The sequence below is a fragment of the Hevea brasiliensis genome, chromosome 9 (genome assembly GCF_030052815.1).
Source record: "Hevea brasiliensis isolate MT/VB/25A 57/8 chromosome 9, ASM3005281v1, whole genome shotgun sequence".
NCBI lineage: Eukaryota > Viridiplantae > Streptophyta > Magnoliopsida > Malpighiales > Euphorbiaceae > Hevea > Hevea brasiliensis.
In genome coordinates this window covers 80,153,150-80,297,328 of record NC_079501.1, presented here as the reverse complement: position 1 = coordinate 80,297,328, position 144,179 = coordinate 80,153,150, and positions in this window count along the sequence as shown.

The following is a 144,179-nucleotide window of genomic DNA, read 5'->3' as shown; positions in this document are numbered from 1 at the left end:
CTGTAAGGCTACCGAAATTCAACATATCCTACAACATAAGTACTTTGTCAAAATTTGGAGTTTAATTCTTCATGAAAGTTGTTCTAAATTGTCTAAGCTTTCTATTGATATAAAATTCAGGTCAATTGGATATTCCTACTTTGAGTTATGGCCAAATGTACAAACACTGTTCATTTGATCACTTTTACCAAGTTCAGAATTGGTTACCCAGATTTGGCCAATTTTTAGGTCATCCTAAGTTTGTTTTCTGGGCAAGGTTTCTTCATCAAAGTTGTGCTATTATCTATCTAGTTTTATGTCCAATTAGCCTTGTACCAATTAAACCTACACAACTCAAGTTACAGCTGCCCAAACTTGCTGGACTCATATCTAGCCTTACAGGTCACTCAAAGCAGCACACCCAACCTCAATTCCAAAGCCATAATTCACTTCATTTCCTCATCATACACAGCTAAATGGTCAATAATTTGACCATTAGAACTTTCATTTACCAACACATGAGCAAAAACCAAATTTTACCCCAAACCCTAACTCTAAAATTTCAATTCATACAACATACATCAATTAACATACTAATTCATTATCAATTTACACATACACTTCAACCACCATCTCTAATTCACTTTAATCCATCAAAATAATCAAAGCTACTCCCCCCCATAAGGCTGCCGAAATTCAACATATCCTCCAACAAAAGTACTTTGTTAAATTTTACAATAATTTCTCATTCAATTTACCTTACTAACAAAAATTAAAGAGGGAGGAAGGTGAATATATGCACTAACCTCTTTGGAGCCAAGCTTGGTCTTATAAAACCTCAAGAATTTCTTTACTTCTTGGCTGCCACAAGCTTTTTCAAGGTGTAGGGATAATTTTTAGTGAAGGGATCCTAGGGTTATGGGATAAGATTAGCTAGGAAATTAAGCTCATTTGGAGCTTTAAAGGTGGTCTTCCTCTCTCCATGACATTCAGCCAAGAAGAAAAATGGAAGAAGAAGATGGTTTTCAATTTTTTTTAACCCATTTATCTCTTTTATTCTTTCTTTAAGTGCTTGTCAAATTTTGATTGGTGGAATAAATTTTAATTACATCATTTTACTTAAAGCTTATGTCATAATTAGCATTTAATATCATTTTTGTTTTCCTTTTTTTTCTTATTTATTTACTCATTTTTAATTAATTTTTCATCAATATTTATTCATATTTTATGTCATATAATTTATTTACTTAAATAGAAAAGTTGGTCAAAAATCGTCTCTGAAGGCGAAATGACCAAAATGCCTTTCGTTCTGCTTAACGGATTAAAATTGTCTGTACTGATTTAAAAATTTTTCTAAGCATTTTCTTGGCATTCTAATGCCATCGAAACCTCAATGACTCTTCTCTAGAGTCTCAAAAATTATTTCATGAAATTTCTCCTGGGTTTAGGGCTCCTAGCTGTGAGGACCGCAACTTCCCACTGGGTTACCCATCGCCAGGGCACCGGCTCATTTAACTTGGTTGTATTTTTTTTTCTTAAATTTTTCTTACCATTATTTGAGTTATTTATGACTCCTCACTCTAGTCTAAATATTTTTTCAGACGTTCTAGCTGTTCAGACCGACACCGGTTACTGGAACAGTAGAATATACGGAATTACTACAGTGAGGGTGTTACAAGATATCTTTTTTTAATTTGAGTAGAAGAAATATTCCTCAATAGGATTGAGAGATATTTCCTATATAGAGTAGAACTTCTATTTTAGTATTCTTCTTAAATTGAGTTAGATTTCTAATTAGATTAGGCTTGAAGGAATTAATACTATAAATAGGAGTATTATAAAAAAGTTTTTTTGGCTTCCAGCCATTGAAGAGAGTGACTTTTGCCCATTATCGAGAAACAGGCTTTTACCCATAGTAAGGTGGGCTTTTGCCTATTAAGGAAAGTGGTACTTGCCTATGGAGGGAGAGAGGCATCAACCTAAGGTGAAGAAAGGGCATGGTCCAAAAGGAAAATACTATTATCCATTTTAGTCTCATGGAAGGAAAGAGACTTCAGTTTAAGGTGAAAAAAAAAAGCATAAAATTCAAGAAGAAGGAATTCTTGTGCATTGGTGAAAGGTTTTTACCCATGTAGTTGAAGACACTTTTTGTGGTGTATAATATAGTTAAAGTAATACATATATTAGGTTATGTTTAAAGAAGACCGAGAGAAACTGATTAATATATTTATTATAAGCAGTTATGCAGTGAGGTTCTCTTGGTTATAATTGGGATGATGGGTAGTTAGTTTTGAACTTATAATTAATGCTTTATTAGTGTTAATAGGAGATAGCTTGCCTATGGATATAGCTTTATATGAAGAGGGTGAACCACGTAAATTTTGTTATTATGATTTGTTTATTTTTTTTCTTTGTAATTTATATGCTTTCGTCATGCACAACAACTAGTTTATCCATCATCTTTCTAATAAAGAAAAATTTATTGGTATATTTTTCATTTAAATGACGAAGTTGAATATGAGATATCACAATACTACAAAATACTAAAGAGACCAACATATTATATTTACATTCTCTAGCTATTATGACACTGTTGCTATTAGTTTCCTTTTTTTATCAGTTTCCTTCTGGTTAAACTTAGACGAGCCATAGTATCTCACCAATGAATATAGTTATACCTAAAAGAAACTTAAGCAAATCATAACCCAAATAAAATAAAGTTATGTATTGTTAGGCTAAAATAAAATATAATAATGATTAAAATGATCATATATAACTAAAATTATTCCTTATAGAAATATGTATATATATCCCTAGCATCCATGTAATATAATCTAGTAATATGTCAAAACAAATTCCTAGGGCATCAAATTCCATAGTATGGCTAATATTAAAAATTCAAACTCTATTTATGACAATCAAGGTTTGCAAGCCATCATTAAACAAGAAAAATGGTACATGGTTTAGAAAAGGTTGAATGGATATTTTAAAATAAATAATATATAATTATTATATATATTAAGCATATGATTAAAGAGAACAAAAGTTTGAGGTCATGTATCAAACTTCCCACCTATACATAATAGAAGTTTGCTATTGGAACAACCTATGTTTACCTATTGCTAGTTGTTAGAACAAGTTAAGATGTGATCATGGTGTACATTGTAATAAGAACTACCTTCTTTTTAGCCCCATTGGATAATGCAAGCCTAATTTTCTCTGTAGTTTTTATAATGCAAGCAATGCTCTAACATAGGTGTTTCTTACAAAGGAATGTCAGATGTATTTAGGAGTATATTTCAACATAAAAGGATTAGGGGATTCTACAAAGGAATATTTCGTAACATGCTTAAAGTTGTTCCATTTGCAAGCATTACCTATATGGTTTATGAGGCCATGAAAAAGAGTTTGGATTTGGAATAATAAATTATGTTGTTGTTATCATATTGCAACTACAACTGGTATGGTTAACTATCTGTTGACAAATTGTGGGAATGGTCTGTTGATGAAGACTTAAATGACAAGAATAATCCTAATTGAGTATGTTAGGATTATTCTGTTATATGATAGAAAATCTTGCATCAAATGCATTATAGGACAAAATTAGGTTGTCCATTTTTGTTGGTGAGCTGAAGTTTTTTTCAAGTCCATATGCATTTGCACATTTGTTGTATAACAAAAAAAAAAAATACAAGATAAATGCGCTTAAAAATAGATTTTATGATTCTTTTTAATGGCAAATTTTGATAGAATTATTATAATACTTATGCCCTATTTTATTAGGATAATATCTCATTTGCATGCCCTCATGCCATTTATTTAAATTCAAACTTATCACTTTTTTTCAACTTGATTACTATGAATTATTTCTATGGGAACAACTGATTATAGGATTTCTGAAACTTTATTTATCCATATTGAGTTTAAAATGAAGAACGTAGAGTTTCATAATGCAAAAGCACTTACCACCTGCACAATCAAAGTAAGAAAAAATTGGTTCAAAATGCATTCGAAGATCCACATAACATTATAACCATTCATAATCAAGGTACCTTGCATACTATTGAATATTGCTCAAGCCATGGGCATAAATCTAACTGATGTGGTAATACAAGGGAATCAACTTGATATATCCCATTAATACACCACAATCCACATCTTACATAGCATTTTATATTGCCATTTGGTGAAAAATTGAGCTATTAAAAAAGCTTCAAATAAGGTAATACTCAAAGAAATAATTCCTAATTAATAATAAAAAATTATGTGTGATTGATTCTTGTTTAGTGCACATTATAGATTGTGATCACAAAACTGATAATGAAATTAAAAATTGCTCACAATTAAATATAATTATGTGGTAATTATTAAATATTTATGCGCTTCTTTTAAATGCAATAGGATTGGTGATAGCTCATGGGCTTTACGATCATTTTTTCGACAATCCAACCGTTGGATCGGCAATCCGAAATCACCGTTGAACTCAAAGTGTTGAGACCTTCAAGATGGGACCAACCTCACTTTGATTGGACACTGTTATAAAACAGTGATCATCAACAGTTCAGATTGCTCCTTAAGATTTTCAAGGCTTTTCATTTCTTGTAAATTATATACAATTATATGGTAATTAATAAAATTTTATGGGCTTCTTTTGGATACGATCGGATTGGCAATAGCTCATGGGTTTTCCTGTCATTTTTTCGATGATCCGAGACCACCATTGAAGTCAGTGCATTAAGACCTTCAAGATTGGACCAACCACCCTCCAATCTAACGCCATTTTAAAAAGGCGATCATCGGATAGTCAAGATCACTCAGTGCGATTTTTGAGCCTTTTTTCTTTCCATAAGTTAAATATAATTATGTGACAATTATTAATAATTTATGGGCTTTATTTAGGTGTGATAGGATTAGCGATAGCTCATAAGCTTTCTACTCAAATTTTCGATGATCTGACCATTGGATTGGTGATCCAAGACCACTATTGAGCTTAGTGCATCGAGACCTTCAAGATGGGTCCAACCTCGCTTCAATCGGATGCCGTTTGAAAAAAAGCGATCACCAAACGGTCTCTATCACTCGATTAGATTTTCAAGCCTTTTCAATTCTAGTACATTAAACATAATTATGTGATAATTATTTATAACGTTTAGGCTTTATTTAGATGTGATTAGATCAGTAATAGGTTATGGGTTTTCTAGTCATTTTTTCGATCACCCCATCGTCTGATTGGTAATCCGAGACCTTCATTGACTTCAGCTTATCGAAACCTTCAGTATGGGACAAACCTTTCTCCAATTAGCCACTATTTGAAAAAGGCGATCATCAGACGGTCCAGATCATTTAGTGAGATTTTTGACCCTTTTTGAGTCTTGAAGTTAAATAAAATTTTGTGCTAATCATTAATAATTTATGGGTTTCGTTTAGATGCAATTGGATCGGCGATAGCTCACAAGCTTCCCAGTCCATTTTCCAATGATTCGACCTTCAGATCGGCAATCCGAGGCCATCAGTTATCTATGTGTGTTGAGACCTTCAAGATGGGACCAACCCTACTTCGATCAAACACTGTTTGAAAAAGTCAATTATCGAACAGTCCAGATTACTCGATGGGATTTTTAACCCTTTTCGATTCCCATAAATAAAATATAATTATGTGGTAATTATTAAGCATTTATGAGCTTTCTTTTAGAAGTGATCATGTTAGTGATAACTCATGGGCTTTCTAGCCATTTTTCCAACGATCCAACTATCGAATCAGTAATCCAAGACTACCACTGAACTCATCGCACTGAGACCTTTAAGATGGGACCAATCCTGCTCTAATTGGACACTATTTGAAAAGGCCTTGATCGGACAGTTTAGATCACTTACTGTGATTTTCAAGCCTGATCGAATCCCATAAATTAAATATAATTATGTTGTAATTATTAAATTTTTATGGGCTTCTTTCAGATGTGATCAAATTGGTGATAGCTCACGAATTTTTTGATCATTTTTCTAACGATCTGATCATCAGATTGGTGATCCAGTTTATTCATTCTCCATATGAATTAGGTTAAGAATCCCATTTCTGATATTTTCTTTGAATTACATAGCAATCAGATTGTGCTGGTTCAAAGAATCAAATTCATACATCTTGATTTGGTGCTTTCTATATTGTTCCTTTAATTCTTGAATGTGGGTTTTCAAGTTACCAATTACTTGAGGCTTCACATCACATAGGATTTTCGGTCATGTTTTCGATAATCTGAAGCCACCGTTGAACTTGGCGCATCAAGAATTTCAAGATGGAACCAACCCTTCTTCGATCGGACACCATTTAAAAAAGGTAATCATTGGACAGTCCAGATCACTCGGTTAGATTTTTGAACCTTTTCGATTCTCATAAGTTAAGTATAATTATGAGATAATTATTAACAATTTATGGGCTTCGTTTAGATGCGATTGGATCGGCAATAACTCATGGGCTTTTCAGTCATTTTTCTATAGATCTGACCATTAGATTGGTGATCTGGGACCATTGTTAAACTCAGCACATCGAGACCTTCACAAGATGGGACTAACTCATCTTTGATCAGACACCGTCTGAAAAAAGGCGATCATCAAAGAGTCTAGATTGCTCGATGAGATTTTTGAGCCTTTTCGTTTCTATAAGTTAAATATAATTATTTTATAATTATTAATAATTTATGGACTTCGTTTAGGTGCGATCAGATTGACGATAGTTGGTCATTTTTCAACAAACTAAGGCCAATGTTAAACTTAGTGTGGCAGGACCTTCAAGATGGGACTAACCCTTCCCCGATTAGGTATCGTTTGAATAGGTAATCATCGAACGTTTCAGATCTCTCGATCAGATTTTTGACCCTATTCTATTTTCATGAGTTAAATATAATTATGTGATAATTGTTAAGAATTTATGAGATTGTTTAGATGTGATTAGATCAGAGATAGCTCATGGAACTTCTGATCATTTATCTAATGATCTGACCATCAGATCAGTGATCTGAGACCTCTTTTGAACTCAACGCGTCAAGATCTTCAGTATGGGACTAACCCCGCTTCAATAGGATACCATTTGAAAAGGGTAATCAACGAACGGTCTAGATCTCTCAGTGAGATTTTTGATCCTTTTTTATTCCTGTAAGTAAAATATAATTATGCGATGATTATTAGTAATTTATGGGCTTCTTTTAAGTGCAATCAGATTGGCTATAGCTCAAAGGATTTTTGATCATTTTTTCGATAATCTGACCGTCAAATTGGTGATCCAAGACAACCATTGAACTAGGCGAGTTAAGACCTTCGTGATGGGACCAACCCCGCTCCAATAAGACACCATTTGAAAAAAGTGATCATCGAATATTCCATATCACTTGGTGAGATTTTAGAGTCTTTTCGATTCCCATAAGTTAAATATAATTATGTGATAATTATTAACAATTTGTGGGCTTCTTTTAGGTGCGATCAGATTAGTGATAGCTTACCAGCTTATGGTCATTTTTTTTATGATCAAACCATTAGATCAGTGACCCGAGACCACCGTTGAACTCACCTCGTCGAGACCTTCAAGATAGGCCTAACCACGCTTTGATTGGACACCGTTTGAAAATGGCAATCATTAGACGATCTAGATGGCTCACTGAGATTTTTGAGCCTTTTTTGATTCCCATAAAATAAATAAAATTAAGTCAAAATTATTAAATAATTATGGGCTTCTTTTAAGTGTGATTGGATCGGCGATAGCGAGCTTTTGAGCCATTTTTTCAATGGTCTGACCATTAGATCGGCGATTCAAGGCCACCATTTGAAAAAAACGATCATCGGACTGTCCAGATCACTCGGTGAGATTTTTGAGCCTTTTTGATTCCCGTAAGTTAAATGTTATTATGTGATAATTATTAATTTTTTATGGGCTTCATTTAGGTGCGATTGGATCAGTGATTGCTCACGAGCTTTCAGTTTAATTTTTTGATGATTCAACTGTTAGATTGGTGATCTAGGACTACCATTGTGGGGCCGACCCCGCTCTTTTTAGATACCATTTAAAAAAGGCAATCATCAAACAGTCCAAATCTCTTGGTGAGATTTTCGAGCCTTTTTTATTCTCACAAATTAAATATTATTAAGTGATAATTATTAACTATTTATGGGCTTCGTTTAGGTGTGATCTAATCGGCGATTGCTCTGGAGCTTTCCGGCCAAATTTTTGATGATTCGACCTTCAAATTGGCAATCTAGGATAACATTAAACTCACCGCACTGAGACCTTTGAGATAGGACCAAGCCTGCTCCAATAAACACCATTTGAAAAAAGGCTTTCATTAGACGGTCTAGATCACTTGCTGTGATTTTCTAGCCTTTTCGATTCTCATACGTTAAACATAGTTATGTGATAGTTATTAACAATGTTTGGGCTTTGTTTAGATGTGATTACATCGACAATAGATCATGGGCTTTTCGATTGTTTTTCCAATGGTTCAACCATCAGATTAGTGATCTGAGAGCTTCCTTCAACTCAGCCCATCGAGACCTTCTATATGGGAGCAACCCTGCTCCGATCGGATACTATTTGAAAAAGGCAATTATCAGATGGTTCAAAGCGCACGGTGACATTTTCGAGCCTTTTCAATTTTTGTAAGTTAAATATAATTACGTGATAATTATTAATAATTTACAGGCTTCATTTGGTGCAATTGTATCGATGAGAGCTTAGAGCTTTCGGGTCATTTTTCCAGTGATTCGACTGTCAAATCCACGATTTGAGACCACCATTTAACTCAGCTTATCGAGAACTTCATGATGGGATAAGCTATAATCAGACATCGTTTGAAAAAAGCGAACATCGAATGATCAACATTGCTCGGTGAGATTTTCGAGCCTTTTTTATTCCCATAAGTTAAATATAATTACGTGATAATTCTTAATAATTTATGGGTTTCTTTTAGGTGTGATCGAATCAACAATAGCTCATGGGCTTTCTAGTCATTTTTCTAATGATCCGACCGTCGAATCGATGATCTAAGACCACTGTTGAACTCAGTACATTTAGAGCTTCGAAATGGGACCTACTGCTATCGGACACCATTTAAAATAGGCGATCATTGGATGGTCTAGATCGCTTTGTGAGATTTTTAAGTCTTTGTTATTCTCGTAAGTTAAGTATAATTATGTGATAATTATTAATAATTTATGGGTTTCATTTAGGTGCGATCGGATATGCAATTGCTCACGAGCTTTTCGATCAATTTTTTGACGATTTATTTATCAGATTGGTGATCCAGGACAACATTGAACTCACTGCACTGAGACCTTCAAGATAGGACCAACCCTACTCCAATTGGATACCATTTGAAAAAGGCCTTCAACGGATGGTCCATATCACGTGCTGAGATTTTTGAGCTTTTTCGATTCTTATAAGTTAAACATAATTATGTGATAGTTATTAACAATTTTTGGGTTTCGTTTAGATGTGATTGGATTGGCGATAAATCACAGGCTTTTTGGTCATTTTTTTGATGGTTCGACCTTCAGATTGGTGATCCGAGACCTCCGTTGAACTCAGCCCTTTGAGACCTTTTATATGGGGTTGGACACTATTTAAAATAGGCAATCATTGGATGATCCAAAATGCTCGATGAGATTTTTAAGCCTTTTTAATTCACTTAAATTAAATATAATTATGTTGTAATTATTAAAGAATTATGGGCTTCTTTTTGGTGCAATCGGATCGGCGATAACTTACTTGCTTTTTGGTTATTTTTTCTGATGATCAGACTATTGGATCAGCGATTCAGGACCAACATTAAAATCAACATGTCGATACCTTCGAGATGGGACTTACCAAGCTCTGATGGGACACCATTTAAAAAAGGCAATCAACGAACAATTCAGATCATTTTGTGAGATTTTTGAGCCTTTTCGATTCTAATAAGTTAAATATTATTATGTGATAATTATTAATAATTTGTGGGTTTGTTTATGTGCGATTGGATTAGCGATTGGTCTCAAACTTTTGGTCAATCTTTTGATGATTCGACCATCAGATCGATGATCCGAGACCATCGTTGAACTCAACGCATTGAGACCTTCAAGATGGGACCAACCTGAGTTCGATCAGATACCATTTGAAAAAGGCGATCATCGGATGGTTTAGATCACTTAGTCAGATCTTTAAGTCTTTTTGATTCCCATAAGTTAAACACATTTTTGTGACAATTATTAATGATTTATGGGCTACTTTTACATGCAATCGTATCAGTGGTAGCTCGCGGGCTTTCTGATCACTTTTTTTATGATTCGATCATCAGATCGGCAATCCAAGACCACCATTGAACTCAACGTGTCGAGACCTTCAAGATGAGACCAACCTCGCTTCGATCGGACACCATTTGAAAAAGGTAATCATCGAACAGTCTAGAGCACTTGATGTGATTTTCAAGCCTTTTTAATTCCTGTAAGTTAAAGATAATTATGTGATAATTATTAACATTTTTTGAGCTTCATTTAGGTAAGGTAGGATCAATGATAGCTCACGGGATTTTCGATCATTTTTCTGACAATTTGCCATTGGATCGGTGATTTAAGGCCATCGTTGAACTCAACACGTCAAGACCTTCAAGATGGGACTAACCTCGCTTCGATCAGATACTGTTTGAATGGTGATTATCGAATGGTCCAAATCGCTCAGTGAGATTTTTTAGCCTTTTCAATTCTCGTAAGTTAAATATAACTACGTGATAATTGTTAATAATTTACAAGCTTCATTTTTGTGTGACAAGATTGACGATAACTTACAGGCTTTTTAGTCATTTTTCAAGTGATCTGACTGTCAGATCAGTGATTTAAAACCACCGTTGAACTCAGCCTGTCGAGAAGTTCATGATAAGACCAACCCTGCTATGTTTGGATAACATTTGAAAAAGGCGATTATCGGATGGTCCTGATCACTTAGTGAGATTGTTGAGCCTTTTCTATTCCCATAAATTAAATATAATTGCATGATAATTATTAATAATTTATGGTCTTCTTTTAGGTGTGATTGGATCGATGATAGCTCATGGGCTTTTAGGTCATTTTTCCAATCATCTGACCATCGAATCAACGATTCAATCATTGGATTGGTGATCCAAGACCACCTTTAAGATGGGACCAACCCTACTCTGATCGAATACTGTTTCAAAAAGGCAATCATCGGACGATCCAAATTGCTTAATGAGACTTTTGAGCCTTTTCGATTCCTGTAAGTTAAATATAATTATGTGATAATTATTAACAATTTATGGGCTTTATTTAGTAGCGGTTAGACCAATGATAGCTTAGGGGCATTACAGTTATTTTTTTGATGATTCAACCATCTGATCGGTGATTCGAGACTACCGTTGAACTCACCGCGTCGAGACCTTTAAGATGAGGCCAACTTTGTCCCAATTAAACACCATTTGAAAATGGTAATCATTAGTTTGTCCAGATAGCTCATTGTGATTTTTTAGCCTTTTCGGTTCTCATAAATTAAATATAATTATATCATAATTATTAAATAATTATGGGCTTCTTTTAGATACGATTGGATCGACAATAGCTCACAAGCTTTTTGGTCATTTTTTTGATGGTCCAACCATTGGATTGGCAATTCGAAACCACTGTTAAAATCAATGCATCGAGACCTTCGAGATGGGATGAACCTAGCTCCGATTGGACACCATTTGAAAAAGGAGATCATCAGACACTCTAGATTGCTCGATGAGATTTTTGAGGCATCTCAATTCCCATAAGTTAAATATTACTATGTGTTAATCATTAACATTTATTGGCTTCATTTAGGTGCGATCAGATCGGTGATTACTCACGAGCTTTCTAGTAAATTTTTTGATGGTCTGACTACCAGATCGATGATCTAGGACCACCGTTAAACTCAATGCATCGAGACCTTCAAGATGGGACCAACCCCACTCTGATCGAACACCATTTGAAAAAGGCAATCGTTGGACAGTCTAGATTACTCGATAGGGTTTTTGAGCCTTTTTAATTCTCGTAAATTAAATACAATGATGTGGTAGTTATTAAATATTTATGGGTTTTTTTAGATGCGACTAGATTAATAATAACTCAAAGAATTTTTGGTTAATTTTTTAACAATTCGACCATCTAATTGGTGATCCAAGACCACTATTGAATATCATGTCGAGGCTTTCAAGATGGGACCAACCCTACTCTGATCAGACAGTGTTTGAAAAAGGCAATCATCGGACAGTCTAGATTGCTTGGTGAGGTTTTTGTGCCTTTCTTATTTCCATAAATTAAATATAATTATATGGTAGTTATTAAAAATTTACGGGCTTCTTTTACATGCGATCAGATTGGTGATAACTCATGTCTTTTCTAGTCATTTTTCCAGCAATCTGATCGTTAGATTTGAAGGAGCGAAAGTATGTAAATTGTTAGATTAGAACATTGAATTCAAAAATTTTCTTCTAGAGTTTCATGCATCATGCCACATCCATTATGTGCCTAATTGATTTCAATATTCAATTACATATTAAAATACTTTTAATATGTATTAGGATTTATGTTTGCCATTTAAGATTTTTGAATTAACAAATTAATTCAATTGAACCCTAGTTTGAAAGAAGAATATGTGCACTAACCTTTTGATGCACTGTAGATGTGATTGGTACCTTTGGGAAGCACCTAGGACCCTAAGAGTTGTCCCTCTAGCTTGTCCACACTAAGATCACCAATGGGCTGCCCCTAAACTAGCTTCTCAAGCCTTACCAACTAATTATAACCTTTAGACAGGTTGTAGATGTGTATAGGACACTAAAAACAATTTCTAGCAATTTTAATTCAAAGGAATATGGGCAATTCTCTTTGAATTGATGAGAGAAGATGAAGAGAGGAGAGAGAGCTATAGGTGGCGGCACACTTGAGGGAATAAGAAGAGTGGCTGAATTTTCTCTTTCTTTTCGCTTTTATAATTAGGTCATCACTTAAAACCCTTGCCACATGTCATCACCTGATTACATCTTAATTTTAATTGACCTAATCACATTAAGCCAAGTACCAAAGCTAGATTTAATCTTGACTTTGATCATCTTGCATGATAGGAAGACAAATGGAAAACTTATATGGTGCCATGTGTCACCATCTCATGGTGCCACATGTCACCCTATGAAATGACCAAATTACCCTTGTGTTTTAATTTTGAGTTCTTAACCCAAAATAATTATTTTTCCTCTTCTAATCAATTTATATCAAATATAAATTAATTAATTAATCTCTATTAATTAATTTCTCATAATTAAATTCATATTTAAACACTTTAAATATAAATTTAACTTATACTATACATCCAATAACCTAGATTTGATTTCAAGCCATGCTAGGGACTTTGCAATCTAATTGCAAACCAAACCTATTTAATTAATCAATTAAACTCTTTAATTAATCAAGTAAATCATAATTAACTTGGTGATTACTTGTGTATGTATGTGACTCACTAGCCTCATCACTAATTAGCAATGAGATATGATATCAACTCTTAATATCATCATAACTTTTTCTTACCATAAATAATTTCTCTAAATCATTTTAGGCACCTCATAGACCATGGTTAACACCCAGCATAGCATGCCATGGCCACCCAATCAGTAATAAGGAATATCTTAAATGAACCTATAATCATATGTTACCATGCACTAGAATCTTTCTGTTACAAAATCCCAATTCGAGCTGGAGTCATGGTTTATGTCAAATATCATTTGCTATGAATGTTATGTTCTCTTTTAATTCCAGTTCTTGATTAAAAATATTTTCTCATCAAAAACTCTTTTCTAATTAAATCTGTCTGTCCTGGCCAAGAATTTGAAACATCAAGAACAATTAAATGAACATAGGATTTTATCCTTATTTACTTAGGGTAACAGATTCCATATTGATCAACACCTATCTCCATATATAACTGGTAGGAGCCAGCACATGCCCATATACCCATACACAGTACAAGTATGAAAGCAATATCAAACTCAAACCACTTATATACAAGATAACTGTGTTATCTCAGGTCTAAAGATTGTATGCACTGATATGATATATGACAATGCATTGACAAGAGTAAACTCCATGTGCTTGTCATATGCGTCACTGGTTTGGCCTACTTATCATGTACAAGTGCCTATCATGTTTGTTATATGGTATGAGACTCACCATTTTATCTTATTTACATCTCATATAAATAACTTGGGAACAAACATGATTGCAATCTTTCTGGATAAGTCATGTCCTTATTGTGAAGTATCCTCGATTATAAACCAATTTATGATACTTTGTGCTAGAAATACTGTCACTGATATTCTTAATAACTTAAGAATAGAATTTCTAACAAAATATTAATGGACCTTTTCTATTACACATAAATACATTATGTAAATGAAAAAGTTAAATTGCCTTTTATTAATAAAATATGTGCAAGATACGTACTAAATGATATGCTCTAGGGTATACTACTAACAATCTCACACTAGTACTAGAGCTATTCATTACAATATCTTAGACCCATCTTCTCAAGATGTCAGTCTAATTGAACTTGTGACATAGGCTTCGTGAATGGATCAGCTAGATTTTCAGCTGATGCTATTTTTTGCATGGCTACATCGCGTCGTCCAACTATTTCTCTGATATTGTGGTAGCGCCTTTCTATGTGTTTGGATTTCTGGTGAGACCGGGGTTCCTTAGCTTGTATGACTGCTCCATTGTTGTCACAGTGGAGTGGAACTGTTGACTCAATGGAAAGAACTACTGCAAGTTCTGCCATGAACTTCTTTATCCAAATAGCCTCTTTTGCAGCATCTGATGCAGCAATATACTTAGCTTCTGTAGTGAAATTTACAGTCGTACTCTGTTTGGAACTCTTTCAACTGGCCGTAACTCCATTACAAATGAACACAAACCCAGAGGTAGACTTTCTATCATCAATATCTGATTGAAAATCAGAATCAGTATAACCATCCAATTGCAAGTCACCACCTCCATAAATCAAGAAGAAATCTTTAGTTCTTCTCAAGTACTTAAGGATATTCTTGACAGCTATCCAGTATTCCAAACCTAGATTGGATTGAAACCTGCTAGTCAAGCTAACAGCATATGCGATATCCGGCCTAGTACACAATATTGCATACATCAAACTTCCAATAGCCGAAGCATATAGAATCCTAGCCATTTTATGTCTTTCTTCAGGTGTCTTTGGAGACATCTCTTTAGAAAGGTGGATACCATGTCTCACTGGTAACAATCCTCTCTTAGAATCAAGCATGTTAAACCTCTTTAACACCTTTTCCAAGTATAGACTTTGAGATAAATCAATTATTCTTTTCGCTTTATCTCTATAGATACGAATTCCAAGAATATAGGTTGCCTCCCCTGAGTCTTTTGTAGAGAATGTATTTGACAACCATACCTTTACAGTTGTCAACATACCTATGTCATTGTAACTGATATGAACTTGCCTAACTCCGCCTCAAAAGCTAGCTCACAAGGAGAGATTTTTAAACCCATATATATAACACCCAAGACCTCCCTGCAGAACCGATGGGGAACGTATCATTCCCGACCCCTTTAGATTGAACGTCCTCTTGAAGTAACCGGGGTCATGACTTGTTCACCCCGACTTCTCCCGAAGAATGTCAGGAAACCTTTGTACATGGCCCACCAACCCATACAGAGTGAGGCTCTGATACCAAATGATATGAACTTGCCTAACTCCGCCTCAAAAGCTAACTTATAAGAGGAGGTTTGCAAACCCATATATATAATACCCAAGACCTCCTTGTAGAACCGATATGGGACGCATCATCATACTTACATTTAAATTACCCTAAATTAAAAATTAAAATTTTGGAGGTGCTATGGCTTTGTTTCAACCCATCAATGTTAGATAGATTAACATTTAGACCTAGGTGTTTAATTTATTTAACTAACAAATTGAATCTTTCAGAAAAAAATTTTTATTTTTAAAAATGTGCACTACTAATTTTTCAATTTTGTTAGTTCAATAAAAAATAATCTTTTAAAAATTAAAATATGGCTCAATAACTTTTTGTTTAATTGGGCCAATAAAAAACTTTTAAATTAATAGAGTATTTGTCTCTTAAATAGTTTGCTTTATTGTGCCAACAAAAAAAATCAACTAATAACGATTATAAAATTTTGTTATATGGAGCCAGAAACAAATATAACAACTAGACCTACGTGTTTTATGTACTTCTCTTAGAATTTAATTCTTTTCAAATTTATTTTTATTACTTAAATATAAATTTAAAAAAATCAGCTATTAATTTTTTAACTAAGTTGGGCCAATAAAAAAATATAATCTTTAAATTATTAGATTATGGGTTCAGTAAATTTTTATTTAATTGGGTTAATAAAAATAATCAACCTTTTAAAATTTTGTTAAAATTTCTTTGTGCTAAATGTGAGAGACAATAAAGAACATACCCACATTTAAAGTACTCTAAATTAAAAATTAAAATTTCAAAGTATAGATTTGTTTCAATTCTTGAGTTCAGTGTTAGATAGATGCAATGTATAAACCTAGGTGTTTTGTATATTTAACTTACAATTTGAATCTTTTAGAAATATTTTTTTGTTACTTGAACGAAAATTTTAAAATTGTGAGCCGCAAATTTTATAATTTTATTATGTCAATAAAAACTAATCTTTTAAAAATTAAATTTTAGACTCATTGATTTTTTGTTTAATTGAGCTAATAAAAAATCTTTTAAATTACTAGAATATTGTTCTATTTAATTTTTTTGCTTTATTGGACAAAAGTAAAATATAAATTAATGACGATTATAGCATTTAGTTATATGGAGCCAATGACAGATATAACAATTAGATCTAAATATTTTATGTACCTCGCATACACCTTAATTTTTTTTTTAAATTCATTTTTACAACTTAAATATAAATTTAAAAAAATGGGCTATCAATTTTTCTTTTAAGTTTGGCCAGTTAAAAAAAAAGCTTCAAATTATTAGAATATAGGGTCACAAAGTTTTATAATTGGGTTAATTAAAAAAATAAACCTTTTAAAATTTAATTAAATTTTTTTTAGGCTAAGTATGAGAATACCCACATTAAAGTACTATAAATTAAAAAAAAAAAAAATTAGAGGTGCTATGGCTCTGTTTCAACTCTCGAGTTCGGTGTTAGACGGATGCAATATTTTTTACCTAGGTATTTTGTGTATTTAACTTACAATTTCAATCTTTTAGAAAAATTTTTATTACTTAAAGGAAAATTTTAAAAATGTGCTCTATTATGTTTTTAATTTTGTTAAGTCAATAAAAAATCTTATCTTTTAAAAATTTAAATGTGGACTCATTAATTTTTTCTTTAATTAGGCCAATTAAAAAAACTTTTAAATTACTATTATATTGGTCCCTTAAATTTTTTACTTTATTGTGCCAATAAAAAAAAAATTAATAACGATTATAATATTTAGATATATGGGGCCAATAACAGATATAACAACTAAACCTAGCTGTTTTATATACTCTCTCACCATTTAATTCCTTTTAAATTCTTTTTTATTAGTAAAATATAAATTTTAAAAAATGTCGGCTACCAATTTTTTAACCTAGTTTGGCCAATGAAAAAAAAAAACTTCAAATTATTTGATTATGGGCTCACTAAATTTTTTATTTAATTGGGTTAATAAAAAAATCAACCTTTTAAAATTTTGTTAAAATTTTTTTGAGGCTATATGTGAGAGACGGTTAAGAGCATACCCAAATTTAAAGTACTTTAAATTAAAAATTAAAAATTAAAAATTTGGAGGTATTATGGCTCTATTTCAACCTTTGAGTTCGGTGTCAGATAGATGCAATATTTTGACCTAAATGTTTGTGTATTTAACTCACAATTTGAATCTTTTAGAAATATTTTTTTGTTACTTAAAGAAAAATTTTGAAAATGTGGGCCACTAATTTTGTAATTTTCTTAGGACAATAAAAACTAATGTTTTAAAAATTAGAATTTGGACTCTTTAATTTTTTTTCTTATTAATTGATCCCACTAAAAAAATTAAATTACTAGAATATTGATCAATTTAATTAGTTACTTTGTTGGGCCAATAAAAAATATCAATTAATAACGATTATAACATTTAGATATATGAAGCCAATAACTAATATAACAACTAGACCAATTTGTTTTAACTAGCTCACTTTTGATTACTTAAAATCATTTTTAAAATATCGGCAATCTATTTTTCATCTAAGTTGGTCCAATAAAAAAAAATAAGCTTTAAATATTTAGAATATGGGCTCACTAAATTTTAATTTATTTGAGCAAATAAAAAAAAATCAACCTTTCTAAAATTTTGTTAAGATTTTTTTAAGCTAAATGCGAGAGAAGTTAAGAACATACCCATATTTAAAGTACTCTAAATTAAAAATTAAAATTTTTGGGGCTGGCTGTGGCTTTGTTTCAACCCTGAGTTCGGTGATAGACATATACACATTTTAAACCCAGTTATTTTGTGTATTGAACGCACAATTTGAATCTTTTTAAAATATTTTTTATTAGTTAAAGGTAAATTTTAAAAATGTAGGTCACTAATTTTTTGATTTTGTTAGGTCAATATAAATTAATCTTTTAAAATTTAAAATATGTACTCATTAATTTTTTGTTTAATTGGCCCAATAAGGAAAAATTTTAAATTTCTAGAATATTGGTCTCTTAAATTTTTTGCTTTATTAGGCTAATAAAAAAATTAATTAATGATGATTATAACATTTAGATATATGGGACCAATGAGGGATATGACAACTAGACCTAACTGTTTTATGTGCTCCCTCATAATTTAATGCTTTTTAAATTCTTATTTGTTATGTAAAAATAAATTTAAAAAATATCAATGTCCAAATTTTCAACTAAGTTGAGCTAATAAAAAGAAAGTTTCAAATTATTTTAAAATGGGCTCATTAAAATTTTAATTTAAATGGATTAATAAAAAAAAAAGCAACCTTTTAAAATATTGCTGAAAATCTTTGAGCAACCCCAGAGTTCGGTGTTAGACAAATGCAATATTTAGACCTAGGTATTTTATGTATTTAATTCACAATTTCAATCTATTTAAAATATTTTTTTATTACTTTAAGGAAAATTTTAAAAATGTAGACTGCTAATTTTTTATTTTGTTTGGTCAATAAAAATTAATCTTTTAAAAATTAAAATATGAACTTATTAATTTTTTGTGTAATTTGGCCAATAAAAATTTTTGAATTACTATACTATTGTCCCATTAATATTTTTGCTTTATTGGGCTAACTAAACAATCAATTAGTGATGATTATAACAATTAGACTTATGGGGCCAATAAGGGATATAAATACAAGACCTAGTTACTTTATGTATCTCTCTCACAATTTAATTCTTTTTAAATTCTTTTTTATTACTTAAATACTAATTTGCAAAATATCAGGATCGATTTTTCAACTTGGTTAGGCCAATAAAAAAAAATAAGTTTCAAATTATTAGAATATGAGCTTATTAATTTTTTTATTTTATTATGCTAATAAAAAAAATTAACTTTTTAAAATTTTCTTAAAAAATTTTTTAGACTAAAATCTAAGGGACAATTAAGAAGATATATACCCACATTTAAAGTACTCTAAACTAAAAATTAAAATTTTTGGAAGGGTTGTGGCTCTATTTTAGATCCTATATTCAGTGTTAGACGCATGCAATCTTTAGACATAGGTGTTTTGTATGTTTATCAAACAATTTGAATCTTTTCAAAATATTTTCTCATTGAGTAAAATTCAAAATATTTTCTCATTAAGTAAAGGAAAATTTTAAAAATATGGAACACTAATTGTTCATTTTTTTAGGTCAATAAAAATAAATCTTTTAAAAATTAAAATATGGACTCATTAATTTCTTATTTAATTGGGCCAATAAGAACTATTAATTAATGATAATTATATATATATATATATATATATATATATATATATATATATATATATATATATATATATATATATATATATATATATATATATATGACAAATATAGCAACCAAAGCTAGCTATTTTATGTACCTCACTCATAATTTAAATCTTTTTAAATTTTTTTTATTACATAAAAATAAATTTTAAAAAGAAATAAATTTAAAAAAATCGACGATAGATTTTTTAACTAAGTTGAGCCAATGAAAAAAATAAGCTTCAAATTATAAGAATGTGTACTAATTAAATTTTTTTATTTAATTGGGTTTTTAACCTTTTAAATTTTGTTAAGATTTTTTTTTTTAAACTAAACATGAGAGACAGTTAAGAATATATGTGTAATGCCCTGAAAAATTATAAATTTTAAATAAATTATAAAATGATTATTTTAATGATATTTTATTTATTTTAAACATATTTTGTAAAATTATTTTAAAGTTTCAATTTTAAATTTAAATGATTAGTATTAAAGTTTAATATTATATTAAATATTAAAGTATTAATATTATCATGCTTTTATTTATACTTAGATTTTTATTATTATTAGTTTAAAAAATGCTATTTATAAACATTCATATATTTTGATATATATTATTTAATTGTATGAACATTTTAAATATAATTGCTAGTTTTGATTTAAGAGAATTTTATTCATATTTACATGTTAATAATACTCTCATTAAAATTTTATTGTTCCAAAGTATCTAATCATAATCATAATGAATTGCAAAGCTATATTATTAATATTATTGAAAATTCAATACCAATTAAGTATAGTTCTAAGAGTTTGAATGTGAGTACATTATTATTATCATTTATATCTAAAATCTATTATAAATTTTAAATATTTTATTTAGTATTGAAACATAAATATTTTAATATATTGATTATTTTAGTTAAATGAAATAATTTAAATATTTAGTAGTGGCATTTAAATTATTAATTAGTTATATTATAAGGAAATTTAATTAAATTTTATTAATTTGTTTTATTAGATTTGGTGGTATATAATAATAATAATAATAATAATAATAATAATAATAATAATAATAATAATAATAATAATAACAAAAGAAAGTTGGCCATGACAAGATGTGATTTGTGTTAGGGAAAGAAAAAAAAATTGAAAGTTGAATTTTTTTCTAATGTAACACCTCAGCCGCCCCAATACTTTCTTCTCTTTCCCATCTCTCTCTCTCTCCTTTTCCACCATGTTTTCTGGTGAGCCACCATGACCCATAACTGGTGACATCCCCAGCACCCTAGGCAAGCTCCAACGATGGCAAAGAGCCATGAACGGTGGCCTGGCAATAGTGGTTTTCTTGTGGTTTTGTAAAGAGAGAGAAAATGGGTTTAAACTTTGAATGCTCATGTTGATGATCCTGACATCTGATTGGAGTGATACTAGTTGTTATGGAATCCTGGTGAAAGTACTTTCAGATGAGACCAACCATGCTAGATTTGGTGGCTGTTTCCAACGCTGGCAAGGAGAGAGAGAAAATAGTCCTTTTTAAGCTTTTCGATCAAATTTTTGATGGTCTAACTGTAAAATCGGCGATCCGAGACCACCGATGAACTCAACGCATTGAGACCTTTGAGATGGGACCAACCCCGCTTTGATCGGATAACATTTGAAAAAGGCGATCATCGAACGGTCTAGATTGCTTGGTGAGATTTTTGACCCTTTTCAATGCCTATAAATTAAATATAATTATATGATAATTATTAACAATTGATGGGCTTCATTTATGTGCGATCGGATCGTCGATAGCTTACTGGCACTCGGGAACAAGTATTCAGCTTGGTTTGGGTGTCCAGCGTGCTGTCCCGAAAGGGGTCATGTTTACAGTCATTCTTAGTATTTTCAGACATTCTGAATGCATTCTAAGTAGCAAAATTTCCAAAGGTAATCGGTTCTGGCTAGCCTTTCTTCTCCTTCCAGCCGAACCAGCTGCAATTGGATCAACTAGTCTGTGAGTTAGATATTGATTATTTTAATAATTTCAATATTAATTATATATATCTGGCATATTCATGCATTTTATAAATATTTAATTATGCACATATATAGTTAATATATTAGAGGCATTTTGGTTATTGCATATTTAATTATTTTTATTTATTTGTGATTGTCACCCTGAGGATAATTTGGAGCTATATGTGTGTGTGTGTGTGTTGGTGTGAGTATGGTGTAGATATGGATATGGATAGGACGAGTAGCTGTGGCTGAAGCTTGACTTGCTAGAACCCAATCCTTATATATGGATAAATCGGGGTGAGCATGATTTTGAGTTGATCTCACTGGCCCTCGCACTTGGATTATTAAGCAAAAGTCTAACTTAAGTTGACCTCGCTAGCAGGTATTAGATTAAGATAGTTGTATAGGATATCAGCTCCTATATATGTATTGATGTGATACACTAGGTATATGAGTAGCTCCAAATTAATGTGCGATTATTGGATGAATTATTGTTATATGTGATGGATGTGCATTTCATGGTAAGATTACACTAGTTTTAGATAGTTATAGAAATTGCACCTATAATCAATATTTAAACTCTTTGAGTCAAATGCTCATTCCTATTCAAATATTTTTCCTAGGTTGCAAGAGGAGTGAGTTCATTTCTTTGAGTATAACCGGCATTTTCCTCCGTAGATTGTGCTTCTTAGTTTAATAGTTTATTGTGTCTATTTATTTATTTGTTTAATAACTAGAGATTCGCTATGACATTGGTTTATAAATATATTATATTAATTAATGAAAAAAAAATTATGACATTAAATAGTTTGTACATGATGGATATCAGGGTTGAACTGGGCTCCCTTAGTTTTGGTTTTTTGATGTTTATTGGGTTGGGTTAGCCCAAATAAATTTATAATATTTATTTTATTTTATTTGCATGCCTTAATTTTGGTTTTGGTTATGGGTTTGGGAATAGTGAGGCTTACTACAGACTTTAGGAGCTTTATGCCGACCCAGGTCCTAGTATTAGTCTGGCTTGTGGAATCGGGCCATGACAAAGTTAGTATCAAAGCTTAGGCTCTAAATTCATGGGAAAGTGTGTACCTAGAGTTGTCATAAGCAGAGTGTAGGATCTTGTTTCGTCTTCTTCTATAATTCCTTATTTCTAAACTCTGCGTTATTCCTTGGGTAGTATAAGAGTGCTTCAGTTTAATGTCTTAATTTTCATAGAGTACATGGTGATGTAAACTAGAGCTAGAAAACGTGTTGAGGTCTGTCATGGGGATGCATGCTCTAAGAGATGCTGTGTTTCTGCCAGTATGGGGCCAAGTGGCGTGCCTATCTAGCATAAGACATGAGTACATAAAGGTGAGTTATAGCCGTATAGTTGCCCTAGATAAGGGTAAGGGTACTACTATTGGCAATCATCAGTGGATAGTCCAGTCAAAGTAACTTTATTGCATCAATGGGTTTAAGAGAGATAAGAGATTAGGAAACCTAGTCTGTTGGGATGTGTCATAGTAACTATACAATGTTCTTGATATTTGTGCTGTAAGCTGTAGATTACAATACCATAATGAGGTTATTTGTAAACAATCTTTGGTTTGGTATATATATGCCAAAACAAAGTTTTATATCTACAAAGGAGTTGGGAACTCTTAGTTAGGGATTTAAAACCCATGAGCTAGAATATCGAAGGTCACAATTGTACATTAACTAGAGTCAGTGACTCGATTACCTAGCATGAACTAGAGTTATATCAGGAGTTGCCATAAGATTAAAGGTTTCAGTATAATCACAAGTAAAGGGTAGCACCTACAGAATGAAAGCATCTGGTTTCTGATATGGGGTCTTGGACAGTATTGGTATTACAATGGAACATTTTGCCTATAGTTTAGTAAAAATAGCATCTTTTTTGTGTGGTAGCAAGTTACAGAGCATGACTTTGCTTCCCTAAAAGGAGATTATATGCTACGAATGATGTTTATATTCTGTGAAATGATGCTTTGCAGTATGATAAGAGGGCAAATGGCCTAACATGGTTATGGTAAGGTGGCAGATGTAGTGCTTTTTTTGCAGTCCGTTGTGATGTAGAGTATGATCTTATCCTTTCAGGAGAGACAGAAGGTTACTATTATTGATGGTGACCTATAGAATAGTGTCCCAAATGGGATTGTCGAGTGTGATAGAGAGTTGTTGGCTTAGGTACCATAGAGAGGGTATAAGTTCCACTATAGAAATCATAAGTAATCAGATTATGACGAATATAAAGCCTTTGAATTTAATAACAGGTTTGGGTACCTAGTGCCTTAAGTTTTAGCTTTTTGAGTGGAAGTGGGAAAAAAGGATTCCTGCATATCCTTTCCTCGAGGTAGTAGAGGGTAGTATGTAGTGTAATAGACAGAAACAGAGATCACATAGTGAATGCTTGGCTACTATTTCTTAAGTTCCTCCTTAGCTTCTTATTGCCCAAGATAAAAGTATACTCTAAGTAAAGGAAAGGATAAATATAGAACTTAGCATAGATAAATCATAGAATATGCATATATATACAAGAAGTACAAAAGGAAAAGATAAAATAGTTGGTTCAGATGTAGCAGGAGAAATAACACGAATGCCAGTGGAAGTGCAAGCTAGAGTGGTCAGAGGATTAATTCTGAATAACACGAAAGTGTAGATGACTTAATAGAGACAGTGAAAAGGTACAAGTTTTTGACATGGCAATCAAGTTAAGGAGGAGAATAAAGCTAAAGAATAAAATAGTCAAATTTCAGTTTTAGATAAGATAAAAAGAGTTAGCTAAAGAATAAACTGAAAGGCCCAAATGAGGATAAGATTAGGAAGAGTAGAGTAATATAGAGGAGGCAAAATGCAATTCTAAGAAAGGTAAAGAAGGTAAATAAAAGAGTAAGGATTGAGAATTTAGAAAAGGACGACATTAGGGAGAACGTTCATCAAGGTATAGAATCCAGAAGTGCAGGACTCAGAGCAAGTCATAATTGGTACAATCTTAGGAGCCAAAACATAGAGCTCAACATTGTAGGATTTGGAATAAACTTTGTTTGTTTTCCGTCTCCAAAGTAGAATAAGGGGCAATGAGAAAGAATCTTTTAGATTGTTAATAGTATGAGGTAAGTTAGGTGAGGGATGCAACTAAAGTAGGTAGTAATCAGAGGTTGTGCAACAGTAACTCGAACTATCGTATCAGACAAAAAAGCGAGTCAGTAGGTAGTAAGTTAAATAAAACTCAACCTAATGGACTCAAATATGCATGATGAGAGAAAAGAATGAGGGATAATGGCACAAAGATTTGGTGTTAGAATTCAAAAGGGTGAGACCTAGAGTCTATAATTAGGGGTTAGGCAAGCATTTTTTTTTTTCAGTGTGACTAATAGGAAATTTTGTAAGAAAACATAAGTGATAGTATGATAATATGTAATAGAACACTAGTAAAGGACAGGATAGGACAAGATAGGTATAGATGTTACTCACAAGTTATTAAGAAGCACAAAGATTAGAGGAATGATTATTAGTAAGACTGTAGTTAGTTTTGGGAGAATTTATTTGTGAGACGTATCTTCTAGATATTACAAGAAATAAGGGCTACAAGACAAATGATGATAATATGAAAGACGAATAGAGTATAAGTAGAGGAGATAGTAACTTCCTACATGATATGTCAGGTGGGACAAAAATACAACATAGGGTATATATAGCTAATATCGTATAGAAGAGCACAATAAATGCAAAGAGATGATGAAATTTAAAAGGGAATATCAAGAAATATGGGTAAATTTGAGGTTGAAGTTTGGAAAGATATAAGCAATAGATGTGGTTATATTAAGGAGAATAAACTCATAAAGTATCTAGTCAGGGATTGTGGCAGAACATGTGTTTACCACAACCCCATCAATTCAGGTGGAACTGATAGGTTCAAGGATGAGCAATGTTATGATGGTCAAGTTAGTGAAGGAGGTATGAGAAGAACCTTCCTTGGTGAATTGCATGTGTTGCAGAATGTAAATAGCAGGGTGGTACAGTAGTGTTATGTAGAATGTAAATAGCAGGGTGTTATGCAATTTATATCTAAACTCTATTATAAATTTTATATATTTTATTTAGTATTGAAACATAAATATTTGAATATATTGATTATTTTAGTTAAATGAATTTAAATTATTAATTAGTTATATTATAAGGAAATTTAATTAAATTTTATTAATTTGTTTTATTGGATTTGGTGGTATATAATAATAATAATAATAATAATAATAATAATAATAATAATAATAATAATAATAATAATAATAATAATAATAACTAAAAAAAAAGAAAGTTGGCCATGACAGGACACGACTTGCGTCAGGGAAAGAACAAAAAAAATTGAAAGTTGAATTTTTTTTCCAGTAACAGACCCCCCCCCCCTATCAACTTTTTCTCTTTCCCATCTCTCGTTCACTCCTTTTCCACCATGTTTTCTAGTGAGCTACCATGACCCACAATTGGTGACATCCCTAGCACCCTAGGCAAGCTCCGGCGATGGCTAAGAGTCGTGAACGGCAACTGGCAATGGTGGTTTTTCGATGGTTTTGCAAAGAGAGAGAAAATGGGTTTCAAATTTTGAATGCTCATATCTAGTGATCCGACGCTCGATTAGAGTGATTCTAGTTGTTATGGACTCCTAGTGAAGAGTACTTTCAGATGAGCCCAACCATACCGGATTTGGTGGCTATTTCTGGAATCGGTAAGGAGAGAGAAAATGGGCCTTTTTTGAGCTTGTCAATCAAATTTTTAGTGATACAACTGTCGAATCGGTGATCCAAGACCATCGATGAACTCAGCGCACTGAGAACTTTGGGATGGGACCAACCCCGCTTCAATCGGATACCATTTGAAAAAAGTGATCATCAGACGGTCCAGATTGCTTAGTAAGATTTTCGACCCTTTTTAATACCCGTAAATTAAATATAATTATATGATAATTATTAAAAATTTATGAGCTTTGTTTAAGTGCGATCAAATTGGCGAAGCTCATTACCACTCAAGACCGAGTTTCTGGATTAGTCTAAGTGTTTGATGGGCTGTCTCAGGAAAGGGTCGTGTTTATAATCATTCCTAGCATTTTCAGATGTTTCGAATGCATTCCAAGTAGCAGAATTTGCAAAGGTAATCAGTGCCAGCTAGTCGTTCTTCTCTTTCCAACCGGACTAGTTGTAATTGAGTCTACTAGTATGTGAGTTGGATATTAATTATTTTTATAATTTCAATATTAATTATATATATTTGGCATGTTTATGTATTTTATAAATATTTAATTATGCACATATGTAGTTAATATATTAGAGATATTTTGATTGTTGCATATTTAATTATTCTTATTTTATTTGTGATTATTGCCTTAAGGATAATTTGGAGCTCTGTGTGTATGTTAGCGTGAGTATGGTGTGGACCTGGATATGGGTAGGACGGGTAGTCGTGGCTGGAGCTTGACTCGTTGGGACCCGATCCTTATATATGGATAAGTCGGGATGAGCATGGCTTTGAGTTGATCTCACTGGCCCCCGCACTTGAATTATTAAGCGAAAGTCCGGCTTGAGTTGACATCGTTGGCGGGTATTGGATTAAAAGAGCTGTATAAGGGATCAGCTCACATATATGTATTGATGTGATACATTAGGTGTTTGAGTAACTCCAAATTAGCTTCTCGTATGAATATTGGATGAATTATTATTATATGTGATGGATGTGCATTTTATGGTAGAATTGTGCTAGTTTTAGATAATTATAGAAATTGCACCTACAATTAATATTTAAACTCTCTGAGTCAAACGCTAGTTCTTGTTCAAATATTTTTCCTAGGTTGCAGGAGGAGCAAGTTTATTTCTTTGAGTCTAACCTGCATTTTCCTTCGCAGGTTATGCTTCTTAGTTTAATAATTTATTGTATCTATTTATTTATTTATTTGTTTAATAACTAGAGTTCCATTGTGATAATGGTTTTTGAATATATTTTATTAATTAATGAAAAAAAATTATGACATTAAATAGTTTGTATATGATGGGTATTAGGATTAAGTTGGGCTCCCTTAGTTTTGATTTTCTGATGGTTATCTAGTTGGATTGGCCCAAATAAATTTATAATATTTTATTTTATTTTATTTGCATATTGGGCCATAATTTTGGTCCTGGTTATGGGTTTGAGAATAGTGAGGCTTACTACGGGCCTTAGGAGCTTTATGCTGGCCCAGGTCCTAGTGCTGGTATTGCCCGTGAAATTGGGTCATGATAATATGCATATTTAAAGTACTTTAAATTAAAAATTAGAATTTTGTAGGTGTTGTGGCTCTATTTCAATTCCCGAGTTTGGTGTCAAACGGATTCAACATTTAGACCTAGATATTTTATGTGTTCTACTCATAATTTGAATCTTTTTAAAATATTTTTATATTACCTAAAGGAAAATTTTAAAAATATGTGCACTCATATTTCAATTTTTTAAGTCAATAAAAAATAATTTTTTAAAAATTAAAATACATACTTGTCACGACTCGACTTTTGGGTCAGACCGACACTAGAACTTGGGCCAACATAAAGCCCCCAAATCTGTAGTAAGCCTTACTACTCCCAAACTCATGACCATACTCAAAATTCAAGGTCCAACATGAAAGACAAAATAAAATAAAATATTATAAATTAATTTGGGCTAACTCAAACTGATAACTATTAAAAATCTCCAACTAGGGGAGCCTAGCTCAACCTTGATACCTAGCATACACAAAACATTTAATACCATTAATTGTCATTAATTAATACAATATATTTAAACACTAACATCACAATGGAGTTCTAAAAATAAAATAAATAATTAAATGAACTAATAACTAAATAAATAATCCTAATTAACAATATTGTACCTTGTAGGAAATAATGCAGGTTAGACTTTAAAGAGAATTACTCCTCCTGCAACCTAGGGAAAAATTATTGAATAAGAGTGAGCATTTGACATGGTGAGTTTAGATGTTGATTACAAATGCAATTTCAACAACTACCTAAAACTAATACAATTCTACCATGAAACGCATATCCAACACATATAACAAATAATTCACTCAATATTTGCATGATAAGATAATTTGGAGATACTCTCGCATCCAATGTATCACATCAATGCATAAATATGAGAGCCAATTCGCTATACAGCTCTCTCAATTTAAATCCTGCTAGTGAGCTCAACTCATGCTAGATTTTCACTTAAATTCAAGTGTGAGGCCCAGTGAGATCAACTCAAAGCTGTGCCTCACCCCGACTTTCCATATCCATAAGAACCGAATTTCAGCAAGATTAGCTCAAGCTGTAACTACCTGTCTAATCCATATCCATCATATGCCATATATAACACGCACAGAGCTCCAAATTATCATCAGGGTGACAAACACAAGTAATTATCTACAAATAAAAATGTAACAATAAGAATGCTCCTAATTTATTTAAATAATTATGTAAATATACTTATAAAATGATGAGCACGCCAAAATATAAATAATATTAAAATTACAAAAACAATCAATATCTAACTCATAGAGCTGACAACTCGATTGTAGCTAGTCCGACTGGAAGAAGAAGACGACTGGCCCCAATCACCTATATGTACACACTAACCTATATTAATTGACTAATAGAATTAATCAACTAATTTAATCTACAAAAGCAAGAATAAATCTTAAGGTCTTGTGAAATTTTGGTAGAGTCTCCCCTATAACTGGACTTAACCCCTTGCATGAAAACTCAACAAAATGCAACACACAAGGCCTCAGGCCCACAATAATAACACAACACAATACAATGGCCAGTTGGAGCCTACAAACATCCTAAGCTACATCCAAAACTCTAATATCTAGCTCAAGTCTTTAACTTCTCTATAGTCCAATTAAAACCACAATCTCGAAAGCTCCTCCTAAAATATTATGATATAATTATAATCAGGTTCATCCCTAAAATTTCAATTACATATTAAATTTTTAATGAAAATTCGATAGCATTCCCTCTTAAAATTAGACTAAACTCCCTATCACAAAAGTCAAATCCACAATTCAACAATTATATTAGCTTACACAAATTCCCAACTTATACTTTCATACAAATATTAATTCCAGCACTTCATAACCAAATCTCAATTAAAATATTCCACAATATCCATATCACTAAAAATTCAGCTAAACATTTATGTTTATTTCCCCAAAATATTCCACAGTCACTTACAACATTCACTAAACACCATATACTATCTCAAAATAATTTTAGTTCCCTCAAAATAACATATTCAACTTAATCCAATCCTTAACACCAAAATTAGCATTTTGTACATTAAAATTTATATAAAATATTCTAAACATTAGATAAATTCCAAATTTTAGCCATATGTTCAAGACATCAAAATAGAACATCAATAAAAATTTAGCATCAAATTATCTCTACATCATGAGATATCAAAATATCTATCAAACCCTTCAAATTTTGAAACATTCAAAATAGCTCTTACTCTGATAACTCAAACAAAATAATTTATATCTCACAAACCACAAGTCCAAAATTCACTAAATTTTAACATAAGAGCCCCAACATCCTAAAGATCATCCCTACCAAATTTCATAATTTTTTGACCTTCTAACAATTTAATTTCCTCAAATTTCAACAGCCTAAATTCAGAATTACAAATCCAGACAGCCTAGGTTCAAAATTTTATTTCTCCAAATCCAGCTGTTGAAAAATTACCAAATCTTAACCATAACTTCTACCACATCTTAAACATATCCAAAAATTAACAGTAAAAGTTTACCAAAGTCACAAAAAAGGATGAAAATTTGCTGCCCTGCTGAAATTCTGCTTCTACTCCTATTCACCTTCTTCTCCATTTCTCTCTCTAATTTCTTATATTTCAGGTCACACCCTCTCTTTTCCCTTTGCCGACATTCTATTTTGCTGGAGGAATCCCAAAAATTCCAACCATCTTCCCCTCATTCTTCCCTTCTTCTTCTTCTCCTTTCTTTCTTTCCTTTCTTCTCTTCCCCCTCTTCCCGATTCTTCCTCACTTTTTGCTATTTTTTTTTTTATAATTGCTATTGAAAAAACTAGCTCATGTGACCTAGTTCAAAACAAAAGTGGCTCCTAGATGTCCATTAAATGAAAAATATCCCTTTTGGTCCTTGAATTCTCCAAAAATCTTATTTTCCACCCCAGAACCTTTAAGGCTTTTCTTTTAAGTTCAATTTTAAATTAAAATTTTCACCCTAAAACTTTATAAATTTTATTTCTATTTCTAATAACAACCATATTTATATTTCTTCCAACATTGGGGTGTTACAATACTCATTAATTTTTTGTTTAATTGAGCCAATTAAAAACTTTTAAATTACTAAAATATTTTTCCATTAAATTTTTTTGCCTTATCAGGCTAATAAAAGATATCAATTAATGACGATTATAACATTTAAATATATGGGGTCATTGATGAATATAACAACTAGACCTTAGTATTTTATGTACTTTGATCAAAATTTAAGTTTTTTTAAATATTTTTTTATTACTTAAAAATAAATTTAAAAATTATCGGCGAATGACTTTTCAAGTAATTTGGGCCAATAAAAAAAACTTCAAATTATTATAATATGAGCTCATTAAAGTTTTTATTTAATTGGGCTAATAAAAAAATAAAGCTTTTAAAGTTTTGTTAAGATTTTTTTGACGCTAAATGTAAGGCGGTTAAGAACACCAACATTTAAAGTACTCTGAATTAAAATTAAAATTTTGAAGGGGCTATTGCTCTGTTTCAACCCCTGATTTTAATGTTAGATAGAAGAAATATTTAGACCTAGACGTTTTTTGTATTCAACTCAAAATTTGAAACTATTTAAAATATTTTTTTTAATTACTTAATGGAAATTTTTTTAAAAAAAATGGGCCACTAATTTAATAATTTTGTTAGGTCAATAAAAACTAATCTTTTAAAAGTTAAAATATGGACTCATTAATTTTTTATTTAATTAGGCCAATGAAAAACTTTTAAATTAATAGAATATTAGCCCATTAAATTTTTTGCTTTATTTGGCCAATAAAAAAATTAATTAATGACGATTATAACAATAGAATTACATTTGTCTAACACGAAACTCGAAGGTTAAAACATAGCCACAATCACTCTAAAATTTCAAGTTTTAAATTGAATTACTTTAAATGAGCATATGTTTTTAATTGTCTCTTATGTTTAGCCTAAAAAATATCTTAACAAAATTTTAAAAGGTTTATTGTTTTTATTAGCCCAATTAAATAAAAAGTTTAATGAGTCCACATTCTATAATTTGAAGCTTATTTTTTTTATTGACCTAACTTAGTTGAAAAATTGATCGCCTTCTTAAATTTACTTTTAAGTAATAAAAAAGAATTTAAAAAGAATTAAATTGTGAGCGAGGTATATAAAACACAAAATTCTAGTTGTTATATTAGTTATTAGCCCCATATATCCTAATGTTATAGTCGTCATTAATTGATATTTTATATTGACCTAAAAAAACAAAAAAATTAATGGGCATTAAAATATGAATTAATGAAGATTAGAACATTTAGATATATGGGGCAAATGACGAATGCAACAACTAGACCTAGGTGTTTTACGTACCTCACTTACAATTTAATTCTTTCTTTTATTATTTAAAAATAAATTTAAAAAGTATCGGTGATCAATTTTTCTATTAAGTTGAGCCAATTAAAAAAATGAGTTTCAAATTATTAGAATATGGGTTAAATAAATTTTTTATTTAATTGGGCTAATAAAAAAATCAAACTTTTAAAATAGTGTTAAAATTTTTTTTCATCCTAAATATGAGAGACAATTAAGAACATACCCATATTTAAAGTACTCTAAATTAAAAACTAAAATTTTGGAGAGCTGTAGCTCTATTTCAACCCCCGAGATTGGTGTTAAACAGATATAATATTTAGATCAAGGTATTTTGTGTATTTAACTTATAATTTGAATCTTTCTAAAACAAGTTTTTCTCACTTGAAGAAAAATTTTAATAGTGTGAGCCTTTAGTTTTTCAATTTAGTTAGGTCAATAAAAACTAATCTTTTAAAAATTAAAATATGTGCTCATTAATTTTTTATTTAATTGGGCCAATAAAAAAACATTTTAAATTACTAGATTATTGGTTCATTAATTTTTTTGCTTTTTTGGGCCAATAAAATATAAATTAAATAAAAATACAAATAAGGATGATTACAACATTTAGATATAAGGAGTCAATGACAGTTATAACAAGTAGACCTAAGTATTTAATGTACCTCGCTCACAATTTAATTCTTTTAAAATTTTGTTTTATTACTTAAAAGTAAATTTAAAAAATATTGGCAACCAATTTTTTAACTATGTTAGGCTAATAAATAAAATAAGCTTCAAAATATTACAATACAGGCTTATTAAATTTTTTTATTTAATTAGACTAATAAAAAAATCAACTTTTAAAATTATGAAAATTTTTTAGCCTAAATGTGAGAGATAATTAAGAACATACACATATTTAAAGAACTGAAGTGAACCCTCAAGTAATTGGTAACTTGAAAACCCATATTCAAGAATTAAAGGAACATTATGGAAAGCACCAAATCAACATGTATGAATTTGATTCTTTGAACCAGCACAATCAGATTGCTTAATAAATCAAAGAAAATATCAAAAATGGGATTCTTGACCTAATTCATAAGGAGAATGAATAAAGCAAGAATATTATGCACATTAAACTTTGCAAGATAGAAATCTCAGCAAGTTAATGAGCTTCACAAGAATAAAGGCAACAGCCAATTTACTCACTAATGGAGCAGAAATAATCTTTCATTTAGTAACAACTGCAAAGAGCTTTAAGTCCAAACAAAAATTAATCTACCAAAAGACTAAAAACTCCCAACAAAAAGCAAATTTAATACAGCAGCAATAATGGCTTTTAAGTCCAAAAGAGAGGTGATTATAACAGCAAGGAATATTCCTTCAAAAATGTGCCAACAACATATTTCACTCTTCATGTGTGTGGAACAGATGCATATACATGGGTTTGATCTGGTGCATGCATGTCCACAGGTTATTCCATGTAACCTAATGCTCCACATGACACTTGGTCACTTCCAAGCTTAATTTTCACCAAATTTAATCTTTTATAATTTTCTTCATGTCATTCCAGCTTATAATCCTTGCTCCTTAAGATTTCACAAATTAAATTATGAAGTAATTTAGCTTTAGCTCTAGTAATTGGACCTTGGATGAAATCTTTTGGTGTGGATGTAGCTTGATTCTCATCATTCCCCTCCTCTTCAAAAGGATTCGTCCTCGAATCTGTTCATGCATTAACACAAGGAGGTAAATCAGCAACATTAAAGGTGGCACTGACATTATACTCACCGGGAAAGTTTATTTTATAGGCATTATCATTAATTTTGGTTAGCACTTGGAAAGGTCCATCACATCTTGGTTGTAATTTTGATTTCCTTCGAGAGGGAAACCTCTCTTTGCACAAGTGAACCCATACCCCATCTCTAGGTTGAAATGTAACTTTATTCCTTCCTTTATTAGCTTGACTAGCGTATTTTTCATTTTTCTTTTCAATTTGAAGCTTGGCTTGTTCATGGATTTTCTTTACCAATTCTGCTTTTCTTTTTCCCATCTAAACTAGCAAGCTCGTTCACAGGCAAAGGTAAAAGATCCAAAGGAGTTAAAGGATTGAAACCATACACAATTTCAAATGGAGAATAGCCAGTAGAAGAATGCACATTTCTATTGTATGCAAATTCAACAAGTGGAATGCAATCTTCCCATGACTTCAAATTTTGCTTAACCACAGCACACAAAAGAGTAGTTAGTGTTCTATTTACTACTTCAGTTTGACCATCGGTTTATGGGTGACTAGTGGTAGAAAATAACAATTTGGTGCCTAATTTTCCCCATAAAACCTTCCAAAAATGACTAAGGAATTTAACATCCCTATCACTAACTAAACTCTTAGGTATGCCATGCAAACTAACAATATCTCTAAATAATAAATTTGTAACATTTGTAGCATCATCAATTTTATGACCTGGAATAAAATGTGCCATTTTTGAAAATCTATCAACAATAACAAAAATTGAATCATGGCCTTGTTTAGACCTAGGTAATCTAACACAAAATCCATAGACAAATGAACCCAAGGATCACTAGGAGTAGGTAAAGGTGTATACAAACCTTGTGGCAAAGCTCTAGATTTAGCCTTAGCACACACAACGCACCAAACGCATACTCTTTCAACATCTCTTTTCATATTCAGCCAATAAAAATGTTTCTTTAACTCATCTAAAGTTTTGGCAACACCAAAATGACCCATTAATCCACCAGCATGAGACTCATTCACAAGTAATTCATGCATGGAACTCTAAGGCACACACAATCTATTTTCTCTAAATAAATATCCATCATGCCTATAAAACTTCTCAAAAGCATTTCTTTTCACAAGCTGCATACACTCTAGCAAAGTCATTATCTTCAGCATATAATTCTTTCACATATTCGAATCCCAATAACTTTGCATCAAGAAGGGCAAGAAGGTTATACCTTCGAGATAAGGCATCAGCAACCACATTTTCTTTCCCATGTTTGTATTGAATCACATATGGGAAGGTCTCAAGGAACTCAAAACATTTTGCATGATGCCTACTCAACTTATTCTGCCCCTTGATATGCTTCAATGACTCATGATCTGTGTGGATGATAAATTGCTTTGGCCAAAGGTAATGTTGCCACATTTCCAAGGCACATACCAATGCATACAACTCTTTGTCATATGTAGAATAGTTCAAAACTACTCCATTAAGCTTCTCACTAAAGTATGCTATTGGTCTCTTATCCTACATTAAAATGGCTCCAATACCTATTCTTGATGCATCACACTCAATCTCAAAAGTCTTAGAAAAATCAGGTAAAACCAACACAGGAGCGAAATATAACATGTCTTTAATTTTGTGAAAAGCATCATCTTATTTCTGTTCCCAAACAAAATTAACATTCTTTTTTACAAGATCATTCAATGGTGTTGCAATGGTACTGAAATTTTTAATAAATCATCTATAGAAACTAGCTAGTCTATGGAAACTACATACTTCAAATGCAGACTTTGGAATGGGCCAGTCTCTAATAGCTCTAATTTTTTCATTATTAACTTCAACACCATTAGCACTAATGACAAATCCTAAAAAGACAACCTTTTCCATGCAAAATGAACATTTCTTCAAGTTAGCATATAATTTTTCCTTTCTTAACACATCGAATACAGCTCTTAAATGATGCATATGTTCATTCATGTCTCTACTGTAAACCAATATATCATCAAAATAAATAACAATAAATTTTCCAATAAAAGCACGCAACACATGATTCATCAATCTCATAAAAGTGTTAGGAGCATTAGTTAGCCCAAAAGGAATCACTAACCACTCATATAGTCCATGCTTTGTTTTAAATGCAGTCTTCCATTCATCACCTACTTTCATGCGAATTTGATGATATCCGCTTTTCAAGTCAATTTTGGTAAAAACACAAGCACCACAAAGTTCATCCAACATATCATCCAATCTAGGTATAGGGTGGCAATATTTTATAGTGATTTTGTTGATCGCCCTACAATCCACACACATTCGCCATGTGCCATCTTTCTTTGGTACCAAAAGGACGGGTATAGCACAAGGGCTCATACTTTCCCTCACATAACCCTTAGCTAGCAATTCCTCAACTTGCCTTTATAATTCTCTGGTTTTTTCAGGGTTAGTTCTATTGGCTGGACGATTGGGAATAACTGCTCCAGGTACAAAATCAATCTGGTGCTTAATCCCTCGAATAGGTTGTAGTCCAGCCGGCATCTCCTCGGGTAGCACATCCTCATATTCCTGCAAAAGGGAGACAACAACACTAGGCAAATTGGGGTCAAGGTCAGATGTGGATAAACAAGAGTCCTTAAACACAATTAATAACATTTGCTTGTTGGCAAACATGGCATTCCTCACATCTCTTCCTTTAGCACACAAGCTTAATTTTCTCTCCCCTCTTTCCGCACAGCTCTCCTTTTGCACTAAAGATTTACCTTTTTCAAGCACTCTTAAAATGTTTGTTTACTCTCTTTTCTTTCCTCACAACCACCCTTGTCTTGCTCACTCACAACATTTTTACTCAATTTCTTTTCACTCCTTTTTTTCTCTGTTATCTTTTCAGCCACTCTTTATTTTACCTCACCCATTGCTTGCTTAAGCCTTGTTTGGTCTTCATAAATTTGTTTTGGTGTCATAGGTGCCAAAATGATTTTCCTTCCATTCATTTCAAAAGAATACCTATTTTTATACCCATCGTGGATCACCTTTCTATCAAATTGCCATGGTCAGCCAAGTAACAAATGGCTAGCTTGCATTGGAACTACGTCACACATAACTTCATCTTAATACTTTCCTATTGCAAAGGAAACCAGCACTTGTTTTGTTACTTTCACCTCACCACATTCATTCAACCACTGCAATTTATATAGGGTCTAGGGTGTTTCAAAGTCCTCAACCCTAATCTCTGCACTAAAATAGTACTAGCAACGTTGGCACAACTTCGCCCATCAATGATGACACTACAAGCTTTGTCTTGGATAAGACATCTTGTATGGAAAATTGTTTCTCTTTGCAATTCATCACCAACATCCTCCTTTACTTGAGTATTTAATGCTCTCATAATCATTAGAGCACTTCCTTAAGTAGCATATTCTACCTCTGCATCCTCCTCTCTTGAAGATGTGGAATCACTCACAATTTCCTCCTCAATTTTTATCTCACCATTTTCTCTCATGACCATGACTCTCTTGTTAGGGCATTGAGAAGCTGTGTTGTCCACTGCCCAAACACCTAAAACACTTCACATTTCTATTTTGGGTAGGAGTAGCAACCTCCTTTCCTTTACTTTCTATAAATTTCTTCTCCACCTTCTTTTCCTTTTCCTCATTTTTCTTATATTTGCTAACAGCCTTTTCTCTATCCTCCTTCTTCTAGTTAGACTTCCAAGATGAAGAAGTACCTGCATTTCCTCCAAATTTTGACTTGCTTTTAAGTTGCCTTTCTACCTTCATAGCCATGTGGACCATATCTTCCAACTCAACATAGTGATGTAACTCAACAATATGAGCAATCTCCTTGTTTAGCCCATTCAAGAATCTATCCATGGTGGCTTCTCTATCCTCCTCCACATTTGCTCTAATCATAGCAATTTCCATTTCTTTATGATAATCTTCAACACTTTTAAAACCTTGAGTCAATCTTTGTAACTTCTGATGTAGCTCTCTACAGTAATGACTAGGAATAAATCTCTTCCTCATTATAGTTTTCATCTCACCCCAGGTTGTAATTGATTGCTTATAATTTCTCCTACTAATCAACACTTGATCCCACCATACCAAAGCATAATCAATAAATTCTACTACTACTAACTTTACTTTTTTCTCCTCCGAATAGTGATAACAATCAAAGACAGCTTCTACCTTCCTTTCCCATTCTAGATACACATCTAGATCATTTTTCCCTTGGAAAGAAGGAATGCTCATTTTAATACTTTTGATATTATCATCTACCCTATTCCTCTCTCTTTCCTCTCTTCTTATCCTCCTATCCCCATTCCTCCTATCTTCAGCTCTTCTCTCATGCCTACCCCTCCTAGGTCTTTCAACCTCAAAATCATAGTTATCAACTTCATCTTCATCAGATTCAACTACTGGAGGTACAAGATCCCTCCTATTTGGCCTTCTCTCATTTTGCCTATCTCTTTGCTCTAATCTTTCCATCCTATCTATGATTCCATTACACACAATATTCATTCTTTCAAATTGTTGTCTGACAGCCTGCATATAGAATGGATTTTCACCCTCCCCCTCACTAGCATCACCCCTTCTAGACATGTTTTCAGACCTACAAGAAAATGGTTAGTGTAAAGAAAACACCTCACTCACTCCCTTACGTGTTTACACTTAACAGGGGACACTCCACTCGTGTTTAACTCAACAAGGCTTTTCCCCTCTTATGAACTTACCACTCTATGCCTTTTACCTCTCCTAGCTATGTCCATAAGTTCTTATCAAACTCAAGTAACTCAAACCAAGACTGTACTCACAAAAATTTAACACACAATAAAATTCTTGCACGTGACAGATCAAAACACTAATCAAGAAAGTAATAATGTGACTCAAGAAGTCAAGAAAAGAAAAGCTCAAGTATGGAAATGTAATGCAATAAAGAATCAAGAAAGAAGACACCAAAATAAAAGAGTAATAAACTGGAAAAGAGACAATCTAAAGAAGTGATATCAAGCGTAAATATCCAAGTTTACCACCAACTTATCACAACTACCAGCAGTTCACACAATACACTAAGAATTGCATCAATTTTGGATTACCAAGCAAACGAGTGTATTTTGATCTGAAATTGAATAGGCAAATGCAACCCAATATTGGCTAATTGTTGTTAGAATTTCAGGCTTTTCTTGGCAGGTTTACTATGTAAACTAAATTTAATCGTGTCTGCTGCAAAATTTTGGTTCTCCACACAAGTGGTTAAATTCTGAGCTGAGATTTAATTTAAGAATAGCTCAAATGTGGCACAAACAACTTGTAAATTTTCAAGAATTTCTAGGCTGATTTGCTATGTAAACTTAATTTGATCGTGTCTACCGTAAAATTTTAGTTTCCCACACAAACGGTTGAATTTTAAGCTAAAATTTAATTTGGGAACTACTAAAATGGGGTATAAACACCCTATAAATTTTTAGGAATTTCTAGGTCTATTTGCTATGTGAACTTAATTTGATCGAGTCTACAGCAAAATTTTGGTTCAGTAGAAACAATATCAAACAACTCCTAAAATTGACACCCAATGTCTTAAACACACCCAAATAATGCTGGTAGAGTTTTAGGCCAAATGGGCAAGTCGAACTCAATGACCTAAACAAGCTCTCATGCTTGATATCAAAATGAAGGAAGCAAAATAGATAGCTAGAATAATGGCTTTAGCTTGATTCACCCAAAATCCTAAGACAAACTCAACAAAACAAATTTTTAAACAAACAGATCATACTAAACCCCAAGAGCCAATTTCGATTAAGCATACAATGAACAAAAATGTGAATAATAGAAACACAATAAGAAGCAAAACAAGGTTTAGCAAGAAAGAACCAGGTGCAAGATGAAGAAGAAGAAGCAAATATGGAACTAGAGCCAAACAGCAAATATGAAAAAGGTAATAAACACAAAGTAAGCACAAAGAATAAGAAGCAAATAGAGAATCTACCTTGTTTGGACATCTCTTTGCTCTGATACCAAAACTGATATGAACTCTCAAGTAATTGGTAACTTGAAAATCCACATTCAAGAATTAAAGAAACATTATGGAAAGCACCAAATCAAGATGTATGAATTTGATTCTTTGAACTAGCACAATCAGATTGCTGTGAATTCAAAGAAAATATCAGAAATGGGATTCTTGACCTAATTCATATAGAAAATGAATAAACCAAGAATATTATGCACATTAAACCTTGCAAGATAGAAATATCAGCAAGTTAATGAGCTTCACAAGAACAAAGACAACAGCCAATTTACTCACTAATGGAGCAGAAATAATCTTTCATTAATATTCAAAGTGTGTCCTCCACCTCTCTCATTACAGTTGTATTTATAACCTCTTGGCCCCAAAGCTAAAGACAAAAATATCCCTACTTTAGTAACAGCTGTAAGGAGCTCTACATCCAAACAAAAATTAGTCTATCAAAAGACTAAAAACTCCTAACAAAAAGCAAATTTAATACAGCAACAATAAGGGCATTTAAGTCCAAAAGAGAGGTGGTTATAATAGCAAGAAATATTCCTTCAAAAAGGTGCCAACAGCATATTTCACTCTTCATGTGCGTGGAACAGATGCATGTACATGGACTGGATCTGATACATGCATGTCCACAGGTTATTCCATGTAACCTAATGCTCCACATGACACCTGATCACTTCTAAGCTTAATTTTCACCAAATTTAAACCTTTATAATTTTCTTCATGCCATTCCAGCTTATAATCTTTGCTCCTTAAAATTTCATAAATAAAATTCTGAAGTGATTTAGCTCTAACTCTAGTAATTGGACCTTGGATGAAATCATTTGGCGTGGATGTAGCTTGATTCTCATCAAGTACTCTAAATTAAAAATTAAAATTTAGGGTTCATTGTTCCTCTATTTCAACCCTTGAATTTTGTATTAGACGGATGCAATATTTAAACCCAGGTTTTTAGTATATTTAACTCACAATTTGAATCTTTTTAAATTATTTTTATTACTTAATGTAAAAATTTAAAAATGTGGCCTGCAAAATTTTTAATTTGTTAGGTCAATAACAAAATAATCTTTTAAAAATTAAAATATGGACTTATTTTTTTTTTCTAGTTGGTCAAATAAAAAACATTTAAATTACTAGAATATTGGTTCCTTAATTTTTTTGCTTCGTTGGGCTAATAAAAAAAATCAATTAAAGATGATTATAACATTTAGATATATGTAGTCAATAACGGATATAACAACTAGACCTCAGTGTTTTACATACCTCACTCACAATTTAATTCTTTTTAAATTTTTTTATTACTTAAAAATCAATTTAAAAAGTATTGGCGACTAATTTTTAAACTAAGTTGTGCCAATAAAAAAATAAGCTTAAAATTATTAGAAAATGGGCTCATTAAATTTTTATTTAATTGGGCAAACAAAAATAATCAACCTTTTAAAATTTTATTAAGATTTTTTTGAGGCTAAATGTAACAGACAGTTAAGAACATACCCATATTTAAAGTACTCTAAATTAAAAATTAAAATTTTGGAGGGCTTGTGGCTCTTTTTCAATCATCGAGTTCAATGTGAGATGAATGCAACAATTAGACTAAGGCATTTTGTGTATTTAACTCACAATTTGAATCTTTTTGAAAAAAAAAAATTTATTACTTAAAGGAAAATTTTAAAAATGTGGGCTATTATTTTTTTTTTTTTTCATTTTGTTAGGTCAATAAAAACTAGTCTTTTAAAAAATTAAAATATGGACCCATTAATATTTTCTTTAATTGGGCCAATAAAAAATATCAATTAATGATGATTATAATATTTAGATATATGGGGCCAATGACGGATATAACGACTAAACTTAGGTGTTTTATGTACCTTACTCACTATTTAATTCTTTTTAAATTCTTTTTTATTATTTAAAAATAAATTTTAAAAATATCAATGGCCAATTGTTCAAATAAGTTGGACCAATAAAAAAGATAAGCTTCAAGTTATTAGAATATGAGCTCATTAAAATTTTTATTTAGTTGGGCCAAAAAAAAAATTAACCTTTTAAAATTTTGTTAAGATTTTTCTGAGGTTAAACGTTAGAGGAATTAAAAACATATCTATATTTAAAGTACTCTAAATTAAAAAAAAAAAAAAAAGAGATGTGCTCTGTTTCAACCTCTGAGTTTGGTGTTAGACGGATGCAATATTTAGACATAGATGTTTTGTTTATTTAACTCACAATTTGAATCTTGTTAAAATATTTTAAATGAAAATTTAAAAATCTGGCCATCAATTTTTCAAATTTGTTAGGTCAGTAAAAATAATCTTTTAAAAGTTAAATATGAGCTCATTAATTTTTTGTTTAATTGGGCCAATAAAAAACTTTGAAAATATAAGAATATTTACCCATTAAATTTTTTGTTTTATTGAGCCAATAAAAAAATATCAATTAATAATGATTATAAGATATATGAACCCAATAACAGATACAACAACTAGATCTAGGTGTTTAATGTACTTTACTCAAATTTTAATTCTTTTAAAATTCTTTTTATTGCTTCAAAATAAATTTAAAAAATATTAGCGATCAATTTTTCAAACAAGTTAGGCAATAAAAAATATAATTTCAAATTATTAGAATATGAGCTTATTAAATTTTTAATTTAATTTGAGTAATAAAAAAAATCAACTTTTTAAAATTTTGCTAAGATTTTTTTGAGGCAAAACATGAGAGACAATTAACAACATACCCACAAATAATTAGTACTCTAAATTAAAAACTAAAATTATTAAGAGGTTGTGGCTCTGTTTCAACTTTCAAGTTCAGTATTAGACAAATATAATATTTAGACATTAGTGTTTGGTTTATTTAACACAATTTGAATCTTTTTAAAATATTTTTTGAAAAATTTTAAAATAGTGGCCTACTAATTTTTAAATTTTGTTAGGTTAGTAAAAACTAGTCTTTTAAAAATAAAAATAAGGGACTCATTAATTTTTGTTTAATTAGGCCAATAAAAAAATTTAGAAATTACTAGAATATTAGCCTATTAAAATTTTAGAAATTACTAGAATATTAGCCTTTTAACATTTTAGAAATTACTAGAATATTGGCCCATTAAAATTTTTATTTTATTGGCCAATAAAAAATATCAATTAATAATGATTATAACATTTAGATATACGGGGCCAACAACAGATATAAAAACTAGACTTAGGTATTTTATGTACCTCACTTATAATTTAATTTTTTTTAAATTCCTTTTTTATTATTTAAAAGTAAATTCAAAAAATATCGAAGACCAATTTTTCAATTAAGTTGGCCTAATAAAAATATAAGTTTCAAATTAATGAAATTTTTTATTTAATTGGGATAATAAAAAAAAACCTTTTAAAATTTTGTTAAGATTTTTTAGACTAAACATGAGAGACAACTAAGAATATACCCATATTTAAAGTACACTAAATTACAAGTTAAAATTTTTATTTAATTTACAAGTTAGATCTTTTTAAAATATTTGTTTATTACTTAAAGGAAAATTAAAGGAAAATTTTAAAAATATGGATCACTAATTTTTTAATTTTTTTAGGTCAATAAAAACTTATCTTTTAAAAAATTAAAATATGGACTATTTAATTTTTTTGCTTAATTGGGCCAATGAAAAATCTTTTAAATTAATAGAATATTTACCCATTAAATTTTTTTACTTTATTGGGCTAATAAAAATTATTAATTAATAACGATTATAACACCTAAAATGTGGGCTCATTAATTTTTGTTTATTTAATTAAGCTAATAAAAAAGTCAACCTTTTAAAATTTTGTCAAAAATTTTTTTAGAGTAAATATTAGAGACCATTAGGAACATACCCACATATAAAGCACTCGAAATTAAAAACTAAAATTTTAAAAAGGTTGTGACTCTATTTCAACCCTTGAATTTGGTGTTAGACGGATATAATATTTAGACCTAGGTATTTTGTATATTAAACTCACAACTTGAATCTTTTTAAAATACTTTTTTTATTACCTAAAGGAAAATTTTAAAAATGTGGGAATCTAATTTTTTTTTTTTAATTTGTTTAGGTTAATAATAACTAATATTTTAAAAATTAAAATATGGGCTAATTAATTTTTGTTTAATTAGACCAATAAAAAAACTTATAAATTGCTAGAATATTGTTCCATTAATTTTTTTTTTATTTTTTTGGGCAATAAAAAATATCAATTAATAACGATTATAAGATTTAGATATATGACACTAATGACATATATAGCAATTAGACCTATGTATTTTATGTACCTTACTCACAATTTAATTCTTTTAAAATTTTTTTTATTGCTTAAAAATAAATTTAAAATATATTGGCGATCAATTTTTTAATTAAGTTGGGTCAATAAAAAAAATAAACTTCAAATTATTAGAATATTAGCTCATTAATTTTTTATTTAATAGGGCTAATAAAAAAAATCAATCTTTTAAAATTTTGTTAAGATTTTTTTGAGACTAAACGTGAGAGATGGTTAAAAAATACTCACATTTAAAGTACTTCAAATTAAAAATTAAAATTTTAGAGAGGCAATGGCTTTGGTTCAACCCTGACTATGGTGTAAGACAGTTGCAACATTTAGACGTAGGTGTTTAGTGTATTTAATTCACAATTTGTATCTGTTTTAAATATTTTTTTTATTGCTTCAAGGAAAATTTTAAAAACAAGGGCCACTAATTTTTCAATTTTGTTAGGTTAACAAAAACTAAACTTTTAATAATTAAAATATGGAATCATTATTTGTTTTAATTGGGATAATAAAAATATCAATTAATGGCTATTATAACATTAAGATATATGTGACCAATGGCAAATATAACAACTAGACCTAGGTGTTTTATGTACCTTGCTCATAATTTAATAATTTTAAATTATTTTTTATTACTCAAAAGTAAATTTGAAAAATATTGGCGATTAATTTCTCAACTAAGTTGGGCCAATAAAAAAATAATCTTATTATGGGCTCATCAAATTTTTTATTTAATTGGGCTAATAAAAAAATAAAACTTTTAAAATTTTGTTAAGATCTTTTTAAGGCTAAACATATGAGACATTTAAGAACATACCCACATTTAAAGTACTCTAAATTAAAATTAAAATTTTAGAGGGGTTGTGGCTCTGTTTTAACCCCTGAGTTTTGTGTTAAACGATTGCAACATTTAGACATTGGTATTTTATATATTTAACTAAAAATTTGAACCTTTTTAAATTTTTTTTATTACTTAATGCAAAATTTTAAAAATGTGAGTAACTAATTAAAATTTTTTTTTATTTATTGGGCTAATGAAATTACCAATTAATGACGATTATAACATTTAGATATGTAGTGATGTTCCTATAAGGGGGTCAAGAATTTTTATCAATTTTAGAACCTTGAAGCATGTTCATCATAAGCATGTTAGATGGAAAGAATATGGGAAACTCTTTCATTATGATTGCATGAGCTTAGTGAAAGCAAAAGAGTTAAGCCTATTTAGAGTTAAGAAAATTAGGCCCAAATGGAGCACACTATTAAGGCATGTATTGGGTTGAATTGTGGTGGATATTTACTCTTCAAAATTCGTAGGTCCATAATATGGTATTATTTATTCACTTTTGGAAGCCTATATTGAGGAGATTTTAGTGTTTCTGATGCCTTTTATGTTCCTATTTGGGTTGGGAGTCAATTTGGTATATTTGACCAACAAATATTCTTCGAGATCTTCAAAGATTATGGCTAGCAACAATATGGATGAATTTTGACTTGTCAACTCAGAATACAATCATAGGAGATTATTCTTATCTTGGAAGATCTTGGCTAACACTTTATTAATTAGGAATCTTTTACTTCTCTTTTCCTATTTTTATTAGGATTTTATTTCGGATCTGTATTTCCTTATTTCCTAATTAGTTTCTTTATAATTTTCCTCTTTAGTTTCTTATTTTTGCCTATAAATAAGTTCACATATGTAATGCTTAAACACAATGAAGAGATTTTAGAGACTTCAGAGAATGAAGATAAAAGTTTAGCATAAGTGCTACCAAATTTCAATTCTTATCAATCAGTTGTGATTGTGGCGAATTACTTGACTTATTATAATGTTTCTTATGTGGCGTCTATTTTTGAAGATTGGGTTCTTTGAAGCATTCTGAACTTATCAAAGAATTTCTTTCTTCAACTTATCCTTTTATCTTTCTTGTTTTGTTCTTCGTTTCAGTTCATAAGCATCAAAACCACAAAAATATTTTCTTTTATCCTTTCTTTTTTTACTTTATTGCAAGTAAAGCTAGAAGATACCAAAAGAGTTAAAATTTGACAGAATTGAATTCTTATGTATTGAGTATTCTTTCTTGATTTTTATTTATTTTCTATTTGTTTAATGTTAGTTTTCTTGTTTTCTTTCTCTTAATTCGAATTTCATTTTTGTTCAATTCAATTGAATTATTTCCTCTCTCACCAAGGCACATCATGTGGGGCCACTGATGGATATAACAACTAGATCTAGGTATTTTATGTATATCTCTCATAGCGTAATTGTTTTTAAATTTTTTTTAGTACTTAAAAATAAATTTAAAAATATAGACAACCAATTCTTTAATTAAGTTAGACCAATAAAAAAACTTTAGATTATTAGAATATGAACTCATTGAATTTTTTATTTAATTGAAAGAATAAAAAAAATCAACTTTTTAATTTTGTTATATTTTTAGAGGCTAATTGTGGTGGACAACTAAGCACATACCTACATTTAAAAAAACTCTAAATTAAAAATTAAAATTTTTGGATGAGTTGTGACTCTGTTTCAACTTTCGAGTTCGGTGTTAGATGAATGCAATATTTAGATCTAGGTATTTTGTGTATTTAATTTACAATTTGAATCTTTTTAATATATTTTTTTTATTACTTAATGAAAAATTTTAAAAATTTGGACCAATAATTTTTTTAACTTTGTTAAGTTAATAAAAACTAATCTTTTAAAATTTAAAATATGAAATCATTATCTTTTTTTTTTAATTGGGCCAATAAATTTTCTTTTAATTACTAGAATATTAGTTCATTAAATTTTTCTTTATTTGGCCAATAAAAAAAATTAATTAATGATGATTATAACATTTCGATATATAAAGCCAATGATAAATATAACAATTAGATTTAAGTGTTTTATATACCTCACTCATAATTTTTTTAATTCTTTTTTATTACTAAAGTAAATTTAAAAAATATCGGCAATCATTTTTTTAACTAGGGCCAATCGGAAAAACAAGTTTCAAACATTAGAATATGGACTCATTAAATTTTTTATTTAATTTGGCTAATAAAAAAAGACTAACTTTTTAGAATTTTGTTAAAATTTTATTCAAGCTAAATGTGAGAGACTGTTAAGAATATAACCACATTTAAAGTAAACTACATTGAAAATCAAAATTTTGGAGAAGTTGTGACTGCATTTCAGCCTTTGAGCTCGGCGTTAGACGAATGCAAAATTTGGACCTTAGTGTTTTGTATATTTAATTCACAATTTGAAACTTTCTAAAATATTTTTTTTATTAATTAGAGGAAAAATTAAAAAATATGGACCACTAATTTTTCTATTTTGTTAGGTAAAAAAAATCTTTTAAAAATTAAAATATAGACTCATTAATGTTTTGCTTAATTGGGCCAATAAAAAAAACTTTTATATTACTAGAATATTAGCCATTAAATTTTTTACTTTATTTGGCCAATAAAAAATATCAATTAATGTCGTTTAAAATATTTAGATATATAGAGCCAATGACAGATATAACAATTAGACTTTAGTGTTTTATTTACCTTGCTCATAATTTCATTTTTTTAAATCTTTTTTTATTACGTAAAAGCAAATTTAAAAAATATCAGTGACCAATTTTCTAACCAAGTTGGGCCAATGAAAAAAGTTTCAAATTATTAGAATATGAGCTTATTAATTTTTTATTTAATTGAGATAATAAAAAATTAACTTTTAAATTTTTGTTAAGTTTTTGGGAGACCAAACGTAAGAGACAATTAAGAACATACCAACATTTTAAGTACTCTAAATTAAAAATAAAAATTTGGAGGACTTATTACTCTGTTTCAAACCCTGAGTTCAGTGTTGACAAATGCAATATTTGAAACTTCCTATTTTGTGTATAGAACTCACAATTTGAATCTCTTAATTTCTTTTTATTACTTAAAGAAAAATTTTGCAAATGTGGGTCACTAATTTTTCAATTTAGTTAAGTTAATAAAAACTAATCTTTTAAAAATTAAAATATGAACCCATTAATTTTTCATTTAATTGGGCCAATAAGAAAAACTTTGAAATTAATATAATATTGGCTTATTAAATATTTTGTTTTATTGGGCTAATAAAAAATATCAACTAATAAAGATTATAGCAGTTAGATATATGGGGCCAATAATAAATATGACAACAAGACCTTGGTGTTTTATGTATCTCATTCACAATTTAATTTTAAAATTTTTTTTATTACTTAAAAATAAATTTAAAAAATATATAGGATTAATTTTTCAAATAGGTTTAGCTAATAAAAAAATAAGCTTCAAGTTATTAGAATATGGACTCATTAAATTTTTATTTAATTAGGACTATTAAAAAAATTGACCTTTGAAAATTTTGTTAATATTTTTTTGAGGCTAAACGTGAAAGAAATTTAAGAATATAACCACATTTAAAGTACTCTAAATTAACAATTTAAATTATTAAGGGGTTGTGTCTCTATTTCAACCTCTAAGTTCGGTGTTAGAAAAATACAATATTTAGACGTAGGTATTTTATTTATTTAACTCACAATTTGAATCTTTTTAAAATATTTTTTTTATTACCTAAAGGGTAACTTAAAAAATGTGGACAATTAATTTTTCAATTTTTTAGGTTAATAAAAACTAATCTTTTAAAAATTAAAAAATGAACTCATTAATTTTTTGTTTAATTAGGCTTATAAAAAATTTTTGAAAATACAAAATATTGGCCCATTAAATTTTTTGCTTTTTTGGGCTAATAAAAAATATCAATTATTGATGATTATGACACTTGAATATATGATGCCCATGATGGATATGACAACTAGACCTAGGTATTTTATATACCTCACTCATAATTTAATTATTTTAAAATTCTTTTTTATTACTAAAAAATAAATTTAACAAAAACCAGTGACCAATTTTCCAAATAAGCTGGCCAATAAAAAATAAAATTCAAATTATTAGCATATAAGCTCATTAAATTTTTTATTTAATTGAGCTAATAAAAAAATCAACAATTTAAAATTTTATTTAGATTTTTTTGAGGTTAAACGCGAGAGATAGTAAAGAACATGTTCAAATTTAAAGTACTTTAAATTAAAAATTAAAATTATTGAGAGGTTGTGACTTTATTTTAGCCCTCATGTTTGGTTTTAGAGAATGCAACATTTAGAACGAGGTATTTTATTTATTTAACTCATAATTTAAATATTTTTAAAATAATTTTTATTATTTAAAGGAAAATTTAAGAAATGTGGGCCACTAATTCTTCAAATTTGTTAGTTCAATAAAAACTAATCTTTTAAAAAATTAAAATATGAAATTATTAATTTTTTTAATTGGGCCAATAAAAAAACTTTAAAAATACTGAAATATTGGGCCATTAAATTTTTTGTTTTATTCAGACAATAAAAAATATCAATTAATAACGATTATAGCATTTAGCTATATAAGGCCAGTGATAGATACAATAACTAAATCTAGATATTTTATGTATCTCACTCACAATTTAATTTTTTTAAAATTTTTTTTGTTACTTAAAAATAAATTTAAAAAATATTAATGACCAATTTTTCAAGTAAGTTGGGCCAATGAAAAAAAGGCAAGAAAATTTTAGAATGTAGGCTCATTAAATTTTTTATTTAATTTGGATAATAAAAAAATTAACCTTTTAAAACTTGTTATGATTTTTTTTAGACTAAGCGTGAGAGATAGTTAAAAACATACCCATATTTAAAGTGTTCTAAATTAAAAATTAAAATTATTGAAAGATTGTGACTCTGTTTCAACCCCTGAGGTTGGTGTTAGATAGATGCAACATTTAGACCAAGATGTTTTGTTTATTTAACTCATAATTTTATTCTTTTTAAAATATTTTTTTGTTACTTAAAAGAAAATTTTTAAAATGTGGCCCACTAATTTTATAAATATGCTTGGTGAATAAAAACTAATCATTTAAAAATTAAAATATAGACTCACTGATTTTTTTTTTTTAATTAGGCCAATAAAAAAACTTTGAAATTATAAAAATATTGCCTCATTAAATTTTTTACTTTATTGGGCCAATAAAAAATATCAATTAATGACAATTATAACATTTAGATTTATGAGGCCAATGATAGATATAACGACTAGACCTATGTATTTTATGTACCTCGCTCATAATTTAATTCTTTTTAAATTTATTTTTATTACTTAAAAGTAAATTTGAAAATATCGACAACTAATTTTTAAATAAGTTGAGCCAATAAAAAAAATAGGTTTCAAATTATTAAAATATGGGCATATTAAATTTTTTATTTTTTTGGGTTAATAAAAAAAATTAACCTTTTAAAATTTTGTTAAGATTTTTTTGAGACTAAATATGAGAGACAATTAAGGATATACACACATTTGAAGTATTTTAAATTAAAAATTAAAATATTAGAGGGGTTATGGCTCTGTTTCAACTCTCGACTTCAATGTTAGATGAGTGCAACATTTAGACTTAGGTGTTTTAAGTATTTAACTTAGAATTTGAATCTTTTAAAAATATTTTTTATTAACTAAAAGAAAATTTAAAAAATGTGGGCCATTAATTTTTTTTTATTTTGTTAGGTCAAAAAATTAATCTTTTAAAAGTTAAAATATATACTCATTAATTTTTTTTTTATTTAATTGGGCCAATAAAAAACTTTGAAATTAATAGAATATTGACCCATTAAATTTTTTGCTTTTTGGGGCTAATAAAATCAATCAATGATTATTATAACATTTAGATATATTATAACATTTAGATATATGGGGTCACTGATGTATATAACAACTAGATATAGGTGTTTAATGTGCCTCGCTCATAATTTAATTCTTTATAAATTTTTTATAGCTTAAAAATAAATTTAAAAAATATCATCAAGTAATTTTTCATCTAAGTTGAGCCAGCAAAAAAAAAGTTTCAAATTATTTATGGGCTGATTAAATTTTTTATTTAATTAGGCTAGTAAAAAAATAACCTTTTAAAAATTTATTAAGATTTTTTTGAGGCTAAACATAAAAGGCAGTTAAGAACATGCCCGCATTTAAAGTATTTTAAATTAAAAATTAAAATATTGTAGTGGCTATAGCTGTATTTCAACCCACGAGTTTAGTTTTAAACAGATGCAATATTTAAACTTAAGTGTTTTATATATTTAAGTCAAAATTTAAATTTTTTTAAAATATTTTTTTATTGCTTCAAGGAAAATTTTAAAATGTAGGCCACTATTTTTCAATTTTATGAGGTCAATAAAAATAAATCTTTTGAAAATAATAATATGGACTCTTTAATGTTTTGTTTATTGAGTGAATAAAAAATTTGAAAATACTAAAATATTGGTTCATTAATGTTTTGCTTTATTGACCAATAAAAAAATATTAATTAATGACGATTATAGCATTGAGATATAAGGGGCCAATGATATATGATAACTAGACCTAGGAGCTCTATGTAACTCATTCACAATTTAATTCTTTACTACTAAAAATAAATTTTAAAAATATCCATGACCAATTTTTTAAATATTTTGATATTTATCTAATTTTAAATTTGTCCAATTGATTTTTGGGCTAATAACTATAATAAATTCAGAATATAAGCTTTTTATATTGTCATATTATTAAATAGGTTTAATCCCATATTATTTTTAATCAGTAAGTAATTAAATTATTTTGGGTAAAATTTAAGAACTCTTATTTTGATATAAAAATTAATGGTTATTTTAAAAATATTAAAATTGGAGGCTAATTTGAAAACACTAATCGTGATTAATTGATAAGCTTGTTTAAAAATTTTAGCTCAAGTTTATTGGCCTAAATAAACTATAGTATTCACATAATCTTTCTATCCATTACTAGAAAATATTTTTTAAAAAGTGGGTATCATCAAAATAATTTAAGTAAATAATTAAAATAAAAGTTGAGAACTTTTTAATAATTAAATTTAAAAAAAAATAAAAAATATATTAAATTAGGACATTAGATAAACTCTCATTTATTATTGGTCCAATATTGATGAGTTTAAGTCAATAGTCTAATTTATTATTGGTCCAATATTAATGAGTTTAAATCAATCATAGGTTGTATATATCTAAATGTTATAATAGGTAGATGGAGAAATATGACTATGCATTATTAATTGTAAAAGGTTAATTTTTTTTATGAGCCTAATTAAATAAAAAATTATAATTTATTAATTTAAAAAAAAATTGATTCTTTGACAGTTAAGATTTACATCGTAGATTAACTGAGGATATAATATTGTCACGACCCAAAATTCTGAATTGTGACTGGCGCATAATTTAAGTATTCTTAAATCATGCAAGCCTTATCAGAATATCTTAAATGAATATATTGTCACTTACTAATCCCAAAAATAGACAAAATCCAAATAGACAAAATGCTGAATAAACATCATAAATATCCCATAAGTAAACTGCGGAGTCTCTACAGATTTCAATAAAAACTTAAACTGTTTAATAAACTAAATTAATTATTAGCCCGAGAAAACATGAATTCGGGCATACCATGAGAACAAATCAAGTTGTCCCTCTCCAGAAAATGGACTGAATATTTGGATCAGCTGCAGAGTTCTACTGATCTGAAACAGATAACAGACAGAGAAAACGTGGTTTGAGCTAGATGCTCAGTGAATGATAATTATAGCACACAACGGAATAGGAACAGGCAGACGCTTGATTAATTTCACAATAAATTTTATATTCAATAAAATCATGCTCATGCTATCAAAATCATTAATAAAATAACTTCATAAAAATAAAAATATAAAAGAAATTCATTCAATAAAAATTTTATGGTACAGTGCACCAGGGTGATGATACCCCACATCACCAAAGGCCAGATGGTAAGCGCGCCACCAGATATTAGATACCTTCCTCCTTCTTCACAGATATCAATGCATATGATACTAATGCAAACCATAAACTGCAATGATGCATGACTCGACAATGCAACCTAATACCGTGATAGTCCACACGGGCGGATAATGTAAACAGAATCGGGCACGGTACCAATTCAAAATAGAAAATCAATTTGTACAAATCCATCAAAATCAATAAAAAATTTCAGATAGCAAATAATAACTGATAGTGCAATTCCAATAGTATATTTCAATAGTTTCAGAGAGTCAATAAAATCAAATCAATCTCAAATCAATTCAATAAAATCAAATCAATCTCAAATCACTTCAATAAAATCAAATCAATCTCAAATCAATTCAGTAACACATCAGTAAATTTTATAGTCAAATATCAATCAATAATAATACATTAAAGGCCTGTTCCCGGAATCCTAATGGGTCTAATGCAGAGATAGTTGACCAAAATCAATTATTTAATCAAAATCGAAATAAAATTCAATAATAAAATAAAACTATAGAAAATCACATATAAAATCATTGTTAAAATATTGATTTAAAATTTCATTTAATAACAAACTTAATGCTAAGAAATTTTTAAAGGGACAAAAACAGTGCCATGTACTATAATTACCACTCACCTGGAATCTCCAAGACAATAGTTATTTTTAATGGAAGAGAGACAATTTCAACTGACTGATTGAATATTCAAATCTCCTACACACCCAAAATATTAAAGAAAAATATCAAATAATAATAAAATATAATAACTCTTGTTTTTATATATATATATATATGATGAATGGGATGGACGATGTATATATGATGAATGGGACGGACGATGACAGGATGAATGGGACGGACGATGACGGGACGAACAGTTATAGTTTTATATATATATATATATCAACTATTATCCAATAATAATTATAATCAACACAATTTAATACCAATGATCAAAAAATAATTTTCTAGAGTAGTTGTAACAGATCAAGAAAATAAAATAAAATTAGATTCACCAATTATTGAATAAGGAATGAGAATTTTTACCTTGAAAACAGAATCAAAAGTAATGAATAGAGAAGTAAAAATTTAGGGATTCTCTGTTGAGAGTATTTGATAGAAAAAAGAGGTGATAAATAGGTTTTGAGAGTTAAATTTAGCAGAAGAGATGATTATGGTATATATATATATATATTTCAAGAGTCCTATTAGGTGTAGAATGGGATAAGAGTTATTATTGAACTGGGTTATTCAGATTGCAGATATATATTTAATTTCAAAAATAATATATATATCTAAAAATAAATAAGCAGACCATCTAAAAAAATATATATTTTTTATAAATATATTAAATTATTGTTAGCTAATTAAAATAAAATAATAATAAATAATAAATGTATATGGGTTTTCACATACTTCCCCCCTTAAAAAAAATTCGGTCCCCGAATTTGAATAGACAAAATTCTAACATGAAGAATCAAATAAGTGAGGATATTTGGCTCGCATTTCAGATTCTGCCTCCCATGTGGCCTCACTACTTGAGTGATTATGTCACAAGACTTTGATCAAAGCCACTTCCTTAGACCGGAGTTTCCTAATTTGTCAATCTAAAATATTTACTGGTTGTTCCTCATATGACATATCATCCCTAATTTGCATGGTTTGAGGTTGTAAAACATGAGATGGATCTGGCACATACTTCCTAAGCATAGAAATATGGAAAACTGGATGTACATGTGCAAGACCAGGTGGAAGGGCTAAACGGTAAGCAACTGCTCCAATTCTCTCCAAAATTTCAAATGGACCAACAAAACGAGAGCTAAGCTTCCCTTTCTTCCCAAACCTCATGATTCCTTTCATAGGAGAAACTCTCAGAAATACATGATCACCAATCATAAATTCTACATCTTTACGCTTAGGGTCAGCATAACTTCTTTGTCGACTTTGAGCAGTCAAAAGTCGATCACGAATTAGTCGAACCTTCTCTGAAGTTAATTGTATCAACTCTAGTCTAGTAAGCCTTCTTTCTCCAACTTCATCCCAACAAACCGGTGGCCTACACTTTCGACCATATAATGCCTCATATGGAGCCATCTCTATACTTGCCTGATAACTGTTATTATAAGCAAACTCCACTAAAGGCAAATGATGATCCCAACCGCCACCAAAATCCATAACGCATGCACGAAGCATGTCCTTTAATGTCTGTATGGTCCTTTCTGATTGTCCATCCGTTTGAGGGTGAAAAGCAGTACTAAAGTCTACTCGTGTTCCTAAAGCTTCTTGGAATTTCTTCCAAAATCGAGAAGTAAACTGTGTACCACGATCAGAGACAATGGAAACTGGAACTCCATGAAGACTAACAATCTTGTTTATATACAACTGTGCAAGTTTAGCAAAGTCATATGTAGTCTTCACAGGAAGGAAATGAGCAGATTTTGTCAATCTGTCCACTATCACCCAGATTGCATTGTAACCACCTCGTGTACTAGGTAAACCCACAACAAAGTCCATGGCAATATGCTCCCATTTCCACTCAGGGATAGGCAACGGCTGAAGTAACCTAGATGGTCTTTGATGTTCTGCCTTAACCTGCTGACAAGTCAAACATTTAGCAACAAAGTTTGCAATATTCCTCTTCATGCCACCCCACCAATAATGCTCCTTTAAATCATGGTACATCTTCATTGAACCTGGGTGTACTGTGTAAGCAGAATGGTGTGCCTCCTCCATGATTTCTCTTCTCAACTCATCAACATTGGGGACACAAAGTCTAGTGCCATAACGAAGAACTCCATCATCATTCAACATGAACCCTTGAGCTTGGCCTTGATGAATACTATCTATAATCTCACACAGCTGAGAATCCCTCTTTTGAGCAGCCTTATTTCGATCAATCAAGATAAACCTAACTCTAAAATGTGCTATGATTTCAAACTCTACTCCCTGATCTAGCAACTAATGTAATTCACCAATCAGAGGCCTCATCTTGGTAGATATATGGGCTAAACTACCAGAAGACTTCCTACTTAGAGCATCAGCCACTACATTAGCTTTTCCAGGATGATACTGTATAGTGCAGTCATAATCTTTTAGCAATTCTACCCATCTCCTTTGCCTAAGATTAAGATCACGTTGATCAAATATGTATTTGAGACTTTTGTGGTCAGTGAAGATTTCACAAGTCTCACCATACAGATAGTGCCTCCAGATTTTCAAAGCAAAAATTACTGCAGCCATTTCCAAATCATGAGTTGGATAATTCTGCTCGTGCCTTTTCAACTGACGAGAAGCATATGCAATAACCCGTCCATGTTACATCAAAACACATCCTAAACCAATCCTAGAAGATCACAATATACTACATAACCCCCTGATCCAGACGGAAGGGCTAACACTGGTGCTGTAGTTAAACGAGTCTTAAGCTCCTAAAAACTCTTTCCACAAGCCTCAGACCACTGGAATTTCACATTCTTCTGTGTCAACTTAGTTAAAGATGCTGCAATACGAGAGAAGTCTTGAACAAACCGTCTATAATACCCTGCTAAACCCAAGAAACTACGAATCTCTGACACAGTTGTGGGTCTAGGCCAATGAAGCACTGCTTCAACTTTTTTCTTATCAATGCACACCCCATCCTTAGATACTGTATGGCCTAGGAAAGCCACACTATCTAACCAAAACTCACATTTTGAGAACTTGGCATATAGCTTGTGTTCTCGTAAAGTCTGAAGGACAATTCTCAAATGTTGCTCATGCTCCTCCTTACTCTTTGAGTACACTAGAATGTCATTGATGAACACTATAACAAATTGATCTAAGAAAAGCTTGAAAACTCTATTCATGAGATCCATAAAAGCGGCCGGAGCATTGGTAAGACCAAAAGACATTACAAAAAATTCATAGTGTCCATACCTAGTCCTAAAGGCCGTCTTGAGTATGTCTTCTTTCTTGACCCTCAATTGATGATACCCAGATCGAAGATCAATCTTGGAAAAATATTTTGCACCTTGAAGTTGGTCAAACAGGTAATCTATGCGTGAAAGAGGATACTTATTACGCACAGTTACCTTATTCAATTGCCTATAATCAATGCACATTCTCAAAGACCCATCCTTCTTCCGTACAAATAACACAGGAGCACCCCATGGAGAAACACTAGGGCGAATAAACCCCTTATCTGGTAGGTCCTGTAGTTGCTCCTTCAACTCCTTAAGTTCTGCGGGTGCCATACGATAAGGTGGCATAGATATGGGCTCAGTTCCAGGAACTAAGTCTATACCAAACTCTACCTCTCGCTCCGGGGGTAAACCTGATAAATCTTCGGGAAACACATCAGGAAACTCCTTAACCACTGCAACATTCTCCAAACTTGCACCTTCTACCTGAACATCTCTAACATAAGCTAGATATCCCTTACACCTCTTTTGCAATAATCGTCTAGCACTCACTACTGAGATAAGATTACTAGAGGCTATATTGTGATCTCCACGAATTGAAATTGCCTCCCGGGAATTTTAAAGAGTACCACTTTATTATGACAATCCAATGAAACGTGATAAGTGGCTAACTAATCCATGCCTAAAATCTCATCAAACTCAAATATATCTAAAGAAATAAGATCTGTAGCTAATTTCCTATCTCCAATGTGAACTATACATCCCCTATACACCATATCAGTGTCTATTGCGTTCCTCATAGGTGTTGATACAGATAAAGGATACTCTAACAAAGTAGGTGGTATACTAAATATCATGGAAAAGTATGGAGAAACAAAGGAATGATTGTGCCCCAGTCTTAGCCATAGGCATTTGTTCAGATATCTGATTAATAGTTTTTAGGGGGTACCTCCCTTGTTGGATCAAGGTTTGCACCATTAAGACCCTTGACCTAAGCTCTCCTCTTACGTTTAACAGACTCAGGCACTTATTCATTTTAATAAACAAGTATTAAATTTGAAAATGTGAGCCAAATTAAGACAGGTGAAAAAGTACGAAGGACGCAGATATCTGAAGCAATGATAAACTGAAAAGACGTTAAGGATCCTATGCTCCGCAAGTTTACTAGACCTCAACCGGGCTCTGATACCAACTTTGTCACGACCCAAAATTCTGAATCATGACCGGCGCATAATTTAAGTATTCTTAAATCATGCAAGCCTTATCAGAGTATCTTAAATGAATATATTGTCACTTACTAATCCCAAAAATAGACAAAATCCAAATAGACAAAATGCTGAATAAACATCATAAATATCCCATAAGTAAACTGCGGAGTCTCTACAGATTTCAATAAAAACTCAAACTGTTTAATAAACTAAATTAATTATTAGCCCGAGAAAACATGAATTCGGGCATACCATGAGAACAAATCAAGTTGTCCCTCTCCAGAAAATGGACTGAATATTTGGATCAGCTGCAGAGTTCTACCGATGCAAAGCAGATAATGCAGAAAACGTGGTTTGAGCTAGATGCTCAGTGAATGATAATTATAGCACACAACGGAATAGGAATAGGCAGACGCTTGATTAATTTCACAATAAATTTTATATTCAATAAAATCATGCTCATGCTATCAAAATCATTAATAAAATAACTTCATAAAAATAAAAATATAAAAGAAATTCATTCAATAAAAATTTTATGGTACAGTGCACCAGGGTGATGATACCCCACATCACCAAAGGCCAGATGGTAAGCGCTACGGATATTAGATACCTTCCTCCTCCTTCACAGATATCAATGCATATGATACTAATGCAAACCATAAACTGCAATGATGCATGACTCGACAATGCAACCTAATACCGTGATAGTCCACACGGCGGGGCCAGATAACAGAAACAGATACTGGGCACAGGTACCAATTCAAAATAGAAAATCAATTTGTACAAATCCATCAAAATCAATAAAAAATTTCAGATAGCAAATAATAACTGATAGTGCAATTCCAATAGTGTATTTCAATAGTTTCAGAGAGTCAATAAAATCAAATCAATCTCAAATCAATTCAATAAAATCAAATCAATCTCAAATCACTTCAATAAAATCAAATCAATCTCAAATCAATTCAGTAACACATCGGTAAATTTTATAGTCAAATATCAATCAATAATAATACATTAAAGGCCTGTTCCTGGAATCCTAATGGGTCTAATGCAGAGATAGTTGACCAAAATCAATTATTTAATCAAAATCGAAATAAAATTCAATAATAAAATAAAACTATAGAAAATCACATATAAAATCATTATTAAAATATTGATTTAAAATTTCATTTAATAACAAACTTAATGCTAAGAAATTTTTAAAGGGACAAAAACAGTGCCATGTACTATAATTACCACTCACCTGGAATCTCCAAGACAATAGTTATTTTTAATGGAAGAGAGACAATTTCAACTGACTGATTGAATATTCAAATCTCCTACACACCCAAAATATTAAAGAAAAATATCAAATAATAATAAAATATAATAACTCTTGTTTATATATATATATATATATATATATATATATATATATATATATATATATATATATACATATGATGAATGGGATGGACGATGTATATATGATGAATGGGACGGACGATGACGGGACGAACAGTTATAGTTTTATATATATATATCAACTATTATCCAATAATAATTATAATCAACACAATTTAATACCAATGATATATATATATATATATATATATATATATATATATATATATATATATATATATATATATATATATATATATATACATATGATGAATGGGATGGACGATGTATATATGATGAATGGGACGGACGATGACGGGACGAACAGTTATAGTTTTATATATATATATCAACTATTATCCAATAATAATTATAATCAACACAATTTAATACCAATGATCAAAAAATAATTTTCTAGAGTAGTTGTAACAGATCAAGAAAATAAAATAAAATTAGATTCACCAATTATTGAATAAGGAATGAGAATTTTTACCTTGAAAACAGAATCGAAAGTAATGAATAGAGAAGTAAAAATTTAGGGATTCTCTGTTGAGAGTATTTGATAGAAAAAAGAGGTGATAAATAGGTTTTGAGAGTTAAATTTAGCAGAAGAGATGATTAGGGTATATATATATATATATATATATTTCAAGAGTCCTATTAGGTGTAGAATGGGATAAGAGTTATTATTGAACTGGGTTATTCAGATTGCAGATATATATTTAATTTCAAAAATAATATATATATCTAAAAATAAATAAGCAGACCATCTAAAAAAAAATATATTTTTTATAAATATATTAAATTATTCTTAGCTAATTAAAATAAAATAATAATAAATAATAAATGTATATGGGTTTTCACAAATATTAAAAATTTAATTTTCAATTTTGGCTAAAAAAACTTCTGTTATGACCATATTAAGAGCCATTAAATAACATGTTATTAGATATTCCAATTAAATCAAAATTTATATTCCATTAAACTAATATTTTAAAAAGTTGAGCCCTTATTCTAGTTAACTGTAATTTGAACCAATATATTAAAATTAGAACTTGACCAATTAATCATGTCAAAATTTTGATTTTAAATTTTACTTTTAAATATTGTTTTTATAAATTATTACTTTAATAAATTTTACAATGTGGCCCATAAAGCAAATTTTGAATAAACAAAAACTGTATTTAATTTGGCCCAACGATTAGCGTTATCTAATTCTAATAATATTCTTTTGATGAGTAATTGGCCCCTTTGGTTGATATGGGCCAACACATAAGGTACATCAAATAATGATATTACTTAAATAGGATAAAATTGAAACTATGTGGATTACTTTTAAATAAGATTTAACATATTATTTATTGTTAAATATAACCTATTTTAAGTCAAATTAGCCCACAAATTGTTAGTTTTTATGTTATATTGGCTCATAATTTTAAAATGTTGAGTGAGCTTTATAGTTTTAATTATATTAATCGTCATTTAAATAAGTAATTATAAGCTTATTCCAAAATTATATTATTCTATACTTAAGTTTATTTTTTAGGTGAGCCCAATCAATATGCTTATTTTGCCCAATCAAAGTAAATTTAACATAATTAATTAAATTTCATTTTTATTTTTAATGTGTTTAAATAATGCATAAACAAAATTCACACTAATATGGGCTAACACAGAATTAAAGCTTATCCCAACGTTATGGGAATATTAATTAGAATATAACCTTAATTACGGTGCTAATTTGATTAATAGTTTAAAATGAAGAAAAATTGGGCCATATTTTTCCTCTAAAAATTTAATTGGCTCATTTAAGAAAATATTTATAAACAGTATTTAATTGACCTTTAAATAGTAAATTTTTTCTTCTCTTAAAAAATAAGCAAAGTAAATTAACCTAATATAATTTATACATTTTAAACAAAGTTAAACTAGACCATTAGAGATGTTTTAAATGATACAATTAAAGATTTTTAAATATCGGCCACAAAGTGGGTAAAAAATTTATATTTGAAAAGTTTGTGAGTTAAATTTGAATTAAACAAATTTTAATATTGGAGTAATATGGACTTCATTAATTAATGACGATATAATTATTAGAATTTTTAATTTTTAATTAGTTAGGTCATTATTTTAAATTTGGTATATCAATTTAAAAATTTATATATTTAACTTTAATTTGGAGAAGAGCATGTGGCAACACTTAGGTCAATTCGTTAAAAATGTACTTGAAATCAATAAAAACTAATCAGGCTAATTTCAAAGTGAGTTATTAAATAGTAGGTATTTTATTAGGCTTATTAATAAAAAAATTAAATAATATTCTAATTAACACAAAATATCTACGTATAGTTAATATTAAATTCCCATATTTTTATTAATAATATTTAAAAAAATTATATATATATACACCTTTGGTCATTTGATATTAATAAATTATATATATATTTGATATATATTTTATTAATGTGTTAAAAAAAATTATATATATTTGATATTTTTATTAAATTAAGAAGGTCACAATTTTCTTTGTTTTAAAAGTTGTACATGGATATTTTATTTGGACTCATTAATTTCTGTTAATTTAGTCCCCTAATTTATAAAATATTTAATTGGGTAAATATTAAATTTTATATTTTAAGTTGAATTAATAAAAAAATTTAGTAAAATAAAATTATGGTAAAAAGATATGTTTCTAAAAAATAAGCTTTATTAAATTAATTTGTAAATTTAAAAAGTTGATTTAGAGTTTAGGATTTAAAGTTACAATGTAAATTAACTAATGCAACCATAGCCATAATTTCCTTAAAATTAAAATTAACAATATAATTTTATAACTTAAAAATTAAAATATAAAGTACTTTAAAATTAATTAAATTCTTAAATATTTAGAATTGTGATAGTTATAAAAATTTAGTGATAAATAAATTATAAAAGAACTAAAATAAAGCTAAAGTATTATATTTAAATTGGGAAACTAATATAGTTTAATTTAATCTTTTAAAATATTAAAATAACCACATTAGATTTAATTTATTTATAAATTAGTTCAAATACAATATATGTAAAAACTCCTCTCGCTGTAGGGGCTTTCTTTCTTCTCTCTAGAGTAGGGACTTTCGTTTCTTAGTATTAGGTTTTTCGCTTCAGTATAGGAGTCTACATTATTTATCCTTGTTCATTCTGGTTTGCAGGCACCTTTGTTTCTACTGATTGCAGTTCTTCGCTGCCTTGTCTCGTATGGATCCTCCAGCAGTAGCTGATCCTACAGTGGAGGAAGGAAATGAAGTTTACATTCCTGAGGCTATTGAAGGGGATGTAGGGGAGAAGGCTTCTCTTAATCTGATTGCGAAATTATGGACTAACAAGCATTTTAATGCGTATCCTCTGATGGACACCATGACCAAGGCTTGGAAAACTTCCGAAGGGGTGGAGGCTCGACTGATACGAAATAAACTCTTTTCTTTCCAATTCTTCCATTGGAGAGATAAGCAAAAGGTTTTTGACTCCCAGACATGGCATTTTGATAATCAAGTACTCATTCTAAAGGATGTTTCGGGGGAAGAACAACCGTCCATGTTGCAATTTTTTAGTGTTCCACATTGGGTTCATATTTATGATTGGCCTCTTAAAGCTTGTTCTCGGGGGATTGTTCAGATGATTGCTTCAAAGATTGGGTTGATTGAAGAATATGATGAGCAAAATGGTGAGAGTTAGGGTCGACACATGCGTGTGAAGGTTCTGTTGGACGTTCGTACTCCATTGAAGCGAGGCACTATGGTTAGTTTGCTCCTAGACAGTCATTATAGGTCTATTTCAAGTATGAGACTTCCATCTTTTTGTTATTTTTATGGCTGACTTGGCCATGCTTTTAAAGATTGTGATGTTTTGTTGCAAGCAGCAAATGACAGTCGGCCTTCTGTAGATGATATGCCATTCGGAGACTGGATGCGTGCCTCTCTGAAACAGGGGTAAACAGAGAACGAAAAACGACTTGTAGAAAATGCTTTCTGCATTTGCACAACTGGAAATAATAGCGTGCCAGTGTTTATAGACGAGACTAAGGGCCTGTTTGGATTAACTGTTGAATACAACCGGTAGCTGTTAGCTGATAGCCGTTATTGTTAGCTGACAACTGATAGCTGTTAGCTGATAGCCGTTATTGTTAGCTGACAACTGATAGCTGATAATAGCTGTTTTATATTAAGTGTTTGGTAAAATTATATTTAACTGTTGTTGTTAATATGTGAAATGACTAATAAGGGTATATATCATATAATTTATTTTATTATTTAAATAAATATAAAATTATAAATTTATTACATTATATTATTTATTTTATAATTAAATTAAATATATAATTATTAAATTAATATATTATATTATTTAAATAAATATATAATTATTAATCTTTTATATTATATCATTTATTTTATTATTGAAATAAGAAAATAATTATTTTTTTAAGATAATTAAATAATTTTAAAAATATAGATAAATAATAAAATAATTATTATTGTTAATAGAAAAATTTATAATTAATTTTAAGTTTTTGGATATAAATAAATATTTTATATTTTATGTTATTAATAAAAAATATTTTAACAAAGTTGAAATAAGTTATTTAAAATATTAAAATTACAAATAAAAAAATAAAAATATTAATAATATTAATTTTCAAGTTAAATAAAAAAAGATAATATGGTCAAAATAAAAAAATAAAATCAGATTGGCTATCAGCTGATGAGAAACAGCTCTAAAAATATAGCTGATACAAACTGCAGCTGATGGGTATCATATCAATTGCCCATCAGCTATCAGCTCTATTTTTTTAAACTTGTCAAACACCACAAATACCTGTTTGGGTGTCTATCAGCTATCAACTGCACCCAACAGGTAAACCAAACACCTCCTAAAACTATTCTAGAAACTACTTGAACTAACAATAAGCTACTGCCAACTGGATAGCAAATTTTGGTGTCTATTTTATCAAGCTACATAATTTACATCGTGCTTCAATCTCTGATCAAGAAGGGACGAGTTGGGGTTCATGTAATGAAAAATAATAAGTCCTTTTGTTCAACGTCCACTCTTCAGTCCAAGTCCAGTGAGGCATTGTGGATTTGTGGATATGGACCTTTTTGGTAATGCCGTCTTGGTGGATGATGATCAAAGTCGTAGTACTGGGGATGGCAGTTACTCACGCTCTACCGATTTATAGGATAATGTGGAGATAACACCTGCTTTGGCAGCAGTTAAGATACGAGGTGATGCTCCCTTATCTTGTGAACAGATATGTGAAGATATCATGCATACCTACAAACCAACCCCAAGAGTTTCGAAAGAAAAGAATGATACTGCTAGTGGGTCGCCAGCTCAGCAAGCATCTGGATTCTCTTTAGTTCGAAGGCATCGTTTTGAGTCTGAAAAGAAGAAAGGCTTGAGGATGATAATACGCTGCATTTTTAGTCCCCAATTAATAAAACGCAATGTCTTCAACAGCCTTTCAAGCAACAGAGTGATGACCCCTCTTTTTCAGAGATTATTCGTGATGTGAAAGAGAAAGCAAATGCTGCTGTAGGTGGGTCGAATGGGACCAAAATGCTATCTTGGAAACGACAGGCGTGCGGTAGGGATCGTTGAAGGGAAGGTAGTCTTTGTGCTGTTCCGGCGAGGAATAAAAGGAAACATGTCCAATATGAGGCCACTACAGATGTGATAAGAGGGTTTTGGGATGCAAAGAAACAAAAAATGATTCGCAGGCTAGTGTTCTACAATCCAATCTACCAGCGGCGGAGGCTGTGCAGCAGCCCTGCGGAGAGCAATGAGGGCCTTAACATGGAACTGCTGTGGGCTTGGGAACCAACGGAGTGTTTAGTTCCTAAAAACGTTCCTGGGTTTTCATTCACCTAATTTTGTTTTTTTGATGGAAACCCATCTGAAGAGTCATGAAATTGAAAGATCAAAGCTTTGATGCGGTTGGCCGAATTGTATTACATTCGATTGTAATGGTGAAGGGCGAAGAAGAAGTGGGGGTATAGCTTGTACATTTTAAGAATGGGCAGTGGGTCACAGACCTTGGTGCTATCCAAGGGATTTTTAGGAACTATTTGATCCAAAGGTGACTGCGCAGATGCAGGATCATCTTTTGAGGCCTTATACACCTGAGGATGTCCTGCTTTGAAACAGATGTACCCTACAAAGCCCTGCTGATGATATGCCTGTTATTTTTTTCCAGATATATTGGCATATTGTAGGTTCTGATACAGTTAATACTGTTTTGAGTATCCTCAAAAATTTAGCAGATCCCTCATCTTTAAATCAGACCTATATTACCTTTATTCCAAAGATTAAAAGCCCAGCTTCACCTAACGATTTTCGCCCCATAACTTCATGTAATGTGATTTTCAAGCTTGTAACAAAAACTATATTGAACCGATTGAAATTTCTCCTACCTGATATTATTCATGAAACTCAAAGTGCTTTTGTACAGGGTAGGCTAGCTCAGGACAATGCTTGGGTTGCTTTGAATTGTTTCATTTTATGAAGAGAGAACAAAAGAGGAAGAGAAGGCATCTCACTTAAATTAGATATGAGCAAGGCTTATGATAGAATTGAGTAGCTTTATTTAGAACAAATTATGTGGAAACATGGTTTTCCTCAACAATTTGTTATCCTTGTTATGAGATGTGTGTCATCTATTTCTTACTTATTTCTTGTTAATGGCTCCCTCTGGAGTTTTTTATCCTAGCAGGGACATTAGACAGGGTGATCCACTATCATCCCATTTGTTTTTATTATGTACAGAGGGTTTCTCTTCTCTCATCAGGAAAGCCGAAACTTCTAATCATCTGCGTGGAATCAAAATTCCAAGAAGGGCGCCTAGAGTGACTCACCTTTTCTTTGCAAATGATAGTATCTTGTTTAGCAGAGCTACAATTGAAGAAGTCGAAGTAATTTGTGATCTTTTGAAGATTGATGAATTAGCATCTGGCAACAAATCAACCTCGAGAAATCTGAATTATCTATAAGCCGAAATGTGAGCTTACAATTGCAGCATGACATTACAAGAAGGATCGGTTTAAAGGCGATGGACACATTGAGGTAGTTGGGAAAATTTGGCTTCTGCAAAGTCCTCTAAAGGCCTAGGTTTCCGAATACTCAATGAATTTAATGTGGCTATGTTGTTTAAGAACGTATGGAGGTTATTGAAACAGTCACATTCACTGGCTATAGACTGTTAAAAGGGCGCTACTTTGCATCTTCTTCCATTTTGGATGCGTCTATTGGATACAGGCAAATTTTTTTTATGGAGAGTCTCATTCACGCTCGAGATGAACTGATGTATAGAATTTATTGGCGGGTAGGAGATGATCAAAATGTTAGGATATGGCAAAAGAGATGGCTGCCTCAACAGAATGGAGGAAAAGTTTGGTCACTTGCATCTGTTATTGATGAGGAACTGGTTGCACCAATTCCACACCAAGGGCCAATAACTAGAGCAATGGCTAAGAAGCTTCATGGCTTGGTGTATAAGCACATCACCAAGTCCAACCTCTTGCAAGTATTCGGTTTGGACTTGGAAGAGGGAAGCCAACCTTGTTGTACATTCCTTTGCATATTTGAGGAGCCAAGAGACCAAGTGGCATCCATCCAAGGTGGCATACATGTGGCAGCCACGTCAGCAAGTCTGATGTGAACCTTCAAGTAATTGGTAACTTCAAAACCCACATTCAAGAATTAAAGGAACAATATGGAAAGCACCAAATCAAGATGTATGAATTTGATTCTTTGAACCAGCACAATCAGATTGCTGTGTAATTCAAAAAATATATCAGAAATGAGATTCTTGACCTAATTCATATGGAGAATGAATAAACCAAGAATATTATATGCATTAAACCTTGTAAGATAGAAATCTCAGCAAGTTAATGAGCTTCACAAGAACAAAGGCAACAGCCAATTTACTCACTAATGGAGCAGAAACAATCTTTCATTAATATTCAAAGTGTGTCCTCCACTCTCTCATTACACTTGTATTTATAGTCTCTTGGCTCCAAAGCTAGAGACAAAAATATCCCTACTTTAATAATAGCTGCAAGGAGCTTTAAGTCCAAACAAAAATTAACCTATCAAAAGACTAAAAACTCCTTACAAAAAGTAAATTTAATACAGTAGCAAATAAGGGCATTTAAGTCCAAAAGAGAGGTGGTTATAACAGTAAGGAATATTCTTTCAAAAAGGTGCCAGCAGATGCATGTACATGGGTTGGATCTGGTACATGCATATCCACAGTTTATTCCATGTAAGCTAATGCTCCACCTGACACCTGGTCACTTCCAAGCTTAATTTTCATTAAATTTAATCCTTTATAATTTTCTTCATGCCATTCTAGCTTATAATCCTTGCTCTTTAAGATTTCACAAATTAAATTCTGAAGTGATTTAGCTCTAGCTCTAGTAATTGGACCTTGGATGAAATCCTTTGGCGTGGATGTAGCTTGATTCTAATTAAAGTCCATCCTAGTTGGCATCTAATGTGGCCCCCAGGTGGAGTGCCTAGGTGGTAGCACAATTGGCAGCCCATCTCCACCAACCTTTTGAAGATGCTTTTGTCCATTTTGCAAAGATTGGAAGCCATAACTTTGTCAAAGAGCTCCAGCCATGCTTCAACTATTTACAGGAAAAGCACAGTTACTACTTTTAGCTTCAAGACAAAACATCTCTTTTCAGATTGTCTCTTATTTGTAGCCTGCCAAATCTAACCTTCCTATTAATGTTTGAACTTTGTATCTATTTTTAGGAGAGATTGGTGTATTAACCAAGACTTGCACATGTCCCATGGTTGTTGAAATGTCTTGGCAGAATACACTAACCCATATTTCTGCCTTCTTTTATTTCATTTTGGGGATAGAATTCACATGGTAATTGTTTGAGCAAAATTGCTGGAGCTTTGCTTCAAAGTTCTTCTTAGAACTCTCTCCATTTTTCTTAGCAAATTCTTGCCCTGATTTGTTAAGTTTTATTATATGTTCAAGGTTGTTCATCAACATAGGTGAATTGGTATTGTTCTTGGCTGTCTTTCTTGGGAATTATATTTTTAGTTCTCCATCTTCAAGGTGAAGGGTTGAAGGTTCAAGGGAGTTTCTTGGCTTGTTTTGAAGACGGTCCTTTGGTCTTTCTTCTTAGTGGAATCAGCAACTAAGGGTAGAAACTGTGTCATTTGGTATCAGAGCTTAGGCTCTCTTCAAAATAAGTTGGTCATCCATTTTGTTGTGTTCTTGTTTTTTCCTTTCCCCTTCTTTTATTTTCCTCATGTTTAAGCCTTGAAGGTTTTTCAAGTCCTTGTGTTTTCTGGTGTTTTTAAGAAAATATGAACATATTCAGGCTTAGTAGTGAGTTAACACTCAATATTACTAATCTTAGGGTATATTAGAGTCTTTCTTGCATCTGTCCTTGTTTCCCTAGTTTTGTCACATTTGTGTTGTTTCCTACCTTAAACCTTTTCTTCACAACCTAGTTATTTGCATCTTTGTGGCTTGTGAAGTGTGTTGTTGAAGTGTTTAGTGTTGGATGTGTTGAGTGTATCGGTTGTGTGGTTACATGATATATATATAAAAAAAAAGAACAAAAAGAAAGAAGAAAAAAAAAAAGGAAAAAAAAAGGTGCTAAAGTGTATATTTGAGTGCTGAAATATTGTAAGTTCAAAATTTCATTTTGGTGGCCATTTTGGGGAGGTATAGCCAAACCAACCCAGAAAATTCTAAAACTTCATAGGGGTGCTTTGTAGGCGAAATTAAGCCTATAAATCCAAAACATCAAGGTTCTTTCTGGAACCTCTAGACTTGATTTTCCCAACTAAAATTATGTCTTGTTGTTGCCCTTAAAAAAGTTTTACAAAATTCCAACTTTGCCTTTTTTTCGGGGAGAGGCAAAAATAGCAAGCTAATTTCGACTCCTTTTTCACTTCATTGCTCTAGAGCTTGGTGTCTTCATTTCTTGCTTCAAGTGTCATAAAAAAACACTTATTCCACACGTTTTGCTTGAGTTTGTGCTTAAACATATATTAAAACTTGATTTAAACTTGCTAGAATTGCATTAGTTCTGACAAGAACTTGGCAAGCAAGCTTGAGTGGAAAAAGGCATCGAGTGGCAAGAACTCCAAGAGGTTAGTAAAAGCCTATAAACTGAGTACAAATACTTGAGTGACCAAAAATTGAGTGAATTTGTGAGGTTGTTTTCTGTTTACTAACTTTTTTGTGCAGGTATTAAAAATGTCACAAGAATAAACAAGTGGACTTAATATGGATAATCCTTTTTACCAATAAGCACTTGTTCAACATTTGGAATGAATTGGTAGACAATTGAGCAACCTAGCTGACCGAATTGAAAGAATTGAGCAGAATAGTGGGAATGGTAGACAAAACAAAAATGAGGGGCAGAATAGGGCTAGGGGATCTAGAGTGAACAATGCACCACCTATAGATGATTGGGGGGATGAAAATGATGATGATTCTAATGAGGAGGATGACCAGCACTCTGCTGCACATGATGACCACCATAAACAGAGAGGGATGAGAGGTAATAGGGGTGGAAGAGGTGGAGGCAGAAACTTGAGAAGATGTAATATGGAGGAAGCAAGAGGGAGAAGGAGAGTGGATGGTAACATTAGTGGGATCAAAATGAAAATTCCGCCATTCCAAGGCAAAGCCAATCCGGATGCATATTTGGAGTGGGAGAGGAAGGTGGATCTCATTTTTTATTGTCACAATTATAGTAAGGAAAAGAAGGTGAAGCTTGCAGTAGTTGAGTTTATAGATTATGCCATAGTTTGGTGGGATCAATTGCTCACTAAAAAGAAGGAGAAATGGGATGAGGGGTGTCGAAACTTGGGATGAGATGAAGCAAATCATGAGGGACAGATTTGTACCTCAACATTACTATAGGGAGTTGCACCAAAGGTTGCAAGGGCTGGTGCAAGGAAACAAAAGTGTGGAAGAATATTTCAAGGAGATGGAGATGGCTATGATAAGAGCCAATGTAGAGAAGGATAGGGAAGCCATATGGCTAGGTTCCTAAAAGGGCTGAATCTTGATATTGCCAACATAGTGGAGCTACAACACTATCTAGAGCTTGATGACATGTTAAATATGGCAATCAAGATAGAAAAACAACTAAAGAAGAAGAAAGCATTCAAAATGGGTGTAGGTATGAATTTGGGCAATAATGCTCCATGGAAATCGAATTGGAAGAAGGGTGAAACTAGTGATTCCAAGGCTGTTTCTAAGGAAAAGAAAGAGAAGACTAGGGGTGGAGAAAAGCCTAGTGTGACTGAGAAAGTCAAGGGATAGAATACCTGTAGTGGGAGAAATAGGGATATCCAATGTTTTAGGTGCCTAGGGAAGGGACATTATGCATCTCAATGTCCTAACAAGAGGGTGATGGTGATGAGGCCAAATGGGGAGATCGAATCAGAAGATAATGATGTTGATGATGATGATGCTAGTGAGAGTATGCCTCCTTTGGAGGAAACTAGTGATGTAGAGCATGCCGTGGGAGGAAATATTTTGGTGGTTAGGCGTGCACTAAGTGCACAAGCAAACAAAGAAGAGGGAGATGCACTACAAAGGGAAAATATTTTCCACACTAGATGCTTGGTGAATGGTAAAACTTGTAGCATGATTGTAGATAGTGGTAGTTGTGTGAATGTTGCCAGCACACTCATGGTTGTGAAGCTTGGCATGTGCACCATCAAGCATCCTAGACCATACAAGTTGCAATGGCTGAATGACTGTGGGGAAATTAAGGTGAACAAGCAAGTGATGTTGGCTTTTTCTATTGGAAGGTATAAGGATGAGGTGTTGTGTGATGTGATGCTAATGCATGATGGACGTATTTTGCTAGGGAGACCATGGCAATATGATAGGAAGGTAGTGCATGATGGATTTAGGAATAGGTACTCCATTGATCATGATGGACGAAGGGTTACTTTAGCAGCATTATCACTTGCACAAGCTTTTGAAGACCAATTAAGGATAAAACAAACCATGAATGAGCAACAACAAAGAGAGGCCGAGCTAAGAGTGCAAAAAGAGAAAGAAAGAAAAGAAAGAGAGGAAAAAGTAAGAGGGAAAATGAGGAAGACAAAGAGAAGAGAGAAAATTCAAAAAGAGTGAAACCAAAAGGAAAGGGCTCGGGGCAAAAGGAGAGTTGTGAGAAGAGTGGAGAGAATAAAGTCAGTTTGCTAGCAAAAGCCAAGGGTGTGAGGACTGTATATTTTTCTAGTATGCTAATGGCTTTGCTAATTTGTAAGGGAGCTTACATCAATGTTTATAACCTTGACCCATCCATTCCTAGTTGTGCTTTGCCCTTATTGCAGGAGTTTGAGGATGTCTTCCCTGAAGAAAAACCTAATGGGCTACCACCCATTAGAGGCATAGAGCACCAAATAGATTTTGTGCCTGGAGCTGTAATCCCAAATCGGCCAGCCAATAGAACCAATCCGGAAGAGGCTAAGGAACTTCAAAGACAAGTGGAGGAGCTTCTAGCAAAAGGCCATGTTAAGGAGAGAATGAGCCCATGTGCCTTACCTGTTCTTTTGGTGCCTAAGAAAGATGGGACCATACGCATGTGTGTGGATTGTAGAGCAATCAACAAAATCACTGTAAAGTATAGACATCCCATACCTAGACTTGATGATATGCTTGATGAGTTGCATGGTGCATGCATATTTTCTAAAATTGACTTAAGGAGTGGTTATCACCAAATTCGCGTGAAATTAGGAGATGAATGGAAAACTGCCTTTAAGAATCAATATGGACTATATGAATGGTTAGTCATGCCATTTGGCTTGACCAATGCACCTAGTACATTTATGAGGCTTATGAACCATGTGTTGCGTGCTTTCCTAGGAAAATTTATTGTAGTGTATTTTGATGATATCCTAGTATATAGCCAAAATATGCATGATCATTTGCTGCACTTGAGACAAGTCTTTGAGGTGTTGAGAAAAGAGCACTTGTATGGCAATCTTAAGAAATGCACTTTCTGTATGGATAAAGTTATTTTCTTAGGATTTGTGGTGGAGCAAGGGAATTGAGGTTGATGAGGACAAGGTAAGAGCCATTAGAGAGTGGCCTACACCTAAGTCCGTGAGTGATGTGAGGAGCTTCCATGGGTTGGCTAGTTTTTATAGGAGATTTGTAAAGGACTTTAGTACCATAGCCGCACCCTTGAATGAAGTTGTAAAAAAGAATGTGGGATTCAAGTGGGGGGAAGAACAAGAGCATGCATTTAATTCACTTAAGGAGAAATTGAGTTCTGCACCTTTACTTGCTTTACCTGATTTTTCTAAAACTTTTGAGATTGAATGTGATGCCTCTGGAGCTGTTTTGAAGCAGGAAAGGAGACCAATTGCCTACTTCAGTGAGAAGCTAAGTGGGGCTACATTGAACTACTCCACTTATGACAAAGAGATGTATGCTCTGGTGCGTGCACTTAAGACTTGGCAACACAACTTGTGGCCGAAGGAGTTTGTCATTCATAGTGACCATGAGTCACTCAAGTACTTAAAGGGGCAGAACAAGCTCAACAAGCGCCATGCCAAGTGGAGTGAATTCATTGAAGGTTTCCCATATGTGATTCAATACAAGTAAGGCAAAGAGAATGTGGTGGCTGATGCACTTTCAAGGAGGTACACTTTACTTTCCATGCTTGACGCTAGACTTTTAGGCTTCGAACATGTGAAAGAAATGTATGCTAATGATGATGACTTTGGGAAAGTGTTTGCCTTTTGTGAACATGCTGCATATGATAAATTCTATAGGCATAATAGTTTCTTGTTTAGGGAAAATAAATTATGTGTGCCTAAATGCTCAATTAGAGAGTTGCTTGTTAAAGAATCACATGCTGGTGGTTTAATGGGACATTTTGGGGTTGCAAAGACCTTAGAAATTTTAAAGGAACATTTTTATTGGCCACACATGAAGAGGGATGTAGAGAGAGTGTGTGCTAGATGTGTGTACTTGCGTGAAGGCAAAGTCCAAAGTAAGGCCGCATGGTCTATACATGCCATTGAGTGTTCCTAGTGAACCTTGGGTAGATTTATCTTTGGATTTCATCTTGGGTTTACCTAGGACAAAGAAAGGACATGATAGTATTTTTGTTATTGTTGATTGTTTTTCCAAGATGGCTCATTTCATACCATGTCACAAGACTGACGATGCATCTTACATTGCTTCTTTATTCTTTAGGGAGATTTTTAGATTGCATGGTATTCCTAGAACAATTGTTAGTGATAGGGATGTGAAATTTCTAAACCATTTTTGGAAAGTCTTGTGGGGAAATTTAGGAACCAAACTTTGTTTCTCTACCACTTGCCATCCACAAACGGATGGGCAAATAGAAGTTGTCAATAGGACCGTGGGCACTCTTCTACGTGCAATGATTCAACAAAACTTGAAAGGTTAGGAGGAGTGTATACCATTCATAGAATTTTCATAAAACAGGTCTATGCATTCATCTACTAGTTATTCACCCTTTGAATTTGTATATGGTTTTAACCCACTAACTCCTTTAGATTTGTTGCCTTTGCCTACTAATGAGCTTGCTAGTTTAGATGGCAAAAGGAAAGCTGAAATGGTGAAACAAATGCATCAAAAAGCAAAGCAACAAATGGAGAAAGTGAATGAGAGGAGGGCAGCCCAAGCTAACAAGGGGAGAAAGAAGATGGTGTTCCAACCTGGTGATCTTGTATGGGTTCACTTGAGGAAGGAGAGGTTTCCTACACAAAGAAAATCAAAACTTCAGCCTAGGAGTGATGGATCTTTTGAAGTGCTAGAGAGAATTAATGACAATGCATACAAGATAAACCTTCCAGGTGAGTATGGTGTAAGTGCTACATTTAATGTGACCGATCTTGCTCCTTTCTATGCAGATGATGACAATTCGAGGACGAATTCTTTCGAAGAGGGAGAGGATGATGAGGAACTGGTTGCACCAATTCCACACCAAGGGTCAATAACTAGAGCAATGGCTAAGAAGCTTCAAGGCTTGGTGCATAAGCACATCACCAAGTCTAACCTCTTACAAGTATTCAGTTTGGACTTGGAAGAGGGAAGCCAACCTTGCTGTACATTCCTTTGCATATTTGAGGAGCCAAGAGACCAAGTGGCATCCGTCCAAGGTGGCATACATGTGGCAGCCACATCAGCAAGTCCATCCTAGTTGGCATCCAATGTGGCGCCCAGGTGGAGTGCCTAAGTGGCAGCACAATTGGTAGCCCATATCCACCAACCTTTTGAAGATGCTTTTGTCCATTTTGCAAAGATTGGAAGCCATAACTTTGTCCAAGAGCTCCAGCCATGCTTCAACTATTTATAGGAAAAGCAAAGTTACTACTTTTAGCTTCAAGACAAAACATCCCTTTTCATATTGTCTCTTATTTGTAGCCTACCAAATCTAATGTTTCTATTAATGTTTGAACTTTGTATCTATTTTTAGGAGAGATTGGTGTATTAACCAAGACTTGCACATGTCCCATGATTGTTGAAATGTCTTGGCAGAATACACTAACCCATATTTCTGCCTTCTTTTGTTTCATTTTGGGGATATAATTCATATGATAATTGTTTGAGCAAAATTGCTGGAGCTTTGCTTCAAAGTTCTTCTTAGGTGAATTAGTCTTGTTCTTGGCTATCTTTCTTGGGAATTATATTTTCAGTTCTCCATCTTCAAGGTGAAGGGTTGAAGGTTCAAGGGAGTTTCTTGGCTTGTTTTGAAGACGGTCCTTTGGTCTTTCTTCTTAGTGGAATCAGCAACTAAGGGTAGAAAATGTATCAGTTATGCCTTCAGAAGCTACTGTCAGTGCTTTAATCGATTCATCTATAGGTGTTTAGAATGTAGACCTCATTAATATTTTTTTTTTTACTGTTTGAGGCAAGTCAAATTTTACTTCATTTATTCACTGGAGAAAGCTGTCGGGGTTGAAAATACCGCCAAGAGTAAAAAATTTCTGGTGGAGAGTCATTTCTGGTGCATTGCCTACCAAATGCAATCTTCTGCAGAGAGGTGTCCAATTGGACGTTGTTTGTTCATTATGTGGTATGACAGCTGAGGATGTGGATCATTTATTCTTGCGTTGTTCACCTATTGTTAGTTGTTAGCTTCATTCTCTGCTACGCTTAGATTAAAAGTAGTTGGATTCTACTCATTTTCCTTCTTTTATTGCTGAACTCTTTCTCAAACATGAGCAAGATTTTCTGGAATTGTATGCTATGTTAGTGTGGAGAATTTGGAAGGCTAGAAATGATTGGGTGTTCAATGGTAAATGTATTATTGCACAGAATGTGATCTCTGAAAGTATTCGCATCTGGCAATGGTACAATGACTCCATTGTGGTCCAGCAACAAAAAACCCAGAATTCTAATAGGGTTGCTAAGTGGACGGCTCCAGCAATAGGTAATTATAAAATGAATTCTGATGATACTGTTGCAGCAGATGGTTCAGTGGGCTTAGGTGTTGTCCTTCGCAATGACAAGGAGAAGATTATGTTGGCAGCTATGAAGGGATTTAAAGCTAGTTGGGATGTAGATTTGGCTGAGATTCATGCTATTAAATTTGGTTTAGAAGTGTCCAGAGATACAAGTTTTCATAATTTTGATCTTGAGTGAGACAGCCTCAATTCCATCAATGCATTACGGCTTGGCAATGTTATATCTCCTCTCTGTGAGGTGTGTTACTGATATTTTGTTTCCGTCTACTTCTATGGGGTCTATCTCTTTTTTCTCATGTAAATAGTTTTACTAACAAGTTAGCCTATACATTAGCTAGAAAAGGTCTATTTGCTCAACACGCTTTTATCTGGATTAAGGACCTTCTATCTATTTTCATAGATGTTGTTGCATCAGATGTTCTTGTTTCATCTTATTAATGAAAGTTTTCTCTACTTTTTTCTTTAAAAAAATTATAAATTAGATTAGTTTCCATAATCAATGTTAATGAGTCCACTAATTAATTTTAAAATGTATAAAATTGCCCAATTTTGTATCTATAAATTGGATTAGTTTGTACATTTTAAGAATGGGTATTCATTTTAAAAGACCAATATTTATTAAACAAATTAATAATGGGTCTGATGAGAATCAAGCTAAATCCACGCCAAAGGATTTCATCCAAGGTCCAATTACTAGATTTAGAGTTAAATCACTTCAGAATTTAATTTGTGTCTTAAGGAGCAAGGATTATAAGCTGGAATGGCATGAATAAAATTATAGAGGATTAAATTTGATGAAAATTAAGCTTGGAAGTGACCAGTGTCATGTGGAGCATTAGGTTATATGGAATAACCTGTGGACATGCATGCACCAGATCCAACCCATGCTACTGGCACCTTTTTGAAGGAATATTCCTTGCTGTTATAACTACCTCTCTTTTGGACTTAAATGCCCTTATTGCTGGTGTATTAAGTTTGCTTTTTGTTGGGACGTTTTAGTCTTTTGATAGATTAATTTTTGTTTGGACTTAAAGCTCCTTGCAGCTGCTACTAAAGTAGGGATATTTTTGTCTTTAGCTTTAGGGGAAAGAGGCTATAAATACAAGTGTAATGAGAGAGGTGGAGGACACACTTTGATATTAATGAAATGTTGTTTCTGCTCCATTAGTGAATAAATTGGTGGTTGCCTTTGTTCTTATGAAGCTCATTAACTTGCTGATATTTCTATCTTGCAAGGTTTAGTGTGCATAATATTCTTGGTTTATTCATTCTCCATATGAATTAGGTCAAGAATCTCATTTTTGATATTTTCTTTGAGTTACACATCAATCTGATTGTGCTGGTTCAAAGAATCCAATTCGTACAGCTTGAATTTGGTATTTTCCATTTTGAGTTTATTGTTTATTGAATGTGGGTTACAAGTTGCTCATTACTTGAGGTTTATGTCCAAATAGCTCAAGGAATTCAATTCCATCTGATACTATTCTTTGAATTACACATCACTTTTATGTTGGTTCAAAGAATCAAATTCATACATCTTGATTTGGTGCTTTTCATATTGTTCCTTTAATTCCTGATAAAAGGGAAGCCAATCTCCTCCTCCCCCCCCCCCCCCCAGCCCTTTCTATCTGATGCGGGGCAAGTCCTACATTAGATTTTTTTTTTTAATTTATTAGCTTTTATTTCAAAATTTTAACTTACTTTTATTTTATATAAATAATTTACTACAATTAAAGCCTAATGGCACAATATAATGTATAATTAAAATTTTATCATATTTATCATTACATTTGTAAATTTTTAAGTTTTAAATTTTATTAAAAATCATACTTACATTTTACACACTCTTAATCTAATTTCATGGCTCTCAACTAAACTTAATAGTATTATGATTTAATTAAAAAGATTATCATATGATACAAATTCAAGATATTATATGATATCAATATATTAATTATAATTATAATCAACTCAATTATATGTGTATATATATACACATACAATCTAATCTCATGACATCTAATTAAACTCAATAGTATTATAATTTAATTAAAAAGATTACTATGTGATATAAATATAATATATTATATGATATCAATTTATTAATGACAATTATAATAAACTCAAATACATAAATATATATATATACACACACACACATATACACAATCTAATTTCATGGCTCTTAACTAAACTCAATCATATTATGATTTAAATTTAACACATTAACAATTTAATTTTTAGGGAATAAGTGGACAATATTAAGAAGGAAAAGATTTAGGAGAGAGAAATTTTTAAAGGATGCATAAAGAGAAAGTGCATAGAGAGAGAGAAGAATAATAATAATAGATAAATAGTTTAGTATTAAAACTGAATATTAATCTTTTAAAAGTTTAAAGTTCACATAAAAGAAAACTAATCAAAGAGATTGGAAGTAAGACTACATATAAAAAAAATAATAATTATTAGATATATTAATGTTAATTTTGAAACTTAATCTTTTGAAAGTTTAAAATTTTAATAGAGAAGGAAGAGAGGAAGAGAGATATGTTTCATGTTTCAAATTGCACAAACGATAAAAGTATGTAATTTTAATTTCTTTAGTAATTTAATATAGATAAAATAGTTCACAATAATTTTTATGTATTTATTATCGAATATTCTAAATTTATTCTCATATAAAAATTAATTTATTGTTTATATCATATTTTTAAAAAATATATTATTTTAAAAATAATTATAATCAAAATAAATATATTTATAACATTATAAAATAATAATAATAATAATAATAATAATAATAATATAAATGTTTTTATAAACAAGGTTACTCATAAACTTGTTCAACGAGCTAAGCTCGAACTCGAGCTTGAATCGAATGCTGCTGAGCTCGAGCTCGGATCGTTTATTAAAAGAACTTAAAATTTGAACCCAAGTTTGGCTCGTTTAGAAATTGAGCCGAACCGAACCGAGCTTTTATCGAGCTGAACCTTGAGTAGCTCACGAGCGGCGTGGTTCATTTACACCTCCTTGGCCAGGTGATGGTAGAAGTGACAATAGCTAAGTGGTGATAACAGTTGTCTAATAGTGGTCAAGTGATGGTGGTAACTGGATAGTGATGATGATGGTGATGGTTGTAGCGGTGGGGGTGGTAGTGGTGACTGTAACACCCCTATATGCATAGCCTGGTACATTTTACTATTATAGTGACCGATGTCGGTCTGGACAATTAAGAGAATTAGAACTATGTCTAAGACATATAGATAAGCCCTGAACTCAAATAATTAGTGGTTGACAGATAGGTAAGTATAAATAAGAAAAACAAAGCATAAGAAGTTAAATGAGCCGGGAGTGACAGCGATGGGTGACCTTCCTGGGAAGTGACTGCGAAGGCCATCGTAACCTGAATTCTGAATCAAAAAATGTGACGCTGCGGTTCTTAGGACTATTACGAACCTAGTGGAAAAGAGAAAATCGTGAAAAAGAATTATTAAGTAGGTCAAATAATTAGGTCAGGAATCCAGAAGAAATATCGAATAACTTGCAAACCGGATTGAAACAGCGAGGGGCAATTTGGTCAATTCACCCACAGAGCTGATGCCTGACCTAGCTGTTCCATAAAATCGGAGAAACGAAAATTTTGGGATCGAGAATTAAATTAAAGAACTAAGGAAAAATAAATGAAAAAAAAAAGAAAAGAAAAAGTTTATTACATCATGTGGATGATATCATTTGTGATGTCAAAATTAATTTTATTTTTCCCACCAATTTTGACCAAGTCAAAATCTATTATTTAAGACATAAAATACATTAAAATTAAATCAAAAAGTCCCTCTTTCTTCCCCAAACCAATTCGGAAGCCACCTCTCCTCTCCTTAGCCCACCATTCAACCACCATGGAAGCTTGATAAAAGCTTTAAAACCCCCACTTAATCCTAATTTGTCCTCAAATTAATCCATAAAAACTTGTTAACTTCACTTGAGGAGGCATTTGAAGAAGAAAAAGAAAAGGAAAAAAGGAGTGAAGTGAAGAATTGAAATTCAAGTGGAGGTAAGCAATTTAATTTAAAAAATTTTAGTTTATTATTTGTGTGTTTAGCTCAATTAACCTAAAACTCAACTTAAAAATCAAAAGAAAACTATTATAGGGGATTAATATGGAATTCGGCCAGCCTATGTGAGGGCTTGAATTGAATGAATTTGATGCAATTGAATGGTAGTTTAGGTTGAATTAAGCAGGTAGACATTAAATGTACGCTTTAATTGAATTGAATTATACAAATGTGTAATTAGGGTTCTTGAGCATGTGAAAATTTGGAGAAAATTTGGAAAAATGGTCAATTGATGCAATTGACTTTAATTGAGTTGAGAAATGGTCAATTGGGACCATTTGTGGTGTGTGTGAATTGGTAGAATGAGATTTCAATTCGGATTGGTTAGTGTTCATATTCTAGCAGCTTGACCTAGGTCTCTTTTAGGGACCAAAGCTGAAAATTTACCAACCCAATTGGTACGAGGCTAATTGGAAATGAAAATAGACACATAATGACACATTTTTCATTTAGATATGATGTGAACCTTCAAGTAATTGGTAACTTGAAAACCCACATTCAAGAATTAAATGAACAATATGGAAAGCACCAAATCAAGATGTATGAATTTGAATCTTTGAACCAGCACAATCAGATTGTTGTGTAATTCAAAGAAAATATCAGAAATGGAATTTTTGACCTAATTCATATGGAGAATGAATAAACCAAGAATATTATGCACATTAAACCTTGCAAGATAGAATCTCAGCAAGTTAATGAGCTTCACAAGAACAAAGGCAACAGCCAATTACTCACTAGAGGAGCAGAAACAATCTCTCATTCATATTCAAGTGTGTCCTCCACTCTCTCATTACACTTGTATTTATAGCCTCTTGGCTTCAAAGCTAAAGACAAAAATATCCCTACTTTTGTAACAGCTGTAGGGAGCTTTAAGTCCAAACAAAAATTAATCTATCAAAAGACTAAAAACTCCTTACAAAAAGTAAATTTAATGCAGCAGCAAATAAGGGCATTTAAGTCCAAAAGAGAAATGGTTATAACAGATGGAATATTCCTTGAAAAAGGTGCCAGCAGATACATGTACATGGGTTGGATCTGGTGCATGCATGTCCACGGGTTATTCCATGTAATCTAATGCTCCATATGACACATGGTCACTTCTAAGCATAATTTTCACCAAATTTAATCCTTTACATTTTTCTTCATGCCATTCCAGCTTATAATCCTTGCTCCTTATGATTTCACAAATTAAATTCTGAAGTGATTTAGCTCTAGCCCTAGTAATTGGACCTTGGATGAAATTCTTTGTTGTGGATGTAGCTTGATTCTCATCATTCCCCTCTGCTTCAAAAGGATTCGTCCTCGAATCTGTTTCTGCATCAACACAGGGAGATAAATCAGCAACATTGAAGGTGGCACTGACATTATACTCACCGGGCAGGTTTATTTTGTAAGCGTTATCATTAATTTTGGTCAGCACTTGGAAAGGTCCATCACATCTTGGTTGTAATTTTGATTTCCTTCGAGAGGGAAACCTTTCTTTGCGCAAGTGAACCCATACCCAATCTCCAGGTTGAAATGTGACTTTCTTCCTTCCTTTGTTGGCTTGACTAGCATATTTTTCATTGTTCTTTTCAATTTGAAGCTTGGCTTGTTCATGGATTTTCTTCACCAATTCTGCTTTTCTTTTTCCATCTAAACTAGCAAGCTCGTTCACAGGCAAAGGTAAAAGATCCAAAGGAGTTGAAGGATTGAAACCATACACAATTTCAAATGGAGAATAGTTAGTAGAAGAATGCACATTTCTATTGTATGCAAATTCAACAAGTGGAATGCAATCTTCCCATGACTTCAAATTTTGCTTAACCACAGCACGCAAAAGAGTAGTTAGTGTCCTATTTACTACTTCAGTTTGACCATCGGTTTGTGGGTGACAAGTGGTGGAAAATAACAACTTGGTGCCCAATTTTCCCCACAAAACCTTCCAAAAGTGACTAAGGAATTTAACATCCCTATCACTAACTAAACTCTTAGGTATGCCATGCAACCTAACAATATCTCTAAAAAATAAATTTGCAACATTTGTAGCATCATCAGTTTTATGGCATGGAATAAAATGTGCCATTTTGAAAACTCACAACAACAACAAAAATTGAATAATGGCCTTGTTTAGACCTAGGTAATCCCAACACAAAATCCATAGACAAATGAACCCAAGGATCACTAGGGGTAGGCAAAGGTGTATACAAACCTTGTGGCAAAACTCTAGATTTAGCCTTAGCACACACAATCTATTTTCTCTAAACAAATATCCATCATGCCTATAAAACTTCTCAAAAGCATTCTTTTCACAAGCTGCATACACTCTAGCAAAGTCATCATCTTCAGCATATAATTCTTTCACATATTCGAATCCTAATAACTTTGCATCAAGAAGGGCAAGAAGGTTATACCTTCGAGATAAGGCATCAGCCACCACATTTTCTTTCCCATGTTTGTATTGAATCACATATGGGAAGGTCTCAAGGAACTCAACCCATTTTGCATGACGCCTACTCAACTTATTTTGCCCCTTGATATGCTTCAATGACTCATGATCTGTGTGGATGACAAATTGCTTTGGCCAAAGGTAATGTTGCCATGTTTCCAAGGCACGTACCAATGCATACAACTCCTTGTCATATGTAGAATAGTTTAAAGCTGCTCCATTAAGCTTCTCACTAAAGTATGCTATTGGTCTCTTTTCCTGCATTAAAACGGCTCCAATACCTATTCCTGATGCGTCACACTCAATCTCAAAAGTTTTACAAAAATCAGGTAAAGCCAGCACAGGAGCGGAACATAACATCTCTTTAATTTTGTGAAAAGCATCATCTTGTTTCTGTTCCCAAACAAAATTAACATTCTTTTTGACAAGATCATTCAATGGTGCTGCAATGGTACTGAAATTCTTAATAAATCTTCTATAGAAACTAGCTAGTCCATGAAAACTACGTACTTCAGATGCAGTCTTTGGAATGGGCCAATCTCTAATAGCTCTAATTTTTTCATCATCAACTTCAACACCATTAGCACTAATGACAAATCCTAACCACTCATATAGTCCATGTTTTGTTTTAAATGCAGTCTTCCATTCATCACCTACTTTCATGTGAATTTGATGATATCCGCTTTTCAAGTCAATTTTGGTAAAAACACAAGCACCACAAAGTTCATCCAACATATCATCCAATCTAGGTATAGGATGGCGATACTTTCTGATGATTTTGTTGACCGCCCTACAATCCACACACATGCGCCATGTGCCATCTTTCTTTGGTACCAAAAGGACGGGTACAGCACAAGGGCTCATACTTTCTCTCACATATCCCTTAGCTAGCAATTCCTCAACTTGCCTTTGTAATTCTTTGGTTTCTTCAGGGTTACTTCTATAGGCTGGACGGTTGGGAATAATCGCCTGTACAAAATCAATCTGGTGCTCAATCCCTCGAATAGGTGGTAGTCCAGCTGGCATCTCCTCAGGTAGTACATCCTCATATTCCTGCAAAAGGGAGACAACAACGCTAGGCAAATTGGGGTCAAGGTCAGATGTGGATAAACAAGAGTCCTTAAACACAATTAATAACATTTGCTTGTTGGCAAACATGGCATTCCTCACATCTCTTCCTTTAGCATACAAGCTTAATTTTCTCTCCCCTCTTTCCGGACAGCTCTCCTTTTGCGCCGAAGATTCACCTTTTTCAAGTACTCTTGGAATGTTTTCTTTACTCTCTTTTCTTTCCTCACAACCACCCTTGTCTTGCTCACTCACAACATTTTCACTCAATTTCTTTTCACTCCTTCTTTTCTTCTCTGCTCTCTTTTCGGCCACTCTTGATTTTTCCTCACCCATTGCTTGCTTAAGCCTTGTTTGGTCTTCATAAATCTGTTTTGGTGTCATAGGTGCCAAAATGATTTTCCTTCCATTCATTTCAAAAGAATACCTATTTTTATACCCATCGTGGATCACCTTTCTATCAAATTGCCATGGTCGGCCAAGTAATAAATGGCCAGCTTGCATTGGAACCACGTCACACATAACCTCATCTTGATACTTTCCTATTGCAAAGGAAATCAATACTTGTTTTGTTACTTTCACCTCACCACATTCATTCAACCACTGCAATTTATAGGGTCTAGGGTGTTTCGAAGTCCTCAACCTTAATCTCTGCACCAAAATAGTACTAGCAACATTGGCACAACTTCCCCCATCAATGATGACACTACAAGCTTTGTCTTGGATAAGACACCTTGTATGAAAAATTGTTTCTCTTTGCAATTCATCACCAACATCCTCCTTTACTTGAGTATTTAATGCTCTCATAATCACTAGAGCACTTCCTTCAGCAGCATATTCTACCTCTGCATCCTCCTCCCCTGAAGATGTGGAATCACTCACAATTTCCTCCTCTGTTTCTATCTCACCATTTTCTCTCATGACCATGACTCTCTTGTTAGGGCATTGAGAAGCTATGTGTCCACTGCCCAAACACCTAAAACACTTCACGTCTCTATTTCGGGTAGTAGTTGCAACCTCCTTTCCTTTACTTTCTACAAATTTCTTCTCCGCCTTCTTTTCCTTATCCTTATCCTCATTTTTCTTATAGTTGCTAAAAGCCTTTTCCCTATCCTCCTTCTTCCAGTTAGACTTCCAAGATGAAGAAGTACCTGCATTTCCTCCAAATTTTGACTTGCTTTTAAGTTGCCTTTCTACCTTCATAGCCATGTGGACCATATCCCCCAACTCAACATAGTGATGTAACTCAACAATATGAGCAATCTCCTTGTTTAGCCCATTCAAGAATCTAGCCATGGTGGCTTCTCTATCCTCCTCCACATTTGCTCTAATCATAGCAATTTCCATTTCTTTATGATAATCTTCAACACTTTTAGAACCTTGACTCAATCTTTGTAACCTCTGATGTAGCTCTCTATAGTAATGACTAGGAACAAATCTCTTCCTCATTATAGTTTTCATCTCACCCCAGGTTGCAATTGATTGCTCATAATTTCTCCTTCTACTAATCAACACTTGATCCCACCATACCAAAGCATAATCAGTAAATTCTACTGCTGCTAACTTTACTTTCTTTTCCTCTGAATAGTGATGACAATCAAACACAGCTTCTACCTTCCTTTCCCATTCAAGATACACATCCGGATCATTTTTCCCTTGGAAAGAAGGGATGCTCATTTTAATACTTTTGATATTGTCATCTACCCTATTCCTCTCTCTTTCCTCTCTCCTTATCCTCCTATCCCCATTCCTCCTATCTTCAGCTCTTCTCTCATATCTACCCCTCCTAGGTCTTTCAACCTCAAAATCATAGTTATCAACCTCAACTTCATCAGATTCAACTACTGGAGGTACAAGATCCCTCCTATTTGGCCTTCTCTCATTTTGCCTATCTCTTTGCTCCAATCTTTCCAACCTATCTATGATTTCATTGCACACAACATTCATTCTTTCAAATTGTTGTCTGACAGCCTGCATGTAGAATGGATTTTCACCTTCCCCCTCACTACCATCACCCCTTCTAGACATGTTTTCAGACCTGCAAGAAAATGGTTAGTGTAAAGAAAACACCTCACTCGCTCCCTTACGTGTTTACACTCAACAGAGGACACTCCACTCGTGTTTAACTCAACAAAGCTTTTTCCCTCTTATGAACTCACCACTCTGTGCCTTTTACCTCTCTTGGCTATGTCCACAAGTTCTTATCAAACTCAAGTAACTCAAACCAAGACTGTACCCACAAAAATTTAACACACAATAAAATTCTTGAACGTGACGGATCAAAACGAGTAATCAAGAAAACAATAATGTGATTCAAGAAGTCAAGAAAAGAAAAGCTCAAGTATGGAAATGTAATGCAATAGGAATCAAGAAAGAAGACACCAAAATAAAAGAGCAGTAAGCTGGAAAAGAGACAACCTAAAGTAGAGATATTAAGCTTAAATATCCAAGTTTGCCACCAACTTATCACAATTACCAGCAGTTCACACAATACACCAAGAATTGCATAAATTTAGGATCACCAAGCAAATGAGTGTATTTTGATCTGAAATTGAGTAGGAAAATGCAACCCAATACTGACTAATTGCTGCAAGAATTTCACGCTTTTCTTGACAGACTTACTATGTAAATCAAATATAATCGTGTCTGCCGCAAATTTTTTGTTCCCCACACAAACGATTAAATTTTGAGCTGAAATTTAATTTGAGAATATCTCAAATGTGGCACAAATGGCCTGTAAATTTTCAGGAATTTCAGGGCTGATTTGCTATGTGAACTTAATTTGATCGGGTCTGCCGCAAAATTTTGGTTCCCCACACAAACGGATGAATTTTAAGCTGAAATTTAATTTGGGAACTACTGATATGGGGTATAAACACTTGGTAAATTTTCAGAAATTTCTGGGTATATTTCCTATGTGAACTTATTTTGATCGATTCTGCCGCAAAATTTTGGTTCCCCACACAAACGGATGAATTTAAAGCTGAAATTTAATATGGGAACTACTGATATGGGGTATAAACACCTTGTAAATTTTCAGGAATTTCTGGGTCTATTTGCTATGTGAACATAATTTGATCGGGTCTGCCGCAAAATATTGGTTCAGCAGGCAAACGATATCAAACAACCCCCAAAATTTACACCCAACGTCTTAAACACACCCAAATAATGCTGGTGCAGTTTCAGGCCAAATTGGTAAGCCGAACTCAATGAACCAGATAATCTCTCATGCTTAATATCAAAATGAAGGAAGCAAAATGGATGGCTAGAATAATCGCTTTAGCTTGATTAACCCAAAACCCTAAGACAAACCCAACAAAACAAATTTTTAAACAAACAGGTCCAACTAAACCCCAAGAGCCAAACAGCAAATATGAAGAAGGTAAGAAACACAAAGAATAAAAAGCAAATAGAGAATCTACCTTGTTTGGATGTCCCTTTGCTCTGATACCAAAACTGATGTGAACCTTCAAGTAATTGGTAACTTGAAAACCCACATTCAAGAATTAAATGAACAATATGGAAAGCACCAAATCAAGATGTATGAATTTGAATCTTTGAACCAGCACAATCAGATTGTTGTGTAATTCAAAGAAAATATCAGAAATGGAATTCTTGACCTAATTCATATGGAGAATGAATAAACCAAGAATATTATGCACATTAAACCTTGCAAGATAGAATCTCAGCAAGTTAATGAGCTTCACAAGAACAAAGGCAACAGCCAATTACTCACTAGAGGAGCAGAAACAATCTCTCATTCATATTCAAGTGTGTCCTCCACTCTCTCATTACACTTGTATTTATAGCCTCTTGGCTTCAAAGCTAAAGGCAAAAATATCCCTACTTTTGTAATAGCTGTAGGGAGCTTTAAGTCCAAACAAAAATTAATCTATCAAAAGACTAAAAACTCCTTACAAAAAGTAAATTTAATGCAGCAGCAAATAAGGGCATTTAAGTCCAAAAGAGAAATGGTTATAACAGATGGAATATTCCTTGAAAAAGGTGCCAGCAGATACATGTACATGGGTTGGATCTGGTGCATGCATGTCCACGGGTTATTCCATGTAATCTAATGCTCCATATGACACCTGGTCACTTCTAAGCATAATTTTCACCAAATTTAATCCTTTACATTTTTCTTCATGCCATTCCAGCTTATAATCCTTGCTCCTTATGATTTCACAAATTAAATTCTGAAGTGATTTAGCTCTAGCCCTAGTAATTGGACCTTGGATGAAATCCTTTGTTGTGGATGTAGCTTGATTCTCATCGATAGCTCAGTGATTTATACTCAGCGATAGCTCCTTTTGCTATCACAGATAGAGGCAAGGAAAAAGTAGCAGAATGAGCTGCTGATTATGGGGACTACCCAAAGACTTTTGTACGGGTATTTGATTATACCCTTGTAATTTCTTAATGTAAATAATTTTGTAGCCATATATACTTTTGTAACTAAGCATTTGTACAGTTAATATATAATACTATTGTCTTTTAATTTTTTATGTCTGTAAATCTAACTGTAATTGTAATTTTTTTTTATTTTGAATGCATTGTGCATAACTTAATTTGAACTATTTGAGATAAAATTTTATTTTGAATTGTGGAGAATGATGAGAATTGTGTTGATTTGAGCTTTGATGGTTGAATTGGTGAAGTGTATTATTATTCGGAGTGTTTTTCTACAAGTAAAATTTTTTATTTTTCTCAATTATTGCTGGTACTCTATCGAAATTTTTCCAGAATTTGCGAAAAAATAAAATGGACAACAATTTTAACTAGCTTTTAATCTTCAATTAAATGTTTTTAGTTCCTACAAAAAATGCTCACCACTACCAAAAAGTAAGAAAATGGTTTCAAAATCCCTTGCAGTGTACATAATGAATTATCGGTATTTGAAGTTCGGTAGTTCATTAGGTATTCTATGGGATCATGTTATGCCTTACAGAGGGGTAAGGTGTGACAGTGATAGAGTAGGAGTAGTGGTGGTAGTAGCAGTGATAGTAATAGTGTTGACAATAAATAAAGAAATTAAAATAAATAATTATGATTGCATCTATTTTTGTATGTAATGGCCATTACGTTACTTTAGATATAATTAATTACGTTACGTCATTCAATTACATTAATCAGGTCTGCCGCAAAATTTTGGTTCCCCACACAATTGGCTAAATTTTGAGCTGAGATCTAATTTAAAAACAGCTCAGATGTGGCACAAACAACCTGTAAATTTTCAGGAATTTCTGGGCTGATTAGTTGTGTGAATAACAGAAACACAATACTGACTAAATGCTGTTAGAATTTCAGGATTTTCTTGGCAGATTTACTGTGTAAACTAAATTTAATCGGGTCTGCCACAAAATTTTGGTTCCCCATACAAACGGTTGAATTTTAGGCAGAAATTTTATTTGGGAACTACTGAAATGGGGCATAAATACCAAATAAAATTTTCATGAATTTCTGGGTCTATTTGCTATGTGAACTTAATTTGATCGGGTCTGCCGTAAAATTTGGGTTCAGCAGGCAAATAATGTCAAACAACCCCCAAAATTGACACCCAATGTCGTAAACACACCCAAATAATACTGGTAGAGTTTCAGGCCAAATGGGCAAGTCGAACGCAATGACCCAAACAACCTCTCATGCTTGATATCAGAATGAAGGAAGCAAAACAGATAGCTAGAATAATGGCTTTACCTTGATTAGCCGAAAACCCTAAGATAAACTCAACAAAACAAATTTTTCAACAAACAGATCAAACTAAACCCCAAGAGCCAATTTCGGTCAAGCATGCAATGAACAAAATGTGAATAATAAAAACACAATACTGACTAAATGCTGTTAGAATTTCAGGATTTTCTTGGCAGCTTTACTATGTAAACTAAATTTAATTGGGTCTACCACAAAATTTTGATTACCCACACAAACGGTTGAATTTTAGGCAGAAATTTTATTAGGGAACTACTAAAATGGGGTATAAATACCACATAAATTTTTATGAATTTCTGGGTCTATTTGCTGTGTGAGCTTAATTTGATCGGGTCTACCGTAAAATTTGGGTTCAGCAGGCAAATAATGTCAGACAACCCCCAAAATTGACACCCAACGTCTTAAACACACCCAAATAATGCTGGTACAGTTTCAGGCCAAATGGGCAAGTCAAACTCAATGACCCAAAGAACCACTCATGCTTGATATTAGAATGAAGGAAGCAAAACAGATGGCTAGAATAATGGCTTTAGCTCGATTAACCGAAAACCCTAAGACAAACTCAACAAAACAAAATTTTAAACAAACAGATCATACTAAACCCCAAGAGCCAATTTCGGTCAAGCATGCAATGAACAAAATGCGAATAAAAGAAACACATTGAGCTAAGATCTAATTTAAAAACAGCTCTGATGTGGCACAAACAACCTGTAAATTTTCAGGAATTTCTAAACTGATTCGCTGTGCGAATAACAGACATAATACTGATTAAATGCTGTTAGAATTTCAGGCTTTTCCTGGCAGATTTACTACGTAAACTAAATTTAATCGAGTCTGCAACAAAATTTTAGTTCCCTGAACAAACGGTTGAATTTTAGGCAGGAATTTTTTTTGGGAACTAGTGAAATGGGGTATAAATATCCTGTAAAATTTTCATGAATTTCTGGGTCTATTTGCTATGTGAACTAAACTTGATCGGATCTGCCACAAAATTTAGGTTCTGTAAGCAAAGAATGTCAAACAACCCCCAAAATTGACACCCAACGTCTTAAACACACCCAAATAATGCTGGTACAGCTCCAGGCCAAATGGGCAAGTCGAACTCAATGACCCAAACAACCTCTCATGCTTGATATCAGAATGAAGGAAGCAAAACAGATAGCTAGAATAATGGCTTTAGCTTGATTAACCAAAAACCCTAAGACAAACTCAACAAAACAAAATTTTCAACAAACAGATCATACTAAACCCCAAGAGCCAACTTCGGTCAAGCATGCAATGAACAAAATGTGAATAAAAGAAACACAATACTGACTAAATGTTGTTAGAATTTCAGGCTTTTCTTGTCAGATTTACTATGTAAACTAAATTTAATAGGGTCTGCCGCAAAATTTTGGCTCCCCACACAATCGGTTAAATTTTGAGCTAAGATCTAATTTAAAAACAGCTCTGACGTGGCACAAACAACCTGTATATTTTCAGGAATTTCTAAGCTGATTTGCTGTGCGATTAACAGACATAATACTGATTAAATGCTGTTAGAATTTCAGGCTTTTCATGGCAGATTTACTATGTAAACTAAATTTAATCGGGTCTGCAACAAAATTTTAGTTACCCGCACAAACGGTTGAATTTTAGGCAGGAATTTTTTTGGGGAACTACTGAAATGGGTATAAATACCATGTAAAATTTTCATGAATTTTCTGGGTCTATTTGCTATGTAAACTTAATTTGATCGGATCTGCTACAAAATTTGGGTTCAGTAGGCAAATAATATCAAACAACCCTCAAAATTGACACCCAACGTCTTAAACACACCAAAATAATGCTGGTAGAATTTCAGGCCAAATGGGTAAGTCAAACTCAATGACCCAAACAACCTCTCATGCTTGATATTAGAATGAAGGAAGCTAAACAGATAGCTAGAATAATGGCTTTAGCTTGATTAACCGAAAACCCTAAGACAAACTAAAAAAAAAACAAAATTTTCAACAAACAAATCATACTAAACCTCAAGAACCAATCTCGGTCAAGCATGCAATGAACAAAATGTGAATAACAGAAACACAATGTTGACTAAATGCTATTAGAATTTCAGGATTTTCTTGGCAGATTTACTATGTAAACTAAATTTAATCAAGTCAGCCGCAAAATTTTGGTTCCCCACACAATCGGTTAAATTTTGAGCTGAGATCTAATTTAAAAAGTGCTCTGATGTGGCATAAACAACCTGTAAATTTTAAGGAATTTCTGAGCTGATTTGCTGTGTGAATAACAGAAACACAATACTTACTAAATGCTGTTAGAATTTCAGGCTTTTCTTGGCAGATTTACTATGTAAACTAAATTTAATCGGGTCTGCCACAAAATTTTGATTCCCCACGCATACGATTGAATTTTAGACAAAAATTTTATTTGGGAACTACTGAAATGGGGTATAAATACCCTATAAATTTTTCAGGATTTTCTTTGCAGATTTACTATGTAAACTAAATTTAATCAAGTCAGCCGCAAAATTTTGGTTCCCCACACAATCGGTTAAATTTTGAGCTGAGATCTAATTTAAAAACTGCTCTGATGTGGCATAAACAACCTGTAAATTTTAAGGAATTTCTGGGCTGATTTGCTGTGTGAATAACAGAAACACAATACTTACCAAATGCTGTTAGAATTTCAGGCTTTTCTTGGCAGATTTACTATGTAAACTAAATTTAATAGGGTCTGCCACAAAATTTTGATTCCCCACGCATACGGTTTAATTTTAGACAAAAATTTTATTTGGGAACTACTGAAATGGGGTATAAATACCCTATAAATTTTTCATGAATTTCTGGGTCTATTTACTATGTGAACTTAATTTGATCAGGTCTGCCACAAAATTTGGGTTCAGCAGGCAAATAATGTCAAACAATCCTCAAAATTGACACCCAATGTCTTACACACACCCAAATAATGCTAGTAGAGTTTCAGGCCAAATGGGTAAGTCGAACTCAATGACCTAAACAACCTCTCATGCTTAATATCAGAATGAAGGAAGCAAAACAAATAGCTAGAATAATGACTTTAGCTTGATTAATCGAAAACCCTAAGACAAACTCAACAAAACAAATTTTTCAACAAACAGATCATACTAAACCCCAAGAGCCAATTTGGGTCAAGCATGCAATGAACAAAACGTGAATAACAGAAACACAATACTGAGTAAATGCTGTTAGAATTTTAGGATTTTCTTGGCAGATTTACTATGTAAACTAAATTTGATCAGGTCTGCTGCAAAATTTTGGTTCCTCACACAATCGGTAAAATTTTGGGCTGAGATCTAATTTAAAAACAGCTCAGATGTGGCACAAACAACCTGTACATTTTAAGGAATTTCTAGGCTGATTTGCTTTGTGAATAATAGAAACACAATACTGACTAAATGCTGTTAGAATTTCAGGCTTTTCTTGGCAGATTTACTATGCAAACTAAATTTAATCGGGTTTGTCACAAAATTTTGGTTCCCCATACAAACAGTTGAATTTTAGGCAGAAATTTTATTTGGGAACTACTGAAATGGGGCATAAATACCCTGTAAAATTTTCATGAATTTCTCTGTCTATTTGCTATGTTAACTTAATTTGATCGGGTCTGACGTAAAATTTGGGTTCAGCAAGGAAATAATGTCAAACAACCCCCAAAATTGACACCCAACGTCTTAAACACACCCAAATAATGCTGGTAGAGTTTCAGGCCAAATGGGTAAGTTGAACTCAATGACCCAAACAACCCTCTGATGCTTGATATCAAAAAGAAGGAAGCAAACTAGATGGCTAGAATAATGGATTTAGCTTGATTAACCGAAAACCCTAAGACAAACTCAACAAAACAAATTTTTCAACAAACAGATCATACTAAACCCCAAGAGCCAGTTTCGGTCAAGCATGCAATGAACAAAATGTGAATAATAAAAACACAATACTGACTAAATGTTGTTAGAATTTCAGGCTTTTCTGGGCAGATTTACTATGTAAACTAAATTTAATCGGCTCTGCCGCAAAATTTTGGTTCCCACACAATCGGTTAAATTTTTAGCTAAGATCTAATTTAAAAACAGCTCAGATGTGGCACAAACAACCTATAAATTTTAAGGAATTTCTGGGCTGATTTGCTTTTTGAATAACAGAAACATAATACTGACTAAATGCTGTTAGAATTTGAGGCTTTTCTTGGCATATTTACTATGTAAACTAAATTTAATCGGGTCTGCCACAAAATTTTAGTTCCCCACAGAAACGGTTGAATTTTAGGCAGAAATTTTGTTTGGAAACTACTGAAATGGGGTATAAATACCCTGTAAAATTTTAATGAATTTCTGGGTCTATTTTCTATGTGAACTTAATTTGATCGGGTCAGCCGTAAAATTTGGGTTCAGAAGGCAAATAATGTCAAACAACCCCCAAAATTGACACCCAACATCTTAAACACACCCAAATAATGCTGGTAGAGTTTCAGGCCAAATGGGTAAGTCGAACTCAATGACCCAAACAACCTCTCATGCTTGATATCAGAATGAAGGAAGCAAAATAGATATCTAGAATAATGGCTTTAGCTTGATTAACCGAAAACCCAAAGACAAACTCAACAAAATAAATTTTTCAACAAACAGATCATACTAAACCCCAAGAGCCAATTTCGGTCAAGCATGCAATGAACAAAATGTGATAAAAGAAACACAATATTGACTAAATGCTGTTAGAATTTCAGGCTTTTCTTGGCAGATTTACTATGTAAAATAAATTTAATGAGGTCTACCGCGAAATTTTGGTTCCCCACACAATCGGTTAAATTTTAAGCTGAGATCTAATTTAAAAACAGCTCTGATATGGCACAAACAACCTGTAAATTTTCAGGAATTTCTAGGCTGATTTGCTGTGTGAATAACAGAAACACAATACTGACTAAATGCTGTTAGAATTTCAGGCTTTTCTTGGTAGATTTACTTTGTAAACTAAATTTAATCGGGTCTGCTATAAAATTTTAGTTCCCCACACAAACAATTGAATTTTAAGTAGAAATTTTAATTGGGAACTACTGAAATTGGGTATAAATACCTTGTAAAATTTTCATGAATTTCGGGGCCTATTTGCTATGTGAACTAGAATTTCATGCTTTTCTTGGTAGATTTACTATGTAAACTAAATTTAATCTGGTCTGCCACAAAATTTTGGTTCCCCACACAATCGGTTAAATTTTGAGCTGAGATCTAATTTAAAAACAGCTAAGATGTGGCACAAAAAATCTGTAAATTTTGAGGAATTTATGGACTTATTTACTGTGTGAATAACAGAAACACAATACTTACTAAATGCTGTTAGAATTTCAGGCTTTTCTTGGTAGATTTACTATGTAAACTAAACTTAATCGGGTAGTACGTGGCGTTGTGTCCAGAATTTGCTCTACCTTCCACCAGTGAAGGGCTTAAGCAGTTACTGGTTTCCAGCCTATATACCACTTAATTAAGGAAGATGACAGACATGATGAGAAACTTAATAAGAAGAAGAATATTTTATTTAAAAATTATTATTTCTTAACCAGATATCTATCAGACCAATTATGACTCTAAACAATACTAATAGTCTTTCATGTTCTCTACAATCACAGAATTCATTATGAGACTCTAAATGTTGATTGCACAAGTCATTACCATTTTCTACTAGGGTGGCTCTTAATAATTCTACTTCTCTTCTATCAATTAAATCAAGACATCGTAAATAAAACAAAAGACGATTAATATAAGTAGATATAAACAGTTTTCTGATGCACAGGATCCCTTTTAAGGGCAAGTGCAGAGCATACTTAAATAGTACTGCTTACAGTGCTTTAAATAAACAGTAATATTAAATAGTATTAAGAACAGTGATACTTACAGAGCTATAGTTACTATCCCAACCTGTTGGCTTGATGGATGCTAATGGAATGCTTGCTGAAGGTGGAGGTGAATAGTAGACCCAATAGTCATACTTACCTAAAGGTTGTCCAAGAAGGTCCACAGTGCTTAGGGACAGTGTTTCAAGTTCTTCGTTTAATTCCTTAGCTTGATCTATTAAAACATCTAATTCTTTTTCTATCTTTGGAAAAGAAGATTGAGATGAAGAAAATATCATATATTTTATTGATTTGAAAATAGTACACGCTTAGAACATTCAAACGAAAACAGTACACTCAAAGATATCTTACAGAGAAAGCTTAGAAATATACAACTTATTCTTATTTTCACTCTACTTGTTTAGCAAGTCGGGAGGCCTTTTTATAGGAGTTAGAAGGAATCTTCAGGCGTCATTGCATGCGTCACTTTTAGTGGCAGACAGAAGCTAGTGGCTGTCTTGTCCTTTTAGGCTGAGAGGAATCTGATACCCTTTACAGGTCATAAGGGTCTTGGCTATCTTTCCAATATTGTCCTTCCATGTCAGTGCCGCTATCACTTTTGTCCTCTTAGCGTGACTTAGAGCGCTCCGCAGCATCTTTTGCTTTTGAGCTGGTAACTTTTGAGCTGGCTTCGTTGTCGTCTTCTGATAGTGCGCTGAAAAGCTGTCGGCGAAGTTCATCTTTCGGCACTGATTTGAGTAGGTATCTGAATAATTCTGACAGATTTGATGAGACTGAAGGACTGGGCATTACTGGCTTTTTAGCCAAAGTAATTAATCCTCTGGTAGAATAAACAGAAGGTGACTAAAAAAAGTCACACTTATCCCACCATTTTATTAGGACTCTTCGAGTTAACCAGGACACATGGTTTGTTGAAAACTTGCCAAATTTTCTCATTTCCTTTTTTGAGATAATATAATCCCATCGAACTATCCATGGAACTTTGTATAGGATAGTGAACATTAATCTCGAATCCTTTAAGGATTTATTTGAGTCAGCAAATTGCTCATAAACCTCTCTTACCTTATTAGGTAGGGCTATGGGAAATATTCCCCAGTTAAAGAACCATTTGTAAAACCAAGACGGAAATTCAAATAGTTCTTTATCCAACTGGAACTGTATAAACCAGCTGAATTTTCTTTGCCTATTTTCATAAATTAAGGCACCAGTCCAGGCTTGCATATAATCAAAGTAATTAAAATACCTGGGTTTTCTGAAATTTAATTCTTTTTATTTGAAGAGCGATTCTCCCCATTCATCATAGGATATTATCCTTTTAATGATAAATTTACTGAATGCCCACTCATTAGCAGACCTTTCTGTTGGAAAGAAGACCACTGAATCGTTCTCTGCTAGGATTGCTTGATAATAAGTGTAGTCCTTTGGTAAATAAGGATTCACTGTATGATGTTCCGTGTAGAAATTTGCTACCTCATAAGGCTTCAGTTCCTTGTGTTTTTTATCCATTGGCATAAGGAAATAGTAACTTATTGGAATATAAGGGTAATTAACGTCTTTGGCTTTATTAGCCTCAATGCTGATAGCATAAGCATCCTCTCGAAGTTTGTCCACCATTTGAGGTGGAGGTGGCGAAACCTCATGGGTCCGCTTTGAAGGAGTCATTGTTGCCTTTGAACACATGTCCTGTAAGAAATTCACGGGTTAAAAAATCAGGCAACGAGTTAGATTCTCCTTTAATAAATTCAATATCGAAATCAAATACTGATAAGATGGCTTGCCATCTAGCAAAGATCAGTTTAGATGCGATGTTTTTAACATCTTTCAGTAATATCTCTTTTGCACTTTTACAATCTACCCTTATAAGGAATTTCTGATTCAATAAATCAGATTCAAACTTTTGTACACAGAGAACTATGGATAAGATCTCTTTTTTAACCGTAGAGTAATTAACTCTAGGTCCTGTCCAAATTCCACTGGTAAATCTGACTAGTGATTCTTTGTCATCTATCCTTTGTTTTAAGATGCCACCGTATCCTATGTCAGATGCGTCTGTTTCCACTATCTTTAAGACTTGTGGATGAGGAATTGCCAGACAGGGAAGTGATTTGACCTTTTGTTTTATCCGTTTAACAGATAAGGTGTGTTCTGGGGTCCAGGGTGCTGGATTCTTTTTTAGTCTTTGGAATAGTGGTTTGGCGTCTTGTGCTAAACTTTTATAAAAGTCAGCAATATAATTAAGACTACCTAGGAATCTCTGTAATTGGGTTTTGTCTTTTATTTCATCAGGAAATTTACTGGCAAATTCAATGGCTCAGTCTATGGGAATGATAGATCCCTGTTCAATATTATGACCTAAAAATCTAATTTTAGCCTAGAAGAGTTTTATCTTCTTGGCTGAGATAACTAAACCATTTTTCTTTATAATTTTCATAAACACATTTAAGTGTTTGAAGTGTTGATCTATTGTCCTGGAGAAAATAAGAACATCAATATCAACAATTGAAAATGCTGAATAAGTATTGAATATTTCGTTCATAATGTTTTGGAATTTTGATGGGGCATTTTTAAGCCCAAATGGAATTATATTCCATTCGTAATGCCCAAATGGCACTGTAAAGGCAGTTTTATACCTATCTTCTTCAACTATCTGGATTTGCCAATACCCAGATTTCATATAGAACTTAGAAAAGATTTGGGCCTCGTAAAGTCTGTTTAACAGATCTCTCTTATTAGGCAATGGATATCTTATCCATCTAAGGGCCTTGTTTAAAGGCTTATAGTTAATGACTAGTCTTGGGACTCCTCTTTCTAGTTCAGCAGCATTTTCAACATAAAAGGCTGGACAACTCCATGGGCTTTGACTTTTTCTAATAAGCCCTTTTGACTCGAGGTCAGCAATTTCCTTTTTGCAGATTTCTAAATGTCTTGGACCCATGGCAATGGGCCGGGCTTTGGTTGGTATCATTTTTTCATCAAAGTTGGGCTCATATGGTAATTTAACCACATGGCTTTTCCTAGCCCAAAAGGCATTTGGTACCTCTACACAGATGCTATTAGTCATCTCATTTTGTAACTCTTTTACTTTTTCTTTGTATAAAAGGTTCATTAACCTTTTCTTGTATGGTTTTGTACTCTATTTCTCTTTTAAGAGAATTTATAAATTTTTCCTTATTTTTGATGTTACTTTTAAGTACATCAATTTCTCTTTCTATTGGTAAAGAGATGAATTCAAAAATAATCTCTTTCCCTTCCACTTCTGAGACAATTCCCTTTTCTGTTATGGATTTTATCGGGTATAACATATGCAGAAATGGGTTCCCTAAGATAACAGGATGAGATAATCCTTTTACCAAGATAAATGGAATTTCGAAACATATACCTTGGTTACAAACAACTGTATCAGACAGTTTATATTTTACAGACATTTTAGTACTGTCAGCTGTATGCAATCTACTACTATTTTAGAGAAGTATTTTGAAGGGACTAATCCTTCATTTATACAGCATAAATCTGCTCCTGAGTCTATTAAGGCTATGGTACTAAATAAGTACTCCTTCTGAACAATTATAGTAACCTTTGTATGCCACTTGTGAGTTATAACTCGATCAATTATATTGACATATTGGAGACTATTTATTTCTACTGGTTCTTTTTTTTCAACTTCTTCCATTATTAATAGAGATTCATTTTTAACTTCTAATAAGATTATTCTTTCTTTAAGAAATTGTAATGCAGATTTTACTGAATTAATTTCACTTCTTAATTCTTTAATGGTTGGTTCTCTTGGCACTTTAGCTGTTTTGATTCTTTCCATTATTTCTTTGACATCATATGGAGTCTGTTTTTCTTCAATTCTCTTTTCTAAAGGACTTTTATCCATGAACACATTTAAGTATTCTTCTAATTTTTTCCTTCTTTCTTCTTGATCTTCGATTTTATCTATTAGATCTAACAACATATTTTGTTCTTTTGTTAACACACAAAGACCATTTAAGGTACATAGTGATTTATAATAATCACATTTTCCATCACATTCTGATTGTTTATCAGAATCAGTAGAAGATTCTTCCGAAGTGTAATCTATGGCATTTACTTCTAAGTCTTCTAGCTCAGACTCATTTAAGAGAATTTTAATTAATGATTCTTTAAGATTTTCATTAATTGATAATGCTTGTATCTGTTGCTTAACTCTACACTTACTAGCGTAATGACCAGTTTTTCCACATTTATAGCAAACTACATTAGCTTCGCTTTTCTTCTTTTTAGAAGATGATACTATTTTCTTTTTTGGAGTTTTCTTATATGAGGATTCTCCTTTATCCTTTTTAGGATATTTTTTGAACCATTTTTTACTTTTACCTACTCTCCTCCCCCCTTTAACTTTCCTTTTATGAGGAAAAGTTATTGAAGGTAAACCTATTTGTTCGCAGAAATCACCTAGTATTCTTTTACCGGTGAGTTTTTCCTTTTGTAACTGCCTATGAATTTTTAATTCATTGCAGAGTGCTATACCTGCTGAGACTACTTCAGAGGCTAACTCTCCGTAGGTATAGTGATTGTATGGTAGGACTCCATCATTTTTATCCCTAATTTGTTTCTTAACTCGTTCAGAAAATAACTAGGGCAATCTAGAAAGAAATTTTCTTTCCAGAAAACAAATTAGTTATCTTCCCTAGTGAAAATAAGGGAAAAGAAGGTATCCTTATTGGTTAAATTTTAAGCTGAGATCTAATTTGAAAACAGCTCTGATGCGGCACAAACAACCTGTAAATTTTCAGGAATTTCTGGGCTGATTTGCTGTGTGAATAACAGAAACACAATACTGACTAAATGCTGTTAGAATTTCAGGCTTTACTTGGCAGATTTACTATGTAAACTAAATTTAATAGGGTCTGCCACAAAATTTTGGTTCCCCACACAAACAATTGAATTTTAAGCAGAAATTTTACTTGGGAACTACTGAAATTGGGTATAAATACCCTGTAAAATTTTAATGAATTTCAAGGCCTATTTGCTATGTGAACTAGAATTTCATGCTTTTCTTGGCAGATTTATAATGTAAACTAAATTTAATTTGGTCTGCTGCAAAATTTTGGTTCCCCACACAATCAGTTAAATTTTGAGCTGAGATCTAATTTAAAAACAGTTAAGATGTGGCACAAACAATTTGTAAATTTTGAGGAATTTATGTGCTGATTTACTGTGTGAATAACAGAAACACAATACTTATTAAATGCTATTAGAATTTCAGGCTTTTCTTGGTAGATTTACTATGTAAACTAAACTTAATCGGGTCTGCCACAAAATTTAGGTTCCCCACACAAACGGTTGAATTTTAGGCAGAAATTTTATTTGGGAACTACTGAAATGGGGTATAAATACCTTGTAAAATTTTCATGAATTTCTGAGTCTATTTGCTATGTGAACTTAATTTAATCGGGTCTGTCGCAAAATTTGGGTTCAAAAGGCAAATAATATCGAACAACACCTAAAATTGACACCCAACGTCTTAAACACACCCAAATAATGCTGGTAGGGTTAGTCGAACTCAACCACTCAAACAACCTCTCATGCTTGATATCAGAATGAAGGAAGCAAAATAGATAGCTAGAATAATGGATTTAGCTTGATTAACCGAAAACCCTAAGACAAACTCAACAAAACAAACTTTACAACAAACAGATCATACTAAACCCCAAGAGCCGATTTCGGTCAAGCATGCAACGAACAAAATGTGAATAACAGAAACACAATACTGACTAATTGCTGCTAGAATTTTAGGATTTTCTTGGCAAATTTACTATGTAAACTAAATTTAATCGGGTCTACTGCAAAATTTTGGTTCCCCACACAACCAGCTAAATTTTGAGCTGAGATCTAATTTAAAAACAACTCTGATGTGGCACAAACAACATGCAAATTTTAAGGAATTTATGAGCTGATTTGCTGTGTGAATAACATAAATACAATACTAACAAAATGCTGTTAGAATTTCAGGTTTTCTTAGCAGATTTACTATGTAAACTAAATTTAATCGGGTCTGCCACAAAATTTTGGTTCCCCACATAAACGGTTGAATTTTAGGTAGAAATTTTGTTTGGAAACTATTGAAATGGGATATAAATACCCTGTAAAATTTTCATGAATTTCTGGGTCTATTTACTATGTGAACTTAATTTGATCAGGTCTGCCGTAAAATTTGGGTTCGGAAGGCAAATAATATCAAACAACCCCCAAAATTGACACCCAACGTCTCAAATACACCCAAATAATGCTGGTAGAGTTTTAGGCCAAATGGGTAAATTGAACTCAATGACCCAAACAACCTCTCATGCTTGATATCAGAATGAAGGAAGCAAAATAGACAGCTAGAATAATGGCTTTAGCTTGATTAATTGAAAACCCTAAGACAAACTCAAGAAAATAAAATTTTCAACAAACAGATCATACTAAACCCCAAGAGCCAATTTCGGTCAAGCATGCAATGTACAAAATGTGAATAAAAGAAACACAATACTAACTAAATGCTGTTAGAATTTCAGGATTTTCTTGGCAGATTTACTATATAAACTAAATTTAATCAGGTCTACAGCGAAATTTTGGTTCCCCACACAACCGGTTAAATTTTGAGCTGAGATCTAATTTAAAAATAGCTCTGATGTGGCACAAACAACCTATAAATTTTCAGGAATTTCTGGGCTGATTTGCTGTGTGAATAACAGAAACACAATACTAAGTAAATGCTGTTAGAATTTCAGGCTTCTCTTAGCAGATTTACTATGTAAACTAAATTTAATCGAGTCTGCCACAAAATTTTGGTTCCCCACACAAACAGTTGAATTTTAGGCAGAAATTTTATTTGGGAACTACTGAAATGGGGTATAAATACCCTGTAAAATTTTCATGAATTTCAGGGCCTATTTGCTATTTGAACTAGAATTTCAGGCTTTTCTTGGCAGATTTACTATGTAAACTAAATTTAATCTAATCTGCCGCAAAATTTTGGTTCCTCACATAATCGGTTAAATTTTGAGCTGAGATCTAATTGAAAAACGGCTAACATGTGGCACAAACAACCTGTAAATTTTGAGGAATTTCTTGCTGATTTACTGCGTGAATAACAGAAACACAATACTTACTAAATGCTGTTATGTAAACTAAATTTAATCGAGTCTGCCACAAAATTTTGGTTCCCCACACAAACAGTTGAATTTTAGGCAGAAATTTTATTTGGGAACTACTGAAATGGGGTATAAATACCCTGTAAAATTTTCATGAATTTCAGGGCCTATTTGCTATTTGAACTAGAATTTCAGGCTTTTCTTGGCAGATTTACTATGTAAACTAAATTTAATCTAATCTGCCGCAAAATTTTGGTTCCTCACATAATCGGTTAAATTTTGAGCTGAGATCTAATTGAAAAACGGCTAACATGTGGCACAAACAACCTGTAAATTTTGAGGAATTTCTTGCTGATTTACTGCGTGAATAACAGAAACACAATACTTACTAAATGCTGTTAGAATTTCAGGCTTTTCTTGGCAGATTTACTATGTAAACTAAACTTAATCGGGTCTGCCACAAAATTTTGGTTCCCCACACAAACGGTTGAATTTTAGGCATAAATTTTATTTGGCAACTACTGAAATGGGGTATAAATACCCTGTAAAATTTTCATGAATATCTGGGTCTATTTGCCATGTGAACTTAATTTGATTGGGTCTGCTATAAAATTTGGGTTCAGAAGGCAAATAATATCGAACAACCCCCAAAATTGACACCCAACGTCTTAAACACACCCAAATAATGCTGGTAGGGCCAGTCGAACTCAATGACCCAAATAACCTCTCATGCTTGATATCAAAATGAAGGAAGCAAAATAGATAGCTAGAATAATGGCTTTAGCTTGATTAACAGAAAACCCTAAGACAAACTCAACAAAACAAATTTTTCAACAAACAGATCATACTAAACCCCAAGAGCCATTTTCGATCATGCATGCAATGAACAAAATGTGAATAACAGAAACACAATACTAACTAATTGCTGTTAGAATTTCAGGATTTTCTTGGCAGATTTACTATGTAAACTAAATTTAATCGGGTTTACCGGAAAATTTTGGTTCCCCACACAATCGGTTAAATTTTGAGCGGAGATCTAATTTAAAAACAGCTCAGATGTGGCACAAACAACCTGTAAATTTTAAGGAATTTCTGGGCTGATTTGTTGTGTGAGTAACAGAAACACAATACTGACTAAATGCTGTTAGAATTTCAGGCTTTTCTTGGCAGATTTACTATGTAAACTAAATTTAATCGGGTTTGCCACAAAATTTTGGTTCCTCACACAAACGGTTGAATTTTAGGCAGAAATTTTATTTGGGGACTACAGAAATGGGGTATAAATACCCTGTAAAATTTTCATGAATTTATGGGTCTATTTGCTTTGTAAACTTAATTTGATCAAGTCTGCCTCAAAATTTAGGTTCAGAAGGCAAATAATATCAAACAACCCCCAAAAGTGACACCCAACGTCTTAAACACACCCAAATAATGCTGGTAGAGTTTCAGGCCAAATGGGTAAGTCGAACTCAATGACCCAAACAACCTCTCATGCTTGATATCAGAATGAAGGAAGCAAAATAGATAGCTAGAATATTGGCTTTGGCTTGATTAACCGAAAACCCTAAGACAAACTCAACAAAAAAAATTTTTTAACAAACAGATCATACTAAACCCCAAGAGCCAATTTCGGTCAAGCATGCAATGAACAAAATGTGAATAACAGAAACGCAATACTGACTAATTGCTATTAGAATTTTAGGATTTTCTTGGCAGATTTACTATTTAAATTAAATTTAATCGGGTCTGCCGCAAAATTTTTGTTCCCCACACAATCGATTAAATTTTGAGCTGAGATCTAATTTAAAAACAGCTATGATGTGGCACAAACAACCTGTAAATTTTAAGGAATTTCTGGGCTGATTTGCTGTGTGAATACCAGAAACACAATACTGACAAAATGCTATTAGAATTTCAGGCTTTTCTTGGCAGATTTACTATGTAAACTAAATTTAATCGGGTCTGCCGCAAAATTTTGATTCCCCACACAAACGGTTGAATTTTAGGCAGAAATTTTATTTGGGAACTACTGAATTGGGGTATAAATGCCCTATAAAGTTTTCATGAATTTCAGGGCCTTTTTGGTTGTGAACTAGAATTTCAGGCTTTTCTTAGCAGATTTACTATGTAAACTAAATTCAAGAATTTCTGGGTCTATTTGCTATGTGAACTTAATTTAATCGGGTCTACTACAAAATTTGGGTTCCGCAGGCAAATAATATCAAATAACCCCAAAAATTGACACCCAACGTCTTAAACACACCCAAATAATGCTGGTAGAATATCAGGCCAAATGGGTAAGTCGAAGTCAATGACCTAAACAACCTTTCATGCCTGATATCAGATTGAAGGAAGCAAAACAGATAGCTAGAATAATGGCTTTAGCTTGATTAACCGAAAACCCTAACACAAACTCAACAAAACAAAATTTTCAACAAACACATCATACTAAACCCCAAGAGCCAATCTCGTTCAAGCATGCAATGAACAAAATCTGAATAACAGAAACACAATACTGACTAAATGCTGTTAGAATATCAGGATTTTCTTGGCAGATTTACTATGTAAACTAAATTCAATTGGGTGTACCGTGAAATTTTAGTTTCCAACACAATCGGTTAAATTTTGAGCTGAGATCTAAATTGAAAACAGCTAAGATGTGGCACAAACAACCTATAAATTTTGTGGAATTTCTGGGTCGATTTACTGTGTGAATAACAGAAACAGAATACTTACTAAATGCTGTTAGAATTTCAGGCTTTTCTTGGCAGATTTACTATTTAAAGTAAATTTAATCGGGTCTGCCATAAAATTTTGATTCTCCACACAAACAGTTGAATTTTAGGCAGAAATTTTATTTGGGAACTACTGAAATGGGGTATAAATACCTTGTAAAATTTTCATGACTTTCAGGGCCTTTTTGCTTGTGAACTAGAATTTCAGGCTTTTCTTAGCAGATTTGCTATGTAAACTAAATTTAATCTGATCTGCCGCAAAATTTTGGTTCCTCACACAATCGGCTAAATTTTGAGCTGAGATCTAAATTGAAAACAGCTAAGATGTGGCACAAACAACCTGTAAATTTTGAGGAATTTCTGGGCTGATTTACTGTGTAAATAACAGAAACACAATACTTAATAAATGCAGTTAAAATTTCAGGCTTTTCTTGGCAAATTCACTATGTAAACTAAACTTAATCGGGTCTGCCACAAAATTTTGGTTCCCCACACAAACAGTTGAATTTTAGGCAGAAATTTTATTTGGGAACTACTGAAGTGGGGTATAAATACCTTGTAAAATTTTCATGAATTTCTGGGTATATTAGCAATGTGAACTTAATTTGATTGGGTCTGCTGCAAAATTTGGGTTCAGAAGGTAAATAATATCGAACAACCCCCATAATTGACACCCAACGTCTTAAACACACCCAAATAATGCTAGTAGGGATAGTCGAACTCAATGACCCAAACATCCTCTCATGCTTGATATCAGAATGAAGGAAGCAAAATAGATAGCAAGAATAATGGCTTTAGCTTGATTAACTGAAAACCCTAAGACAAACTCAACAAAACAAATTTTTCTACAGACAGATCATACTAAACCCCAAGAGCCAATTTCAGTCAAGCATGTAATGAACAAGATGTGAATAACAGAAACACAATACTGACTATTTGTTGTTAGAATTTCAGGATTTTCTCGGCAGATTTACTATGTAAACTAAATTTAATCGGGTCCACCGCAAAATTTTGGTTCCCCACACAATCGGTTAAATTTTGAGCTGAGATCTAATTTAAAAATAGCTCTGATGTGGCACAAACAACCTGTAAATTTTAAGGAATTTCTAGGCTGATTTGCTGTGTGAATAACAGAAACACAATACTGACTAAATGCTGTTAGAATTTCAGGCTTTTCTTGACAGATTTACTATGTAAACTAAATTTAATCGGGTTTGCCACAAAATTTTGTTTCCCCACACAAACGGTTGAATTTTAGGCAGAAATTTTATTTGGGAACTACTTAAATGGGGTATAAATACCCTGTAAAATTTTCATGAATTTCTGGGTCTATTTGCTATGTGAACTTAATTTGATCGGGTCTGCCGTAAAATTTGGATTCAGCAAGCAAATAATGTCAAACAACCCCCAAAATTGACACCCAATGCCTTAAACACACCCAAATAATGCTGGTAGAGTTTCAAGCCAAATGCGCAAGTCAAACTCAATGACCCAAACAACCTATTATGCTTGACATCAAAATGAAGGAAGCAAAATAGATAGCTAGAATAATGGCTTTAGCTTGATTAACCGAAAACCCTAAGACAAACTCAACAAAACAAATTTTTCAACAAACAGATCATACTAAACCCCAAGAGTCAATTTCAGTCAAGCATGCAATGAACAAAATGTGAATAATAGAAATGCAATACTGACTAATTGCTGTTAGAATTTCAGACTTTTCTTGGCAGATTTACTATGTAAACTAAATTTAATCGGCTCTGCCGCAAAATTTTGGTTCCCACACAATCGATAAAATTTTTAGCTAAGATCTAATTTAAAAAAAAACTTAGATGTGGCACAAACAATCTGTAAATTTTAGACAATTTCTGGACTGATTTGCTGTATGAATAACAGAAACACAATACTGACTAAATGCTGTTAGAATTTCAGGCTTTTCTTCGCAGATTTACTATGCAAACTAAATTTAATCGGGTCTACCATAAAATTTTGATTCCCCACACAAACGGTTGAATTTTAGGATGAACTTTTATTTGGGAACTACTGAAACGGGGTATAAATACCTTGTAAAATTTTCATGAATTTCTGGGTCTATTTGCTAGGTCAACTTAATTAGATCAGGTCTACCGCAAAATTTGGGTTCAGAAGGCAAGTAATAGCAAACAACCCCCAAAATTGACACCCAACATCTTAAACAAACCCAAATAATGCTAGTAGAGTTTCAGGCCAAATGGGTAAGTCGAACTCAATGACCTAAACAAACTCTCATGCCTGATATCAGAATGAAAGAAGTAGAATAGATAGCTAGAATAATGGCTTTAGCTTGATTAACCGAAAACCCTAAGACAAACTCAACAAAACAAATTTTTCAACAAACAGATCATACTAAACCCCAAGAGCCAATTTCGGTAAAGCATGCAATGAACAAAATGTGAATAATAGAAATGCAATACTGACTAATTGCTGTTAGAATTTTAGGATTTTCTTGGCAGATTTATTATGTAAGCTAAATTTAATCAGGTTTACCGCAAAATTTTGGTTCCCTAAATAATCGATTAAATTTTGAGCTAAGATCTAATTTAAAAACAGCTTTGATGTGGCACAAACAACCTATAAATTTTAAGGAATTTATGGGCTGATTTGCTATGTGAATAAAAGAAACACAATACTGACTAAATGCTGTGAGAATTTTAGGCTTTTCTTAGCAGATTTACTATGTAAACTAAATTTAATCGGGTCTGTCATAAAATTTTGGTTCCCTTACAAACGGTTAAATTTTAGGCAGAAATTTTATTTGGGAACTACTGAAATGGGGTATAAATACCCTGTAAAATTTTCATGAATTTTCGGGTCTTTTTGCTATGTGAACTTAATTTGATCCGGTCTGCAGCAAAATTTGGGTTCAGCTGGCAAATAATATCAAACAACCCCCAAAATTGTCTCCCAACATCTTAAACATACCCAAATAATGCTGGTAGAGTTTCAGGCCAAATGGGCAAGTCAAACTCAATGACCCAAACAACCTCGCATGCCTGATATCAGATCGAAGGAAGCAAAACAGATAGCTAGAATAATTGCTTTAGCTTGATTAACCGAAAACCCTAAGACAAAATCAACAAAACAAATTTTTTAACAAACAGATCATACTAAACCCCAAGAGCCAATTTCGGTCAAGCATGCAATGAACAAAATGTGAATAACAGAAACACAATACTCACTAATTGCAGTTAGAATTTCAGGATTTTCCTGGCAGATTTACTATGTAAACTAAATTTAATCGGGTCCACCGCAAAATTTTGGTTCCCCACACAATCGGTTAAATTTTGAGCTGAGATCTAACTTAAAAACAGCTCTGATGTGGCACAAACAACCTGTAAATTTTAAGGAATTTCTGGGCTGATTTGCTGTGTGAATAATAGAAACACAATACTGAGAAAATGCTGTTAGAATTTCAGGCTTTTCTTGGCAGATTTACTATGTAAACTAAATTTAATCGGATCTGCCGCAAAATTTTGGTTCCCACACAAACGGTTGACTTTTAGGCAGAAATTTTATTTGGGAACAGCTCTGATGTGGCACAAACAACCTGTAAATTTTGAGGAATTTCTGGGCTGATTTGCTATGTGAATAACAGAAACACAATACTGACAAAATGCTGTTAGAATTTCAGGCTTTTATTAGCAGATTTACTATGTAAACTAAATTTAATCGGGTCTGCCGCAAAATTTTGGTTCCCTAAATAATCGATTAAATTTTGAGCTAAGATCTAATTTAAAAACAGCTTTGATGTGGCACAAACAACCTATAAATTTTAAGGAATTTATGGGCTGATTTGCTATGTGAAAAAAAGAAACACAATACTGACTAAATGCTGTGAGAATTTTAGGCTTTTCTTAGCAGATTTTCTATGTAAACTAAATTTAATCGGGTCTGTCATAAAATTTTGGTTCCCTTACAAACGGTTAAATTTTAGGCAGAAATTTTATTTGGGAACTACTGAAATGGGGTATAAATACCCTGTAAAATTTTCATGAATTTTCGGGTCTTTTTGCTATGTGAACTTAATTTGATCCGGTCTGCAGCAAAATTTGGGTTCAGCTGGCAAATAATATCAAACAACCCCCAAAATTGTCTCCCAACATCTTAAACATACCCAAATGATGCTGGTAGAGTTTCAGGCCAAATGGGCAAGTCAAACTCAATGACCCAAACAACCTCGCATGCCTGATATCATATCGAAGGAAGCAAAACAGATAGCTAGAATAATTGCTTTAGCTTGATTAACCGAAAACCCTAAGACAAAATCAACAAAACAAATTTTTTAACAAACAGATCATACTAAACCCCAAGAGCCAATTTTGGTCAAGCATGCAATGAACGAAATGTGAATAACAGAAACACAATACTCACTAATTGCAGTTAGAATTTCAGGATTTTCCGGGCAGATTTACTATGTAAACTAAATTTAATCGGGTCCACCGCAAAATTTTGGTTCAGCTCTGATGTGGCACAAACAACCTGTAAATTTTAAGGAATTTCTGGGCTGATTTGCTGTGTGAATAATAGAAACACAATACTGAGAAAATGCTGTTAGAATTTCAGGCTTTTCTTGGCAGATTTACTATGTAAACTAAATTTAATCGGATCTGCCGCAAAATTTTGGTTCCCACACAAACGGTTGACTTTTAGGCAGAAATTTTATTTGGGAACAGCTCTGATGTGGCACAAACAACCTGTAAATTTTGAGGAATTTCTGGGCTGATTTGCTATGTGAATAACAGAAACACAATCGACAAAATGTTAGAATTTGTGCTTTTATTAGCAGATTTACTATGTAAACTAAATTTAATCGGGTCTGCCGCAACATTTTGGTTCCCTAAATAATCGATTAAATTTTGAGCTAAGATCTAATTTAAAAACAGCTTTGATGTGGCACAAACAACCTATAAATTTTAAGGAATTTATGGGCTGATTTGCTATGTGAAAAAAAGAAACACAATACTGACTAAATGCTGTGAGAATTTTAGGCTTTTCTTAGCAGATTTACTATGTAAACTAAATTTAATCGGGTCTGTCATAAAATTTTGGTTCCCTTACAAACGGTTAAATTTTAGGCAGAAATTTTATTTGGGAACTACTGAAATGGGGTATAAATACCCTGTAAAATTTTCATGAATTTTCTGGTCGTTTTGCTATGTGAACTTAATTTGATCCGGTCTGCAGCAAAATTTGGGTTCAGCTGGCAAATAATATCAAACAACCCCCAAAATTGTCTCCCAACATCTTAAACATACCCAAATAATGCTGGTAGAGTTTCAGGCCAAATGGGCAAGTCAAACTCAATGACCCAAACAACCTCGCATGCCTGATATCAGATCGAAGGAAGCAAAACAGATAGCTAGAATAATTGCTTTAGCTTGATTAACCGAAAACCCTAAGACAAAATCAACAAAACAAATTTTTTAACAAACAGATCATACTAAACCCCAAGAGCCAATTTTGGTCAAGCATGCAATGAACGAAATGTGAATAACAGAAACACAATACTCACTAATTGCAGTTAGAATTTCAGGATTTTCCTGGCAGATTTACTATGTAAACTAAATTTAATCGGGTCCACCGCAAAATTTTGGTTCCCCACACAATCGGTTAAATTTTGAGCTGAGATCTAACTTAAAAACAGCTCTGATGTGGCACAAACAACCTGTAAATTTTAAGGAATTTCTGGGCTGATTTGCTGTGTGAATAATAGAAACACAATACTGAGAAAATGCTGTTAGAATTTCAGGCTTTTCTTGGCAGATTTACTATGTAAACTAAATTTAATCGGATCTGCCGCAAAATTTTGGTTCCCACACAAACGGTTGACTTTTAGGCAGAAATTTTATTTGGGAACAGCTCTGATGTGGCACAAACAACCTGTAAATTTTGAGGAATTTCTGGGCTGATTTGCTATGTGAATAACAGAAACACAATACTGACAAAATGCTGTTAGAATTTCAGGCTTTTATTGGCAGATTTACTATGTAAACTAAATTTAATCGGGTCTGCCACAAAATTTTGGTTCCCCACACAAACGGTTGAATTTTAGGTAGAAATTTTATTTGGGAACTACTGAAATGGGCTATAAATACCCTGTAAAATTTTCATGAATTTCTGGGTCTATTTGCTATGTGTACTTAATTTGATCGGGTCTGCAGCAAAATTTGGGTTCAGCAGGCAAATAATGTCAAACAATCCCCAAAATTGACACCCAACGTCTTACACACACCAAAATAATGCTGGTACAATTTCAGGCCAAATGGGCAAGTCAAACTCAATGACCCAAACATCCTGTCATGCTTGATATTAGAATGAAGAAAGCAAAACAGATAGCTAGAATAATTGATTTAGCTTGATTAACAGAAAACCCTAAGACAAACTCAACAAAACAAATTTTTCAACAAACAGATCATACTAAACCCCAAGAGCCAGTTTCGGTAAAGCATGCAATGAAAAAAAATGTGAATAATAGAAACACAATATTGACTAAATGCTATTAGAATTTCAGGATTTTCATGGCAGATTTACTATGTAAACTAAATTAAATCGGCTCTGCAGCAAAATTTTGGTCCCCACACAATCGGTTAAATTTTGAGCTGAGATCTAATTTAAAAACAGCTCAGATGTGGCAAAAACAACCTGTAAATTCTCAAGAATTTATGGGCTGATTTGCTATGTGAATAACACAAACACAATACTGACCAAATGCTGTTAAAATTTCAGGCTTTTCTTGGCAGATTTACCATATAAACTAAATTTAATCGGGTCTGCCACAAAATTTTGGTTCCCCACACAAACGGTTGAATTTTAGGCAGAAATTTTATTTGGGAACTACTGAAATGGGGTATAAATACCCTGTAAAATTTTCATGAATTTCTGAGTCTGTTTGCTATGTGAACTTAATTTGATCGTCTTTACCTCAAAATTTGTGTTTAGAAGGCAAATAATATTGAACAACCCCCAAAATTGACACCCATCGTCTTAAACACACCCAAATAATGCTGGTAGAGTTAGTCGAACTCAATGACCCAAACAACATCTCACACTTGATATCAGAATGAAGGAAGCGAAATAGATAGCTAGAATAATGGCTTTAGCTTGATTAACCGGAAACCCTAAGACAAACTCAACAAAACAAATTTTTCAACAAACAGATCATAGTAAACCCCAAGAGCCAATTTTGGTCAGGCATGCAATGAACAAAATGTGAATAACAGAAACACAATATTGACTAATTGTTGTTAGAATTTCAAGATTTTCTTGGCAGATTTATTATGTAAACTAAATTTAATCGGGTCCACCGCAAAATTTTGGTTCCCCACACAATCGGTTAAATTTTGAGCTGAAATCCATTTTAAAAACAGCTCTGATGCGGCCCAAAAAACCTATAAATTTTAAGGAATTTCTGGGCTGATTTACTGTGCGAATAACAGAAACACAATACTGACAAAGTGTTGTTAGAATTTCAGGCTTTTCTTGGCAGATTCACTATGTAAGCTAAATTTAATCTGGTCTGCCACAAAATTTTGGTTCCCCACACAAACGGTTGAATTTCCGGCAGAAATTTTATTTGGGAACTACTAAAATGGGGCATAAATACCCTATAAAATTTTCATAAATTTTGGGTCTATTTGCTATGTGAACTTAATTTGATCGGGTCTGCCGCAAAATTTGAGTTCAGCAGGCAAATAATGTCAAATAACCCCCAAAATTGACACCCAACGCCTTAAACACACCCAAATAATTCTGGTAGAGTTTCAGGCCAAATTGGCAAGTCAAACTCAATGACCCAAACAACTTCTCATGCTTGATATCAGAATGAAGAAAGCAAAACAGATAGCTAGAATAATGGATTTAGCTTCATTAACCGAAAACCCAAAAACAAACTCAACAAAACAAATTCTTCAACAAACATATCATACTAAACCCCAATAGCCAGTTTCGGTCAAGCATGCAATGAGCAAAATGTGAACAATAGAAACACAATACTGATTGAATGCTGTTAAAATTTCAGGCTTTTCTTTGGCAGATTTACTATGTAAACAAAATTTAATCGGCTCTGCCGCAAAATTTTGGTTCGCACACAATCGGTTAAATTTTCAGCTAAGATCTAATTTAAAAACAGCTCTGATGTGGCACAAACAATCTTTAAATTTTAAGGAATTTCTGGACTGATTTGCTGTGTGAATAACAGAAACACAATACTGATTGAATGTTGTTAGAATTTTAGGCTTTTCTTGGTTCCCCACACAAACGGTTGAATTTTAGGCAGAAATTTTATTTGGAACTACTAAAATGGGGTATAAATACCCTGCAAAATTTTCATGAATTTCTGGGTCTATTTGCTATGTGAACTTAATTTGATCGGGTCTGCCGCAAAATTTGGGTTTAGAAGGCAGATAATATCAAACAACACCCAAAATTGACACTCAACGTCTTAAACACACCCAAATAATGCTAGTAGAGTTTCAGGCCAAATGGGTAAGTCAAACTCAATGACCCAAACAACCTCTCATGCTTGATTGATGAATGAAGGAAGCAAAATAGAAAGCTAGAATAATGGCTTTAGCTTGATTAACCGAAAACCCTAAGACAAACTCAAAAAAATAAATTTTTCAACAAACAGATCGTACTAAACCCCAAGAGCCAATTTCGATCAAGCATGCAGTGAACAAAATGTGAATAAGAGAAACGCAATACTGATTAATTGCTGTTAGAATTTTAGGATTTTCTTAGCAGATTTACGCAATACTGACTAATTGCTGTTAGAATTTTACGATTTTCTTGGCAGATTTGCTATGTAAACTAAATTTAATCGGGTCTACCACAAAATTTTGGTTCCCCACACAATTGGTTAAATTTTGAGCTGAGATCTAATTTAAAAACAGCTCTGATGTGGCAAAAACAACCTGTAAATTTTAAGGAATTTCTGGGCTGATCGGCCTGTGAATAACAGAAACAAAATACTGACTAAATGCTGTTAGAATTTCAGCCTTTTCTTGGCAGATTTACTATGTAAACTAAATTTAAACGGGTCTGCCATGAAATTTTGGTTCCCTAGACAAACAGTTGAATTTTAGGCAGAAATTTTATTTGGGAACTACTGAAATGGGGTATAAATACCCTATAAAATTTTTATGAATTTATGGGTCTATTTGCTATGTGAACTTAATTTGATCGGGTCTACTGCAAAATTTGGTTTCAGCAGGCAAATAATATCAAACAACCCCCAAAATTGACTCCCAACGTCTTAAGCACACCCAAATATTGCTGGTAAAATTTCAGGCCAAATGGGTAAGTCGAACTCAATGACCCAAACAACCTCTCATGCTTGATATCAGAATGAAGGAAGCAAAACAGATAGTTAGAATAATGGCTTTAGCTTGATTAACCGAAAACCCTAAGACAAACTCAACAAAACAAATTTTTCAACAAACAGATCATACTAAATCCCAAGAGCCAGTTTTGGTCAAGCGTGCAATGAACAAAATGTGAACAATAGAAACACAAAATTGACTAAATGCTATTAAAATTTCAGGCTTTTCTTGGCAGATTTACTATGTAAACTAAATTTAATTGGCTCTGCTGCAAAATTTTGGTTCCCACACAATCGGTTAAATTTTGAGCTTAGATTTAATTTGAAACCAGCTCAGATGTGGCACAAACAACCTGTAAATTTTAAGGAATTTCAGGGCTGATTGGCTTTGTGAATGACAGAAACACAATACTGACTAAATGCTGTCAGAATTTCAGGCTTTTCTTGGCAGATTTACTATGTAAACTAAACTTAATCGGGTCTGCCACAAAATTTTGGTTCCCCACACAAACGGTTGAATTTTAGGCAGAAATTTTATTTGGGAACTGCTGAAATGGGGAATAAATACCTTGTAAAATTTTCATGAATTTCTGGGCATATTAGCTATGTGAACTTAAATTGATCGGGTCTGCCGCAAAATTTGGGTTCCGATGGCAAATAATATCAAACAACCCCCAAAATTGACACCCAACGTCTTAAACACAACAAAATAATGCTGGTAGAATTTCAGGTCAAATGGGCAAGTCAAACTTAATGACCCAAACATCCTCTCATGCTTGATATCAGAATGAAGAAAGCAAAACAGATAGCTAGAATAATTGATTTAGCTTCATTAACAGAAAACCCTAAGACAAACTCAACAAAACAAATTTTTCAACAAACAGATCATACTAAACCCCAGGAGTCAATTTCAGTCATGCACACAATGAACAAAATGTGAATAACAGAAACACAATACTGACTAATTGCTGTTAGAATTTTAGGATTTTCTTGCCAGATTTGCTATGTAAACTAAATTTAATCGGGTCTACCGCCAAATTTTGATTCTCCACACAATCGGTTAAATTTTGAGCCCAAACAACCTCTCATGCTTGATATCAGAATGAAGAAAGCAAAACAGATAGCTAGAACAATGGATTTAGCTTCATTAACCGAAAACCCTAAGACAAACTCAACAAAACAAATTTTTCAACAAACAGATCATACTAAACCCCAAGAGCCAGTTTCAGTCAAGCATGCAATGAACAAAATGTGAATAATAGAAACACAATATTGACTAAATGCTATTAGAATTTCAGGCTTTTCTTGGCAGATTTACTATGTAAACTAAATTTAATCGGCTCTGCCGCAAAACTTTGGTTCCCACACAATCGGTTAAATTTTGAGCTCAGATCTAATTTAAAAGCAGCTCAGATGTGGCACAAACAACCTGTAAATTTTAAGGAATTTCAGGGCTGATTTGCATTCAACAGAAACACAATACTAACTAAATGCTGTCAGAATTTCAGACTTTTCTTGGCAGATTTACTATGTAAACTAAATTTAATCGAGTCTGCCACAAAATTTTGGTTCCCCACACAAATAGTTGAATTTTAGGCAGAAATTTTAATTCGGAACAACTGAAATAGGGTATAAATACCCTGTAAAATTTTCATGAATTTCTGGGTCTATTTGCTATGTGAACTTAATTTGATCAGGTCTGCTACAAAATTTGGGTTCCGATGGCAAATAACATCAAACAACCCCAAAAATTGACACCCAACGTCTTAAACACACCCAAATAATGCTGGTAGAGTTTCAGGCCAAATGGGTAAGTCAAACTCAATGATGCAAACAACCTCTCATGCTTCACATCAGAGTGAAGAAAGCAAAATAGATAGCTAGAATAATGGCTATAGCTTGATTAACCGAAAACCCTAAGACAAACTCAATAAAACAAATTTTTCAACAAACAGATCATACTAAACCCCAAGAGTCAATTTCGGTTGAGCATGCAAAGAACAAAATGTGAATAACAGAAACGCAATACTGACTAATTGCTGTTAGAATTTTAGGATTTTCTTGGCAGATTTACTATGTAAACTAAATTTAATCGGGTCTACCGCAAAATTTTGGTTCTCCACACAATCGGTTAAATTTTGAGCTGAGATCTAAATTGAAAACAGCTAAGATGTGGCACAAACAACCTGTAAATTTTGAGGAATTTCTGGGCTGATTTACTGTGTGAATAATAGAAACACAATACTTACTAAATGCTGTTAGAATTTCAGGCTTTTCTTGGCAGATTTACTATGTAAACTAAACTTAATCGGGTCTGCCACAAAATTTTGGTTCCCCACACAAACGGTTGAATTTTAGGCAGAAATTTTATTTGGGAACTGCTGAAATGGGGAATAAATACCTTGTAAAATTTTCATGAATTTCTGGGCATATTAGCTATGTGAACTTAATTTGAATGGGTCTGCCACAAAATTTGGGATCAGAAGCAAATAATATTAAACAACCCCCAAAATTGACACCCAGCGTCTTAAACACATCCAAATAATGCAGGTAGAATATCAGGCCAAATGGGTAAGTCGAACTCAATGACCCAAACAACCTCTCATGCCTGATATCTTATTGAAGGAAGCTAAACAGATAGCTAGAATAATGGCTTTAGCCTGATTAACTGAAAACCCTAAGGCAAACTCAACAAAACAAATTTTTCAACAAACAGATCATACTAAACCCCAAGAGCCAATGTCGTTCAAGCATGCAATGAACAAAATGTGAATAACAGAAACACAATACTGACTAAATGCTGTTAGAATTTTCAGGATTTTCTAGGCAGACTTACTATGTAAACTAAATTCAATCGGGTCTACCGCGAAATTTTAGTTCCCCGCACAATCGGTTAAATTTTAAGCTGAGATCTAATTTAAAAACAGCTCTGATGTGGCACAAACAACCTGTAAATTTTTAGGAATTTCTGGGTTGATTTGCTATGTGAATAACAGAAACACAATACTGATTAAATGCTGTTAGAATTTCAGGCTTCTCTTGGCAGATTTACTATGTAAACTAAATTTAATCGGGTCTGCCACAAAATTTTGGTTCCCCACACAAACAGTTTAATTTTAGGCAGAAATTTTATTTGAGAACTACTAATATGGGGTACAAATACCTTGTAAAATTTTCAAGAATTTCAGGGCCTATTTGCTATTTGAACTAGAATTTCAGGCTTTTCTTAGCAGATTTACTATGTAAACTAAATTTAATCTGATCGGCCGCAAAATTTTGGTTCCCCACACAATCGGTTAAATTTTGAGCTGAGATCTAATTTAAAAATAGCTCTGATGTGGCACAAACAACCTGTAAATTTTAAGGAATTTCTAGGCTGATTTGCTGTGTGAATAACAAAAACACAGTACTGACTAAATGCTGTTAGAATTTCAGGCTTTTCTTGATAGATTTACTATGTAAACTAAATTTAATCGGGTTTTCCATAAAATTTTGGTTCCCTGCTCAAATGGTTGAATTTTAGGCAGAAATTTTATTTGGAAACTATTGAAATGGGGTATAAATACCCTATAAAATTTTAATGAATTTCTGGGTCTATTTGCTATTTGAACTTAATTTGATCGGCTCTGCAGCAAAATTTGGATTCAGCAGGCAAATAATGTCAAACAACCCCCAAAACTGACACCCAACGTCTTAAACACTCCCAAATAATGCTGGTAGAGTTTCAGGCCAAATGGGTAAGTCAAACTCAATGACCAAACAACCTCTCATCCCTGATATCAGAATGAAGGAAGCAAAACAGATAGCTGGAATAATGGTTTTAGCTTGATTAACCGAAAACCCGAAGACAAACACAACAAAACAAATTTTTCAACAAATAGATCATACTAAACCCCAAGAGCCAATCTCGGCCAAGCATGCAATGAACAAAATGTGAATAACAGAAACACAATACTGACTAAATGCTGTTAGAATTTCAAGCTTTTCTAGTCAGATTTACTATGTAAAGTAAATTTAATCGGGTCTGCCGCAAAATTTTGGTTCCCCACACAATCGGTTAAATTTTCAGCTGAGATATAATTTAATAATAGCTTAGTTGTGGCACAAACAACCTATAAATTTTAAGGAATTTCTGGGCTGATTTGCTGTGTGAATAACAGAAATACAATACTTACTAAATGCTGTTACAATTTTAGGCTTTTCATTGCAGATTTACTATGTAAACTAAATTTAAACGGGTCCACCACAAAATTTTGGTTCCCCACACAAACTGTTGAATTTTAGGCAGAAATTTTATTTGGGAACTACTGAAATGGGATATAAAAATACCCTGTAAAATTTTCATGAATTTCTGGGTTTATTTGCTATGTGAACTTAATTTGATTGGGTATGCCGCAAAATTTGCTTTTAGCAGGCAAATAATGTCAAACGACCCCAAAAATTGACACCCACCGTCATAAACACACCCAAATAATGCTGGTAGAGTTACTCGAACTCAATGAACCAAACAACCTCTCAAGCTTGATATCCGAATGATGGAAGCAAAACAGATAGCTAGAATAATGGCTTTAGCTTGATTAACCGAAAACCCTAAGACAAACTCAACAAAACAAAATTTTCAACAAACAGATCATGCTAGACCCCAAGAGCCAATTTCGGTCAAGCATGCAATGAACAAAATGTGAAAAACAGAAACACAATACTGGCTAATTGCTGTTATAATTTCAGGATTTTCTTGGCAGATTTACTATGTAAGCTAAACTTAATTGGGTCTGCTACAAAATTTTGGTTCCCCACACAAACGGTTGAATTTTAAGCTGAAATTTTATTTGGGAACTGCTAAAATGGGGTATAAATACCTTGTAAAATTTTCATGAATTTCTGGGTATGTTAGCTATGTGAACTTAATTTCATTGGGTCTGCCGCAAAATTTGGGTTCAGAAGGCAAATAATATCGAACAACCCCCAAAATTGACACCCAACGTCTTAAACACACCTAAATAATGCTGGTAGGGATAGTCGAACTCCATGACCCAAACAACCTCTCATGTTTGATATCAGAATGAAGGAAGCAAAATAGATAGCTAGAATAATGGCTTTAGCTTGATTAACAGAAAACACTAAGACAAACTCAACAAAACAAATTTTTCAACAAACAGAGCAAGAGCCAATTTCAGTCAAGCATGCAATGAACAAAATGTGAATAACAGAAACACAATACTAACTATTTGCTGTTAGAATTTCAGGATTTTCTCGGCAGATTTACTATGTAAACTAAATTTAATCCGGTCCACCGCAAAATTTTGGCTCCCCACACAATCGGTTAAATTTTGAGCTGACATCTAATTTAAAAATAGCTCTGATGTGGCACAAACAACCGGTAAATTTTAAGGAATTTCTAGGTTGATTTGCTGCGTGAATAACAGAAACACAATACTGACTAAATGCTGTTAGAATTTCAGGCTTTTCTTGACATATTTACTATGTAAACTAAATTTAATCAGGTTTGCCACAAAATTTTGGTTCCCCACACAAACGACTAAATTTTAGGCAGAAATTTTATTTGGGAACTACTTAAATGGGGCATAAATACCCTGTAAAATTTTCATGAATTTCTTGGTCTATTTGCTATGTGAACTTAATTTGATTGGGTCTGCCGTAAAATTTGGGTTCCGATGGCAAATAATATCAAACAACTCCCAAAATTGGCACCCAATGTCTTAAACACACCCGAATAATGCTGGTAGAGTTTCAGGAAAAATGGGTAAGCCGAACTCAATGACCCAAACAACCTCTCATGCTTGATATCAGAATGAAGAAAGCAAAACTGATAGCTAGAATAATGGATTTAGCTTCATTAACCGAAAACCCTAAGACAAACTCAACAAAACAAATTCTTCAACAAACAGATCATACTAAACCCCAAGAGCCAGTTTCGGTCAAGCATGCAATGAACAAATGTGAATAACAGAAACACAACACTGACTAAATGCTGTTAGAATTTCAGGCTTTTCTTGGCAGATTTTCTATGTAAACTAAATTTAATCGGGTCTGCCACAAAATTTTGGTTCCCCACACAAACGGTTGAATTTTAGGCATAAATTTTATTTTGGAACTACTGAAATGGGGTATAAATACCTTGTAAAATTTTCATGAATTTCTAGGTCTATTTGCTATGTGAACTTAATTTGATCGGGTCTGCCACAAAATTTGGGTTCAAAAGGGAAATAATGTCAAACAACCCCCAAAATTGACACCCAACGTCTTAAACACACCCAAATAATGCTGGTAGAGTTTCAGGCCAAATGGGTAAGTCGAACTCAATGACCCAAACAACCTCTCATGCTTGATATCAAAATGAAGGAAGCAAAATAGATAGCTAGAATAATGGATTTAGCTTGATTAACCGAAAACCCTAAGACAAACTCAACAAAACAAATTTTTCAACAAACAGATCATACTAAACCCCAAGAGCCAATTTCGGTCAAGCATGCAATGAACAAAATGTGAATAACAGAAACAAAAATACTGAGTAAATGCTATTAGAATTTCAGGCTTTTCTTGGCAGATTTACTATGTAAACTAAATTTAATCGGTTTTGCCACAAAATTTTGGCTCCCACACAATCGAATAAATTTTGAGCTAAGATCTAATTTAAAAACAGCTTAGATATGGCACAAACAACCTGTAAATTTTCAGGAATTTCTGGGCTGATTTACTGTGTGAATAATAGAAATATAATACTAACTAAATGCTGTTAGAATTTTAGGCTTTTCTTTTGCAGATTTACTATGTAAACTAAATTTAATCGGGTCTGTCACAAAATTTTGGTTCCCCACACAAACGGTTGAATTTTAGGCAGAAATTTTTTTTGGGAACTACTGAAATGGGGCATAAATACCAAATAAAATTTTCATGAATTTCTGGGTCTATTTGCTATGTGAACTTAATTTGATCAGTCTGCATAAAATTTGGGTTCAGCAGGCTATTAATGTCAAACAACCCCCAAAATTGACACCCAATGTCGTAAACACACCCAAATAATGCTGGTAGAGTTTCAGGCCAAATGGGAAAGTCGAACGCAATGACCCAAACAACCTCTCATGCTTGATATCAGAATGAAGGAAGCAAAACAGATAGCTAGAATAATGGCTTTAGCTTGATTAACCGAAAACCCTAAGATAAACTCAACAAAACAAATTTTTCAACAAACAGATCAAACTAAACCCCAAGAGCCAATTTCGGTCAAGCATGCAATGAACAAAATGTGAATAATAGAAACACAATACTAACTAAATGCTGTTAGAATTTCAGGATTTTCTTGGCAGCTTTACTATGTAAACTAAATTTAATTGGGTCTACCACAAAATTTTGATTGCCCACACAAATGGTTGAATTTTGGGCAGAAATTTTATTAGGGAACTACTGAAATGGGGTATAAATACCACATAAAATGACACCCAACGTCTTAAACACACCCAAATAATGCTGGTAGAGTTTCAGGCCAAAAGGGTAAGTCGAACTCAATGACCCAAACAACCTCTCATGCTTGATATCAAAATGAAGGAAGCAAAATAGATAGCTAGAATAATGGATTTAGCTTGATTAACCGAAAACCCTAAGACAAACTCAACAAAACAAATTTTTCAACAAACAGATCATACTAAACCCCATGAGCCAATTATGGTCAAGTATGCAATGAACATAATGTGAATAACAGAAACAAAAATACTGAGTAAATGCTGTTAGAATTTCAGGCTTTTCTTGGCAGATTTACTATGTAAACTAAATTTAATCGGTTCTGCCGCAAAATTTTGGTTCCCACACAATCGAGTAAATTTTGAGCTGAGATCTAATTTAAAAACAGCTTAGATGTGGCACAAACAACCTGTAAATTTTCAGGAATTTCTGGGCTGATTTACTGTGTGAATAATAGAAACATAATACTAACTAAATGCTGTTAGAATTTTAGGCTTTTCTTTGCAGATTTACTATGTAAACTAAATTTAATCGGGTCTGTCACAAATTTTGGTTCCCCACACAAACGGTTGAATTTTAGGCAGAAATTTTTTTTGGGAACTACTGAAATGGGGCATAAATACCAAATAAAATTTTCATGAATTTCTGGGTCTATTTGCTATGTGAACTTAATTTGATCGAGTCTGCCGCAAAATTTGGGTTCAGCAGGCTATTAATGTCAAACAACCCCCAAAATTGACACCCAATGTCGTAAACACACCCAAATAATGCTGGTAGAGTTTCAGGCCAAATGGGAAAGTCGAACGCAATGACCCAAGCAACCTCTCATGCTTGATATCAGAATGAAGGAAGCAAAACAGATAGCTAGAATAATGGCTTTAGCTTGATTAACCGAAAACCCTAAGATAAACTCAACAAAACAAATTTTTCAACAAAAAGATCAAACTAAACCCCAAGAGCCAATTTCGGTCAAGCATGCAATGAACAAAATGTGAATAATAGAAACACAATACTGACTAAATGCTGTTAGAATTTCAGGATTTTCTTGGCAGCTTTACTATATAAACTAAATTTAATTGGGTCTACCACAAAATTTTGATTACCCACACAAAAGGTTGAATTTTAGGCAGAGATTTTATTAGGGAACTACTGAAATGGGGTATAAATACCACATAAAATTTTCATGAATTTCAGGGTCTATTTGCTGTGTGAACTTAATTTGATCGGGTCTATCGTAAAATTTGGGTTCAAAAGGCAAATAATGTCAAACAACCCCTTAAATTGACACCCAACGTCTTAAACACACCCAAATAATGCTGGTACAGTTTCAGGCCAAATGGGCAAGTTGAACTCAATGACCCAAACAACCACTCATGCTTGATATTAGAATGAAGGAAGCAAAACAGATAGCTAGAATAATGGGTTTAGCTCGATTAACCAAAAACCCTAAGACAAACTCAACAAAACAAAATTTTAAACAAACAGATCGTGCTAAACCCCAAGAGCCAATTTCGGTCAAGCATGCAATGAACAAAATGCGAATAAAAGAAACACATTGAGCTAAGATCTAATTTAAAAACAGCTCTGATGTGGCACAACCAACCTATAAATTTTCAAGAATTTCTAAGCTGATTTGTTGTGCAAATAACAGACATAATACTGATTAAATGCTGTTAGAATTTCAGGCTTTTCCTGGCAGATTTACTATGTAAACTAAATTTAATCGAGTCTGCAACAAAATTTTAGTTCCCTGAACAAACGGTTGAATTTTAGGCAGGATTTTTTTTTGGGAACTAGTGAAATGGGGTATAAATATCCTTTAAAATTTTCATGAATTTCTGGGTCTATTTGCTATGTGAACTTAACTTGATCAGATCTGCTACAAAATTTGGGTTCTGCAGGCAAAGAATGTCAAACAACCCCCAAAATTGACACCCAACATCTTAAACACACCCAAATAATGCTGGTACAGTTCCAGGCCAAATGGGCAAGTCGAACTCAATGACCCAAACAACCTCTCATGCTTGATATTAGAATGAAACAAAACAGATAGCTAGAATAATGGCTTTAGCTTGATTAACTGAAAACCCTAAGACAAACTAAACAAAACAAAATTTTCAACAAACAGATCATACTAAACCCCAAGAGCCAACTTCGGTCAAGCATGCAATGAACAAAATGTGAATAAAAGAAACACAATACTGACTAAATGTTGTTAGAATTTCAGACTTTTCTTGTCAGATTTACTATGTAAACTAAATTTAATAGGGTCTGCCGCAAAATTTTGGCTCCCCACACAATCGGTTAAATTTTGAGCTAAGATCTAATTTAAAAACAGCTCTGAGGTGGCACAAACAACCTGCATATTTTCAGGAATTCTAAGCTGATTTGTTGTGCGAATAACAGACAAAATACTGATTAAATACTGTTAGAATTTCAGGCTTTTCCTGGCAGATTTACTATGTAAACTAAATTTAATCGGGTCTGCAACAAAATTTTAGTTCCCAGCACAAACGGTTGAATTTTAGGCAGGAATATTTTTGGGGAACTACTGAAATGGGTATAAATACCATGTAAAATTTTCATGAATTTTCTGGGTCTATTTGCGATGTGAACTTAATTTGATCGGATCTGCTACAAAATTTGGGTTCAGTAGGCAAATAATATCAAACAACCCTCAAAATTGACACCCAACGTCTTAAACACACCAAAATAATGCTGGTAGAATTTTAGGCCAAATGGGTAAGTCAAACTCAATGACGCAAACAACCTCTCATGCTTGATATTAGAATGAAGGAAGCAAAACAGATAGCTAGAATAATGGCTTTAGCTTAATTAACCAAAAACCCTAAGACAAACTCAAAAAAAAACAAAATTTTCAACAAACAAATCATACTAAACCTCAAGAGCCAATCTCGGTCAAGCATGCAATGAACAAAATGTGAATAACAGAAACACAATGCTGACTAAATGCTATTAGAATTTAAGGATTTTCTTGGCAGATTTACTATGTAAACTAAATTTAATCAAGTCTGCTGCAAAATTTTTGTTCCCCACACAATCGGTTAAATTTTGAGCTGAGAACTAATTTAAAAACTGCTCTGATGTGGCATAAACAACCTGTAAATTTTAAGGAATTTCTAGGCTGACTTGCTGTGTGAATAACAGAAACACAATACTTACTAAATGCTATTAGAATTTCAGGCTTTTCTTGGCAGATTTACTATGTAAACTAAATTTAATCGAGTCTGCCACAAAATTTTGATTCCCCACGCATACGGTTGAATTTAAGGCAGAAATTTTATTTGGGAACTGCTGAAATGGTGTATAAATACCCTATAAATTTTTCATGAATTTCTGGGTCTATTTACTATGTGAACTTAATTTGATCGGGTCTGCCATAAAATTTGAGTTTAGCAGGAAAATAATGTCAAACAATCCTCAAAATTGACACCCAATGTCTTAAACACACCCAAATAATGCTGGTAGAGTTTCAGGCCAAATGGGTAAGTCGAACTCAATGACCCAAACAACTTCTCATGCTTAATATCAGAATGAAGGAAGCAAAACAAATAGCTAGAATAACGGCTTTAGCTTGATTAACCGAAAACCCTAAGACAAACTCAACAAAACAAATTTTTCAACAAACAGATCATACTAAACCCCAAGAGCCAATTTCAACAAACAGGTCAAGCATGCAATGAACAAAACGTGAATAACAGAAACACAATACTCAGTAAATGCTGTTAGAATTTCAGGATTTTCTTGGCAGATTTACTATGTAAACTAAATTTGATCAGGTCTGCTGCAAAATTTTGGTTCCCCACACAATCGGTAAAATTTTGAGCTGAGATCTAATTTAAAAACAGCTCAGATGTGGCACAAACAACCTGTAAATTTTAAGGAATTTCTGGGCTGATTTGCTGTGTGAATAACAGAAACACAATACTGACTAAATGCTGTTAGAATTTCAGGCTTTTCTTGGCATATTTACTATGCAAACTAAATTTAATCGGGTCTGTCACAAAATTTTGGTTCCCCATACAAACGGTTGTATTTTAGGCAGAAATTTTATTTGGTAACTACTGAAATGGGGCATAAATACCCTGTAAAATTTTCATGAATTTCTTGGTCTATTTGCTTTGTGAACTTAATTTGATCAAGTCTGCCTCAAAATTTAGGTTTAGAAGGCAAATAATATCAAACAACCCCCAAAATTGACACCCAACATCTTAAATACACCCAAATAATGCTGGTAGAGTTTCAGGCCAAATGGGTAAGTCGAACTCAATGACCCAAACAACCTCTCATGCTTGATATCAGAATGAAGGAAGCAAAATAGATAGCTAGAATATTGGCTTGTGCTTGATTAACCGAAAACCCTAAGACAAACTCAACAAAACAAATTTTTTAACAAACAGATCATACTAAACCCCAAGAGCCAATTTCGGTCAGGCATGCAATGAACAAAATGTGAATAACAGAAACGCAATACTGACTAATTGCTGTTAGAATTTTAGGATTTTCTTGGCAGATTTACTATGTACAAAAAATTTAATCAGGTCTGCAGCAAAATTTTTGTTCCCCACACAATCGGTCAAATTTTGAGCTAAGATCTAATTTAAAAACAGCTCAGATGTGGCACAAACAACCTGTAAATTTTATGGAATTTCTAGGCTGATTTGCTTTGTGAATAAATGCTGTTAGAATTTCAGGCTTTTCGTGGCAGATTTACTATGTAAACTAAATTTAATCGGGTCTGCAGCAAAATTTTGATTTCCCACACAAACGGTTGAATTTTAGGCAGAAATTTTGTTTGGAAACTACTGAAATGGGGTATAAATACCCTGTAAAATTTTCATGAATTTCTAGGTCTATTTTCTATGTGAACTTAATTTGATCGGGTCTACCGTAAAATTTGGGTTCAGAAGGCAAATAATATCAAACAACCCTCAAAATTGACACCCAACGTCTTAAACACGCCCAAATAATGCTAGTAGAGTTTCAAGCCAATGCTAGTCTACCGTAAATTTAATCGGGTCTGCCATAAAATTTTAGTTCCCCACACAAACAATTGAATTTTAAGTAGAAATTTTAATTGGGAACTACTGAAATTGGGTATAAATACCTTGTAAAATTTTCATGAATTTCGGGGCCTATTTGCTATGTGAACTAGAATTTCATGCTTTTCTTAGTAGATTTACTATGTAAACTAAATTTAATCTGGTTTGCCGCAATATTTTGGTTCCCCACACATTCGGTTAAATTTTGAGCTGAGATCTAATTTAAAAACAGCTAAGATGTGGCACAAACAATCTGTAAATTTTGAGGAATTTATGGGCTTATTTACTGTGTGAATAACAGAAACACAATACTTACTAAATGCTGTTAGAATTTCAGGCTTTTCTTGGTAGATTTACTATGTAAACTAAACTTAATCGGGTAGTACGCGGCGTTGTATCCAGAATTTGCTCTACCTTCCACCAGTGAAGGGCTCAAGCAGTTACTGGTTTCCAGCCTATATACCACTTAATTAAGGAAGATGACAGACATGATGAGAAACTTAATAAGAAGAAGAATATTTTATTTAAAAATTATTATTTCTTAACCAGATATCTATCAGACCAATTATGACTCTAAACAATACTAATAGTCTTTCATGTTCTCTACAATCACAGAATTCATTATGAGACTCTAAATGTTGATTGCACAAGTCATTACCATTTTCTACTAGGGTGGCTCTTAATAATTCTACTTCTCTTCTATCAGTTAAATCAAGACATCGTAAATAAAACAAAAGACGATTAATATAAGTAGATATAAACAGTTTTCTGATGCACGTGATCCCTTTTAAGGGCAAGTGCAGAGCATACTTAAATAGTACTGCTTACAGTGCTTTAAATAAACAGTAATATTAAATAGTATTAAGAACAGTGATACTTACAGAGATATAGTTACTATCCCAACCTGTTGGCTTGATGGATGCTAATGGAATGCTTGCTGAAGGTGGAGGTGAATAGTAGACCCAATAGTCGTACTTACCTAAAGGTTGTCCAAGAAGGTCCACAGTGCTTAGGGACAGTGTTTCAAGTTCTTCGTTTAATTCCTTAGCTTGATCTATTAAAACATCTAATTCTTTTTCTGTCTTTAGAAAAGAAGATTGAGATGAAGAAAATATCATATATTTTATTGATTTGAAAATAGTACACGCTTAGAACATTCAAACGAAAACAGTACACTCAAAGATATCTTACAGAGAAAGCTTAGAAATACACAACTTATTCTTATTTTCACTCTACTTGTTTAGCAAGTCGGGAGGCCTTTTTATAGGAGTTAGAAGGAATCTTCAGGCGTCATTGTATGCGTAACTTTTAGTGGCAGACAGAAGCTAGTGGCTGTCTTGTCCTTTTAGGCTGAGAGGAATCTGATACCCTTTACAGGTCATAAGGGTCTTGGCTAACTTTCCAATATTGTCCTTCCATGTCAGTGTCGCTATCACTTTTGTCCTCTTGGCGTGACTTAGAGCACTCCGCAGCATCTTTTGCTTTTGAGCTGGCTTCGTTATCGTCTTCTGATAGTGCGCTCAAAAGCTGTCGGCGAAATTCATCTTTCGGCACTGATTTGAGTAGGTCTCTGAATAATTCTGACAGATTTGATGAGACTGAAGGACTGGTCATTGCTGGCTTTTTAGCCAAAGTAATTAATCCTCTGGTAGAATAAACAGAAGGTGACTCAAAAAAGTCACACTTATCCCACCATTTTATTAGGACTCTTCGAGTTAACCAGGGCACATGGTTTGTGGAAAACTCGCCAAATTTTCTCATTTTCTTTTTTGAGATAATATAATCCCATCGAACTATCCATGGAACTTTGTATAGGATAGTGAACATTAATCTCGAATCCTTTAAGGATTTATTTGAGTCAGCAAATTGCTCATAAACCTCTCTTACCTTATTAGGTAGGGCTATGGGAAATATTCCCCAGTTAAAGAACCATTCGTAAAACCAAGATGGAAATTCAAATAGTTCTTTATCCAATTGGAACTGTATAAACCTGTTGAATTTTCTTTGCCTATTTTCATACATTAAGGCACCAATCCAGGCTTGCATATAATTAAAGTAATTAAAATACCTGGGTTTTCTGAAATTTAATTCTTTTTGTTTGAAGAGCGATTCTCCCCATTCATCATAGGATATTATCCTTTTAATAATAAATTTACTGAATGCCCACTCATTAGCAGACCTTTCTGTTGGAAAGAAGACCACTGAATCGGTCTCTGCTAGGATTGCTTGATAATAAGTGTAGTCCTTTGGTAAATAAGGACTCACTGTATGATGTTCCGTGTAGAAATTTGCTACCTCATAAGGCTTCAGTTCCTTGTGTTTTTTATCCATTGGCATAAGGAAATAGTAACTTATTGGAATATAAGGGTAATTAACGTCTTTGGCGTTATTAGCCTCAATGCTGATAGCATAAGCATCCTCTCGAAGTTTGTCCACCATTTTAGGCGGAGGTGGCGAAACCTCATGGGTCCGCTTTGAAGGAGTCATTGTTGCCTTTGAACACATGTCCTGTAAGAAATTCACGGGTTAAAAAATCAGGCAACGAGTTAGATTCTCCTTTAATAAATTCAATATCAATATCAAATACTGATAAGATGGCTTGCCATCTAGCAAAGATCTGTTTAGATGCGATGTTTTTAACATCTTTTAGTAATATCTCTTTTGCACTTTTACAATCTACCCTTATAAGGAATTTCTGATTCAATAAATCAGATTCAAACTTTAGTACACAGAGAACTATGGATAAGATCTCTTTTTTAACCGTAGAGTAATTAACTCTAGGTCCTGTCCAAATTCCACTGGTAAATCTAGCTAGTGATTCTTTGTCATCTATCCTTTGTTTTACAATGCCACCGCATCCTATGTCAGATGCGTCAGTTTCCAATATTTTTAAGGCTTGTGGATGAGGAATTACCAGACAGGGAAGTGATTTGACCTTTTGTTTTATCCGTTTAACAGATAAGGTGTGTTCTGGGGTCCAGGGTGCTGGATTCTTTTTTAGTCTTTGGAATAGTGGTTTGGCGTCTTGTGCTAAACTTTTATAAAAGTCAGCAATATAATTAAGACTACCTAGGAATCTCTGTAATTGGGTTTTGTCTTTTATTTCATCAGGAAATTTACTGGCAAATTCAATGGCTCAGTCTATGGGAATGATAGATCCCTGTTCAATATTATGACCTAAAAATCTAATTTTAGCCTAGAAGAGTTTTATGTTCTTGGCTGAGACAACTAAACCATTTTTCTTTATAATTTTCATAAACACATTTAAGTGTTTGAAGTGTTGATCTATTGTCCTGGAGAAAATAAGAACATCATCAATATCAACAATTGAAAATGCTGAATAAGCATTGAATATTTCGTTCATAATGTTTTGGAATTTTAATGGGGCATTTTTAAGCCCAAATGGCATTATATTCCATTCGTAATGCCCAAATGGCACTGTAAAGGCAGTTTTATACCTATCTTCTTCAACTATCTGGATTTGCCAATACCCAGATTTCATATCGAACTTAGAAAAGATTTGGGCCTCGTAAAGTCTGTTTAACAGATACCCCTTATTAGGCAATGGATATCTTATCCATCTAAGGGCCTTGTTTAAAGGCTTATAGTTAATGACTAGTCTTGGGACTCCTCTTTCTAGTTCAGCAGCATTTTCAACATAAAAGGCTAGACAACTCCATGGGCTTTGACTTTTTCTAATAAGCCCTTTTCACTCGAGGTCAGCAATTTCCTTTTTCAGATTTCTAAATGTCTTGGACCCATGGCAATGGGCCGGGCTTTGGTTGGTATCATTTTTTCATTAAAGTTGGGCTCATATGGTAATTTAACCACATGGCTTTTCCTAGCCCAAAAGGCATGTGGTACCTCTGCACAGATGCTATTAATCATCTCATTTTGTAACTCTTTTACTTTTCTTTGTATAAAAGGTTCATTAACCTTTTCTTGTATGGTTTTGTACTCTATTTCTCTTTTAAGAGAATTTATAAAATTTTTCTTATTTTTGATGTTACTTTTAAGTACATCAATTTCTCTTTCTATTGGTAAAGAGATGAATTCAAAAATAATCTCTTTCCCTTCCACTTCTAAGACAATTCCCTTTTCTGTTATGGATTTTATCGGGTATAACATATGCAGAAATGGGTTCCCTAAGATAATAGGATGAGATAATCCTTTTACCAAGATAAATGGAATTTCGAAACCTATACCTTGGTTACAGACAACTGTATCAGACAGTTTATATTTTACAGACATTTTAGTACTGTCAGCTGTATGCAATCTACTACTGTTTTAGAGAAGTATTTTGAAGGGATTAATCCTTCATTTATACAGCATAAATCTGCTCCTGAGTCTATTAAGGCTGTGGTACTAAATAAGTACTCCTTCTGAACAATTATAGTAACCTTTGTATGCCACTTGTGAGTTATAATTCTATTGACATATTGGAGACTATTTATTTCTACTGGTTCTTTTTTTTCAGCTTCTTCCATTATTAACAGAGATTCATTTTTAACTTCTAATAAGATTATTCTTTCTTTAAGAAATTGTAATGCAGATTTTACTGAATTAATTTCACTTCTTAATTCTTTAATGGTTGGTTCTCTTGGCACTTTAGCTGTTTTGATTCTTTCCATTATTTCTTTGACATCATATGGAGTCTGTTTTTCTTCAATTCTTTTTTCTAAAGGACTTTTATCCCTGAACACATTTAAGTATTCTTCTAATTTTTTCCTTCTTTCTTCTTGATCTTCGATTTTATCTATTAGATCTAACAACATATTTTGTTCTTTTGTTAACACACAAAGACCATTTAAGGTACATAGTGATTTATAATAATCACATTTTCCATCACATTCTGATTGTTTATCAGACTCAGTAGAAGATTCTTCCGAAGTGTAATCTATGGCATTTACTTCTAAGTCTTCTGGCTCAGACTCATTTAAGAGAATTTTAATTAATGATTCTTTAAGATTTTCATCAATTGATAATGCTTGTATCTGTTGCTTAACTCTACACTTACTAGCATAATGACCAGTTTTTCCACATTTATAGCAAACTACATTAGCTTCGCTTTTCTTCTTTTTAGAAGATGATACTATTTTCTTTTTTGGAGTTTTCTTATATGAGGATTCTCCTTTATCCTTTTTAGGATATTTTTTGAACCATTTTTTACTTTTACCTACTCTCCTCCCCCCTTTAACTTTCCTTTTATGAGGAAAAGTTATTGGAGGTAAACCTATTTGTTCGCAGAAATCACCTAGTATTCTTTTACCGGTGAGTTTTTCCTTTTGTAACTGCCTATGAATTTTTAATTCATTGCAGAGTGCTATACCTGCTGAGACTACTTAAGAGGCTAATTCTTCGTAGGTATAGTGATTGTATGGTAGGACTCCATCATTATTATCCCTAATTTGTTTCTTAACTCGTTCAAAAAATAACGAGGGCAATCCAGAAAGAAATTTTCTTTCCAGAAAACAAATTGGTTATCTTCCCTAGTGAAAATAAGTGAAAAGGTGGTATCCTTATTGGTTAAATTTTAAGCTGAGATCAAATTTAAAAACAGCTCTGATGCGGCACAAACAACCTGTAAATTTTCAGGAATTTCTGGGCAGATTTGCTGTGTGAATAACAGAAACACAATGCTGACTAAATGCTGTTAGAATTTAAGGCTTTTCTTGGCAGATTTACTATGTAAACTAAATTTAATCGGGTTTGCCACAAAATTTTGGTTCCCCACACAAACAGTTGAATTTTAGGCAGAAATTTTATTTGGGAACTACTGAAATGGGGTATAAATACCCTGTAAAATTTTCATGAATTTCAGGGCCTATTTGCTATTTGAACTAGAATTTCAGGCTTTTCTTGGCAGATTTACTATGTAAACTAAATTTAATCTAATCTGCCGCAAAATTTTGGTTCCTCACATAATCGGTTAAATTTTGAGCTGAGATCTAATTGAAAAACGGCTAACATGTGGCACAAACAACCTGTAAATTTTGAGGAATTTCTTGCTGATTTACTGCGTGAATAACAGAAACACAATACTGACTAAATGCTGTTAGAATTTCAGGCTTTTCTTGGCAGATTTACTATGTAAACTAAACTTAATCGGGTCTGCCACAAAATTTTGGATCCCCACACAAACGGTTGAATTTTAGGCAGAAATTTTATTTGGGAACTACTGAAATGGGGTATAAATACCCTGTAAAATTTTCATGAATATCTGGGTCTATTTGCCATGTGAACTTAATTTGATCAGGTCTGCTGCAAAATTTGGGTTCCGATGGCAAATAACATCAAACAACCCCCAAAATTGACACCCAACGTCTTAAACATACCCAAATAATGCTGGTAGAGTTTCAGGCCAAATGGGTAAGTCGAACTCATTGACGCAAACAACCTCTCATGCTTCACATCAGAATGAGGAAAGCAAAATAGATAGCTAGAATAATGGCTATAGCTTGATTAACCGAAAACCCTAAGACAAACTCAACAAAACAAATTTTTCAACAAACAGATCATACTAAACCCCAAGAGTCAATTTCGGTTGAGCATGCAAAGAACAAAATGTGAATAACAGAAACGCAATACTGAGTAATTGCTGTTAGAATTTTAGGATTTTCTTGGCAGATTTACTATGTAAACTAAATTTAATCGGGTCTACCGCAAAATTTTAGTTCTCCACACAATCGGTTAAATTTTGAGCTGAGATCTAAATTGAAAACAGCTAAGATGTGGCACAAACAACCTGTAAATTTTGAGGAATTTCTGGGCTGATTTACTGTGTGAATAATAGAAACACAATACTTACTAAATGCTGTTAGAATTTCAGCCTTTTCCTGGCAGATTTACTATGTAAACTAAACTTAATCGGGTCTGCCACAAAATTTTGGTTCCCCACACAAACGGTTGAATTTTAGGCAGAAATTTTATTTGGGAATTGCTGAAATGGGGAATAAATACATTGTAAAATGTTCATGAATTTCTTGGCATATTAGCTATGTGAACTTAATTTGATTGGGTCTGTCACAAAATTTGAGTTCAGAAGGCAAATAATATTAAACAACCCCCAAAATTGACACCCAACGTCTTAAACCCATCCAAATAATGCAGGTAGAATATCAGGCCAAATGGGTAAGTCGAACTCAATGACCCAAACAACCTCTCATGCCTGATATCTGATTGAAGGAAGCTAAACAGATAGCTAGAATAATGGCTTTAGCTTGATTAACCGAAAACCCTAAGGCAAACTCAACAAAACAAATTTTTCAACAAACAGATCGTACTAAACCCCAAGAGCCAATGTCGTTCAAGCGCATACAAAATGTGAATAACAGAAACACAATACTGACTAAATGCGGTTAGAATTTCAGGATTTTCTAGGCAGATTTACTATGTAAACTAAATTCAATCGGGTCTACCGCGAAATTTTAGTTCCCCGCACAATCGGTTAAATTTTAAGCTGAGATCTAATTTAAATACAGCTCTGATGTGGCACAAACAACCTGTAAATTTTCAGGAATTTCTGGGTTGATTTGCTATGAGAATAACAGAAACACAATATTGACTAAATGCTGTTAGAATTTCAGGCTTCTCTTGGCAGATTTACTATGTAAACTAAATTTAATCGGGTCTGCCACAAAATTTTGGTTCCCCACACAAACAGTTTAATTTTAGGCAGAAATTTTATTTGGGAACTACTGATATGGGGTATAAATACCTTGTAAAATTTTCAAGAATTTCAGGGCCTATTTGCTATATGAACTATAATTTCAGGCTTTTCTTGGTAGATTTACTATGTAAACTAAATTTAATCTGATCGGCCGCAAAATTTTGATTCCCCACACAATCGGTTAAATTTTGAGCTGAGATCTAAATTGAAAACAGCTAAGATGTGGCACAAACAACCTGTAAATTTTCGGGAATTTCTGGGTTGATTTGCTATGTGAATAACAGAAACACAATACTGACTAAATGCTGTTAGAATTTCAGGCTTCTCTTGGCAGATTTACTATGTAAACTAAATTTAATCGGGTCTGCTACAAAATTTTGGTTCCCCACACAAACAGTTTAATTTTAGGCAGAAATTTTATTTGGGAACTACTGATATGGGGTACAAATACCTTGTAAAATTTTCAAGAATTTTAGGGCCTATTTGCTATTTGCTGTTAGAATTTCAGGATTTTCTCGGCAGATTTACTATGTAAACTAAATTTAATCGGGTCCACCGCAAAATTTTGGCTCCCCACACAATCGGTTAAATTTTGAGCTGACATCTAATTTGAAAATAGCTCTGATGTGGCACAAACAACCGGTAAATTTTAAGGAATTTCTAGGCTGATTTGCTGCGTGAATAACAGAAACACAATATTGACTAAATGCTGTTAGAATTTCAGGCTTTTCTTGACATATTTACTATGTAAACTAAATTTAATCGGGTTTGCCACAAAATTTTGGTTCCCGACACAAACGGCTAAATTTTAGGCAGAAATTTTATTTGGGAACTACTTAAATGGGGTATAAATACCCTGTAAAATTTTCATGAATTTCTTGGTCTATTTGCTATGTGAACATAATTTGATTGGGTCTGCCGTAAAATTTGGGTTCCGATGGCAAACAATATCAAACAACTCCCAAAATTGACACCCAATGTCTTAAACACACCCGAATAATGCTGGTAGAGTTTCAGGCAAAATGGGTAAGCCGAACCCAATGACCCAAAGAACCTCTCATGCTTGATACCAGAATGAAGAAAGCAAAACTGATAGCTAGAATAATGGATTTAGCTTCATTAACCGAAAACCCTAAGACAAACTCAACAAAACAAATTCTTCAACAAACAGATCATACTAAACCCCAAGAGCCAGTTTCGGTCAAGCATGCAATGAACAAATGTGAATAACAGAAACAAAAATATTGAGTAAATGCTGTTAGAATTTCAGGCTTTTCTTGGCAGATTTACTATGTAAACTAAATTTAATCGGTTCTGCCGCAAAATTTTGGTTCCCACACAATCGAATAAATTTTGAGCTAAGATCTAATTTAAAAACAGCTTAGATGTGGCACAAACAACCTGTAAATTTTCAGCAATTTGTGGACTGATTTACTGTGTGAATAATAGAAACATAATACTAACTAAATGCTGTTAGAATTTTAGGCTTTTCTTTGCAGATTTACTATGTAAACTAAATTTAATCGGGTCGTCACAAAATTTTGGTTTCCCACACAAACGGTTGAATTTTAGGCAGAAATTTTATTTGGGAACTACTGAAATGGGGCATAAATACCACATAAAATTTTCATGAATTTCTGGGTCTATTTGCTATGTGAACTTAATTTGATCGAGTCTGCCGCAAAATTTGGGTTCAGCAGGCAAATAATGTCAAACAACCCCCAAAATTGACGCCCAATGTCGTAAACACACCCAAATAATGCTGGTAGAGTTTCAGGCCAAATGGGAAAGTCGAACGCAATGACCCAAACAACCTCTCATGCTTGATATCAGAATGAAGGTAGCAAAACAGATAGCTAGAATAATGGCTTTAGCTTGATTAACCTAAAACCCTAAGATAAACTCAACAAAACAAATTTTTCAACAAACAGATCAAACTAAACCCCAAGAGCCAATTTCGGTCAAGCATGCAATGAACAAAATGTGAATAATAGAAACACAATACTGACTAAATGTTGTTAGAATTTCAGGATTTTCTTGGCAGCTTTACTATGTAAACTAAATTTAATTGGGTCTACCACAAAATTTTGATAACCCATGTGAACTTAATTTGATCGGGTCTACCGTAAAATTTGGGTTTAGCAGGCAAATAATGTCAAACAACCCCTAAAATTGACACCCAACGTCTTAAACACACCCAAATAATACTGGTACAGTTTCAGGCCAAATGGGCAAGTCGAACTCAATGACCCAAACAACCTCTCATGCTTGATATTAGAATGAAGGAAGCAAAACAGATAGCTAGAATAATGGGTTTAGCTCGATTAACCGAAAACCCTAAGACAAACTCAACAAAACAAAATTTTAAACAAACAGATCATGCTAAACCCCAAGAGCCAATTTCGGTCAAGCATGCAATGAACAAAATGTGAATAAAAGAAACACATTGAGCTAAGATCTAATTTAAAAACAGCTCTGATGTGGCACAACCAACCTGTAAATTTTCAGGAATTTCTAAGCTGATTCGCTGTGCAAATAACAGACATAATACTGATTAAATGCTGCTAGAATTTCAGGCTTTTCCTGGAAGATTTACTATGTAAACTAAATTTAATCGAGTCTGCAACAAAATTTTAGTTCCCCGAACAAACGGTTGAATTTTAGGCAGGAATTTTTTTTGGGAACTAGTGAAATGGGGTATAAATATCCTGTAAAATTTTCATGAATTTCTGAGTCTATTTGCTATGTGAACTTAACTTGATCAGATCTGCTACAAAATTTGGGTTCTGCAGGCAAAGAATGTCAAACAACCCCAAAATTGACACCCAACATCTTAAACACACCCAAATAATGCTGGTACAGTTCCAGGCCAAATGGGCAAGTCGAACTCAATGACACAAACAACCTCTCGTGCTTGATATTAGAATGAAGCAAAACAGATAGCTAGAATAATGGCTTTAGCTTGATTAACCGAAAACCCTAAGACAAACTAAACAAAACAAAATTTTCAACAAACAGATCATACTAAACCCCAAGAGCCACCTTCGGTCAAGCATGCAATGAACAAAATGTGAATAAATGAAACACAATACTGGCTAAATGTTGTTAGAATTTTCGACTTTTCTTGTCAGATTTACTATTACTCCTGATGCCTAAACGCCTACTCACGGCTTCAACGGCTGAAGGATACGCGACTTGGGGTTTCACTAGAACTAATGACCAATCTACTACCTAACTTGGCTCTGATACCACCTGATACAAAAGGATCGAAACTAGAGAATAAGTAGTACGTGGCGTTGTGTCTAGAAGTTGCTCTACCTTCCAGCAAATGAAGGGCTTAAGCGGCTACTAGTTTCCAGCCGATATACCACTTAGAAGATGGCAGAAAACAGAGAAGACAGACATGATGAGAAACGTAATATGAAGAATAATATTTATCTAGAAATTATTATTCCTTAACCATATATCTAATAGATTAATTATGACTCTAAATAATACTAACAGTCTTTCATGCTCTCTACAGTCGCAGAATTCATTATGATTTTCTAGATGTTGATTGCACAAATCATTACCATTTTCTATTAAAGAGGCTCTTCATAATTCTACTTCTCTTCTATTAGATAAATCAAGACAACGTAAATAAAATAAAAGACGATTGATATAAGTAGACATAAACAGTTTCTGATGCACTGGATCCCTTTAATGGCAAGTGCAGAGCATACTTAAATAATGCTACTTACAGTGCTTCAAATAGTAATTTTAAACAGTATTGAGAACAGTAATACTTACAGAGCTACAGTCTTCTTCCCAACCAGTAGGTGTGATAGAAGCGATAGGAATATTTGCAGAAGGCGGAGGTGAATAGTATACCCAATATTCGTACTTACCAGAGGGTTGTCCAAGAAGATCCACAGTGCTAAGGAATAGTGTTTCAAGTTCTTGGTTCAACTCCATAGCTTGATTTATTAAAACATCTAATTCTTTTTCTAACTTTGGAAAAGAAGATTGAAATGATGAAAATGCCATATACCTATCGTAATGCCCAAATGGTACTGTAAAGGCAGTTTTATACCTATCTTCTTTAGCTATCTAGATCTGCCAGTAACCAGACTTCATATCAAATTTTGAAAAGATTTGGGCCTCATAGAGTCTGTTTAACAGATCTCTTTTATTAGGCAATGGATATCTTATCCATCTAAGGGCCTTATTTAAAGGCTTATAATTGATGACTAGTCTTGGGACTACTCTTTCTAGTTCAGCAGCATTCTCTACATAGAAGGCTGGACAACTCCATGGGCTTTGACTTTTTCTAATAAGCCCTTTTGACTCGAGGTCAGCAATTTCCTTTTTACAGATTTCTAAATGTCTTGGACCATGGCAATGGGCCGGGTTTTGGTTGGTATCATTTTTTCATAGAAGTCAGGCTGCTATGTGAACTTAATTTGATCGGGTCTGCCGCAAAATTTGGGTTCAGCAGGTAAATAATGTCAAACAACCCCCAAAATTGACACCCAATGTTGTAAACACACCCAAATAATGCTGGTAGAGTTTCAGGCCAAATGGGAAAGTCGAACGCAATGACCCAAACAACCTCTCATGCATGATATCAGAATGAAGGAAGAAAAACAGATAGCTAGAATAATAGCTTTAGCTTGATTAACCGAAAACCCTAAGATAAACTCAACAAAACAAATTTTTCAACAAACAGATCAAACTAAACCCCAACAGCCAATTTGGTCAAACATGCAATGAACAAAATGTGAATAATGGAAACACAATACTGACTAAATGCTGGTAGAATTTCAGGATTTTCTTGGCAGCTTTACTATGTAAACTAAATTTAATTGGGTCTACCACAAAATTTTGATTACCCACACAAACGGTTGAATTTTAGGCAGAAATTTTATTAGGGAACTACTGAAATGGGGTATAAATGCCACATAAAATTTTCATGAATTTCAGGGTCTATTTGCTGTGTGAACTTAATTTGATCGGGTCTATCGTAAAATTTGGGTTCAGCAGGATAATAATGTCAAACAACCCCTAAAATTGACACCCAACGTCTTAAACACACCCAAATAATGCTGGTACAGTTTCAGGCCAAATGGGCAAGTCGAACTCAATGACCCAAACAACCTCTCATGCTTGATATTAGAATGAAGGAAGCAAAACAGATAGCTAGAATAATGGTTTAGCTCGATTTACCGAAAACCCTAAGACAAACTCAACAAAACAAAATTTTAAACAAACAGATCATGCTAAACCCCAAGAGCCAATTTCGGTCAAGCATGCAATGAACAAAATGCGAATAAAAGAAACACATTGAGCTAAGATCTAATTTAAAAACAGCTCTGATGTGGCACAACCAACCTATAAATTTTCAAGAATTTCTAAGCTGATTCGTTGTGCAAATAACAGACATAATACTGATTAAATGCTGTTAGAATTTCAGGCTTTTCCTGGCAGATTTACTATGTAAACTAAATTTAATCGAGTCTGCAACAAAATTTTAGTTCCCCGAACAAACGGTTGAATGTTAGGCAGGAATTTTTTTTGGGAACTAGTGAAATGGGGTATAAATATCCTGTAAAAGTTTCATGAATTTCTGGGTCTATTTGCTATGTGAACTTTACTTGATCAGATCTGCTACAAAATTTGGGTTCTGCAAGCAAAGAATGTCAAACAACCCCCAAAATTGACACCCAACATCTTAAACACACCCAAATAATGCTAGTACAGTTCCAGGCCAAATGGGCAAGTCGAACTCAATGACCCAAACAACCTCTCATGCTTGCTATTAGAATGAAACAAAACAGATAGCTAGAATAATGGCTTTAGCTTGATTAACCGAAAACCCTAAGACAAACTCAACAAAACAAAATTTTCAACAAACAGATCATACTAAACCCCAAGAGCCAACTTCGGTCAAGCATGCAATGAACAAAATGTGAATAAAAGAAACACAATACTGACTAAATGTTGTTAGAATTTCAGACTTTTCTTGTCAGATTTACTATGTAAACTAAATTTAATAGGGTCTGCCGCAAAATTTTGGCTCCCCACACAATCGGTTAAATTTTGAGCTAAGATCTAATTTAAAAACAGCTCTGACGTGGCACAAACAACCTGTATATTTTTAGGAATTTCTAAGCTGATTTGCTGTGCGAATAATAGACATAATACTGATTAATTGCTGTTAGAATTTCAGGCTTTTCCTGGCAGATTTACTATGTAAACTAAATTTAATCGGGTCTGCAACAAAATTGTATGTATTGCATTTCTGTTATTCACATTTTGTTCATTGCATGCTTGACCGAAATTGACTCTTGGGGTTTAGTATGATCTGTTTGTTGAAAAATTTGTTTTGTTGAGTTTGTCTTAGGGTTTTCGGTTAATCAAGCTATAGCCATTATTCTAGCTATTTATTTTGCTTCCTTCATTCTGATGTGAAGCATGAGAAGTTGTTTGGGTCATTGAATTCGACTTACCCATTTGGCCTAAAACTCTATCAGCATTATTTGAGTGTGTTTAAGACGTTGGGTGTCAATTTTGGGGTTTGTTTGATATTATTTGCCATCGGAACCCAAATTTTCCAGCAGACCTGATCAAATTAAGTTCACATAGCAAATATGATGAAGAAGCACCAGTGCCTATGCCATTATTTAGAGGACCCATCACCAGAGCCAGAGCTAGAGAGCTGCAAGCATTGGTGTTGGAGCATTGTGAGCACAAGGGGGATCAAAATTGCCATGTTGGACTTTCTTGCATATTGTTGGAATCTAAATGGATCATTCTCACACAAGTTGGCATGGGAGACTTGACAAGTGGCGCCACATCAGCGTGACTTCGCCACATCAGCATGACTTGGCACAAGACCATTGGCCAAGTGGATTGGAGGAGCTTCTTATGCTTATTTGGATTTGCCATGTCGATACCTTTGTTGGTCCCCACTACATTAAAAAAGGTCGCTACCACCTAAAGTGTTGTCGCTAACTTATGGTCCCCACTACATAAAGGGTCGCCATAAAGCAAGTGGTCCCAAATGGTCCCCTATGGAAACGCCCATCCGATTGAGGAGCCTTTGATTTTTGTCTTTTTAGCCATGTTGGCACACTTTTAGGGTTTTGGCACACTTTTAGGGTTTTAGAGATGCTATATATAACCCAAGATATTCAGATTGTATGGGCAGCCTTCATTTTTCTAGTTTAAGTGTGAGTATTAGGGAGAGAACTCCATTGCTGGAGCTTGAGTTTCTTCTATGTTTCTTCCATGTTTCTTGAAAGAACTTGGATTCTAGCAGCATGAACCCCTTGCTAGTCTTATTTTGATGATCAATATGCTTTAGCTTGTTACTATTTGTGTATTGACACTTGGGTTTTCAATCTGAAATTCTGCCTTGTTTGGATGATTAAAGATCTTGGTTCCAATATTTAGATGTTGTGTTTCTTGGCATCCTAGGAGTGCTCATCAAAATAGACCCAGAAATTCATGAAAATTTTACAGGATATTTATACCCCATTTCAGTAGTTCCGAATTAAAATTTCTGCCTAAAATTCAACTGTTTGTGTGGGAAACCAAAATTTTGTGGCAGACTCGATTAAATTTAGTTTACATAGTAAATATGCCAAGAAAAGCCTGAAATTCTGACAGCATTTAGTCAGTATTATGTTTCTGTTATTCACAAAGCAAATCAGCCCAGAAATTCATTAAAATTTACAGGTTGTTTGTGCCACATCTGAGCTCTTTTCAAATTAGATCTGAGCTCAAAATTTAACCAATTGTGTGGGAACCAAAATTTTGCGGCAGAGCCAATTAAATTTAGTTTACATAGTAAATCTGCCAAGAAAAGCCTGAAATTCTAACAGCATTTAGTCAATATTGTGTTTCTATTATTCACATTTTTTTCATTGCATGCTTGACCGAAACTGGCTCTTGGGGTTTAGTATGATCTGTTTGTTGAAAAATTTGTTTTGTTGAGTTTGTCTTAGGGTTTTCGGTTAATGAAGCTAAATCCATTATTCTAGCTATCTGTTTTGCTTTCTTCATTCTGATATCAAGCATGAGAGGTTGTTTGGGTCATTGAGTTCGGCTTACCCATTTTGCCTGAAATTCTACCAGCATTATTCGGGTGTGTTTAAGACATTGGGTGTCAATTTTGGGAGATGTTTGATATTATTTGCCATCGGAACCCAAATTTTATGGCAGACCCAATCAAATTAAGTTCACATAGCAAATAGACCAAGAAATTCATGAAAATTTTACAGGGTATTTATTACCCATTTAAGTAGTTCCCAAATAAAATTTCTGCCTAAAATTTAGCCGTTTGTGTGGGGAACAAAAATTTTGTGGCAAACCCGATAAAATTTAGTTTACATAGTAAATCTATCGAGAAAAGCCTGAAATTCTAACAGCATTTAGTCAGTATTGTGTTTCTGTTATTCACACAGCAAATCAGCCTAGAAATTCCTTAAAATTTACCGGTTGTTTGTGCCACATCAGAGCTATTTTTAAATTAGATGTCAGCTCAAAATTTAACCGATTATGTGGGGAACCAAAATTTTGCGCTGGACCCGATTAAATTTAGTTTACATAGTAAATCTGCCGTGAAAATCCTGAAATTCTAACAGCAAATAGTTAGTATTGTATTTTTGTTATTCACATTTTGTTCATTGCATGCTTGACTGAAATTGGCTCTTGCGGTTTAGTATGATCTGTTTGTTGAAAAATTTGTTTTGTTGAGTTTGTCTTAGGGTTTTCTGTTAATCAAGCTAAAGCCATTATTCTAGCTATCTATTTTTGCTTCCTTCATTCTGATATCAAGCATGAGAGGTTGTTTGGGTCATTGAGTTCGACTATCCCTACCAGCATTATTTGGGTGTGTTTAAGACATTGGGTGTCAATTTTGGGGGTTGTTCGATATTATTTGCCTTCTGAACCCAAATTTTGCGGCAGACCCAATAAAATTAAGTTCACATAGCTAATATACCCAGAAATTCATGAAAATTTTACAAGGTATTTATACACCATTTCAGCAGTTCCCAAATAAAATTT